Genomic DNA, 143,628 nt, shown 5'->3' on the forward strand with positions numbered 1-143,628 from the left:
CTTCACACTTCCCTTGGTGTTTTTGTTGGGGAATCACCTGTCTATCGAATGGCTAGTACTACTGTGCACTTCCATAATCCTCAGTATTTCCTTATTTGCTAAATTCTAGGATATACCAAAGTGGTTACAGAATTGCTAACCCATACCAAGAGAGACAAGCTTTCTAAACTAGAGTTCTATACCTGTTAGCTCTAACGAGAGACGAGTTTTCCAAGTAGAGTTCTATACTTGTTTAAAGACACTCCAACATTATAAAAATACGTATGTACAGGCTTATTCATTGCAGCTATCTGTAATTTTAGACTTTTTGTCTGGTCTAAGAGTATTTTTTTCTACCTTTAGCATGGTTATAATAATCATTTGAAATACAATTCATTGTCTTGAAATTCTTAATTTTATCTTTGAAATTTGAGTTCTATAAGTAAAGTCTGATGGAATCGTGGAGCACGCAGCAATAGCTTGCAGTCTTGGCTCACACCTCATCCTGCCTCCCCAAGATGGGTTCTCAGCCCACTCATGCCCCTGGGCAGCCTCCCTCCCTCCCTATCATCCATATATCACTTGACTTCCATACATTCTCACTTTGGTAAACACAGTGGCATTTTGAGTATCCAAAGATGAGTGTCAACAAAAAGCCAGTGTCTAGTGATCCCTGAAATACATAGGCATCTGCTTTCCACCAGTGCTCAACTATTCTGGTCCACGACTGCCTAAACCTTTGAGGAAGATTTGGAAAAGATTTACTGTCTATGCTTGTGGCCATCTTGCAGGGTCCTTCCTAAAAGATAAATCGCCTCCCTTTCTATCAAGAGATTTTGGTTCTGGGAACCAAGTGAGAACCTTGATGCTCCATTATAGTAAATACAGATTTCTGCTCACCTGTTCATTTTTGTAGATCAAGTAATACATTAGTAGACTGGCTGTCTGTTTTATTCCTAGGGATCAAAATATTCTGAAGGTCATTTCATCTTTTTTTTTTTTTTGAGATGCAACCTCCGCCTCCCGAGCTCAAGCAATTCTTGTGCCTCAGCCTCCCGAGTAGCTGAGACTACAGGTGTGCACCACCACACCTGGCTAATTTTTGTATTTTTAGTGGAGATGAGTTTTCGCCATGTTGGCCAGGCTGGTCTTGAACTCCCGACCTCAAGTGATCCGCCTGTCTCGGCCTCCCAAAGTGCTGGGATTCTAGGCGGGAGCCACCGCACCTGGCCAGGCCATTTCATCATCTCCATCCATGGCGGGGTTTGCATCCACCCGGCCTCTGACAGTTCAGTGCTGCCGCTTGGCCTCTGTAGCTTTAGAATCACGTTATTTCCTCTGAAATCAGTGATCCCATCATCAACTCTGGCCTACAAAAAAGCCACAACCTATCTTTTTAAAGTTGCCGGTCTGAACTAGTGCATCTCTCAGTGCCTCAGTGAATAGAGTGTACTATGGGACCTCCTGATAACTTAGTTGGATCGTTGAAGATAAATCTACCCCAACATTCCTTTCTTACTAAGCCATTGCTATCCCCTTCTTCATTAAATTAGGCTTCTCAATCTCATTGCATCCAGGCTATTATTGAGCCTAGGTTTTGGTCAGCCAGCCAAACAGAGCTGCTCCTAGATGCTTAGGCTGAAACATTAAATTCAGACTTCACTAAGCACATCCCTGTCTAGAATGCGGCCTGATCTAATGTCATACTCACATCCTGCCTATTTAGTCTGACACCTTAGAATTCATTCCCACACCAGGTTTCTATTAATATAAATTAGCAAAAATTGTATCTTACTAACTTGATACTAATTTATTGCTAGCAAAGATTAACAGTAGTTTTAGTTTTTGCTGATTTCCTCCTAAGTCAGACTTTGTGCTTACTCTCCCTAGGAATGCTGATACCTGATTCTAGTTATGGATATGGAGGCAAGGAGAAGTTGTTAGGGTAGGTCTTGACAACACCCTAAAATGGGGTTGTCCCTTGCAACAACCCTATTTTCTTGCAAGGGAACTTAACAGATTATTATTCAAACAACAAAAGGCTATTCAGACAGGGGAGACATGCCTGTTGCTTCTGCAAGGGAGGCCTGAAGATTTGTGGGTGGAAGATCCTCATATTTACATTGTAACTCTCAGTATCTCACTCCTTTCCAATCAGTGCCTTAAGGGAACTTTGGGCAAGGCTATGAATTTGTCTTCACATTGCAGTTCTGCAACATGCATAATTAAATTTTGGGACTGATTTGCTGCCAATCATACCATTTGCTACAAAAAAAAAAAAAAAAAAAAAAGATCTTGGCTGGATGTGATGCCTCACACTTGTAATCCCAGCGCTTTGGGAGGCCAAGTTGGGCAGATTGCTTGAGCCCAGGAGTTCGAGACCAGCCTGAGAAACAGTGAAACCCTGTCTCTACAAAAAATACAAAAATTATCCAGGCATGGTGGTGCGTGCCTGTAGTCTCAGCTACTTGGGAGGCTGAGATGGGAGAATGACCTGAGCCCATGAGTTTGAGGCTGCAGTGAGCTGAGATCATGCCACTGCATTCCAGCCTGGGCAATGGCAGTGAGACCTTGTGTTAAAAAAAAGAAAAAAAGATATTTAAAAGACTACTATAGAAATGCTCTAGTTATCTGATCATGCCTTGACCTTAGAATTGAAAGCCTGAGCTTGTCATTTTCTTTCTGTAAACACGCAAAGCTGTAAAAAGTAGCCAGTTTACTTCACTATCCTTTTGCTCATTATCACCACCATAAACGTCAAGTGCAGCATCCTTGGTTCTTTAAATCTTGTCTTCAGTGGATACTTCATGCTGAGCAGCCACAAATATTTACATATTGACATGCCATATATTGCCAGTATCTCATTTTTCACTGGCAATGAGTTCTTCACTGCATTCAACCTCAAGCCAGAAAGAGATCTTTGAGGGTCTCTCTTCTGGGGCCATTCCGGGTACCAAGTATAATACTGTACTGGTCAGAGTCTGACTAGGAAACAGAGACCACTTTAAGTATTTCAAACAGAAGAGATTTAACAAGGAATTTGTTACAACAATGTTTAAAGGACTGAAGGAACAAAAGAGGGAAGGTAAGGTTACTCAAAGTCACTTTAGACCAGGCGTGGTGGCTCACACTTGTAATCCCAGTGCTTTGGGAGGGCAAGGCAAGGGGGATGGCTTGAGCACAGGAATTCAAGACCAGCCTGGATCACAACAGAGTGAGACCCCATCTCTACAAAAAAACAAATAATTATCCAGTCCCAGGTGAGGTGGGAGGATTGCTTGAGCCCAGGAGTTCAAGGCTGCAATGAACTATAACTGTGCCACTGCACGCCAGCCTGGGCAACAGAGAAAGACACTGTCTCAAAAAAAAAAAAAAAGAAAGAAAAAGAACTGGCTGGGCAATCTGGCTCATGCCTGTAATCCCAGCACTTTGGGAGACCAAGACCGGCAGATCATTTGAGGTTGGGAGTTCAAGACCAGCTGGCTAACATGCTGAAATGTTGTCTCTACTAAAAATACAAAAATTAGCTGGATGTGGTGATGGGCGCCGTGATCCCAGCTACTAGGGAGGCTGAGGCAGGAGAATCACTTGAACCCGGGAGACGGAGGTTGCAGTGAGCTGAGATTGTGCCACTGTACTCCAGCCTGGACAACAGAGCAAAGTCTCAATTAAAAGAAAAAATCAGTCACTGTAACTAGGAAATCAATAATGCCCTGGACTGAGGAGCAGAAATTACTCAGAGGTCAGAACACTGTCCACTAAGGCTCCTGGTGTCACAGTGCAGCCACTTTTAGGAGGATCCAGAAGCCTACACTTCTAGCCATCTGTCGCTGTCCCTGCACCACCACCTGACTTTTTGTCATTGATGTTGCTCTAGCCAGTGCTGCTGCTGCCACCCAAGATGTTGTCAGAAATCTGAAGCAGAGTCACATCTCCCTTCCCACCTTCTGTCTCCTGCCACTGCCTTCCACTGGCAGACCCTAACAGGCAGGCAGCTGGCAAGAAAGTGTCAGGAGTGTGACTCCACGTGGCCTTGCTACAGTACATAGTAGAGCACAGAAAGAGGGGCAGGGGATGAGAGCAAACAAGCTAAGAAATGAGTGAACGACGGCCAGGCAAGGTGGCTCACGCCTCTAATCCCAGCACTTTGGGAGGCCAAGGCGGGTGGATCACCTGAGTTCAGGAGTTCGAGACCAGCCTGGCTAACATGGTGAAACCCTGTCTCTACTAAAAATACAAAAAGCAGCTGGGTGTGGTGGCGGGTGCCTGGAATCCTAGCTACTCGGGAGGCTGAGGCAGGAGAATCACTTGAACCCGGGAGGCGGATGTTGCAGTGAGCCGAGATTCCACCTCTGCACTCCATCTTGGGTGACACAGTGAGACTTAAGTCTCAAAAAAAAAAAAAAAAAGTCCGGGCGCGGTGGCTTAGGCCTATAATCCCAGCACTTTGGGAGGCCAAGGCATGCGGATCATGAGGTCAGGAGATCGAGACCATCCTGCCTAACATGGTGAAACCCCGTCTCTACTAAAAATACAAAAAAAAAAAAAAAAAAATTAGCCGGGTGTGGTGGCGGGTGCCTGTAGTTCCAGCTACTTGGGAGGCTGAGGCAGGAGAATGGTGTGAACCCGGGAGGTGGAGCTTGCAGTGAGCGTAGATCACGCCACTACACTCCAGCCTGGGTGACAGAGTGAGACTCCATCTCAGAAAGAAAGAAAAAAAGAAAAGAAAAAGAAATGAGTGAATGAGTGAGAAAATATTTAATGTTAAATCTATCCCAGAAGTTCCTGCTGATGGGATTCACATATGAAGTTTCTGCTGTGAGGCTCGGCGTGGTGCTAGATTCTGGGACTGCACTGGTAAACACAAAAAGCCCCCACTCTCCTTGAACACTCACAGGGTGAAGACAGACGAAAAAGCAACCCTTCATCTGGAGGCACCATTACATACACCTGACAAAGGATTTTTACCTGGAATATACCAAAAACTCTCAAACTAAATTTTAAGATGTAGACCACCCTAAGAAATACATAGGCAAAAAAGTGGAGCAGCCCCTTCACAAAAGTGAATATTCCTGGGGCCAATAAACACAGAAAGGTGTTCAACTTTATTAGTCACGGAAGTGCAAATTAAAACCACAATAAGATACCACTACATACCTATCAGAATGACTATAGATAAAAAGACTGGCAATGCCTAGTAATGATGAGGATGTGGGGCAACTGGAACTCTCCTGCTGGTGAGAACAGAGACTGGAGCACACACTTTGGAGAACTGCTTAGCAGTATCTAGAGCATCTAAGCATGTACTTACCCTTGACCTAGCTATTCCATCTTTAGTTATACAACTGAGGGAAATTAGCACCTCCATCAACAAAAAGACATGCACAAGAATATTCATTAGAGCTGCATTCATAAAAGCCCAAACCTAGAAACAACTCAGATGGAGATGGAGAAATAAATGCATGAAGTGGGTAAGAGAATGGGTAAACTGGCATATTCATATAGTTGAATACTATTCAGCAGGAAAGATGAATGAGCTACTGCTACATGCAACAACATGGATGAAGCTCATAGACAATGTTGAATTAACATAGCCGGACACAAGAGTTTGTATGAGTCCATTTTTTGAAGTTCCAAGAGTAGACAAATGAAGCTGTGGAGGTAGAAGACAGAAGAGAACATTGCGGGAATGACTGGGGTGGGCACAGGGAGCCCTGCTGCTGTGCTGGGAAGGGCCTCTATTGATTTGGGTGGTGCTAAACCTTATCAATCGGTAAACATAAGATTTGTTCTGGCTGGGCGCGGTGGCACATGCCTGTAATCCCAGCACTTTGGGAGGCCGAGGCGGGTGGATCACCCGAGGATGGGAGTTTGAGACCAGCCTGACCAACATGGAGAAGCACCATCTCTACTAAAAATACAAAATTATCTGGGCGTGGTGGTGGGCGCCTGTAATCTCAGCTACTCGGGAGGCTGAGGCAGGAGAATTGCTTGAACCCGGGAGGCAGAGGTTGCCGTGAGCTGAGATCGTGCCATTGCCCTCCAGCCTGGGCAACAAGAGCGAAACTCTGTCTCAAAAAAAAAAAAAAAAAAAATTTGTGTGCTTCACAGAATATGTGTTGCTCCTCAAAAAATTAACAAAAAAGTACAATGTAATTTCATATAAATATGCACACTAAAAAGAAATTAAAAGTGAAGTGATGGTGGGATCAAGGGGTTGACTTAGCAAGCTGAGGCTGGAATGGAAGGGGTGGCCACATAATGACCACAGGGACTGCCTTCTGGGAGAGGGAGAGGGGAACGTGCAAAGGCCCTGAGGCAGGATCGGGGGGTTTGTTGGGGGAGCCTAGTCACGGCCAGTGGACTGAAACATAGAACTCGTGGGTGGGGAGCTGAGCAGGGCTGAGGCAAGCCCTTAGTGCAGTGGGAAACCATCAAGGTGTGAAGTAGGGGGCACTGGCAGAACTCTGAGGGCTGGGACGTGGGAAGTGAGGGAAAGAGAGACCTCTGATGACTTCATTGTGTGGCTAGAACATCTGGGAGCAGGGAGACTGGGATTCCATTGACTGAGTGAGGGAAGGGGCAGTGGAGTCAAGGTTTTCTTTGGACACTGTAAGTTGTAGCTGCTCGTCAGATACCCTGTGGAGCTGTTGAGGAGCAGTGGGCAGTGGGGCTGAGTTCTGAGCCAGGCCCAGCCTGGAAATGGATGTCGTAAGTGCACAGGGGTCTAGGGGAGCAGAGAGCAAAAGAGGAGACAGGAGTGTTTTAGGAAAGACTAGAGCTGCCTGAGGGTTTGGATCAAAACTGCTTTAAAAGTCCTTCTTCAACAAGCACTGAGCACCTACTCTGGGCCAGGCATGGAGAACCCAGAGGTGAACGAGTCCATCCTGCACTCAGTGCTGCCTGCTTCAGGCCAAATTTCCCCAAGCCCAGGCCACAGGCACTAACATGCAGATTCCCTGGCCTACCCAAGCCCCACTGAAACACTGTGGCCAGAGGCAGTTGCATGTTTCAAGTTCCCTGGGTGATTCTTTTGCACAAGAAAGCCTGAAAACCTTTCACTTTCAGTGGTCCAGGAGTAAGTGTGGGAGGCGCGTGTGTGCTGGGGGATGGAGAGAGAGAGAGAGAGCACAGGCAATTTCCTCTTTGCCTCTCCAAGAGTAGGGCTGCTCCCAGGTTCAGGAAAGCAGGTCTGTTCTGTAAGCTCTTGCTGTGTGTGGGGGGGTGGGGGTGGGGGGGCGGGCACAGTGTCCCAGGAGGACAGAGTTTGCATTGATGAAAACCCTTCCCAGCCCTTTGATGCCTCTTTCTCACTGCCCTGAAGTTAACCAGCGCAGTCCTCCCTGCGTCCTGCTCGCCGCTGTGCTCACTCCCGGCCAGGATGGCACCCTGTCTGGCCCTGCGCATGGCGCTGCTGCTGGTCTCCGGGGTTCTGGTCCCTGCGGTGCTCACAGGTAAGGGGTGAAGGCCCTTGTCTCTGCCACCACTAGCCTCCCAGGGCCGATAACTACCTTGGGGCCAGATTCTTCAGCGTTCACTGGGGAGGAAGCCCCTCACAGGAGATGGGGCCACTCTTTGGGGCGATTCTGTGAAGAGCTCTCGTGAGGCCGGCTGGCAGCAGCTGTGTGGGATACATGTCAGGAAATGGTTAGCAGCAGGGATAATGGCCTCTGAAGAAGGAGGACGACTTGCGGGGCAGGCCCAGGGATGTTCTGCTGTTGGGGGGACATGGGAATTGCTCTAGCACTTTAAAATCTGAAGTCTCCCAGGTCGGGGAGGCAGCCGGGGGTACCAGGCACATGACAAGTGGCTGAGGGGCCAGAGGAGTGCAGAGCCTTGCTGATCACTTTCAAAATCTTCCCTGCTGGTTTCTGCGATGTCCTTAGAGAATGAGGACCCAGGTACTGTCCCCATCTTGGGAAAGGCTCCAGAGAGAGGGAGAGAGAATACAAGGCCCAAGATCCCTCTGCAAAACGGTGTGGACCTCTGGACTGAGATCAAAGTGGCCAAGTCTGGGGTCCCACAGAAGGGAGGCCTCCAGCAGGCTCCCAAGGGCCCTGTGGGGAGAGGAAGATTGGCCCAGGCTGGCTTCAGAGCCTGAGAGACAAAGGACACTGACGGGTTACAGGTGGTCTTCGTTCCTGTTAGCCAGGAGTTGGACTAAAGGGCAGCCGGCTTCTGTGTCATAGTAGAGGGTTTCAGGGACCCTGCAACCTGGGCCTTCTGGAGAGTGCCCATGGATCTGTGAGAAAGGTGGACTGTGAGCATGAGAGCATGGCCTGGGGAGAGCTTCTGGGGGACGACAGGCCTGGGGAGGCCCCCTCGGCCACACCCTGGGAGGTCTGGGTGACAGCGAGGAGCCCCTGGATCCCCAGGAAGAAGCTCGAGGCCAGGGCGTGCTCAGTCTTGGCCGGGCGGTTCCTTAACCTCTCTGTGCCTTCTCATCTGTAGGAAGGTGACACCGCCACGCTTTGCCTCACTTGCAGGGGGCTGTGAGGCCTCGTGAGTTCAGATGTGTGGAGCTTTTGGGACGGGCCCCACATCTAGTTAGCGCTCAGTGAGCATCAGGGGAATGCGGATTCCGTGGTCTGAGCCCCTCCCTGGCGCCGGGTGGTTTCAGCAGAACTCTCCGTCCTCCCGCAGGCTGGGAGGGCGCCAGCCTCCCTCGTGGTGGAAGAGGCGCCAGCCTAAGCGAGCCATGCGGTGTCTTCAGGAGTTGGGGGAAGGGACCTAAAGGGGAAGGTGGCATCTTCTATGGCTTGGATCCTGGGGCTGTGATCTTTGCAGCCCCCTCACCGGGATGAAGCTGCTTCTCCAGCCTGGTGGTCCACGTGGGCGGAAGGGGAGGCCCTGGCTCCCGGGTTGCCTGTGGCTCCTGCCCAGGTTCCTGCTCCTGTGTGGCTGACCCTCCCGGCCCAGGCTGCCGGCCAGAGTTCCTGGGCCAGACTGTCCCTAATCAATGTGGGCGGATGGGCTTCCTCTGCCACCATACGATGCCTTGGGGACAGCCAGGACCTCACCTGGCCTCACTGCCCCACTTCCCTCCATGTGTTCTACCAAGAGCGGGCGGCTCCCCACAGGGGCCAGACCATGCCATCCCAGCCCCGGAGTCTCTGGGGTTCTGGCTGTTGTTCTTGCCATTCTGGGGGGAAGAGCGTTTGGGAGGCTCTTAGCACCCCACCCCTGGGCTGGGAGCTCTGGGCAGGTGTGTACACGGCCCTGTGCTCTGTGGGCTGGGGTCCTGTAGCAGACAGGAAGGGAAGGAGTGGCCTTGCGGGCTGAGGCTCAGGCCCCATCTGAGGCCCAGGCCCTCCCTGTTGGGAGCCTGTGGCCTCAGCCACTGAGGTAGTAGCAGGCTGGGCTGAGTGGGCAGGAGGCCAGGGCAGGGATGAAAAGGCCCTTCATGGCCCACACAAAGGGTGTCTGTGAGCACAGGCGCCTGGCCTCAGGGCCCTGTGGTCAGAACAAACTTATTTACCAAAAGGCAGGGCGGCTGGGGCCAGTGGGGCTGGGAGAGAGCCCGTGGTGCCCAGGCCTGTGGCAGTGCCACCAGCCCCCGCTTTCCTGGGTCAGAGCGCGTAGTCACACCACATGGCTAATTCTGGTCAATGGAGTCTGGGCCTCGGTACCGCCAAGGCAGATAGAACTTTCTTGGGGTCCTCGGTGCCCCCACCTCTTTGCCACCCTCACTTTCTGTCACCCTGGCCTATTCACTGCCTGCCTGGCATGCCATGAGTTCCGTCCTCCACACCTTCGCTCCTGCCCCATCTCTGCCTTCCCCAGACAGGACTCCTGCTGGGAAACTGCCCTGCTCCCAGCTTCCCAGAAGGATGGATTTGGGGGAAGATGGGAATTGCCTTTCAGCTTTGCTTTCCCTTCTTACTGGAGCAAATTCTAGAAACACAGATGAGGATAAGAAGTGTCTCGGCTCCTCCATGGCTGCGGCACCCCTTTACCTGGTGGGTCAGTGACTGAGCGCGGGCTGTCATTTCGAGCCCATGTGTCTGCCACTTGGGCACCAGACTAGGTTGGCAGGGAGCTGGTGGCCCCTGGGGCCCTGGCTGCGTGGGTACAGATGGGTCCTGGGCCAGCCTGTGAGGGATTCCTGTGGTGGCCAGCGGCTGCAGACCCATAGCGACTGGGCTTGCGTCCAGAGGTGTGCCCCAGGCCAGAGGCAGCAGCTGAAGATGCTGGTGTTCACACAGTTACCTCCTTGTGCAAGATAACTGAACCCCCATCTCAAAAGTCAGGAAGGTGAATTGGGGCATGAAGTCCAGGGGAGAGCCTGCTGGAGCAAGGATAGGCCCCAGCCCTCCTGATTAGGAAGCTTCATGGCCTGGCTGGGCAGGAGGGGGCTGTGTACAGTGGGAGGAGGCCAGGGCAGGTATGTCTGCTGGTGGGGGCAGTAGAGACAGGCTGGGTCATGGGGGACAGACAGGGACAGGGCCTGAGTGGGGCTCCCCACTGCCCTGTTCAGAGGATACCCTCAAGGGTGGCAGCTCACCCCTGCTGCGCTGGCCCGGGGACTGAGCCCTGCCTTCTCAGGGGCTGGAGGTCTGCCACTCCTTGACTGATTCCCACAGATGCCACCCGGGTCAGCTGGGCCTGGTACCCAGCAGCCCTGTCGCGGCCTCCAGATGCAGGGAGGTGCCTGCCTGCCAGTCTACCTTGGGTGTGTCATTTGTGCATTTCTTTGGACATGTTCAGGCAGTCAGTGAGCCTAGACACTGGCGCCTGCCAGGCGGTGGGCACACTCAGGCCTTTTACCTGTCCAGCCCCCAGAAGCCTGAGGCAGCACGCCAGGGGCCTGAGGCCTTCCATGGGGGCTGCATGGCTGCAGACCCCTGCCTCTCTGGCTGCGACACGGGAGGCTTGGCTGGGTCACTTCCCCTCCTCTCAGGGTGGTCTTCAAGGTTGGTGGGAGGCTGGACAGACATCAGTGCTGCAGTCCAGCCTTGGGCCCCTCGGGAGGGAAGCCTCCCCCAGTTGGGGGCCAGTGGGCCTTCCACCCCTGGGGCCTTCTGCCAGAGATCTTTTCTGGAAAGCGGTTCTCCCTTGGGCCAGCCCTGGGGAATGTGGCAGGTCAGTTGAAAGGTCAGCAAGCTGAGTCTCAGAGCTGAGCCTTGCAACCGACCTCTCCAGGCTTAAGAGAAGCCCGGAAGCCAGGGACCTGCTAACATTTTATTGTGGAAAGATGTGAACTTTACAATCCAATGAACTCCAGGTGTCCATCCACCTAGTCTCGCCAACTGCCAACATTTTGCTACATTGCTGACTCCTCTTTCTATCTGAATGCTGAATCATTTGAGAGTAAGTTGCAGAAGTCATGTTCCTTTGCCCCTAAATTCTTCCTAAGAACAAAGACATTCTCGTACATACCAGAGTCAGCTATCAAAACCAGGAAATAAGCACTGAGGCAGTCCTAAGCCACACCCTGTTCAAACTTCATCAACGGACCCCAGCGTCTCCAATCACAGGCCTGTCCCTCCCCGTCCAGGAACATTGAGTTGTCTCCTTAGTCTCCGATCTGGAACCTTTCAGTCTTTCTTCGTTTTTCCTGACTTTGACATTTGGGAAGGCCCATTTACTTTAAGATTGACCCTGAGTCTGGATTGGCCGATGTTTCTGTGTGGTTTGCCCTAGATGGACACAACTGGCCGGAAAACCCAGGAAGGACCTCTGTGTCCTCTCGAGCATCCCCCTCTCTGGGTGCTGGTGAGCCTAACAGGAGGGCAAGTGTCTGGCTTCAGTCTTGTCCCAGCGCTCAGGGATGGAACCCGCAGGGACAAAAGGTGCCCTAGGGTCACAGGCTGGCCGGCAGGGTCTGTTCACAGAATGGCAACCTCCCTACACCGTTTCTGGGCAGCACAACCACTCCTGCAACCGTCCAAGGGCTTCAGCTCACCTGTGCTCACTGTCGCGGCACCTTATCCTCAAGCCTTGGCTTTCTTGTCTCTGAAATGGGATAAAAGCAGTTCCCACACCACAGAGCAGCTGCAGTCAAAGAGATGAGGTGTCAGGACATCCCCAAGCTCATCCAAGGGACTGTTTGAGGGTCGAGTGTCCCTGGATCAGTCTCTATCCCAGTTGAGATTAGGGCATGGGGCCAGCTGCAGTGGCTCACACCTGTAATCACAGCACTTTGGGAGCTGAAGCAGGCGGATCACCTGAGGTCAGGAGTTCGAAATCAGCCTGGCCAACATGGCAAAACCCTGTCTCAACTAAAAATACAAAAATTATCTGGGCATAGTGGCAGGTGCCTGTAGTCCCAGATACTCTGCAGCCTGAGGCAGGAGAATCGCTTGAACCTGGGCGGCAGAGGCTGCAGTGAGCCGAGAACGTACCACTTCACTCCAGCCTGGGCGACACAGCAAGACTGTTTCAAAGAAAAAAGAGAGATGGAGAGAGAGAGAATCGGACATGGGCAGGCCCTGCTCTGCCAACACTGTAATGTCAGATGGTCTGGCTGGGCTGGAGAGGCCAAGAGCGGACCTACCATCCCCATCTTGAGCTTTCCAGCGTTTCTGGGGCCTCCCATCTGGTTGCGGGGGATGGATGGCCCAGCGTTGGGGTGATGGGCGGGAGAGGACAACTGGGGTGGGCTGACTGGTGAGGGTACAGAGCGGGGGTTATCATGTAGGCATCTCAGCCTGTGCTTTCTGCGGGACTGAGAATGTCTCCTTCCTGCTCTCTGGTCCCTGGGTACCCCAAATCTTGCCAACTCCCAACCCTATGAGCAGAGAAGGGCTTTCGGGGGGCACCTCCCTTACACTGACCAGACACTCCTGCCCACCCACCGGCCTTGCCCTACAGGAGGCAGCAATGCACTGGCTTCAGCTTCCTAGCCTGGGAAATGTCAGGGCTAGTGCAGCGCTGAGCCCAGACCCCTCATACAGCGCCACCCGCAACTTGCAACTTGCTTAACCTAGAGGTAGGGGGTAACGTCCCTGTCGGCCCTGTCACCTGGGGCCCCAGCGCCTCCCGTTGGCTTTGCAGATGATGTTCCACAGGAGCCCGTGCCCACGCTGTGGAACGAGCCGGCCGAGCTGCCGTCGGGAGAAGGCCCCGTGGAGAGCACCAGCCCCGGCCGGGAGCCCGTAGACACCGGTCCCCCAGCTCCCACCGTCGCGCCAGGACCCGAGGACAGCACCGCGCAGGAGCGGCTGGACCAGGGCGGCGGTACGAGCGGGGCGGGGGAGGGAGAAATGAGGAGGGGCGGGAGGCGCGGGGAGGAGGGCCGGCCGGGCCGGGGCTGGCAGGTGACATGGTCCTCCGTCCTCCGCAGGGTCGCTGGGGCCCGGCGCCATCGCGGCCATCGTGATCGCCGCCCTGCTGGCCACCTGCGTGGTGCTGGCGCTCGTGGTCGTCGCGCTGAGAAAGTTTTCCGCCTCCTGAAGCGAATAAAGGGGCCGCGCCCGGCCGCGGCGCGACTCGGCTGCACTCCTCGCGCGCCCGTATGTCTGCGCGTGCGTGTCCGCGCGTGCAGGTGTGCCAGAGAGTGAACGCGCGCAGGCGCGGGCTCAGGACGGGGGTGGGCGCGGGGGCGAGGGTGGGTGCCGTGCACGCGCGTGGGGCCGGAGTCGCGCCCGAATTCCCCGCAGGGGCGCCGGGACGTGCGTGAGCACACAGCGTGTCCCAGCCCGCGCGCGTGTGGCGTGCACGTGAGCGCGCGCAGGGCCGCGCGGCCCGGCGTCCGCGTGCACCATGGCTGGAGTGCCGCAGGAGCGCGCCGCATGTGCGTGCGCGGTGCGCGTGCGCCGGGGCCGCCGGGGCATCGGAGCCGGTGTGCTGCCAGCGGTCTTAGCCCGGCCTGGGGCACCGTCACTGCCGGGGCCACGGGTGGCCCCTTCTCCCGGCGCCGCCTCCTCTGCCTGGGCCCGGGCCGAGGCGCTCACCTCGCTCCCCGGGGCCTGCCCCCCATTCCGCTCCGCTGGGGTTCAGGTTCAGAGCGTTCCGTGAGGAGGGAAGCGCGAGGGCAGGAGAGGCCAACGGAGACCCCGGGACCTGCCGCTCCCTGAGGCCGGGCTTGGGGAGGGCGGGGGCCGTCGGCGCTCCCAGCCAGAGGCCGCGTTATTTTGGGGGACGTCTTGTGACTCTGAGTCCCGCAGCCAGGGCCCCATCCGAGGGCTCAGACCCGCAGCCCCAGGCCCCCAGGTAACCCCTCTGCCTAGGGAGCCTCAGGAGCAGGATGAGTCAAGGGTGGATGCTGGACGCTGCCCGCCCCTGCTTCCTACTCTCCCCCTCGGCCTGGCTGGGCCGAACCGGCAGCCCCCGCGCCTGTTCAGGGAGAGAAAACGGCTTTCCCAGCTCTTCTTACCCGACTTCACTCTCAGAGCGTCGGGGCGGAGTGAGGGTGAGGAGCCTGGTCCATGGTCCCCACCTCGGAAGCATTGAGATGTAAACTTCGATCCTTTGATCATTTAACCTGCTCAGTGCAGCAGGGAAGCGGGAACTTGGGCCCTACCCCAGTCCCCAGAGACTTTGGAGGGAAGGGCTGGACAGTTTGGAGGCCAACAGACCCCTTGGGGACAGCTTAATGCTTCTGAAGATTCCTGAGTGGCAATGCTGCTGGAGGGCAAGCTGCTCCTCTTTTTCAAAAACTCATTTTCTCTAGCAGCTGTTTTGGCCTCTTTGGTGTCCCTGAGCTCCCCATGGCAGTTTCCTGCCATGACTTTCTCCTCCTGGACACTTGGGGAGCCCAGGTGGTGCCCGCGCACCTCTCACACACTGGGGGATGGGGTCCAAGGCCTCATCCAAGTCTGTTAACAGCTTCCCACTCGACCAGTCTCCCCAAAACACACTGAGTTAAACGATTCTGCTTATAAAGGAGTGCTATGAAACTGACCTATTTTCCTAATTGGTTAACTTACTTCATCTCACATAACCTTGAGTAACCAAAGCCTTCATCAGACTGGATGATCCAACTCAACAGGCTGTTTTCCAGCCTCAAAAGGCACGGGGATAAATGGCCACCCAACTCCTTCCCAACCCTCCCCTCCAGGGACAAGAGATGGCCCCCTCTTTCCCTTTCCTCACTCTGCAAGCACTCTCCCACCAACGGGTGCATCACAGCCCCTCACCGGGACCAGGGGGGCCTCCCTCTCCAGTGGAACCAGTGTCACACACCTGGCATCCCTGTGATTCTCAGAGGGTCTGAGGTCCCAGGACCAACGAGCACCCTTTTGTGGCCTGTGGGAAGACACTACAAAGTCCCACTGGATCTGAACCAGAGGCCTGTTCTGGAGAGCAGGGAAACTGTGTCCTGGCAGAGTGTGGTCCTGGGCACACAGGACCCCTCGGCAGGCTGAGGTGGAGCTGGGGTGAGGGGCGGGAGTGGAGCTCTGGTTAGCTGAGGGTGTGAAGGGCCCAGGGCCTGTGTCTGGGCAGTGCGGAAGTCCTAGCCCCACGCCTGTGGTGAGATCCCCGTAGGGCCCCCCACCATGGGCACTTCGGGGCCTCTGCAGTCTTCCAAAGCTGTGTCCTCACTTCCACTGCAGCAGAGGGGCGCCCCCAGCTCTGTCAAACAACCCTTTCTGTTTCTGGAGTCCTACAAGTGGAGGCCCAAATCTGCTCCCACGCTGAGACAAGGCCCCGGCTGCTCCTTCCTCCTTGGGAAACCGCCTCGAGCCCTTCCTTTGGGGAGTGCCTCCTCCACCGGCCTTGAAGGGGTGCTCCTCTCTCACTGCCTGGAACCAAACACCCCCTTCCTTTGTGTACCAGGGCAATAAAGAGTAGACCTTCATCTCTTTTATTTTATATATGATGCTTCTTTTAATGCAGCCAAAAGTGATATTTGCTTTTCTCAGAACCATAATCGATACAAGATGCAGTGACCAATTCATTCCTTAAAACACCTGGGCTCCTTAAGGGGCTAGAAGACACAAGTTACCTCCAGCCCGTCAGGGAGCCAGAGGTGGGAGGGGTCCCCAGCCAAGCTCTGGCAGGCCTGCTGTGGAGCAGGGCCTGACCGTGCAGCCAGAGGCTGGCAGAGGCCCGGGGAAGGGTGAACAGGGGCAGCTGGGCTCTCAGTCCTGGGAACTGGAGACCAAGGGCTGCTCATCAAGCTCCATCAGGCAAGGGCGGCCCCATCTGTGCCTGGTGGATTCTAACTGCTTCCAAGGTAGAGGAGGACGCGTGCAGGAAATCATGTCAATTGTCACCTTCTGCCGGCCTCCCACAGGGACACTCTGGGTTGGGAGCCTCTTCTAGTCCCAGGGGGCCAGGGGCGCGGGGGGCCCTGGAGTGTGCCCACCCCCTTCCACCCCCTCGGAGGCACGAGGGAGATGGTGTAATACTGCTGAAACCTTCTTGTTTACCAATGCATCAGGAGAGGCTTGGGCACCCTTTATCCAGTTTGCGAGCAAGGGGCCAAGACACATGAGCACGCACTGTGTGGGCAGGGATGAGGACCGGGCACCCCAAGCCAGATCCTGCCACCTGGGGAGGCGCTGGCCTGTGCTTCCCAGAGCCCCCACCTTCTGTCAGGGTCTCATGCAGGCCCTGCTCGCGCCGGCCCCCTGTGGGGGGGGTCATTGCCGATTCCGGCTGCCCAGCTTCCTGCGGTCCTTGTTCTGGCTGCGCTGAGGGTCATCCATCTTGTGGACACGGAAACATTCCTTGAGGTTCTGGGACCGGATCTTGGGATTCAAGATCTCCTCAGTCATGGAGCTGGGGAACCAGCCTCTCTCCTGGTCGTGCAGACGCTCGCCAAAGATCCACCCTGTGCAGGGAGGGGAGGGAGGGAAAGTCAGGTGCTCCTGCAGGGCGCAGGCTGCACAGAGGCTCCCTCCCAGCCAGGGCCCCCATCTGTGTGCAGGACACTAGGGATCCAGCTGGTCTTTCCCAAAACGCAGCGGCTCTGCACGCCTCTGCCGAGATGCTCAGACCGGATTCACCCCCATAAGCTGGGAGGTTCGTGGGCATCTGCACAGAACAAGACCTGCTCCGTGCCACGCAGTTCCACGTTGACTTTGGAACCCACTCTGGGACCCTCGGCAATTCTGTGCTGCCCTACACGAGCCCAGGAGACCCAAGGGCCACTCCAAAGAGCTGGGGGCATTCAAGGGGCTGGTGGGGGTGGCAGCTGAGTGCGTGGTTAGCCGGTCTGGACTGTGTCATTAGCCTCTTGCTGAGCAGATCCTCCCAGGCTTGGCCTCCTCAGGGCCGGTGTGGTCAGTGGAGAGGGCCCATCGTGAACTGGCAACACCAGTAGTCTCAGCGTCACCTGGCTTCTCCCTGCCCTGTTTCTCCACCTCTCCCCTCCCCTGGAGATCACCAGGTCTTTGCTCAGACCTGTGGCTGATCGGAGCTAAGAGGCCTGGGGCATGCCCTCTGCAGGTCTCATTTGGGAGGGGAGCAGGCTAGTTATATTCCATGGGAAGAGGGCAGGAGAGCCCCTGGGCCTTTGGGAACAGCTCACAAGAGGGACTCCCTGGGGAAGGCCTCCCCTGGGGGTCCCAGCCTGAGGCCCTCCACCAGGACCCGGCAGGAGAGGAGGAAGTGGGGAAGATGCGGTTGTATACTTTGGGGATTTGGATCAGGAGCAATTACTGTAGAGACAGGGATGTGATTTGAAAAGGGAAAGGGGGTCCGTGTTCAATTCTACAGGGGCTGGGAGGAACTTCACTTGGTACTGATGACACCAGCAGGGGTGGCCAGGAGCTGGGGGCGGCTTCTTGGCCCACATGAGGCACCGAGCCTGGTGGTCACAGGCTTACCTGAAGCTGCAAGTACGGGTCTGGGTGAGGGCAGGGTCGGGTCTGGGTGAGGTCAGGGTTAGGATGTGCCTGGTTGTCTCCTCACACTGTGATGGAGGCGCTGAGGCCAGGACCAGGGGAAGGGGACACGAAGCCACCCGCTTGGGCTGGGCCCACTGTGAAGGAGGAAAGGTGGGGCCTCCCGGCTCTAGGGGAGGACAGGGAGACACTGAAAACAATTCCTCCTTTATGCTGAGTTAAGGCCAATGAAGCCAGGATGGACGGTGTCCAAGCAGAACGTCTCAGGGAGCAAGAGACATGGCAGGGCACCAGCCCCTCAGCCAGTGGTGATGCTTCTCCACCTTCCCGTCATCTCTTGCTGGGCAAGGCTCCGTGCAGCGTCCCCTGGGGGCCCCGAGGGGAGGTCCCTGGGCCTCACCGTCGTCAGTCTTGTCCAGGATGTTGAGGATGTCGGCGAGCTCCAGCGTCAGCTCGTCTGGCTGCTGAGCCACGTACGGGTGCACGCACTGGACCTGGGGGCAGTCTGAGGGACAAGAGGCACAGGTACGTCCCCACCAGCGCGCCACCCACCTGCCCGCAGCTGAGCTCTGCCTAGAATAAGAAAACTCCCACAGCAACTGGAGAAGGGCTCATCTGAGGAAGAGGAGGATGTGTTTCCAAAGAAAACGTTATTAACATAGCCAGGAGTTCTGGGAAGAAATACATGCATAAAGGCTGTGAGGGGCCTTAGTTTGAACTTCAGAAGGAACTTTTTGTCCCTGGGATATGGCCCTGGGAGTGGTTTGGGGTGGTCAGGACAGGGTTCATGTGATCAGGGTTAGCAGCTTCTCCATAAGGCTGCTGGACTTGTGCTTTTTTCTTTTTGAGACAGAATCTCCCTCTGTCACCAGGCTGGAGTGCAGTGCAATCTCAGCTCACTGCAACCTCCACATCCCAGGTTCAAGCAATTCTCATGCCTCAGCTTCCAGGTAGGTAGGACTACCAGCACGCACCACCACACCTGGCTAAGTTTTGTATTTTTAGTAGAGACAGGGTTTCGCTGTGTTGGCCAGGCTTGTCTCGAGCTCCTGACCTCAGGTGATCCACCCACCTCGGCCTCCAAAGTTCTGGGATTACAGGCATGAGCCACTGCACCTGGCTTTTTTCTATTTAATAAGCTTTTCGGACAACTGGCAAACCTAAAAACAGCAGTGGAGTTTGGTCCAAATTCTTCCTGGTGACTTGGTGGTACTGTCACCTAAGGCCCATCCAACATTCACACAGTGTGGCCATGCCGCGTTACTGGCCCGTACTAAGCTTCCAGTAGGAAGCAGCCCCTGGAGGCCCGTGCAGGCCTCTAAGACCACCAGCTCAGGGAGGTCTTCCCTCCAGGCAGGGCACACCGTGCACCTGCGGCATCAGGCAGGGCCAGCCCAAGCACAAATGGCGCCCCCTTACCCATCGGTGACTTACCCAGCAGCCGGGATGTGAACGAAACAAACTTGGTCCTCCTGTTAGGGGCCAGCGAGGTCATCCAACGCTTCATCTCACTCCTGGCACAGGGAAGAAGACAGTGTCCCAGCTGCAGCTCAGCAGCAACCCCCCACGATGTGGCACGAGGCTTCCCAGCTAGCCGCCCCTCGGATCTGCGTCCACCATCCTGAGCACCGCTCCAGCCCACCCCAGGGACAGCTTGGGGGAGCCACAGAAACGGGCTGGTCCAGGGTCTGACACACACACGAACCCACGGAAGGGCACGGGGGAGCCCCTCAATCATGTTCCCATGTGATGCTTTCAAAAGTCAAGCAGTAAGAGTGAGCCCACAAGGTAACAAGTCCCACCAAGTAACGCGTAAGAGCACATTCCGTGGCCACAGCCACACCACCAAAGCCACAGTTTCTCATCCCAACAGGTCCTGCCCTGGTCCATGTTAGCTGCAGCCCCAGGTCTGGGCAGGGGAGGATATCTGGTGAGTTGTGCGTAAGGGGCAGCTCTGGGGCCATGGCGGGAGGAGGGCAGAGCCTCAGTTCCGCAGGCCACAAGGGAGTTCCACTCCATGAGTGCAGTGCAATCTCAGCTCACTGCAACCTCCACAGTTCCAGGCTCAGGGCCTGCAAAGCATCTCTCCCCACATTTAGCTTGCTTGTCCCTCTTGGGGGGCCTAGGGCTGCAGGGCAGGGGTCCCAGCTGCTCAGAGAGGTGAAATGAGCTCAAGGCCACAAGCAAGTGGCAGCAGGGAGGAGGAGGATGGTGGTTCCCTACTTAGCCTGACTCAAGGGCTCTAAAAGGGCTCATCCAAAAAGAGGGACTCGCCCAGAGTCTGAAGCCCCACGGGAATGAACACACACACACACACACACGTGCACACACAGGTACACACGTGCACACACACGTGCACACACAGGTACACGCATCCAGGAACCTGCAGCCACCCCCAGAGGTGCCACAGAAAGTACTGGCACAGGGTCTGGATGGGCAGGATGGGCAGGTTGGCCCCATGCAGAGCGTGTGGTGCCTTGTTCCACCTGGGGACAGGCCTGTAGGGATTGAGGCCACACGGAAAGGTGCCACGGGTGGCACTGGGCATGTGGCGGCGAGGCACTCACTGAGAGGATGCCTTTAGCATGTAGGTGGCCTCCCGGTCATCTGCATTCTCCAGCAGCCGCAGGATGAACACATTGGCCAGCGTCTGGCCCTGGTCCTCCAGCTCCTCCACACGCAGCAGTCCCCGTGGAGCTGAGTCGAATACCTGGTACTTGTCTCTGGAGATCAGGGAGAAGGGCGGGTATGTCAGCCCCAAGGAGGCCCATGGAGGTCCCAGGAGAGCCCCACTTGGCAGGCCAGCAAGCCTGGCTCCACGGCACTGGCTCATCTTCACTTCCTTCCGAAGCTCCCACCTGAACGCCTGTCTGCCGCACCCCAAAAGGGCGACCCATCCCAGGTGTGGACAGTGGACAGCACCATGGTCCTGCCAACCCTGATGACCCTGCCATGGCCACCCTGCTGCTAGGCTGGGCCCCTCACGGCCCTAGGAGTAAAACCCCCACTTTACAGGAGGGGAAACTGAGGCTTAGGAACGTGAAATAACCTTGGCTAAAGGCCCAAAGCTGGGCCTCAGCAGAACAGACCTTTAAACCTGATCCAAAATCCCAAGCTCTGTCCTGAACCCCCAACCTCCGGGCCCCAGTCAAACCCAGTGCCCAGCACACTCTTCTGCCCACCAGAGCGCCCGGCACCCTGGCCCCAGTCAAACCCAGTGCCCAGCACACTCCCCGCCTGCCAGAGTGCCTGGTGCCCCGGCCCCAGTCAAACCCAGTGCCCAGCACACTCTTCTGCCCACCAGAGCGCCCGGCACCCTGGCCCCAGTCAAACCCAGTGCCCAGCACACTCCCCGCCTGCCAGAGCGCCTGGCGCCCCGGCCCCAGTCAAACCCAGTGCCCAGCACACTCCCCGCCCGCCAGAGCGCCTGGCGCCCCGGCCCCAGTCAAACCCAGTGCCCAGCACACTCCCCGCCCGCCAGAGCGCCTGGCGCCCCGGGCCCCGACTCACCCTGGAATCTGCCGGCAGATCACCAGCAGGTCGTTGAACAGGAAGAGGTAAATTTCGTGGAAGAGCTTCTTGGTTCGCAAGGTCCGGGAGGTCTTGGGGCCTGACATCTGCTGCAGCTCACCCTGCTTTAGCAGCCAGCGGGAGTGGGAGATGATGGGTACCGACTGCAGCGGGGAAAGGGCGTCAGGTGGGCTGTGCCCACTGTGTCCCTCCCCAGGACACGCCCCCAGTGCTGTGTCTGTCACATTCCCTGACACCTGCCCAGGGCCCCGACACATGAGGCACAAGTGGGCAGAATGGCTGAGTTCTGGACGGATGCAGAGAAATGGCAGGACTGTGTGTGTGGGTGTGGGTGTGGGTGTGAAGGTGCACCCTGCGGGCATGAGTGTGCTGTGCGTGTGTGTGTGCTGTACATGTGGACTTGTGTCTATGTGTGTGGACTGTGTTCTGTGTACCCCCATGTGAGCTTTAAGTGTATGTGCATGTGTGTGCATGTGCCTGCGTGCATGTACACTGCTGTTTACGTGTGTGCACTGCTGTGTGGATACCGTGTGTGTGCCTGTGAATGTGGCAGCTAGTGTCTGTCATCATTGCCCCCACCAAGCTCTGCCTGTGGGATGCAGAATCAGAGAAGGGGCTGAGTTCACAGTGGAGAGGAAAGAATGGGACCCACGGGGCAAGGAGGCCAGGCCTGCAGCTGAACGGCCGCTTGGCAGGTGATGCAACTCAGGGTCAGGCGCCTGGCACCCAGCGGTCAGTCCCATGTGGAGCTCCATGGGATGCCCAGAAGACCGCCTCTGCCTCCTCGAGTGGGGCTCAGCTCCCAAACCAAGCCTGGTCTCAGGGACCCGCTGCGGGCACAATGTGCTGCTATGGCTGAGTTCCCAGAAAGTCAGGCCCCAGGGGACCTTAGGGGCTCACAAGTGCCTGAAGTTTCCTGTGAAGTATTGGGGAGGCTGGTCACTTCCAAATCCTCCTGGTTTGAGGATCCCTGGAGTAGCCCCCACCACATCCTCCACGTAAACTGACTGCTCAAGGCCATGCAGCTGGCAGGTGACAGCAGGATCCACACCCCACATGGCTCTAGGCTGCACACTAGCCCTGCGCTCCCATCTCTCAGGAGACAGGTCTGGGCCACCATGGTGGTGTTTCATGCCTGGTGGCAGGTTGGGTGGCTTCAGCTGGGGAGGTCGGGGCAGAGGGGACCCTAAGTGTGGCCAGTGACCAAGAACCTAAGGAAGGCCAGCCAGGCGTGGTGATCTGTGCCTCTGGGGCAGGGCGGGGCCAGGGGCCCGTGCATAGGTACAGGCTGACACCAATCGCTCCAGTTCACCTTGATCTTGAACTCCATCTTCTTCTGAATGCAGATCATCTGCTCCGTGCGGCTCATCTTCCTCACGCCCTCATTGCATGCCTTCACCACCTGGGACAAGAAGGAGGGCCCATCAGGCCACCAGAGCCAGCTGTCCCAGCCCCTTCCTCCTGCTCCGTCAGGCCACAGAGAGGGCTGAGTGACCACTGTGACCAGGCACTGTGCCCACAGCTGAGGCTGGCCGGCCAGTCTCAATCGGGCTGGAGCTCCTCTTTCTAGCACCTTGTGGGACAATGGCAAGTGGGAAAACCTGTTAGTTTTGGTGGAGAAAGTTGGTGCCTTGTCCTTTCTAGGAAGCAAACTCCAGAAAAGACATGCGTGAGGCATCCCTCCTCCTCCACAGGCTGAATGGCCCGGCAGGGCTCTGGGCTGTTCTCCCCACACCCTCCTGGGAGGCAACCCAGTCACCAAGGGGCCTAACAATTCCACACTTTCTGGGATCCTGAGGACTCGTACTGAAGAAAGAAAATTCTGCGCTGACGCATGGGGTCTGGCACAGGGCCAGGCTCGCCGCAGGCTCTCAGTCAGGCACATAAATGAGCACTATGCCCAGAGAAGTGTGTGCAAGGGGCTCCCTGCTGTGTTGTCTAGAATGAGAAACACGATTGTCAGCCTCAAGAGTCAGCAACAGATTTGATTAAAATGATTATGATCTATGCATATATGCAAGGACAGAAATCCAGGAAAGAGGCAGGGACTCCGCGTGAATGTGGGGACTCCACATGCTCCACTCGAATGCGGGGCACAGCTGTTTCTAAACCACAAGCCCTTTCTGTAAAGAATACAGTGGTGTGTGTGTGCTGTGTGTGCCATGCGTGCCGTGGTGCATGTGTGTGCTGTGTATATACAGTGTGTGCTGTGCATATGTGCAGTGTCATATGTGTATGTGTACTGTGTATGCATGTGCAGTGTGTACGCATGTGCAGTGCGTACTGTGTGTGATGTGTGTGCCATGTGTGTGCATGTGTGCTGTGTGTATGCAGTGTGTGCAGTATTTTATGTGTGTGCTGTGCATATTTGCAGTGTGTGCGTGTGTGTGCTGTATGCATGTGCACTGTGTACTGTGTGTGATATGTACGTGCCATGCATGTGTGTGCTACGTGTACTGTGTGTGATAAGCATGTGCTGTGTGTATGTGCAGTGTGTACTGTGTGATCTATAGGGGCCGTGTGTGTGTGTGTGCAGTGTGTACTGTGTGATCTATAGGGGCCGTGTGTGTGTGTGTGCAGTGTGTACTGTGTGATCTATAGAGACCGTGTATGTGTGTGTGCAGTGTGTACTGTGTGATCTATAGGGGCCGTGTGTGTGTGTGTGCAGTGTGTACTGTGTGATCTATAGGGGCCGTGTGTGTGTGTGTGCAGTGTGTACTGTGTGATCTATAGGGGCCGTGTGTGTGTGTGTGCAGTGTGTACTGTGTGATCTATAGGGGCCGTGTGTGTGTGTGTGCAGTGTGTACTGTGTGATCTATAGGGGCCGTGTGTGTGTGCAGTGTGTACCGGGTGTGATATGTATGGGCATGTATGTGCTGGGCGTGTGTCATGTGTATGTCTGTGTCGGGGCGAGCCGCAGCATGGCCGCGCCCTGCGAGTGTGCTGTGCACAGGTGTGCGTGCACAGGTGTCTGTTTAGGGCGAGCTGCAGCCTGTTGGCAGGGAGGGCGAAGTGGCTACTGAAGTTTATTGTTTTCTTTTTACTTACAAGCATTTTCTGAGTTTCCTGGTATTGAGTATAATTACTTTTATAAATCAGAGAAAAAACAAACCTTTATTTTTAAAAAACAAGCCTGTTAGAAACAGAGAATACCTTTCATTATAAGGAAAATGAAGATGAAAGTAGAAAAGAACTTTAAAAAGGGAAGCTCTGCTTCCAGAGGTGGGCATGGGCCCCTAGAGATGCTGCCTGGCTCACAGGTCACGGATGTCCCCTGGCTACCCTGCTTGAGGCTCCAGCCTTTCCCCACTAGGCACAGCGTGTCACTACCAGAGGAATTTTGGTGGCCAACTGGTCTGGGAAAGGGACAGGAGGAGAGGCCTGAGGTGGGAACCAACTGCATTAGGGTAGGAAGTCCTCATGTCTCAGTGTGGCTGAGAATGACCATCAGATGCCCACTGAGGGTGATACTCTTTTTACTAAGCTTCTGCCATGGGGTGACAAAGAAGTGGAATATGGATGTCCCCTGCCTTGCTCTTCGCCGTGACGACATCACTGGCTCAATGGAGGTGCCCTAGCACAGCTGCCAAAAGCTGGCTCTCAGCTCCAGCTGATGCCAGGAGCCAAACGCGGCAGAGCGCATGGTAAAAGCTCCTGAGGACTGAAATGTACTCGATGGCCCTTCCTGCAAAACCCCTGCTCTGCTCCAAACCTCCAGGAGGAGCCGTCTCTCTCTGAGAGTCAGGAGATGGTCCTCGCACTCTTGGGCAGTGTCAGTGAATCCCCTCACAGAGATGCACAGGCGCGACTGAGCTCCAGGGAACGGGAGAGTGGCGTGGAGGGATGGGTTCAGAGTAAAGGGCTACGTCAGTCAGGGCACAGAGAGAGTGGGAACCAGCCTTGGTGAGCCTCACAGGAGGGAGGAGAGACTGCTTCTGACATGGAGAAACAGGCAAAGGCAAGCCTGGGGTCTGTGTGCACCCCAGATGCCTGCATAGAACAATACCAGGCGGCTGATGAGAGGAATCAGGGTCTGTGCATGATCGCAGAGCTCCACACCGGTGTAGAGTGTCCTGAGGGCCGTGCTGCGGCACAGTAACAGACGGGGGGCAGGTACGTAAGGCTGGAGCCAGGAAGCAGGGTGAAGAAGGCTCTACACAAGCCACACCTGGTGTATATTTTTTAAGTCCCAGTGACTCTTCTGGATTGTAAAAGTGAATTTTAAAATAAATTTGCATTTTCTAAAAAGACACATGGCCACGTGGGGAGCAGGGCCCCAAAGGTGCGCCTGGATGAGGAAAGCAGTACATTGGGATACAGCACAAGAGATGGCGAAACTCACCATTTCCAGCTCCTTGTGGGCATCCAAGGCAGTGCACTCCCGCTCAGACCTCTCTTCTACCCTCTTCAGGATGTTCTACACACAGGGAAAGGCTGCGTTAACTTTAATCTTTTCTGATCTTTCCTCCCATTTCTCATCTTGACCATAACTGCCTCCCTACTGCACCAGTCCAGCCCCATGCTGCAGCACGCACACACACACATGCATGCAGGCCTGTGTGCACACATATGTGCATACATACTTGCGCACACATGCATGCACACGATGCATGCACACCTGCAAACACACAGTGCACACACAAGCACACACGTGTACAAACATGCATACAAGCACACGTGCACATACATACATGCACCTACACACATGCATACCTGCACACACACATGCATGTACACACACACATGCACACAGTCTCCATCTGACAAATGGAGGGCAAGAGAGCCCGCATCCAGCATCCAGCTGTGTGCGTGGCATCCAGCATCCACCTGTGTGCATGGCATCCAGCAGTGAGGACTGTCACACGCTCAGTCAGGGTCAGCTCAGTCCCCAAGGGGAGCTAAATGCTTACGGGACAGGGGTAGGGAGACCAAGGGCTTCCCTCTCCTCCCTGGGACTGTCATTGGGCCCTGAAACTTTGTTAACTTTGGTCTTATCCATGAAAGTGTATGAAAGAGTCTTTTCTCCAATTGTTCAGTTTTCTTCAATTAACGAAAAATTATGCCCACACTGCTTTCACGTGTAAATTATGATTTTGGCATTGCTCTATAAACTCTACATGGTTTCCTCCTAGCAATCGCCACCATGCCCATGTTTTCCAACTGGCTTTTGTCCTGTAGGTAGGCTGGGTGCATCTGAGCACCAACCACCTGTCCTCCCGGCTGCTGGGTGCCACAGCAGCACAGACGCCTCCCCTGACAGCAGCCCAGGCCTCTCCTGTGGTCACTTGCCCGCTTCTGCCTGGCAGCCAAGCCAGAGACCTTCGAGACCCACAGCCGCCTTCCTGTTTCTTCCGCCCTGTATGTGGTCACCTCGCCTGTCATTAACTGTCCCCCTACTTCCAAATCCTGGCTAAACAGCACAGTCCAGGTGCATCTTTTCTCACAGGCATAAAAGCTGCATCTGACCAGGTGGCATGGGTGGCCTCAAATGGAGGACAGTATGGTGCGTGCTCTCCCACGCCAGCCTCCTCTCGGTATGTCCCCAGCATGCTGCCTGATGTGGAGACTTGCTGTTCTCTCTGGAATGGTCCCTGACCCACTACCCCTTTCTCTGAGCCCTTCCCTGAGCGCCCACCCCAGCTGTCCCCACTCCACCATTTCCTAATCACTGCATTCCCATTGCTTTTAATCTTATTGTTGGTTTTCATCTTACAGAAGCTAAGGTTTTAATATATCCATATGCACTTTCCCTATAAAATGTCCTAAAATATTTTTCACTGCATAATTAGGAAATGTTACTGTCTTCTGTTTCACTTTTTCCAAGTTAAAAAAAAAAATCCCATGGAATTGCGTTCATCACAGGTGTCTTCTGATTTGGGGTCGCCATCCCGGCTGTGCCTCATGTTGGTATCTCTATTAGCTTCTCCTGACACCTGCTTCCTTGGCCTTATGCTCCCAAGTCCTTTCCTCCTGGGACAGGCCTCCTCTCTAATTCTGCTCTTTTGGAGTAGCTGCCTCTAGGTATTTGGCCTCTCACCTGTCTGACCTCTGACCTCTGCTACCTGTGGCTCTAAGGTCCCCCTCAGCTCATGCCCCTCAGGACCACAGCTGCACTCTACACCGTCCACTTCACCAGCCCAGCTGCCAATGGCTCCCTCTGCCCAGGGCATCAGTAGACAGGGCCCCAGCACCTGTGAGGCAGAGGCGGTCTTGGTCCTGCCTCACTGGGCCTGTCAGGCGGAGGGGGTCTCCGTCCTGCCTCTGGGCCTGTCAGGCGGAGGGGGTCTCCATCCTGTCTCACTGGGCCTGTCAGGCGGAGGGGGTCTCGGTCCTGCCTCTGGGCCTATCAGGCGGAGGGGGTCTTGGGCCTGCCTCTGGGTCTGGCTGGAGCCTCCCTTTTCTGGAAGCCCCATCCCCCGCAGTCTCCCACGCCTCCAGCTCTGTGGGTGTCCTCCTCCCTCACTGCTGTTCCTTCCCAGGTCTGGCTGCGTCCCTGAGTTTGGTCTCAGGCCCCTTTCTCTCCTTCCTTGGCGGTCTCTTCCGTTAATTACCACCTTGATGCCAGCGGGTCCTGCCTGACTTCTCCCTTTAACTCTGACCTCTGACACTGAACTGTCCAAAGTCACCTCAAACTCAGGTCATCCTGCCCTGAATCCTGAGTCCTCCATGCCCCAGGACTTCCCCATCTCAGCAATGGCCGCACACCCCCAAACTGCTCAAGGTAAAAACCGAAGAGTCATTCTCGGTCCTTCTCTCATCCAGTCACTGATTTCAATTCCCTGACATCCCTGCCGGGTCCCCATTCCCTGACCCAGTCCCACAGGCCAGTGTAACCCCTTCCCTGTTTCCATCACCCTCTGGAGCAGCCAGGCCCAGCTCCTAAAAGTGGGTCCGATCAGGTGACTCCCGTCACACTGAGGACAGGACCCCATGTCTTCCCTGGACCTGCCTCTGTCCCCATCTCCACACCCACTCCCATCCCCGTCATGCTCCCGAGCTCACTGCTGGCCTTTCTGGCCATGAACCTTGCAGTCTCGGGGCCTTTGCACAAGCGGTTCCCTCTGCGTGGAATGTTCTTTCCTCTACCTGCCCCCACCAGCTCCTCCCTGTCAGCCAGGTCTCAGCTTACACGTCACGTGCCTTTCCTGACCCGCCCCCACCCCTGCAACTGGCAGTGGCCAGCCAGCCACCCCTGTCATGTGGGCCCATTTGGCCGTCCCCACAGCCATGCCCACTTCCTGGCTGTGCATGGATCAGTCTGTTCCCTCTGTGATGAGGCTCCCTGGGAGCAGGGGCAACACCCTCACTGCCCGGGAACGTGCTTGGCGCGCATGGGAAGAGCTTAGATAGTATCTGTTGAACCAACAGACCTCCTAGAAAGCCAATGACCTGGAACAGGGCCCCGGAATGACCACAGGAGAGCCTGGGAAACCCCGTCTGTGGGTCAGGTGGAGGAGGCTGTACCTGGACCAACAGCTTGAGGCGTGTGATCCTCTGGAAAGGCAGGATGAGGAAGGAGGAGAAGGGCAGCCCCTTGCACTTGGGGTCGAGCTCTAGCTGCGAGATCAGCTCCCGAAAAGCCGCCTTCTCCTGGCTGGGGACACAGACACGTGGAGTAGGTCTCTGGGCTGCAGGAGGCATGAACTGGAGATGACTCCTCCCCGTTCACAGCCTCTCAGGATCCAGACGACCCACGGGCTCAGAACACATGTTGATTTCTTTCTTTGTGTTTTTTTTTCAAAAGGAAAATAGACTGTTCACGTACAAGTCAAATAACAATAGTGGCTTCACATGCCTGGCCTTGAAGACTTGGCACAATATGCTGTCTGTGGGAGGACAAGGATTCCTCATGTGGCCAAGTCTGTGAATCAGACGCACAATTAGATGATTTCACCCAGCAGGAAACTGTGGCAAGGTAAACCCACATAGTGACAGGAACGGGCAGCAGGCTGTAGACATCGACAGGACAGCCTGCACTATTTCTGACAGGTGGGCTTGGCGGTGGGCCGGGCTGCAGCGCAGATGAGGGCTGGGAGAGCTGGAGGTGAGCTCAGCCCCATGCATGTCAGCAGGAATGGCAGGGACAGCGGGACGGCAGGGACAGCGGGACGGCAGGGTCGGGCACCCTGCCTGTCACTCAGCCTCTGTGCTCACGAGGCCTGGCGGGGGCCACAGCATGGGCTCTTGGGAGCTGTGAGTGCTTCCTAATCTGCCATGTGCTTGCCTTCTCAATGTTTATCCCCCAAAAATTGCATCCTGATTCCCTCCAGTTCCAATTTTCCTTCACCAACTGTTAAAATATCCAAATGCCCAAAGACTCAGGCTCGAAACGGGCACCATGAACTCCATGTCGTGGTGAAAAAGCCAGTGAGGCGCAATGTGCAGGCGCTGCGACTGGAAAAATCCCTCGGTGCCTCTGTGCGGAGCCGGGATGGCCTCCCTGGCTAACCCCAGTCACTGAAGCGGGAACCTCAGTGCAGAGAATTCAGAAGAGGCACGCTGGCTGGAAAATTACCTTGTCAACTAAACCTCAGAGAAAGTTTTCAAAACGGGCAGCTTAGCAATCAATGCCCCAGTGCTGCTCAAGAGCCCCACCAAGGCTCCTTCCCACCCCGTCCCTGCCCCTGTCGCTAGTTCAAACCCAGTCTCTGATGTCCAGGGTTTTGAATTGTCCACGTGACCTCACTTGGCCTCACGCTGTCTTTTCTAACTGCGCAGTGCTCTGCTCAGCCATTGGATCCAGGTCCCATGGACGCTACGCTGATTCTCCTGGGGTCTGGCTGGGCTAATGTTTCTCTAGTGGCACCAAAACACCCCGGAACGTGCCGGGCGGGGATACTGCCACCAGCCTGGCCGACTCGGGTGGCCTGTGTGGACCTTGGGAACACAGAGGTGAAGGACCAGAAAGCGCCACCGTGTAAGGAGCCTGGGCCAGCACTGGTATGGCTGTGCTGGGTGCCGCCCCTGCCCCAGCCCCTCGCCGGGCACACTCACAGCAGCTGCTTGTAGGCCCGCTCCTGGTAGGTCTGATTGCTGACATAGGTGATGTAGACGGAGAAGTGGTCGGCCGCGTAACGGTACACGATGTCGCACACGTCAGAGATGACAATGTTCTCCTCCATCCGGTGCTCCAGCTCCAGGAGGAACCTGCGAGAGGCAGCAGCTTGGGGTGGAGGGTGCCCGGCGGGGAGGGTGGGGGATTGTCTCACCAAGGGCAGCGTGAGAGCCTGACTTAGACATACCAGTGTGCGTGGTGAGTGTACAGGCCGACAAGATCCGTCGGCAGGGCCACCAAGCACTGGTGGTGTATTTGGTCATCTTGAAGAATTACTGTGTTTTCACAGGGCTGATAGCGCTGGGAGCACCGAGAGCCCTTACCTTTCAGGTGTGTGCTGATGTGTTTGAGGATAAAATAGATGACCACAGGGATCTGCTTCAGAAGGGTCCCCTGGGGGGTGGGGACTGGCCCCTAGGCTGACCACTGCTGATGCTGGTGACCAGCGCACATGGACGTCTACCTCTGCATGTTTGGAATTTTCCACAGTAAAATACAAATAAGTACATAAGACAGAAGTGCCGTGGCAGGGCCAGGCGCGGTGGCTCATGCCTGCAATCCCAACACTTTCAGAGGCCAAGGTGGGTGGATCACCTGAGGTCAGGAGTTCAAGACCAGCCTGGCCAACATGGTGAAACCTTGTCTCTACTAAAAATACAAAAAATTAGCCGAGCGTGGTGGTGGACGCCTGTAGTGCAGCTACTCAGGAGATCGAGGCAGGAGAATTGAACTCAGGAGGCGGAGGTTGCCATGAGTCGAAATCATGCCATTGCACTCCAGCCTGGGCAACAAGAGTGAAATTGTCTCAAAAAAAAAAAAAAAGAAGTGCCGCGGCAGAAGCCCAGGGGTCTCACAGGCCACTCTGACCCCAGTCAGCCATCACCTCCCGAATCCACTAGAAGGGGCTGCCATGAGGGGTGAAGGGACTGCAGACAGAAGTGAGAGTGTCAATGCGGAGAAGAGACCCACTTGGAGGCCCACAGAGAGCGAGCAGCTCCCAGGGTGCCACATGTGATGCTGAGCAGATCCCCACTGCTCAGAGCGGGGCTGCGCCGGGCCCCGCCTCGGTTTCCCATCTGATCACCAGGCCCTGTCCCAGCTGAGCCCATGTGGCTTCTGGCTGCAGAACTCCGTGGCCTCCCTGGGGAAGGTAAGTGCTCTTTCATCCTGGCCACGCAATTCGGTTCCTTTCCTTTTCACAGGATTCAGTGGACAGATGTCTGGCTACTCTTCCTCCGCTGCAGCTCAGCCCAGGCTTCACACAGTCCCTGCTGGAAGCACAGCTCCCACAGCCACTTCCACCAGCCATGGCAAACGCACTCAGGAGGCGAGGATGTGGGAATCCAGGGCTGCACCTGCACACGGCTTTCTGCTGGGGTAAGGAGCAGCTTACATGGACACCTTCTGTCCCTGTCACAAGACTCCCGTGGACCTGCCTGGTTTAAACCTGTCCAGCCATGGGTATGATGCTTGAGAGAGCTGGACTCAGTGTCACTCCACCCTGGGGCCAGCAGGATGCTCAGCGCAGAGCTTTGTGTGGGGCACAGGTGCTCATGAGAAGGGACGCAAGGGGACGTGACTGGCCACCCTGCCAGGAGGGGTGGTGAGGTTTGGATGTATGTGTTCATTTATTTATATTTTATTATGGAACATTTCAAACATCTGGACGTAGAGAAGCCAGTATCAAGCACTTGTCACCAGTGTCTCAAGCATGTGCCCCGGGATGAAGAAGGGCCCTGAGGGAGGTGACTATCTCCCCCGTCCTCACCGCTCACTGACGGCCAGCACATCCAGGACGTTGGAGAAGAGGATGTGAGCCTCGGACGGGTGCAGGATCTTCCTCATCCGCTCGTTCTCCATGAAGTGGGACACGAGCAGGTTCAGGCTCTTGTAGTAGGATGCCTCGGAAGTGACCAGCTCAAACATGGCCTGTGGCAGGGAGACCCCACGGTTACCGCCCGAAGTTGGCCTTCCACGAAGGCATTAGCCTTGTGCTGAGACAGAGAGGAGCAGAGAGAGGCTCAGCAGGGCGTTGAAAGGGAAAAATCGCCTCCTGCTGGGGCCTGGGATGGCTGCTGCAGGAGCAGCGCGTAACACCTGCGGCCAGGGATGGCAGTCAGGCCACTCTTCCTGAGACGCACACTACCCCTAAGGTGACAGGGCACAGAGGCTACTCTCTGTGAGAGAACACTTACCACACTGACAACTGGAGACAGCCTAAGATCCAAAAGACGAAACAAGACAAAAACCAGAGAGGTCAGACTGGGCGTGGTGACTCACTCTTATCATCCCAGCACTTTAGGAGGCTGAGGTGAGCAGATCACTTGAGGTCAGGAGTGCAAGACCACCCAGGCCAACATGGTAAAACCCTGTCTTTACTAAAAATATGAAACTTAGCTGGGTGTGGTAGCACGCGCCTGTAATCCCAGCTGCTTGGGAGGCTGAGGCATGAGAATCACTTGAACCTGGGAGGCAGAGGTTGCAGTGAGCCCAGATTATGCCACTGCACTCCAGCCTGGGTGACAGAGTGATACTCTGAAAAAAAAAAGAGATGTCAGCCACACAATAGCTGCCAAGGGTGGCTCGGCCCATGCGCTGGGTGTGGTGGTTCCGCCTGTGCGCTGGGTGTGGAAGTGGGTGTGGAGCTGGGTGTGGAGCTGGGTGTGGCGGTTCGGCCCATGAGTGGGTGCACACCCACAGGTGGGAGGAATCCTGTTCTTCCACACACAGAAAAACATCAGGAGGAAACGGGCCAGTGTCAAGCACGAGCATCACAGGGGTGGAATCTGGGGGGAAGTTTACTCTTTTTACCTTTTGAATCGCCTGATAATTTAACAATGAACATATATCATGGTCTGATTTTATAATGGAACCAATAAGGCAATTTTCATTTTGGAAGAGAGAAAGAAATCCATACATAACCTGATCAATTTTCTGGAGGTGCCTTTATTTGATGTCATTATTATTACCTGATTACTGAGCCTCTGAATAGCTGACTAGGAACTAACAGCAGCTCTGCATCTCACCGGTCATTCTGTAAGGGCAGGTGGCAGATCCCGGCTCACCTTCCTCCCTTGTTTACAAATCAACCCAATGACCCACCTTCCTCTTCCCCATCACCCTCTCATACTCCTTGACTTAACTTAGGGCAGGTTCAGGTCCCTCAGTCGCTTCCCAGGAGGGACAACGTAGGGGGTTGAACTGTGGCCCCTGCAGAAGCTACATCCACATCCTAACCCCAGTGCCCGTGAGTGGAACCTTATTTGGGAAAAGGGTCTGTACAGACATAATTGAGTCAACGAGTTCAAGATGAGATCACCCTGGGTTAAGGCTGGCCCCAAATCAATGATGGGTGTCTTTATAAAAGAGACCGAGGGAGATCTGACATAGTGACACAGACACAAAGAGAAGGCACAGACAGAGATGGGACTGATGCAGCCACCAGCAGTTGGAGTTGGCCAGAAGGATCCTCCGCAGAGCTGTCGGAGGGAGCACGACCTGCCCAGGCCGTGGGGGGAATCAATTCCTGTCATCCTCTGCCACCCGGTTTCTGGTAATTTGTTACGGCCACAGAGGAGGGATGGAAACAGAGCAGTGAGGAGCCCGGGGTAGGGGTAAGGGTGAAGGTGAGGGTAGAGGTGAGGGTGGGGATAGGGGTGAGGCTGAGAGTAGGGGGTGAGGGTGAGGGAGGGGGTAAGGGTCAGGGTGGTGGCAGGTGTGAGGGAGGGGGTGGGGTGAGGGTAGGGTGAGGGGTAGGGGTGGGGGTGAGGGTAGAGGTGAGGGTGGTGGGGGTGAGGGTGAAGGTAGGGGTGAGGGTGAGGGTAGGGGTGAAGGTGAAGGTGGGGTGAAGGGTGGGGTAGGGGTGAGGGTGGGGGTAGGGGTGAAGGGGAGGGTAGGGGTGAGGGTGAGGGTAGGGGTGAGGGTGGGGGTAAGGGTGGGGGTAGGGGTGAGGATAGGTGTGAAGGTGAGGTAGGGGTGAGGTGGAGGTGAGGGTGAGGGTGGGGTGAGGGTAGGGGTTGGGTTAGGGGTGAGGGTGGGTGTGACAGTGAGGGTAGGGGTGGGGGTAAGGTTGAGGGTAGGGGTGGGGGGATAGGGGTGAGGGTGGGGGTAGGGGTGAGGGTAGGTGTGAAGGTGAGGTAGGGGTGAGGTGGAGGTTGAGGGTGACGGTAGGGTTGAGGGTAGGGGTGGCGTTAGGGGTGAGGGTCGGGGTGACGGTGATGGTAGGGGTGGGGGTAAGGTTGAGGGTAGGGGTGGGGGGGGTAGGGGTGAGGATGAGGGTAGAGGTGAGGGTGGGGGTAGAAGTGGGGGTAAGGGTGAGGGTAGGGGTAAAGGTGGGAGTAAGGGTGGGGGTGAAGGTGAGGGTGGGGATAGGGGTGGGTTCAGGGGTGAGGGTGAGGTTAGGGGTAAGGATGAGGGTAGGGGTGAGAGTGGGTTACGAGTGGAGGTGAGGGTAGGGATAAGGGTGGGAGTAGGGGTGGGGGTGAGGGTGAGGATGAAGGTGGGGATAGGGGTGGGGGCAGGGGCGAGGGTAGGGGTGGGGCAGGGTGAGGTTTGGGGTGGGGTAGGGGGGTGGGGTGGGGTCTGGCCCCTTCCCCAGGGTCCTGCCCATCCCCTGCCTCACTCCTTTTAGGGCCGCCCTCCAGTTTCTCCACTCATCAGAGCCTGACCCAGGGCTCAGGGCTTTGGCATGAAAGCAGGAGCTCCAGTATTAGAGGCATTTGTTCCCCGAACGCAGTAGGCTCTGGAGTGGTGGGGTTTTGCAGGCCGTTTCACTTAATCCTCCCAGGTCCCCCAGGAAGGAGAGACAGAAGCTCCCGTTTTACCAAAAGGAAACAGACACAGAGAAGTGAAGTTGCGTCCCCAAAGTCACATGGCTGGATGCTGGAGGAGCGGAGATGCTGCCACTTCCCAGGCAGCGCAGGGGTTTGCTGGGCATTTGATGCCCGCCTGCGGGAGCTCTCACTGCTGCTTCCCTTCAAAGCTCTGCCCACCCACCCACCTGACAGAGCACTCTAAAATAAGGGACAAATCTGGAAGCTGGGAACACCCCACAGAGTGTTCACAGTGATGTTATTCCAGGACCAGCGGCCAACTGCAGACCCCGAACCACCATTAGCAGCCAGGGCCCACCCGGCCCCCAGGGTCTGCACCTGACTTGAGTCAGCGATGGTCAGAGATGAGATGCTCAAATGAGCCTGTGGCCTCTCCGTGGCCATCCCCACGTCACGTCTGCCTCATCTACCTAAAAAGCAGCCACAGCAAGCACACACAGCGGGCCTCAAAGCAGCAGAACTGCAGCCCAGAGCTGACTGGCAGCAGACCCCGGGTCGGCCAGTGTCCGCCAACACAAAAGTGAGGCTATGACGGGCAGCCAGTTTCCCAGAAGCTTCTCTGCTACAGATGCTGTTATGAATTCATTTTCCTGCTGCTAAATTTAAGTTTCCTAAGAAAATGTCAAGCAGTTACAGCTCCCAAGTTCTAAGCAAACATAACTCACAAAACTGATACTAATGATACCAAGGGGAAACCCCCATGCCCACAGCGCCACATCACAGAAAAGCATGCCATTAAACCATATAGCCCTGAAGGACACATGCTAGAGACACCTGGGGTGACACCCTGGCTCTGGATCACCCGGATCTTCTGGCCGACAGTATCTTTGTCCTGATCTTCAGGGCCGGGGGCAATGGCAGGTAGGGCCTTTCAGCTGTGGGCCTTGGCCTGAATCCCCGCTAATTGGTATGGCTGAGTCTCATTTCCTGGACCTCTCACCCCTCCACATCCACTTACAGGCAATGTCACCTGTGAATTTTAGCTTCCAGGCTGTTTGTCTTCATTTTGTATGTCAAATTATTTGTCGTGTTGATGTGGCTATCTTTTCCTTGTTAATATTACTGCTGCTCTCTTTTAAGCCTCTGCATGGCATCATAGAGCTGACAAGGGATCCAGGCTCTGCTCACTCTTCATTCATTCACTCGTTCATTCCTTCACTCCACAAATGCTCACTGAGCATCTGCTGAGCACCAGGCACTGGTCTAGGCACTGGGCACTCAGCCACGAACACGGCAAGACTGCCTTCCCATGGCACTTTCGTCCCAGGGTAGTGGAAGGCAGTGTGAGCCTGTGAGGGCGAGTGGGAATGAGCGTATGTGTGCATACACATATGCGAGTCAGGGTGTGAGTGTGAAGGAATGACAGTGTGTATATGGGAGATTGTGGGTGAATGTGTATATGGGTGTGGCTGTGAGAGCGTATGTGATTGTGGGTGAATGTGTATATGAGTGTGTGACAGCATGTAAGTGAATGAGTGAATGTGTATATGGGTGTGTGAGAGCATGTGTGAGTGTGTGTATATGGGTGTGTGTGTAAGTGAATGTGGGTCAACGTGTATATGGGTGTGGCTGTGAGAGCGTGTAAGTGAACGTGTGTGTGGGGGCACGTAGTAGTGTGTATGAGTGTATGGATGTATGAGTGAATGAGCATGCACGTGACTAAACGTGTATGAGGGTGTGAATGTGTGTGAATGCGTGTATGTGACAGTGTGTGAATGAGTGTGTACAAGGGTGGGTGTGAATGAGTGAATGTGAACGGGTGCGTATGAGGGTGGGCGTGAATGTGAGTGAATGTGTGTGTGAATGGGTGGTGTATGTGTGTGAACATGTGGGAATGAGTATGTGAGTGAATGTGTGTATGAGGGTGGGTGTAAATGTGTGTGCAAATGTATTACGTGTGACCGTGTAAATGAGTGTGTATGAAGGTGGGTGTGAATGTGTGAGCGTGAATGTGTGGCTGTGTGTGTGAGTGTGAGCAGGTGACAGTGAATGTGTATGAAGGTGAGTGAATGTGAGTGTGAATGACAGTAGTGACTGTGTGTGTGTGAGTGTGAGCAGGTGACAGTGAATGTGTATGAAGGTGAGTGAATGTGAGTGTGAATGACAGTAGTGACTGTGTGTGTGTGAGCAGGTGACAGTGAATGTGTATGAAGGTGAGTGAATGTGAGTGTGAATGACAGTAGTGACTGTGTGTGTGTGAGTGTGAGCAGGTGACAGTGAATGTGTATGAAGGTGAGTGAATGTGAGTGTGAATGACAGTAGTGACTGTGTGTGTGTGAGTGTGAGCAGGTGACAGTGAATGTGTATGAAGGTGAGTGAATGTGAGTGTGAATGACAGTAGTGACTGTGTGTGTGTGAGTGTGTATCAGGGTGCGTGTGAACGTATGTATCACTGCTACAGAAGCTCCTTCTCAGGGAATGCCCACGTAGCCTGGACCCGACTGTCTGAATCTCCATTTGGTCTCCGAACGGTGCTCTCAGCTCCGTTGCTATCTGCCAGTATTCTTGTCACACTTCCTGGCTTTCCTAAGCCCATTCCTGGCTTGGATTCCTCGTGAAGATTAAACTCTGATCAAACCTGGACTTTCTTCAGGGGGCTCAGCCCAGGTGGCTTTGCAATTCGCCAGGACTGAGGCGCGCCTGGAGTCCACCTCGGGCAGCTGAGCAGTAAATGGGCACAGCCTTGACCTTGGGACTTAGCCAGAGTCTCTGCTGTGGATGGGATTCCTCAATCCTGCTAAGCCTCAGTTTCCATATTTGCCAAATGGGAAGAACAGTCCTGGCCTCATCAGGCTGTTGCCAGGATGTGAGGTGCACAATGAGAAACGCTCAGCTTGGGGCCTGGCGGTCTCAGAGCCCCGACAGATGTTCTGGGGTTATGATTGATCCAGCATCTGGGAACCGCCTTCACCAAGGGTGGGATGGGACGCTGCTCTGGCATTGGGGCTGAGTCCCAAAGACGGGCAGGAAAGCCCATTCCCTGGGACACCAAGGCCTGTGCAGAGAAGGGGCGGGCGCCACGAGGGGCGGGAGATGGACGGCCGTGGGGGAAGCGGGAGCGGGTGGGAGGCAGGGGCCCTAGGCACGTGCAGGTGCGACAGCACCACCACTGTGAGGATTGAGCAGGGACCTGCAGGCTCTGGCTCCCATTTTTAAGTCCATCCCCTCTGACCGCCGTGTGAGGATGGATCACGGATGGCTGGAATTGCACAGCCTGAGCTAGTGGCCAGCCGGCCCACGGGGAGAAGCCGGGTCTGTACCCCGCGGCGCGCACCTGCCACGTTCAGGGAGAGCTGGGTTGTATTTTTCTCAGGAAATCTTGATTTTCTCTGACTGACACAGCTTTGCCCCTCACTGTGGAGAGTCGCAGATAACGGGGTTAGCCTCATTCAGGGAGCATCTCCCCGGCCCTCCAGTGACAGGGAGTCCAGAGAATTCCAAGACTGGGGGCCCTGGGCCAGCATGGCGCCCACGGGATGGAGAGCGGCCCACAGAGGCACTGGGAGCCACGCTGCCTGCGGGGGCAGGACCAGGGCCTGAGGCCAGGTGGGCAGGCCCCCTCTCAGGCAGCACGGGTCACTGGGCTGCTCTGGGGTGGTGACATCCTGTGGCCTCAGGACCAGCCAGGTCCCGGAGTTAGGGCCGCCTACACCACCCTGTTCAAGTGACACATTTGAAAAACAAAGGAGACCCCCAACCCATCAGCAAGAGGTCACAAAAGAGGAACCCGGACACCAAAAAAAGTCTGGAGGAAGCCAACCTACTTCCGATGGAGAAAGGCGGAAGGCCAGGCCTAACACCCACAGAGCGATGGGCTTTCACGCAGCCCACAGGCCCCAACTCCATTATTGAAGGCAGTTCAGCTTGTCCTGCAGGTCACGGTCAAGCACGGGCCATGCTGCCTGGCCGGCCAGGCCCACAGTGTCTGTCCTCGGAGTCCTACCTCCGCACTCAGATCAACCCTTCGTTCCCCACCATCAGCAAAGCTCGAGGCCGCACGATTTCTCCTCCCGGCTCTTTACCTACACGGTCTCCTTATGATCCAGGGTTCACCGTGGACCCCTGAGCCGTGCATTCCAGCCTGATTTGGGTTGTTTTGTGGCTTCTCCTGACCCCTGTGTTAACAAGTCACTGCTGTCTCTGATGCTGCGACCTTCGATGCGCTGTGATGTGGTGATGCGGCTGCCCCACCAGGGTGACATCTGCCGGGGTCGGAGCCAAAGGCCGGCAGACTGTGGACTGAAGGGGTGGGCTCACTGGCTGCCCTCCACCTTCCTCATGATCAGGAAACAAAACGTAGCCCCTTCCCCGCAAGGGTTCTGGGAGGTCCCTTCCCATCCACCCGTGTGCCAGGCCCTCCCCACACGGGTCACCCCCAGTCCTGGGCATCAGGGTGCTGGCCTGGAGCCCAACTTAGTTCACTGGCTTTTGCCTGGAGGGAGGGAGGGGACGAAGAGAAGGCCAGGCAGAATGCTGAGGGTCTAAGGTGTCCCTCCTGGGCTCCCTTAGAGGCCGTGTGATGTCACCGTGGCACCTCAGCACAGGCCCTACCATCCAGGCTCCCTGTCTCCAATATGCTGGTGGGAGCTAGCAGGGCCACCTGGGCCTGCTGAAGACCTGGCCTGAGTCTGTCCTCGGCAGGGCAGTGGCTGGGGTGTGCTGAGGGTTGCTAAGGCACAAGGGGAGTCGCATATTCAACGTAGCCATGGGAGGCAGGCGCTGGGGGCCCAAACCCAAGCCTCATCACTCACACACATCACAAATGCCAATTACTAAGTTGTGGTGTGGGGACCACCACAGCCCACTCCTCTCTCTCCTCTAGCAGCTGGGGACAGAGCCAGAGCCGGGGTGGCCAGGCGCTGCCAAGCTCTCCACTCTCTGCTCCAGCCCCTCAGGGTCCTCTCACTGCAGCCGCCCTGCCCCTGCGGTGATTCATATCCTCTGTTCCCCAAGATGACTCAGCAGCAAGGTCACAAAGTTGCCTCAGTGCCTGCTGCTGGTGCAGTCATTTATACGCTGCAGGCATCTGGATGCACAGAAGTGACTTTAAAAGGCTTCCAGTTAAGAAGAAACCCCTCAAAGGCTATCCTTCTTCTGCAAACAATGATGATGAAGTCGAACTCCAGAGCCCGAGCCCAGCCGGCTGCAGTGCAGTCTTTAGTGAATTCAAGGCCAGACTGAGCAGGTCCCGTGAGCAGCGTGGGGAGCGGGGGCTCGGCTGTCTGATGGAGGAGCGACAGCTACCCCCTCGGGTTGCTAAGGGATGAGGGGAGTCACATATTCAACGTAACCATGGGATGCTGGCGCTGGGGGCCCAAACCCAAGCCTCAGCATTCACACACATCACAAATGCCAATTACTAAGCTTTCTCAAGATGACCTGTTAATAAAATCATTTGCAAAAGTGTTTACATACTAAAATAAGTGTGTATAAATTTAAAAAGACACATGCTTGAGAACATGTCCAGCCTGCCTCATGGCAAGAGAAATGTTATGTTAAAACCACAACGAAGCCTGGCGCGGTGGTTCACACCTGTAATCCCAATACTCTGGGAGGCCCAGGCGGGTGGATCACCTGAGACCAGGAGTTTGAGACCATCTTGGCCAATATGGTGAAACCCTGTCTCTACTGAAAATAGAAAAAATTAGCCAGGCGTGGTGGCGGGTGTCTGTAATCCCAGCTACTCGGGAGGCTGCAGTGGAAAAATCGCTTGAACCCGGGAGGTGGAGGTTGCAGTGAGCTGAGATCGCACCACTGCACTTCAGCCTAAGTGATAGAGTGAGACTCTGTCTTAATACAAAACAAAACAAAAACCATAATGAGATACAATTTTTAATCTAGCACATTGGGTAAAGATGAAACATCTGGGTCATGCACCACGTTACTGGCAGGGGATAGGCACACTCATATGTGGCTAGTGTGTAAAGGCAATTAGGTGATACCCTCTCAAAACTTAAAGAACATTTAACCTTTCACCCAACAATCCCACTTAGCAATTCCCTTAGCATTCCACTGTGTAGAGGTTCAATCTTCCATTAGTAAAAATAATGCTGCAACGAACACCCTCGGTACCCGGTATTTCCATCAACGGGGATGGGTTAAATACATTATGGAACATCTAAACAATGGAGCCCAGAAAACTGCCAAAATGAGGGTGCTCTATTTGGATGGAGATGGAAAGTTATGATGAATATTTTGATAGTAGTTTACATTTGTGTGGCATGAGGGTGGGCACACACACACACCCCCCCCCCCCCCGAATATGTGTCCGACGAGGGAACTGGGTGGCCCAGGGACAGGACTGGGAGACTTTCACTGAGAGTCCTTTTGTACCTTTTGAACTTCCTATCAGGTGCATACATTTGTTAACCAAAAGATGAATTAAAAAAAAAAATGCTACTTGCCTACTTTGCTACTTTGTTAAAATAGGTATTGGTATTTGCTTTCTAATGCCTAGCTGATATTTTAGGTAATGGCCACATCCACCTCAAAACATCAAGAAAAACTCCCAGCCATCTGCCACTGTAGGACTCATCTGCTGAATTGCTGAGGGTTTAATCTAAACAGAAAAACATATAATTCAGTAACAGTTGGTAAATTAAATAATAATCACAATTTAATTTTTTGGATAGGGGAACATCATATTAAAATCCTAAGTAATTTCTGTCTAAAAGGCACAATTTTCTTTTGGGAGTGGGGAAAGTAAATACGTTTAAGTTCTAAGTTGTGAAAACAGGCTAGAAAACAACCAAAATACAACTCTGTATGTCAGAGGCTGCACAGATGCAGACTGAGCTGCATCGCAACTTACAGCTGCAAAAACTACAGTCCGGGCAACACAGCAAGACCCAGCATCTACCGAAACAAAAGACAATTCGCTGCCCTGTGGTTAGGCTGCATGTGTGGTTGGCCATGAGTCCTGTCTGGGCGTGCAGGGGCCGAGCTGCACCCCCAGCCTGGGCAGGCTGTGCACATTCGAGTGTGTGTCCCTGCTCCCTGGAGAGCCTCACATTACCCCTGCTCACTTTTCCAGCTCCACGCCCAGCCCACCAAGACCAGGGACTGTGGCAAGTCCATCTTTCTCTAGCTCCTTTGCAGAGGCAGGTTCTTGCAGAGGCTGGGGACGTGACCCAGCATCACCAAAGGAGTGGCTGCTCCGGGCACCTCCAGTTTCTCCTTCATTTCTTGACACCAGGTTCCCAGTGTTGGAAGGGTTGAGTGAAACTGACATTCTGTCAGCTGGGATGATGGTCCCCACCCCCCGTAGTCCTACTCTCTTCTCTTTGCCTCTTATTGTCCATCAGGACAATTCTGTGTCCCTCACTTCCCACCGCTTTCCAGGAAAGCCCCCTGCCCTCCCATCTTGGGACACCCTACCCTTGTCTCCTTCCGAACCTTTCTTTTTCTTTTTTTGAGATGGAATCTGGCTCTGTCACCCAGGCTGGAGTGCAGTGGAGCAATCTCAGCTCACTGCAACCTCTGCCTCCTGGGTTCAAGGGATTCTCCTGCCTCAGCCTCTGGAGTAGCTGGGACTACAGGCATGCACCACCACGCTAGGCTAATTTTTATATTTTTAGTAGAGACGGGGTTTCACCATGTTGGCCAGGCTGGTCTCCAACTCCTGACCTCAGGTGATCCACCGCCTTCGGTCTCCCAAAGTGCTGGGATTACAGGTGTGAGCCACCGTGCCCAGCCCCTTCTCAACCTTTTAATTTGAATCTATGCCTAATTATTTCCTCCAACTGTTGGGTTCTCAAACAGTAACTAAAACACCATCCCCAAAAGTGTGGGACCAAGAGCTTCAGGACAAATTAAAAAAACAAAAACTGAGGCCTAGCATGCTGGCTCACACCTATAATCCCAGCACTTTGGGAGGCTGAGGCAGGAGGATTGCATGAGCCCAGGAGTTCAAGAATAGCCCGGGCAACACAGCAAGACCCCATCTCTTCAAAAAAATTTTAAAAGTTAGCCTGGGGTGGTGGTGGTGCACACCTGTAGTCCCAGTTACTTGAAAGGCTGAGGCAGGAGGATCACTTGAACCCAGGAGTTCAAGGCTTCAGTGAGCTGTGATCATACCACTGCACTCCCGCCTGGGCCACAGAGTGAGACCTTGTCTCTAAATAAAAAAACAAACAACAACAACAAACTATTAATAAACTGAAAAAGTCCTACACGGGAACTCTTTCCCATTTCAACTAGATAATCTTTACTTTAAAAGGAGGGAAACATACTATAGTATTTTGTTCTGAAATTCTGGCTCCCCCGTGACTGATTAAGCCTACCAAAAGGCCATCATTGTAGGGTGTTTTCCTTGTGTGAACAGTAATTCAGCGCGACCTGCTGCTTTTGTAGCTAAAGAAAAAGAGGAGAGTTCCTGACAACAGATTGTGCTGGCAGTCCAAGTTGCCTGTCTTGCTTTGATAAATAGACTGAAAAAAAAGATCTGATACAGAAGTCACTGATTTGGAACATGCAATCTGAAGATCCCGGTTTTGTGTCCATTATCAGATATTAACAAAAGAGGAGCACATGAAATGTCTTTAACATAAAAAGTCAGACAATAAAAAATCAGAGTGACACGCTGAAACCCATGTGCTCACATTATTCACTACGAAATGTGACTGGATTTCGCATCAGTTCGGTCATCCTCATTTATTTTTAAAAATCTACATCTGATTAACTGGAATTTGCAAACATGCATAAAAGGAAGTAAAAAAATCTTTATTTTCTACGCCTTCTCACTATAGATGAAATGTTCTATTTTGCTTTTTAAAAAACTTTGTATATCTTGAACATTCACGTTATTCATTTTTTAAAAACACGTTTTTAAACGTTTGCCTCTTTGGGCCGGGCACGGTGGCTCACGCCTGTAATCTCAGCACTTTGGGGGGCCGAGGCAGGAGATCACCTGAGGTCAAGAGTCCGACACCAGCCTGGCCAACATGGTGAAATTCCATCTCTACCAAAAATACAAAAAATTAGCCAGGTGTTGTGGTGAGTGCTTATAATCCCAGCTACTCACAAGGCTGAGGCAGGAGAATCGCTCGAACCCGGGAGGCGGAGGCTTCAGTGAGCCGAGATCGTACCACTGCACTCCAGTCTGGACAACAGAGTGAGACTCAGTCACACACCAAAAATAAAAAATAAAATAAATACAATGTTTGCATCTTTAAACAACTGTATATCATCTTACTAAACAATCCCCCTGCCATTGGGCATATAGGTTTCTTCTCCTTATTCTTCCCGTAACTTTTTGCTGTGATGAATATGCTAATAAATATTTATACACATGTCTGATTATTTTGCAAGATAAATTTCTAGAAATAGAAGCACTAGAAAGTAAGCAAATATACTATTACTGGGGTTTTGATACAAATATACTCTTCTTATTGGCTGTGTCTGAAAGTGCTCATTTAGAGTCCCTCAACACTAGGTTTTAAATATATATATTTAAGTCTCTATGTTAGTGAGTTTGATTTTTCTTTCTTTTTTCATGTACTCATTGGCCATTTGTATTAAAATTTTATTTAGTTAGTTATTTTTGTGGAGATAGGGTCTTGCGATGTTGCCCAGGCTGGTCTCGAACCCCTGGGCTAAAACCACTCCTTCTACCTCAGCCTCCCAAAGTGCTGGGATTATAAGCATGAGCCACCATACTCTGCACCATTTGTACTTTTTTTGCTTTTGTTCTTGGGTTGTTTTTTTTTTTCATTGCCAGGATATATTCTCATCTGACCCATTTGTACTTTTAAAATGTGAATTGCTTTGCCCAGTTTTCTTTGGGGTGCTCATGTTTTTCTTATTGACAGAGCTTTCTAATTGACTGAAATCTGGGTTTTGCTGATGTATATGAAAACAACTAATTTTTGCATGTTTATCTTACAACCAGCACCTCCTGGAACTGCCTTACCAGGTCCGGTACTTTTATTTGATTCCCTCGGGTTTTTTAAGTAGGAAACCATAACTGGTAGATAATGGTAGATAAAGACATTCCTTCTTTCTGGCTTTCTCTCCTACTCCTTTCCTCATCTTATTACCTTGGACAGAGCTTCCAGGGCAACACTGAATCGTGTTAGTAGGCACTGCGTCTTGCCTTTATTGCCACCAACAGTTTTTTATTACGTATGATTTTAGCTATAAATTTGAAATTTTCTTTATAAATCTCAAAAAAGTATCCCTCTGAGTTTTATCTAGATGGTAATAGTGTACTCCTTTCTTTTCCATCCTTTTTGAAGATCCATGCATTTTTCTCCTCTGACCTATCAGTATGAAATTTTGGCCCCAAACATCTAAATATTAACCTATCTTTGCATTAATTCATCCTTGCTTAATGTATATTATTCATTTAATCTATCTCCAGATTTGATTTGCTTATGTTTTATGTATTTTTTTTTTACCTTAACTCACGGCGAGATAGGTCTGCATTTTAATTTTTTTGGAGGGGGTAATACTTATTTTGTTAGGTCATATACAATAAAATGGAACATATTCCATCTTTTTGATGTTTTACTGCATGATAAAATTATCATGCAGTAAAAAGTGGACTTTTGGGGGGTGTACAGTTCTATGAATTCTAACGTATCTGCAGGTTTGTGTAACCCACAATATAATCAGGATGCTCAACAGTTCCAACACTCCCCACAACCCACTCAGCCATCCCGTCTCCCCACGCTCCCCCCACACCTAACCCTTGGGCAACCATCCCATCTCCCCACGTTCCCCCAACACCTAACCCCTGGGCAACCATCCCATCTTGCCACACTTTCCGCATCCTTCACTCCTGGCACCCACTCTTTGCCAACGCGATCTGTTTTCTGCCACTAGTGTGGTCTCTTTCAGAATGTCATAGAAATGGAACCACACAGCGTGGAACCTTTCTCATTTCTTTTGCTCAACAAGATGCCTTTGAGAAATGTCGATGTTGTCGCATATCAGTAGTTCCATCCTTTTTATTGCGTGGTACACACCAACATATGGATGTACTGGTTTATTTTCTCTCTATCTGTTGAAGGACCTTTGGCTCGTTTCCAGTCTTCGGTGATTATAAGCATGCATTCATGTACACGTTTTTCTGTGAACGTAAGTTATTATTTCTCTAGGCCAGTGATTCCCAACCAGGAGCAATTTTGCTCTCCAGGGGACATTCAGCTAAGTTTAGAGACAATTTTGCTTGTCACGATTGGGGGGAAGGTTGCATCTAGTGAGTAGTGGCCAAGGATGCTGCTAGACCAATGGTCCCCAATTTTTTGAACATCAGGGACTGGTTTTGTGAAAGACAATTCTTCCACAGACCAGGGGTCGGAGGGGGCTGGATGAAACTGTTCCACCTCAGATCATCAGGTATTAGATTTTCATAAGGTGCAATTAGAGTCTCATAAGGAGCGCACAACCTAGATCCCTCGCATGTGCAGTTCACAGTAGGGTTTGCACTCCTATGAGAAGTATAGCCGTAAATACAGATGAAGCTTTGGTTGCTCACCTGCCACTCACCTCCTGCTGTATGGTGAGGGGTGAGGGTGGAGGGGTAATGGGGGGGGGTTGGGGACCCCTGTGCTAGACATCCCATGACACACAAGACAGCCCCTGCAACAAATAATTATCCAGCCCCAAAGTCAACAGGGCCACTGATGAGATGCTGCTACAGGGCGGGGCTGTTTGGTAGTATGATAAATGCATGTTTAACTTGGTAAGAAACCACCAACTCTCATCGTGGCTGCACCATTTTGTGACCTCACCAGCCATGTAGGAGAGTTCCAGCAATGTATGCTGTGTGTGCACACCAGCACTTGGGACTGCCCTGATTTTAAAGATTTTTGTAAGCAAGTGTGTAGCACTTACTTGCCTTCTACATATCTCCTTTGGTGAAGTATGTATTTAAGTCTTTTGCACATTTTTAAACTGGATTGCTCTTTTTTTGCTGTTGAGTTTCGAGTTCTTTTGTGTATTCTGGATGCAAGTCCTTTATCAGTTAAGTAATTTACAAATATTTCCTCCCCATCTGTAGCTTCTCTTTTCATTCTCTTAAGTGTCTTTTGCACAGCAAAAGTTTTTAACTTTGATCAAGACCAATTGATCAATTTTTTTTGTTTAACCTCAGGTTATAAAGGTTTCTCCTATGTTTTCCTCTAAAAGTTTTAAAGTTTTGCATTTTACATTTAGATTCATGACCCATTTTGAGTTAATTTTTGTATAAGGCATGAGGTTTAAGTTGAGGTTAATGTTTTTGCATATATGTATCCAATGGTTCCAGCATCAACGTTCAATATTTGTTGAAAAGACTGTCTTTTTTCCATTAATTTGCTTTTGTCCTTTTGCCAAAAATCAATCAGCCATATTTGTGTGGGTTTATTTCTGAACTTTCTATTCTATTCCAGTGATCTATGTGTCTGTAATTTCATGAATACCCCAGTGCCTTGACTACTGTAAACTTGTTAGTTGTCTTAAAATCAGATAGTATGACCCCTTCAGCTTTATTATTTTTCAAAACTGTTCAGGGCTATTCTAGTTATCTTGCCTTTACTGATAAATTTTAGGATAATTTTGTCTATGACCAGAGAAAATACTGAGATTTTGATTGAGTTGCACTGAATGTATAGATCAATATGGGAAGAGAATTAACATCTTTACTCTGTTGAATCTTTCAATCCATGAACAGTTTGTCTCTTGATTTATTTACATTTTATTTGATTTCTCTCCTCACTGATTTGCAGTTTTCAGCACAGAGATCCTGTACATGTTTCGTTAGATGTATGCATATTTCATGTTGGGAGCAGCTATTGTAAATGGTATGAGAATTTTAATTTCGGTTTCTAATTGTTCACTGCTAGAATACAGAGATATGACTGATATTTGTATGTTGGCCTCGTATCTGGCAACCTTGCTAAAAATCACTATTAGTTCTAAGAGGCTTTTGTGGTAGATTCTTTGGGATTTTTCAAGTAAACATGTCATCTGTGACTGGGGCAGTTTTACTTATTCCTTTCTAATCTCTATGCCTTTTATTTCTTTTTCTTGCCTTACTGCACTGGCTAGGATTTTCACAATGATGTTGAATAGGAATGGGAGCGGTGAAGGAACAGACAGCTTTCCCTTGTTCCTAATCTTAGGGGAAAAGCATTCAGTCCTTCACCACTAAGTATGAGGTTTGCCCAAGGTTCATAATTTATTACCCTTTAAATGTCTTGAGGATTCATCATGTCTCCTTTTCCGTTTCTGATATTGGTCATTTATATCTTCTTCTTTTTGGTCAATCTTGATAGAGATTTATTAATTTTATTAATCTTTTCAAAGAATTCAGTTTTGGTTTCACTGATTTTCTCTATATTTTAAAAAATTTTCCATGTTGTTGATTCTTGCTCTCATATGTATTATTTCTTTCCTTCCACTTGCTTTGGTTTTGCCCTTTCCCCGGCCCAGTTTCTTTTTTTTTTTTTTTTTTTTTTTTTTTTGAGACGGAGTCTCGCTCTGTCGCCTGGGCTGGAGTGCAGTGGCTGGATCTCAGCTCACTGCAAGCTCTGCCTCCCGGGTTTACGCCATTCTCCTGCCTCAGCCTCCCGAATAGCTGGGACTACAGGCGCCCGCCACCTCGCCCGGCTAGTTTTTTGTATTTTTTAGTAGAGACGGGGTTTCACTGTGTTAGCCAGGATGGTCTCGATCTCCTGACCTCGTGATCCGCTCGTCTCGGCCTCCCAAAGTGCTGGGATTACAGGCTTGAGCCACCGCGCCCGGCCCCCGGCCCAGTTTCTTAATGTGAAAGCTTAGGTTATTGTTTTGAAAGCTATCTGCTTTCCTAAATAAGTATAATGCTATAAATCTGCTTCAAAACATTGCTTTTGCTGCCTCCCACCAACTTTGGTATGCTGCGGATTCATTTTCAGTCATTTCAAAATATTTATAACTCTCCTTGCAACTTCCTCCTTGACCCAGGGATTATTGAGAAGTGTGTTAATTTCCAAGTGTTTGGAGATTTTCTGTTATCTTTGTTACTGATTTCTAGTGTAATTCCATTAGGGTCAGCGAACATACTTTCTATGACTTCAGTTCTTTTAAATGTGTTAAGGAGAGTTATGCTTTACCTTGGTGACAGTTCTATTTGCACTTGAAAATAATGTGTATTCTGCTACTGTTGGGTAGAGTGTTCTAGGAATGTTTATCAGTTCTGTTTGGTTGATGGTGGCCCATTCTTCTATAACCTTACAGATTTTATGTCTCCCAGTTCTGTTGATTACTGAGAGAACAGTGTTCTTGACTGTATATTGACTATACTCTTCTATTATTATTGTGGATTAAAATCATTTTGTAACCGGGTGTGGTGACTCACGCCTGTAATCCCAGCACTTTGGGAGGCCTGAGGCAGGCGGATCACGAGGTCAGGAGATTGAGATAATCTTGGCTAACAAGGTGAAATCCTGCCTCTACTAAAAACACAAAAAATTAGCCAGGCGTGGTGGCATGCGCCTGTAATCCCAGTTACTCGGGAGGCTGAGGCAGGAGAATCGCTTGAACCCAGGAGGCAGAGGTTGCAGTGAGCCGAGATCCTGCCACTGCACTCCATTCTGGGTGAGAGAGTAAGACTCCATCTCAAAAAATAAAAATAAAATAAAATAAAATAATTTTGTATGTGTTTGTACTCTTAATTTTCAGATTTGGTTATCAATATTACACTATGTTCAAATAATTTGTGTATTTCTCTCATTTCCATGCTTTAGACCAGGGGTTGGCAAACTACAGCCCATGGGCTGGCCACTTGTATTTGTAAATAAAGTTTTACTGGAACACAGCCACACTCATTCCTTTACATAGTGTCTATAGCTGCTGTCACACCACCACGACAGAGCTGAGTAGTTTTGACAGACAGTATGGTCCACAAAGCCTGACACATTTATTATCTGGCCCTTTAACAGAAAGTTTGATGATCTCTGCTCTAGACTTAATGCTGATCAATAGAGTAGCAACTGATGTTTGTTGAAACTGGGTGGAATTAAACATTCAGTTCCTTAGTTGCACTGACTAGTTTCAAATGCTCGGTAGCCACATGGAGCTAGTGACTATTGGAGACATGATGTAGAACATTCCATCATTGCCGGGCATGGTGCCTCACACCTGTCTCAGCACTTTGGGAGGCTGAGGCAGGCAGATCACTTGAGCTCAGGAGTTTGAGATCAGCCTGGTCAACAAGGCAAAACCCTCTCTCTACCAAAAATAGAAAAATTACCCTTGCGTAGTAGTGTGCACCTGTAGTCTCAGCCACTCTGGAGGCTGAGGCATGAGAATTGCTTGAACCCAGGAGGCAGAGGTTACAGCAAGCCAAGACTGTGCCACTGCACTCCAGCCTGGGTGACAGAGTGAGACTGTCTCAAAAAACAATAATAATAAAAATGACATACAAAAGAACATTTCTGTCCAGGTGCAGTGGCTCACGCCTGTAATCCCAGTACTTTGGGAGGCCAAGGCCAGGGCATCACCTGAGGTTGGGAGTTCAAGACCAGCCTGAGCAACATGGAGAAACCCCATCTCTACTAAAAATACAAAATTAGCTGGGCATGGTGGCGCATGCCTGTAATCCCAGCTACTTGGGAGGTTGAGGCAGGAGAATTGCTTGACCCTGGGAGGCGGAGGTTGTGGTGAGCCGAGATCGAGCCATTGCACTCCAGCCTGGGCAATAAGAGTGAAATTCTGTCTCAGAAAAAAAAAAAAAAAAAAAGGCCAGGCGCAGTGGCTCAAGCCTGTAATCTCAGCACTTTGGGAGGCTGAGGTGGGAGGATCGCGAGGTGAGGAGTTCAAGACCAGCCTGAGCAACATGGTGAAACCCCTTCTCTACTAAAAATACAAAAATTAGACGGGTGTGATGGTACACACCTGTAATCCCAGCTACTCAGGAGGCTGAGGCAGAAGAATCACTTGAGCCTGGGAGGCAGAGGCTGCAGCAAGCTGAGTTCATGCCATTGCTCTCCAGCCTGGGTTACAGAGCAAGACTGTCTCAAAAAAAAGAGGAACATTTCCATCATGGCAGGGAACTCCACCGGACAGCTCTGCTGTAGGCCAGCCTAAGTAACACCAGACTCTCCTGGGATTTGAATATGAGTCCTCTGGATGCAACATCTTTCCTGTAGGTGATTTTTTGGGGTTACTGGTATATTTTTGCGTATTTAAAAGTTTTACTTTTGATTCCATTGTTAGTAGCTTATATTTTCCTAGAAAATCATTCATCTGTTTTTTATCTTATCAAGACTTTTGCAGAGTATCTTCTTGGATCTCTGTCCTCTCTGTTCTCCTTCGGTTTGTTGTGTGTTTTCCCCTGATGTCTCAAGCTGGCATCTCAGAAGTTCATTTAATTTTGTATTTATCTCTTTTGACTCTTTCTATTCTTTGAAATTTGGTGTGCATTTTACACATACACTGCAAGTCAACTGGACTCACCACATGTGCTCAGCAGCCATGTGTGGCTAGTGGCTGCCAGAGCGGGCAGGGCAGCTCCAGAGAGTATAAAGTTCAGTACAAATCTTTTCAACCAACCTAATTATTTCTTTCTGATTCCCCATCTCCCTGCTCTGTCCCACTCCTGTAAGATAGTGGAATGTGCATGGCAACGTCTCCTCTTGTTTCTGACAGATTCTGCTTTTTCTTTTTGAGGGGGTGCAGTCTCGTTCTGTCGCCCAGGCTGGAGTGCAGTAGCGTGATCTCGGCTCACTGCAACCTCTGCCTCCCAGGTTCAAGCGATTCTCTTGCCTCAGCCTCCCAAGTAGCTGGGACTACAGGCGCACATCACCACGCCTGGCTAATTTTTGTACTTTTAGTAGAGACAGGGTTTCACCACGTTGACCAGGCTGGTCTCGAACTCCTGACCTCAGGTGATCTACCTGCCTTGGCCTCCCAAAGTGCAGGGATTACAGGCGTGAGCCGCTGGGCCCGGCCTTCTCCTCTATTTTTTTGTCCACTTCATAACACTTCCCAGCTATTACCTTTTCACTGTAAAGTGTACCTCTTGGTAACAGCCTTTCTAATCATAAGACACAATATCCGAAGATCAGGTTTAAATGAATAAAAGTACTGACAGATTTGCTATCAAAATGGAAAAGAGATTTTTATCCAAAAAGAAGATGTCGTGGACCAAGTGAGAGGGCACATAAGCTCTTGATAATGTCAGCTTTTTGCGGCACACTGTCTTCAGCTCCTTATCTGTGTTATTTATTCAATCTGCACAAGCCTGAGAAGTAGGTACTAGGATTCCCATCTTACAGATAAGGCACAGAGAAGTTAAGTAATTTGCATAAGGTCACACAGCTAAGAAGCAGCTGAGCTGAGAAACCTAGGCAGTTGCGCACCAGTGACTCTGCATAAATTGTGTCCCTTATATTATCATGCAGGAGAAAACATTTGAAAATCTTAAAACAAGAAAAAGAATATCCAGAATGTATAAAAAGCTACTACAAATCAAGAAGATAAATGTAAAGAACCCAATAGAAAAGGGGGAAAAGATAAGAACAGGCACTGATAGATAAAGAAATGGATACAGCCAGTAAACATGTGAAAAGATGCTCAAATTTACAAGTCATCAAGGAGGGCAGGGTAAGACAAGATACAATGCTTCACCCAACAGGTTAGAAGTGTGACAGCAGGGCTAGGGAGGGTGAGTACAAATAGCCTCTCTTGCACTGCTGGTAGCAATGTGACACTTGTACTGCCTTTTTGAATGGCAATTGGGCAGAGTCCATCACCATTTAAAATGCACTTCATTCGGGACCAGTAGTTCCACTTCCAGGCTACAGCTGGTCTCAGACGCGCACAGAGATGTTCACACACACAAACTCTCCTGAGCAACCTCCACTCAACTCACTGGCTGAATACCCCGTACTCTGCTACCCCCAGGCGCTCAGGGCAGAGGCTACCTGCCTGCCTCTCTCCCCATGTGGCGAGGATGCACCCACTGTCACTTGCATTCCTCAAACTTACTCAAGCCAGTGGCACCTGCGATGCAGTTGTATCATTTAATGATAAAAACCAGTGAATTCTCAGTGGAAAGGGAGTTGTTTTAATGAAAACTGAGCTGAAAGCTCTGACGAGTCCAGGAAAGGCAAGTTGCTAAAAAAGCATCACCAAAACCAAGCTGCTATAGAACGTGCTGAAACTAGAAGAAGTGTAAAACACTGTAAAAATCTATGAGGATTTTGCCCTTAGCCTGCATAGGCGTCTGAACTCCAAACTTAAACGGTGCATTCTGGCTGTGTCTAATCAGGAGAGAGAAAATAGATAAAGCTGGTCCTCCAGTGAAAACCCATGATCCAAGAAACGGGCTGGACACATTTGCAGTTTATATTTTTTTAAACAACGAAAATACACAGAGGAGTCATGTATTTCATTGCAAAACTCTTTTTTTTTTTCTTCTGAGACGGAGTCTTGCATTGTTGCCCGGGCTGGAGTGCAATGGTGCGATCTCGCCTCCCGGGTTCAAGCAATTCTCCTGCCTCAGCCTCCTGCGTAGCTGGAACTACAGGGACCCGCCACCATACCTGGCTAATTTTTTGTATTTTTAGTAGATGAATAAGATGACAAAACAAGATGACTCTGTTCACTTGGGTAATTTTTCTTGCCCTGAACTCTACTCTGTCTGATAATATAATGGGTTTAGATTTCTAATCAATTGAATAATTTCTCTTTTTATTTTTATTTTTTTCGAGACAGAGTCTTGCTCTGTCACCCAGGCCAGAGGGCAGTGACACCATCTCGGTGCACTGCAACCTCTGCACCTCCTGGGTTTAAACGATTCTCCTGCCTCAGCCTCCCGAGTAGCTGGGATTACAGGCACCCGACACTATGCCTGGCTAATTTTTTTTTTTTTTTTTTTTTTGAGACAGAGCCTCACTCTATGGCCCAGGTTGGAGTGCAGGTGTGTGATATTGGCTCACTGCAACCTCTGCCTCCTGGGTTCAAGGGGTTCTCCTGCCTCAGCCTCCTGAGTAGAGTAGCTGGGACTATAGGTGGGCACACCATACCAGGCTAATTTTTCTATTTTTAGTAAACATGGTGTTTCACGACATTTGCCAGGCTGGTCTTGAACTCCTGACCTCAAGTGATTCACCCACCTCAGCCTCCCAAAGTGCTGGGATTACAGGCATGAGGCACTGTGCCTGGCCCACTCGGCTAATTTTTATATTTTTGTAGAACTGTGGTTTTGCCATGTTGGCCAGAGTGGTCTTGAACTCCTGACCTCAGGTGATCTCCCACCCCAGCCTCCGAAAGTGCTGGGATTACAGGTGTCAGCCACCACACCAAGCTTCAGTTGAAGAACTTCTGTCCTGTAATGGAGGAGTTTAAGCCGTTCGCATGTATTGTTATAATGGATTTGTTTGCTGTTACATTTGCCACTAATTTGTGGTTTGTTTTTCATGCTTCTTCGCTGTTTGCTCTCCATTTATGACAAGGGCCTTTTCTCTGCTTTCAGCTTTGCTTATGTTGTAAAAGGTTTCTAACATGTGCTTAAATTCTACTAGGATTTATTTCTAAGTTTGTTTTTTGAGATGGAGTCTTGCTCTGTCGCCCAGGCTAGAGTACAGAGGCGCGATCTCGGCTCACTGCAACCTCCACCTCCGAGTTCAAGTGATTCTCCTGTCTCAGCCTCCCGAGTAGCTGGGATTACAGGCGCCTGCCACCGTGCCTGGCTAACTTTTGTATTTTTAGTGGAGACAGGGTTTCACCATCTTGGCCAGGCTGGTTTTGAACTCCTGACCTTGTGATCCACCAGCCTCGGCCTCCCAAAGTGCTGGTGTTACAGGCGCCTGCCACCGTACCTGGCTAACTTTTGTATTTTTAGTGGAGACAGGGTTTCACCATCTTGGCCAGGCTGGTCTCGAACTCATGACCTCGTGATCCACCAGCCTCAGCCTCCCAAAGTGCTGGGATTACAGGCGTGGGTCACCACACCCAGTCTTATTTCTAAGTTTTACATTAGAAGTTTCATTAAAAAAGAAATCGATGCAGCCATTTACAAATCACTGCTCACAAGTTAGGAAGGATGTCAAAGTCTAAACATTTTCCATACTCTACTGGGCACAACACCCAGGTGAAGCCTAGGTGGCCCTTCAAAAATCCACTTTTATCAAGCCTTCCCTAGTAGCAACTCCATTCATTGTAAAACCCAAGTCTCAGGTATATGATGCTGGTCAGGAACAATTCACGGTTTTGGTCATTAATAGTGTATATAGGCTACTGTTTCATGTTTTAAATAAACAAGAGTAAATGTTTCTGTAGAATCTAGCACAGGAGTAATGGGGGGGGTAGGGAAAGGCAGGACTTCTGGAGCCACAGCTGCCACAAGAAACAAGCACAAGGATGAGCTTGGACAAGCACGTGAGTGTGCTCAGGAATGCAGGTGAGTGTGGTGGGGGTGAGACGGAGCGGAAGAGGACACAGATGATGGAACTGGGTAGACCAGGTGCTTATAAAAACCAAATCTCTTCTCCTTTTTTCCCCTTCTGTGCCCACTTTTTAAATTTCACAATTAACAAGAACTTGCATATTCACAATTTCTCTCCATCATTCTTCCTGTTTACTCCTGACCATACGCTTGTTTCTCTATACCACAAATTTTCCCTTAATACTCAAATGATCTTTGTTCTGCTAAAACACACACTTAAATTTCTTATTCATTTGTTACTGTTTTTAATTGATTATTTCTCCCTGCTAGCAACAAACCATCAGGCAACTCAACGATTTCGCCTCAGCCTAATTGACAGTCACTGAAGTCCACCTGAACCATCAAATGAAGGGGCCAGAGACACGAATCCCAGATTTCTGCAGCATTTCAGGAGCAGGTGGGGAAGGTGAGGGACCTCCTTCAGAGACCCCATTCATCCAAAGTTCAGACAGCCCCAAAAGAAAGTGATGGGATAAGATCGTGAACGCAAAGAGATATGGCAGACCTCCGTCAACCACAGATCACTGCAGCTATGGCACAGTCACAGTGAGCTCAGCATTGCCTAGTGCCGTGGCATTCACGCGTGACGGAAATATGCAACGATGATAACGAAGGGTGGAAAAACTGCGATCAGACAGCAATGCTTCAGATGCTCAATATTGGGGGTGAGCTATCCTAGAAGGTAACTGGGTGTCTCTTGCTGCTTGTAAAACCATGTTTATTTTTCTATACGTTCTAGATGGACAACCCTGTCAGCGATTCCTCTGGTGAACCAGCTAGGGCACCTCACCCCCTAGAGGAAGCCTTACCCCCAGCAGTGAGGGTCACCCCTGTGTGCTGTGGGGGAGCCCCCACCCCTCGACGCTTGTTACCTCTTGCAGCTTAATCTCCTCAGGCTGTAGGATCTCAAGCACCCCGCTGCTCCGGATCTCGGGGAGATCCTGCCAGAGGTTGAACCTTGAGTGAGGGTTACTGAGCAGGCAGATCTGGGGCAGAGCCTTCCTCTCTGGTGGGCTGGCCGGCTCCTCCTCCTCCTCTTCCTCTTCCTCCTCCGGGGTGTCCTCACTGGCCGGGGACCCATTGGTATTGTCTTCTATTTCTGCGTCCTGTTGCCTCCTGGTTTCAATTTCTTGGAGAGTCGATTTATCTCGGTATTCCTGATACAGGAGCCCTGAAATCAAAGAGTTGTAAAAAAGAAAAGGAAAAGATCTCAGATGACAATCATTCCAAATCCCTAAGTCAAGGCTTCATGTTCTTATCAAGGGTGGCTGCTGTGTCCAGGAATACACAGTGCAAACCAGCCCTGAACCTGTCTCAGCAGCAGGCTCCAGGCCACCCGATACGCTGCCGTCGTCTTCATTTCTTGGGAAAGACCAGCACGCTTATGTTTTTTCCCAACACATAAAGAAATGCCCGAATGGACTCAAAATCCAATATATACTTTCCCCACACACACTTGGCAAACAAGAACCTAGAACCTGATGTGTCCACCACCAAGTTGATGGGAATGTCCCAACTGTATCTCATTATCCCAGCAGGGTAATTTCCATAGCCCTAAATGCTTCAATATTCAAACTCAGGAATATTCATTTGTGCAGTGGGGGTAGCTGTAAATTCTCATTTTGAAGGAAAAATCAGCGTTTTATCAATCTTATGATTTAAAAAGGGAAACATTCCCTTTTTGCTTTCACAGCCGCAGACTTCACTGACCAACTGTACTTGCAATGAATGCTTTCCAGTCTCTCAGGTAGATTTGGGGGTGCGGCTGAATCAGCGCAAATGGAGCACCTCCAAAGGGATAACCCCATTTCCAATGTCCTGGCCTTAGGACACAGGGACTTCCTCTCCGCACAGGCAGCCATGTCAGGGTGGGGGTGTTGCCATGGCTGGGCAGGACAGTGAGGGGTAATCCTGCCTGCTGCAGGCTGGGAGGAAAGAGGTCAGACCCCAAGGTCTTGTCCACGGTGCCACAGAGGCAGGAGTCTAGCCCGAGGGCAAAGGCTAGACAGAGCAAAAACACTCTGTTCTACATTTTATTGTTTTAAAATTTATTTATTTTGAGATTGGGCCTCACTCTGTCACCCAGGCTGGAGGGCAGTGGTGCAATCATAGCTCACTGCAGGCTCCATCTCCTGGGCTCCAGTGATTCTCCTGCCTCGGCCTCCTGAGTAGCTAGGACTACAGGTGTGTGCCACCATGGCCAGCTAGTTTTTTCCTCTTTTTTATTTTTTGGTAGAGATGAAGACTTGCTATGCTGCCCAGGCTGGTCTTGAATTTCTGGCCTCAAGCCTCAGTTCCTGGTCTTGAACACCTGGTCCCCTCAGCCTCCCACAGTGCTGGATTACAGACCTGAACCCCTGTGCCTGGTCCTGTCTACATTTTAGAAGCATGGACTGGGAGAAACGGGCAGCAGCAGCTCCCTGGGAGAGCCAGGATGGAGGCCTGCATTGAAGGACTGGGAAGGAGATGAAGCCAAGTGCCTGATTCGGGGACAGTTACAAGATACAGGACAGGCCCCGGGCCATGCATGACATTCAGGTGACCAGTGAGGCAGCAGAGACCAGAGGTCCCACTGGAGCAGATGAGGGTCTGGCTGAGGGTGGCATCGGGGTGGTGAGGATCGAGATGTACCCAGGTACCCAGGTGGAGGCCTCGTGGGTATCAGGATGTCCTGGTCTGGCCCTTGGGACAGTGGCCGAGGCCGCTTGATATGTGCAACTATGAGACAAAGATGATTCTCAGAAAGTTGCAATATGGATGAATATAGCACTTGATAAGCACTTGCTCTTACAACGCAGTACAACTGTTAGCTATTATTCCTTCTTTAATTGTTAAACATATCTAAACTGTAGAAAAAGGAAGAAAAGAAAAACAGACCACCTTCAAAATCCTGAATGAGGCTGGAGAAATTATATTCATGAACAGGAACCTAATAAGGCGGCCCTATGGATTAAATGACTTGGTTTCCAGGCTCTGTAACTCCAAATTACAAAGCCTCTCCGCCAAGGTAACCAGAGCGTCCACTTCAGCAGCTAAAAGCCCATGCTTTGCCAATGATGCAACCCAGCTGGATACAACATGGAGTTGATTCGACAAAGGAACAAAAAAGAAAATCCAACTCTAAGCTAAATGCAGCCCTGACTGAAGACCTATAAAGACAGGTTTGACGTCACCACCCACATCAGTTCAATAATGAGCCTAAGGTAGGCCGACTGTTGCGACGTCAGGCTATCACCATCCTGTGATTCTGACACTGCGGTTACAGAGGTTTAAAGAAACCAAGTTTCAGGGGTTGACTTGAATTCACTTTTCAGTGCATAGTGCAGTGTCTCCTACATAGTAAGTACTCAACTACTTGTTGAACACCTTTTAAAAATGCAGTTGCCAAGGCTGGGTGTGGTGGTTCACGCCTGCAATCCTAGCACTTTGGGAGGCTGAGGCGGGTGGATCACTTGAAGTCAGGAGTTTGAGACCAGCCTGGCCAACATGGCAAAACTCCGTCTCTACTAAAAATACAAAAATTAGCCGGGTGTGGTGGCAGGCACCTATAATCCCAGCTACTCAAGAGGCTATGGCAGGAGAATAGCTTGAACCCAGGCGGTGGAGGATGCAGTGGGCTGAGATCGTGCCACTTCACACCAGCCTGGGCAAAACAGCGAAACTCCGTCTCAAAAAACAAAACAAAACCAAAAAAAAAAAAAAAAACAGTTTCCAAGCTTCACAAAAGTGTCTCACTTGGCATATTTTTGAAGGCTCAAAAATATGTCTTATGTGTGCTATAGTCGGTAAATCATGGGTGAATACTATCTTGAACATCTCACTGTGATACATATGCTGAACAAAGACAAAAATATCAGCATTGTGGGTAGCTGGGTTGAAAATAATAGTTCTTAAGTCACCCCATGGCAGACGCTGTTGACTGCCTCTCCCGCACCCCCTCGCACCCCTCTCCCCGGTTGTAAGGGGAGGGCCTCTGTTTGGGTGCTGACCCAATCTGTGCTCGGAGAAGTGAGTGAAGACTGACTGATCAAAACCTACCATAAGGCCGGGGGCAGTGGCTCACACCTGTAATCCTAGCACTTTGGGAGGCCAAGGTGGGCAGATCACTTGAGGTCAGGAGTTTGAGACCAGCCTGGGCAACATGGAGAAATCCTATCTCTACTAAAAATACAAAAATCAGCCAGGTATGGTGGCAGGCGCCTGTAATCCCAGCAACTCGGGAGGCTGAGGCAGGAGAATCACTTGAATCCAGGGGGCGGAGGTTGCAATGAACCAAGATTGTGCCACTTCACACCAGCCTGGGCCAAAGAGCGAAAACCTACCAGGATAGTTCCTTGCCCCTTGCCAGTGGTGGGTTAGACACAGGCACGAGGCATAGCCTGGCTGCAGTGGTGTGAGTGCTGGTGTCCCCCTAGATTCATACGTTGGAACCTAATACCCAGTGTGAGAGTTTTAAGAGATAGAGCCTTTGGAAAGTGACTTAAGACATGAGGGCACTGCCTCTGTGAGAGGGATTCATGCCCTCCCTTATAAAAGAGGTGGATAGGGCCAGGCAGAGTGGCTCATGCCTGTAATTCCAGCACTTTGGGAGGTTGAGGTGGGTGGATCACAAGGTCAGGAGTTTGAGACCAGCCTGGACAACATGGCCAAACCCCATCTTTACTAAAAATACAAAAATTAGCTGGGTGTATTGGCAGGCGCCTATAATCCCAGCTACTCAGGAAGCTGAGGTAGGAGAATCGCTTGAACCCAGGAGGGGGAGGCTGCAGTGAGCCGAGACTGCGCTACTGTACTCCAGTCCGGGTGACAGAGCAAGGCTCCGTCCCCAAAATAAATAAATAAATAATTTTTTAAAAAGCGGTGGAAGGGAGCTGCCTGGCCCCTTCCGTCCTGTGAGGATGCACCAAAGAAGGCACCATTTTTGAAGCAGAGAGAGCCAGCCCTCAGCAGATGCTGAATCTGTTGCCACCATGATCTTGGACTTCCCAGCCTCCAGAACCATAAGAAATAAACTTCTGTTATTTATAAGCCATCCTGTATATGGTATCTTGTTACAGCAACTGGAACTGATTAAGATACTGGTCAAGGAGAGTAAGGGCACATCTTCTAAAGGCTTGTCAAAAAGCCGTGCCTCCCCTACAGACACTTGAAGACAAACTGCCCTTCCTGTTTCACACATGGCTCCCTGAGGATGTGATGCCTGGAGCTATGGCAGCCGTCTTGTAACATAAGGCCCACCTGGAGGAGGCAAGCAGCCAGGTGACTGTTTGGCTGCATGAACCAACTCTGGAACTTCCTACCTTTGGACTCATTAACTGAGATGGGACATTTTGTTGTTTGAGATCACTTTTTGTTAGATATTGTTACCTGCAGACAAAGACTGTCAATACTAGTAACCTTAGAGTCTTCTCAAAACTTTATACTTTTTTCTGCGGTATTGAGAATACAAATTTAGACACCCATGTTTCTGGAGTTATGGTGTTAGACAGTTACCTGATACAGTGTGTAACCATTTCTCATAACCTTTCATTTTTATTTGCCTTAAATTCAGATTACAAAACGAATAAGTTTTCTTTACCTGAGAAACTATACTAACATATTAAATTTCTGTAGTCAACGTACTGTCAATAGATCATGTTTTCCTATTTTATATATTGTACATTTAGTTGGCAACACTTTAAATGGAAATAAAGTTTACCTGTAAAGGTTTGCACTTGGAATTACCTCCAAGTGGAACTGAAGACTCCCACTTTTCTTCCCCCTTAATCAGCTTTAGGAAGCTGCCGTCCTTTCCTAACACTTGGCAAAGAATTGTTGAACTCACAGAGCTGAAGGCAGCTAGGCTGTTGCAGGATCTGTTTAGCACAGACCTCAAGTCTATGACAGAGGTGAGAAGAGGGCAGGGACAGCCCTGGGCTGTCAATCAGCACATCTGTCAAGCTACTATGGGTCAGGCCCAGAAGCCAGGAAAAGACGTTCACCATGACAGCAGCAGACAGCTGCAGGAGGTAGCAGGAGGAACATCAGAGGCCCTGCTGCTTCCCAGTTGAGCACAGTGACGCCCCAAGCGACCAGGCACTAGAGCTCGGGACCCTGCCTGCCAGCTTCGGACTTCTGCCACCTGCCCAGCAGGTTCAGCCGTCTCCAAGAAAGATAGCTCCACACACCCATAGTGCAGAAGGGAGGCGCGATCTCCTCCCCAACCTGGATGTTCTTCCTGGTCATGACACTGATCTTAGCAGAAGAGGAGCCCTTTCAAGAAGGTGGAGGTCAAAGTCTACAGTGTATGCTAAGCAGATGCGGCAGCGTGGCAGAGCTGGGAGAAAGGGGTTGTCGGGGCCTTTGTTTTAAAATAAGGATTTTCTAATTGGCATCAGTTTCAGATCAGACCTTCTCCATTCCCCCAACAAACAAAAGGAAAAGCCGCCACCACCACCACCACCACCACCCAGCCTGACACGTGGAGGCGGCCCACTGGGAACAAAATTCCTGGAGTCAGCGTGGCTTAACAGCATGCAGTGTGCGCTCCACCCCCTCAGCTTCGCAAGGGCTCAGCTCCTCTCCGGGCTCAGTTTAGAAAGATCCCTGCTAGGGAAGAGTGGGCTGCCCGGGAAAGGACTGCCAAGCACGGGGTCTCCTGTGGCGATGGAAGCTCCACTTCCCCACTGGAGACACGTCGTGTCTGTCCAAGCATTTCGGACTGGAGGACAGTAATTATACATTTAGTGAAGAAATTTTCCAAACCTAGAATTTTTGTTTAACAGATAGACTGTCGGCTGCTCTGACAACAATGAAGAACTAAAAGACTTTCTAAGCAGCCGGAACCATTTTCAGAGTAAGGGAACCTATATTATTCATTCACGGGTGCCTCTCGTGACGACATGAGAACTAGCTTGATGTCACTAGTGATTTTTTAAAATGCAAGTATTAAAGTTCTTGGGTCACTATTTGAATCCATTTTTCCCTATTCACAGCGCTTCAGGTGCGTTTATGTAGCAGTTGGACCACACAGGCTGAGCCTCGGCTTCCCTTCCCGGCCGTATTCCTGGAGAGGCTTCCCTTCCTAAGCCAAGGGCCTCTGGGGCTCTTGCTTCCTCCCTGCTTCGCCTTTCCTTCCCCTGTGCAAAGTTGGCCACCGCCTCCTCTTCTTGAATTGCACCAGGCTTTTCCCAGAACCCCTCCACCCCCTTCACACACCTCCCCCTCTAGCCCAACTCTGCTCCCGGAAGCAGCCAGTTTGGCTCCCAGGTGTTCCCTGATGGGGGATAGTGGAGTCCTCCCCATTACACAGCTCGGCAGCGCTGCTTCATCCCCTCTTTCTGGCGGGAGTGATAAGGGGTCAGAGAGTCCTCCCACCAGACAAGAGATGGGTAAATAGACCTCTCCGCAGAGAGCAGGACAGAAATGTTTGCTAAAGCCCCCTCGTGCAGCGCTATTAAAATGCAGCAGTTTTGCCTGCGGAACCATTTAGAGCCAAACATGTCAAAAGCTTTCCTTACCCATGTCAGACGCATTCCTTCGTATGAAACACAACGGCTTCCCATGAGCAGCAGGACCCTCAGAGTCCTCCAGGGACCCGCGTTTCCCAAATAAAGCCCGGCTACCGCAAAGACACCCACCTATTTGTTCAATGAGGTTTCTCCAGGAGTCGGCGGGAATGGGGTGGATCATCCGCAGGGCCTCGGTGAGCGTGGTGGGGCTGTCGGCCAGGGCTGGCCACTCCTCGGGCGTGGCCCCATTTCCCGGGGTGGAGGACGACTCGCTGCCAGAGAGGGAGGACAGGGGCTGGTTATTTTTAAGCGAGGATTCACCTCGGCTGGCTCGCGAGAGGCGTGCGCACAGGCGGCTGCTGGCCAGCCGGACCTTACCCGGCACCGTCCAGGGGCAGCGACCACAGCCGCCGCAGCCCCTCCCGGCCGGGCGGGCCCCAAAGGCCCTTTTTGTCACCGCACCAGGGCGCGACTGGGTGATTCATTTCCACACCAGCCCGCCCAAACCTCCATGGTTTTGGAGCTCCCGGGCAGGCGGTGGAAACTTGGCGCACCGTGCCCACTCTCCGGCGCCGCTCCGACAGCCCGACGGGTCCCGCGGCCAGAAAGCCACCCGGCGTCCCTCGCCGTCACTCGGTTCCCGGTCCCTTTCGGATTCCGATCCTCCCGTCCCCAGGCCACGCGGCACGGAAAGGGGATGCCGAGCGGGACGCACACGACCAGGGCGCCCGGGACGAGGGCGCTGGAGGAGACTCCGGGCAGGGACCGGGGTCCCAGGGGCCCGGGCCGGGGCTCATCACCCACCCGATGGGGTACGGGCCCGACGAGGCCCGGGGGTGGGAGCGGGGGCGGCGGGGGCCCGCGACGGGGGAGTGGGTATAGGCCTCGCAGGGGGTGCCCGGGACCCGGGGCGCAAGCTGGTAAGGAGGCACGCGGGGGCGGCGCGCCGGGGCCGGGACGGGCGCCCGTCCTCACCTGCCGGGCAGGTGTCCCGCCGCCGAGTCGCGCGCGTCGCTTTCCGAGGTGGAACTGTCGTGGTCCACGGCGCAGGCGGCGCTGAAGGCAGCGGCCAGCAGCTCCATGGGGCCGGCGGCGGGGCGGGTGCGGGGGCCTGGTGGGGGCCACGCCGGGGCCAGGGGCTGAGTCAGGGGCGACAAGCGGGCTGCGGAGCGGGGTCGCAGCGCGCGCGGCTCGACCGGAGCTGCCGCCGCCGCCACCACCGCTGCCGAGCACTCCCGCGGGCGGGCGCGCGCCTGGAGGCTCCCGGGGTTGCCACGGCAACGGGGGAGGCGGGAGGGGCGCGCGCGGCGGGGGCGGGGGCGAGGCCGGGCGGCGGCGTGGCGGGGGCGCCAGGGCTAGGCGCGATCCGGCCCCGCGGGCGCCGACTGCGGGTCGGGGCTTCCCGCGGGCCCGCGCCTTCCTCCCCCTCGCCGCCGTGCCCCGACCCGGAGAGGGGCAGAGCCGTGGGGGCCCAGGAGCTGCGCCTTTGCCTGCCCGCTCCCTCCTCGCGGCGGGGCGTGCCTGGAAGGGGCGGGCGAGGCCAACCTCGGCCCCCCAGTCCCCTCAGACCTCCGCCTTGCCCACGCCGGGCACCCCCTGCGTTCTCCCGCAGGGTCGCAGGTGGGTGACCGGCTCTGAAGCTTCGAGCCCGGCCTCGGGGAATGTGTGCCCGCTGGAGGGGGTCTCCGTCTTGTCTCTGCTCCAGGCGGAGACTGGGGTCTCAGGGGCTCCTTGCAAGGCCGCTCCTGAGCCTCTCGGTGGGGAGGGGGCCAGCGCGGAGGTCTTTCCCGGGCGAGGTACCCCCAGCTACGCATGACCCTGGCGGGTCCGGTGTGGGTTTGGGGGCACGAGAGGAGGAGAAACCAAGTGCCCAAAACCTCTGCCGGGTTGCCCTGCCCGGTGACATCGACTCCTGGACTCTGCGCCTTCGCGTTAGCTGGGTCAGTACGCTCGCCGATCAGAAAGAGCAGAAAGGCCAGCTGGAAGAGCGAGGCCTGGAGGTGCCTGCGGACCGAGCCAAGCCGCCCTCTGCTTAGGGAATCATGCTGTCTGCTCAGGTGTGGCGAGGACATCTAACAAGATGCCCCCTCCACCCCGCCCCGCCGCCCAAAGGCCCCTGGCACGCTGCCCCGGTGTCCTTTTCCGGAGGCCTGCCGGCTCACCTGGGTGGGCCCTTGGGTGACCGCGGCCTGCGCTTGCAGCCGGGCCCGGTCCTGTTTACGCCCCGAGAATACCCCAGGGGCAGGGGTGGAGTACAGAGCATAGTCCCCTGCACGCTCCACCCACCTGACCTTTGTTTAAATTAACAAATTCTGGGGGGATGTAAACGTTCCTAGTGGCAGCGGTGCAGTTACTCGTTAATTGTTTGGCTTTAATGGATCCTTAACTAGTCTTGAATGAGGCAGCTGTGATCATGGGAGGGTTGGGGAGGAAGCTGAGAAGCATTAAACTTTTTGCCTGGAAGGGGGGTCTCCTTCCCACTTGGTCTGACTTCCCCAGCTCTGACTCTAGAAAAAGAGTGCTCGTGCTCCAGTAGACTCAAAGCCAGTCCCTAAAGCTGCCACTTAGCCCTGGTTCCCCGTTTGGGGCAGAACGGGCAGGTCTGATCGCTTCATGCCCTTACGGCCTGAGAATATTCTGAGAATATTTGAGACAACCATCTGGTCTTTTCCCAAGCCAAGCACCGCCCTTCCTTGACTCACGCTCATGGACCCAGGTACCTCCAGGCAGCCATCTCTTGCCCTTGGTGTGTTCCTGTTCACTGGCCATCTCCATCCGGCCATGACACATCTTAGGCTGTCCTGGCTGCTATAACAAAATACCATAGACTGGGTGTGATATAGTTTGGCTGTGTCCCCACCCAAATCGCATCTTGAATCTAGCTCCTATAATTCCCACGTGTTGTGGGAGGGACCCGGTGGGAGGTAATTGAATCATGGGGGTGGTTTCCCCATACTGTTCTCCTGGTAGTGAATAAGTCTCACGAGATCTGACGGTTTTATAAAGGGAAACCCCTTTTGCTTGGTTCTCATTCTCTCTCTTGCCTGCTGCCATGTAAGACCTGCCTTTCACCTTCTGCCGTGATTGTGAGGCCAAGTGGAATTATGAGTCCATTAACTCTCTTTTTCTTTATAAATTACCCAGTCTCAGGTATGTCTTTATCAGCAGCGTGAGAGCGGACTAATACAGGGTGTCAACAGAACCCAGTGTAAACAACAGACACATTTCTCTTAGTTCCAGAGGCTGGAAGCCTGAGCTCAGAGTGACACTATGGTCTCACGCTGGTAAGGCCCTCCTCTGTGTCACCGACTGCCGACTTCTCATGGTAGCCCCATATGATGCAAAGAGAGGGCGAGAGCACTCTGGGCTCTCTCTCTCTCTCTCTTTTTTGAAATGGAGTCTCACTCTGTTGCCCAGGCTGGAGTGCAGTGGCTTGATCTGGGCTCACTGCAACCTCCACCTCGCGGGTTCAAGTGATTCTCCTGCCTCAGGCTCCCCAGTCGCTGGGACTACAGGCGCCCGCCACCATGCCTGGCTAATTTTTGTATTTTTAGTAGAGATGGGGTTTCACCATGTTATAGAGACGGAGTTTCACCATATCGGCCAGGGTGGTCTTAATCTCCAGACCTTGTGATCCGCCCGCCTCGGCCTCCCAAAGTGCTGGGATTACAGGCATGAGCCACCGCGCCCCGCCTCTCTGGGGTCTCTTTTATAGGGTACTAATCCCATTCATGAGGGATCCACCCTCATGGCCTGGTCACCTCTCAAAGGCCCCACCGCCTAATACCCATCACCCTGGGAGTTAGGATTTCAACATGTGAATGTTGAGGGAAGGAGGGACACAGTCAGTCAGTCCATAATATTCCACCCCTGGTCCCCCAAAAGTCATGTGCTTCTTGCATGTAAAATACATTCATTCCATCTTAACAACCCAAACGTTTTAACTTGTTCCAGCATCAACTCTAAAGTCTGAAGTCCAAAGTCTCATCCAAATATCATCTCAATCAAATGTGGGTGACACCCAAGGTGTGATTTATCTGGAGGCAAAAATTCCTTTCCAGCTGTGAACGTGTGAAACTAGACAAATTCTATGTTTCCAAAATGCAATGGTGAGACAGGCAGAGGATAAAAAATCCCATTCCAAAAGGAAGAAATAGAAAAAGAGAGAAAGAGAGAGAGGGAGGAAGGAAGAGAACAGGAAAGAGGTGACAGGTCCCAAGTAAGTTTAAAGCCTAGCAAGGCAAATTCCATGAGGAAGATTCTCCAAAGCTGGAGAATAATGCTCTTTGCCTTGATGCTCTGCCTTCAGTGCTCACTGGCGTGGCACTGTCACCCCCACAGCTGGGCAGGACACCACAGACACCCCCACACTGTCTACTCTGTGCCTGTCCATTATTTGGTGGCTCATACTATGCTTCTCTGTCAGAGGTGTGAAGCTACTGTGTTTTGTGGAAAGGAGACATTGGATATTTAGTTGAGTGGATTTCTGGGCAAAGTGTCGAAGGAGTGGCTTGGTTCTTCCTGACAAACATAGTAAAATTTGAGAAGAGAGAAATAATTTGAAGATGCAACTGTTAGGCAAAAAGTAAGCAGAACTCAAAGATTTGAAAGAATTCTCAGCCTTTCTATATTACAAACTATGAGAAAACATTCAGAAGAAAACACCAAGCGTGTGATGGACAGACCATTTGATAAGGAGATGAGTGTGGGTGTGAATCACAGACTTAACCGTCGCAACAAAAGCCAAGAATAGAGGTGAGATTCTACCAGCAGAAACAGTGCCAGCTGGGCCTGAGGAAACTGAGAAAGTGGGACAAAATGAAAGACGGAAGATTGTTGGACTTCTTAGACCCTACAGGACTGGACATAGAACCATTTGGCTGAAAACACATGCGATTCTTCCAGACAAGGGGAGAATGACTCAAAAGGCTATTCAGAAATCATCTGGCTGCCACTCCTTCAACACTTTGCCCAGAAATCCGCTCAGCTAAACATCCAATTTCTACCTTCCACAAAGCACAATTCAGCCCGGTTCTTTGCCACTTTATAACAAGGATGGCCTTTTCTCCAGTGTCCAATGACATGCTCCTCATTGTTTTCCGAGGCTTCATGAGAATGGTAACTGGTATGGTAAACGCCATACTTCTACCAACCAACATTCTGTTCACGATGAATTAGTATTGGCTAAGAAGATACAAATGTTCTCGACAGCTCACCTCTATTCTTTATGAGTTCTCTCCTAAATCACCTTTCTTTTTTCTTTTCTTTTTTTCTTTTTAGAGACAGAGTCTCGCTCTGTTGCCCAGGTTGGAGTGCAGTGGCACGATCTTGGTTCACTGCAACCTCCACCTCCTGGGTTCAAGTGATTCTCCTGCCTCAGCCTCCCGAGTAGCTGGGATTAAAGGGGCGCACCATCATGCCTGGCTAAACTTTTTGTATTTTTAGTAGAAACAGGGTTTCACCATGTTGGCCAGGCTGGTCTCGAACTCCCGACCTCGTGATCCACCTGCCTTGGCCTCCCAAAGTGCTGGGATTACAGACATGAGTCACCAGGCCTGGCCCAGAATCATCTTTCAAATTCCATCCATGGCAATCTAGGCTTTTTTCCTAGCATGTGCCTCAAAACTCTTCTAGCCTCTACCCATTACCACTACCACATTTTAAGCAGCACCTTCACTTCTTAGTATCAATTTATGTCTTAGTTCAGGCAAAGTGCTATAGTCTGGGGGCCTATAAAGAATATAAATTTATTTCTCCCAGTCTGGAGGCCGGAAGTCTGAGATCATGGTGCCAGCATGGGCTGGTTCTGTGAAGGGCTCACTTCCTGGCTGTGGACAGCCGACTTCTTGTATCCTCATGTGTTAGAAAGAGGGCTTGGGAGCTCTCTGAGGTGTCTTTTAAAGGGCACTAAGGGCCGAGTACGGTGGCTCACACCTGTAATCCCAGCACTTTGGAAGACTGAGGTGGGTGGATCACCTGAGGTCAGGAGTTCGAGACCAGCCTGGCCAACAAGGTGAAACCTTGTCTCTACTAAAAATGCAAAAAAAAAAAAAAAAAAAAAAAAAATTAGCTGAACATGGTGACAGGTGCCTGTAATCCCGCTACTCAGGGGACTGAGGCAAGAGAATCGCTTGAACCCAGGAGGCGGATGTTGCAGTAAGCTGAAGTCATGCCATTGCACTCCAGCCTGGGGAACAAGAGTGAAACTCCATCTCATAAATAAGTAAGTAAGTAAATAAATAAATAGATGGCACTAAACCCATTCATGAGGACTCTGCCTTCTAAACCCAACTTCTCAAAGTCCCTACCTTCCAATATCATCACCTTGTGGGGTAGGATTTCAACAAAAGAATTTTGCAGGAGAGAGAAATATTCAGTCCACAGTAGCCCCTAAACAACTAAAACTCAGTATACCTGACAGTGCACCCACCGTCTCCCCCAGTTCCCCTCCCCTGTGGCAAACCAGGAGCCAAGTAGAACTTGGGCGGTGGCCTCCGCTTCTGTACTTCCTGTCACCTGGTGTGCCAATGGCTCACCAAGCTCCCTGGATCCCACAAGTGGTCTCTTTCCCTGGTATCTGGACTACTGCAAATCCCTCTTCTCCCCAGGCCATCCTTCTCTCTGCCCCTTTCTGGCAATATGGGTCTGATTTTGTCCCTCCCTTGTTCAAACATCTTGGTTGGAATTCCATCCCACCAAGGGTGAAGCCCAGCCCCTTGTGCTCTGACAGGTCCCTGATCAGCTGTCCCATGCCTTTGTGATCTTGGTGGGGATTACTGGCCTCCCTGGCTCTCTGAGGCTTTGGACTCTCCACACTTTTCCAGGTTCTGGCTTTTCCAAGTGCTGTTCCCTCCCCTAGGATTGTGCTCTCCTATTGACACCCTCGCCCTTCCAAGTCTAGGCACATTGGATGTCTCCACCAGGCCCCTTCTGCTCTCTGACCTGCAGTTGCTGCCTGGCACTGGGATGTTCTGTCACAAGGGCATCCTTCCAGGAAGCCATGGGCTCCTCAGGATGGGCACCCTGCTGCCTCACTCATCTTTCATCAGGGGCCAGAGAAAAACACTTTATGAGGCCAGGCACAGTGGCTCATGCCTGTAATCCCAGCACTTTGGGAGGCCGAGGCAGGCGGATCACAAGGTCAGGAGATTGAGACCATTCTGGCCAACATGGTGAAACCCTGTCTCTAGTAAAAATACAAAAATTAGCTGGGCGTGGTGGCACGCACCTGTAGTCACAGCTACTTGGGGGACTGAGGCAAGAGAATCGCTTGAATTCAGGAGGCAGGGGTTGCAGTGAGCCGAGATTGCACCACTGCACTTCAGCTTGGGTGACAAAGTGAGACTCCATCTCAAAAAAAAAAAAAAAAAGAAAAAGAAAAAGGAAAGGAAAGAAAAAGAAAAACACTCTATGGGCAAACATAGGACCGCCTGGTTTGTGTGGCTTCACCATCCCTGAATTTGGTGTAGCACTAAATGGGAGCTATTCCTTTTATGCTCTGGTGCACCAAAGAGGAAGGTTCTTTTTTTTTTTAAAGAAAAGAAAATATTAAAGTGAAATTACGTATATTAAGATGAGCATGAAGTCTTCCAGTAAAAAATAAGCTAAAAATATCTATGTAATTATAAAATCAGTTTAGAAAGTCACTGAGTTCTAAGGCATGTAACCTTCAGCTACATTCCACATGTTCCATTTTCCATTGCGTTTAGTGCTTATTAGGCAGGCTGTTATTAAAATCTCCTTTTAACTGACATTTTGTTCTGAATCATTCACAAAATAAAGTACTGATAAATATTTCAAATATTTATACCTGACTGGCACGTAGTAGGTGCTGTATAAATATCTGAGAATGTGCCGGATGCAGTGGCTCACACCTGTAATCCCAGCACCTGGGGAAGCCAAGGTGGGTGGGTCGCTTGAGTCCAGGAGTTCAAGACTAGCCTGGGCAACATGGCGAAACCTCGTCTCTAAAAAAGAAAAAACGACAAAATTAGCCAAGCATGGTAGTGTGCGCCTATAGTTCCAGCTACTCAAGAGGCTAAGGAGAGAGGATCACCTGAGCCCAGGAGGCGAAGTTGGAAGTATGCCAAGATCACACTACTGCACTGCAGCCTGGGCAACAGAGTGAGACTCTGTCTCAAAAAGAAAAAAAAAATTGGTGAATGAAGTAATGTTATATTTTTTAAAATAAGTATTTAGTTATTTTAGGTGTTTTATCTAAAGATTATTTTTTTTCCTTTGGGTTATAAAAGTTAAATATTGGAAGCAAAGTGCTTTCTTATTTACATAGTAACTTCAGCCTTCAGGAGTTCTTGGTTATTGTTATACAGTTTTTCTTGATCCTGAGGGAGAATCTCTGGAATTGGGAGGAAGTGGATGGAAGCTGAGATTATCTGGTTCAATACTTTTATTTTACCAAAAGAACAAGACCAAAGAGTTAAATTAGAAACTCAAGACCTGCGAGGCTTGGTGGCTCATGCCTGTAATCCCAGCATTTTGGGAGGCTGAGGCAGGCAGATCACTTGAGGTCAGGAGTTCAAGATCAGCCTGGCCAACATGGTGAAACCCCGTCTCTACTAAAAATACAAAAATTAGGCAGGTGTGGTGGCACATGCTTGTAATTCCAGCTACTCGGGAGGCTGAGGCAGGAGAATTGCTCGAGCCCAGGAGGTGGAGGTTACGGTGAACCAAGATCGCACCACCACACTCCAGCCTGGTTGACAGAGTGAGACTCCATTTCAAAAAAAAAACAAAAACAAAAAACTGAAGACCACATAGCTGGCTAATGGCAGATCTGGAAATATAGGATAGTGAGTCAACAGTATATTGTATAAAATAAGGAACTGCACATTGCTATTCACTTATTCTATTTTCTTTTTTTTTTTTTTTTTTTTTTTTTTGAGACGAGAGTCTCGCTCTGTCGCCCAGGCTGGAGTGCAGTGGCCAGATCTCAGCTCACTGCAAGATCCGCCTCCCGGGTTCATGCCATTCTCCTGCCTCAGCCTCCCGAGTAGTTGGGACTACAGGCGCCCGCCACCGCGCCCGGCTAGTTTTTTGTATTTTTTAGTAGAGACGGGGTTTCACCGTGTTAGCCAGGATGGTCTCGATCTCCTGACCTCGTGATCCGCCCGTCTCGGCCTCCCAAAGTGCTGGGATTACAGGCGTGAGCCACCGCGCCCAGCTGTACTTATTCTATTTTCAGGGTCACATGGTATGTCACCAGACTATCGAATGTTTAAAAACATTTGTATTGTTATATTTAGTAGGAAAATGCATTGAATTTTCTTTTTTTCTTTTTGGTAGTGAGAAGACATTTCTCAAATATATATAGGAAATGTGGTAGCTTTTAATTAACTGTGTCTTTTAAATCCATAAACACAGTAGTTTATTTTTATCACTCTCAGAACACATTTTCTACTTGCTTTGAAAATCAACAAATTTAATTCACAGAGGCAGAACCAGCAGTCGACCCACAGAAGGCTACAGCATCAAGAGTTAAATGGACCCCCAAATCTAGGGGGAAGGTGAGGAAAAGGATAGGATAGATGCCCAGGAAGGGACCGCCTCTGTCGCTGCGGCACTGAGATACCCAGAAACCCACACTCCGTGGATGAAAAGATTTCGCCACAAGGAGACTTTCCAAAAATAAAGTGTTTTGTTGTGTGGCTGGAAGTAGTTTACCGGTGAGGTGGAGGTGGAGATTTTTCCTTACTTTTCATCAAGAAGATAATTTATAAATGTGGGATCGTATCATGTTATGGAAATAAGTTAAAAACAAAATCAGTCTATCCCTGTGCGATAAAGAATTAACTTTACCCAAAGAGAGGTCTGGCTTTTGCCCTGGGCTCTTGGGAGGTGCTCTCTAAGCTGTTGGAATGTGGTGTCTGAAAAGAGGGTCTTTCCTTACCCAGGAGCCTTGGGCCACACTGGATAGGGTGGGGTCTCTGGGTCATGTGATATCAGTTTTGCCTCCAGAAGGACTGGAGACTGAGGTCAGCCACCTGGGCAGCCAACCAGATCTTTGTGACCAAGCCGCAATAAGAACTCTGGACACCAAGGCGCAGGTGGGTGTCTCTGGGTGATGATGTGCCATGCATGTTGTCACACATCGCTGAGGGGAAGGTTAGCACTGTCTGTGACTCCCTAGGGAGAAGACCACTGGAAGCTTTGTGAGTAGAACTTTTCTGGGTTCTCCCCATGCATCTCTTCCCTTGGCTGATTTAACTGTGTCCTTTCACCTCAATAAACTGTAATGGTGAGTATAACGGCTTTCAGTAAGTTCTGTGAGTCCTAGCAATTTACTGAAACTGAGGGTGAATTTGGGCACCCCCAAACTCTGCCATTCATGTCAAAAGTGAGAGTGGTCTTGTAGACTGTCCTCTAACTTTGCAGGTCTCTAATCTGATTTAATTAATTAATTTATTTATTTATTTTTGAGACAGTTTCACTCTTGTAGCCCAGGCTGGAATGCAATGGTGCAATCTCGGCTCACGGCCACCTCTGCCTCCCAGGTTCAAGCAATTCTCCTGCCTCAGCCTCCTGAGTAGCTGGGATTACAGGTGCACACCACCATGCCTGGCTAACTTTTGTAGTTTTAGTAGAGATGGGGTTTCACCAATTGGTCAGGCTGGTCTTGAACTCCTGACCTCAAGTGATCCACCTGCCTCGGCCTCCCAAAGTGCTGGGATTACAGGTGTGAGCCACTGCACTCAGCCTGTAATCTGATTTAGAACACAGTGACCACTTTCCTCTAACAGCCTTCCTTTCCTCTGGTCTCTTTGCCCCTCCCTCCGTCTGTCCTAAGTGCAGCTGCTCTGTTAATTTTCCTCACACATGTCTGACCCCACACATCTGTTATCTTCAGTACCTTGTAGGTAATTCATTGCTCAACGGAGTTAATGGACGATCCAGGCTGGGACTGCCCAGATGAAAGCTGAGTCACTCCTGACGGCTCCCAGGCCCTGCCCTGTCCTCTGTTAGTACTGCTGCATTCTCACCTGCCTGCACCGTTTCTCCTCCCAGTGAACCTGAGCTTATTGGGGGCAACTATGAAGAGGCCGTTGATCTCTGCTTCCTCAGCACCAGCACTTCTAGGAGGCATTGGGAAGGGGCTGACTCGTGAAGGGGAAGCTGAGTCAATGTGGGGAAGCCAGTGGACTCGGTGGTGCCATGCCCTTGGTGTGAGTCTTTCTTCTCTGCAGTTACTGACTGAAGCATCAGCATTTGCTTGGTATCCCATCTTGTGTGTCTTGGGTCAGTGATGATTCTTCAACCGATCTCTTTAGGAACTAGCAGGTAATGGCTTCTGAGATTGGTGCCTAAAGCTTGGAGGAGGTAGCTAGTTATGATCTGTCTTTGTGAGTCCAAAAAAACCATCAAAACTGGATTCAGTGTTTTAGTGAAGCGAGGAATGTTTTTTGTTCTTTTGGGATGTGTTGCTCTGGTGGATGGTCATGCTTTTGGTTAACTAGGGAAAAGGCCAGAGGGATCAGGAGACACCTACAAACCCTCGTCTGCTTTACGGAGAGATGGTAGCACTGGATGAGTTTCGATGATCATGGGAAAAAGATCCATCATCTCAGGGCTTAATTGCTGAAGACTGGAGATTGCTATGCTGAATACATTTTCTGAATCAAAAATAGATGATGGCCAAGAATTTTGCTCTGTTTCTGGGCATTAGAGGCAGCCTGGAGGATGTTGCTTGGCTAGTGAAACATTGGAATTTCCTAAGCATTTTGATGGTTCATGTGTCCTTAAAAGGCTTGGACAAATTGCAGCCATATCACCAATTATGAGATGCAGACTATAGAAATAGCCTTCATGGAAACGAATTACCTAAAACAGGCTGCCCCAGATAACTCGTGGATAAGATGCCGGGATGCTTATGTGTTTATCTGAAACTGTGGAAAACGAGGGACATCCTGAGCTATTGGTTTCTTTGGAATATTCCTAACCAAGGATCCTGGGATACATAGGGTCTGGGGGTTTGGCTGTAGGCTTTCAACCAATAGAAGCATCCTGAAGCAAGGAGCACTTAAGGGGTAAATACTATAGGCCAGGTGTGGTGACTCATGCCTGTAATCCCAGCACCTTGGGAGGCCAAGATGAAGGATCACTTGGAAGGATCCTTGAGCCCAGGAGTTCGAGACCAACCCAGGCAACATAGTGAGACCCTGTCTTAAAAAAAAAAAAAAAAGGAAATAAATAGTGTAATTTCTTGGATATGCTGAGGGTGAAATTTGAAGTGAATGAGATCAGGAGTTGCCTAGGTACACATAATTTGGATGTCTGGTTGTGGCACAGGGCTCTTATATTCTTAATTACAACTCAAACTAGGCCAGGTATGGTGGCTCACGCCTGTAATCCCAGCACTTTGGGAGGCCGAGGCAGGTGGATCATGAGGTCAGTTCAAGACCAGCCTGGCCAACATGGTGAAACACCGTCTCTACTAAAAATACAAAAATTAGCTGGGTGTGGTGGCAGGCACCTGTAATCTCAGCTACTTGGGAGGCCGAGGCAGGAGAATCCCTTGAGCCCGGGAGGCAGAGGTTGCAGTGAGCTGAGATTGCGCCACTGTACTCCAGCCTGTGTGACAGAGCAAGACTCAGTCTCAAAGGAAAAAAAAAAGAAAAGAAAAGAACTCAAACTGTAAAGGAACGAATAGTCCCACTTCCACTTCCTTGCACTCAGAGTTATTCATCTTAAATCACCTCATAAACTATATAGTTATATATAATGTAGTGAGATCAATTTGTAAGTTAACTAAACAAATGGAAAGTGATATTATTATTATTATTTAAGTAGCCTACATTTAGTGCTAAAATGCATTCACTATGGTAACAGAGAATGCATTGCCTTAACCATTAAACAAATGGAGCGAAACTTTATGAAACAAGAAAGAAAAATATTCACTCATAAACAAAGTAGACTTAAAGAAGTAGCATGTATTTAATAATTAGAAATTGTTCCTTGAAAATTACAAATGACTGGATTTTGGAAAAATATCTTCCATAATGAAAAGCTAGCAGGTAATATGAAAACTTTACATTTCCTATTGAAACAGAAACAACTACCTTGCCCTCAACGTCCTGTAGAATGTTCTTTGTTGAGTTACCAGGACTAATTGTTCAAGAATTTGGTGTCTCGGCTGGGCACGGTGGCTCATGCCTGTAATCCCACCACTTTGTGAGAACGAGGCAGGCAGATCACCTGAGGTCAGGAGTTCAAGACCAGCCTGGGCAACATGGTGAAATCCCGTTTCTATTAAAAATACAAAATTAGCTGGGTGTGGTGGTGGGTGCCTGTACTCCCAGTTACTCAGGAGGCTGAGGCAGGATAATCACTTGAACCCGGGAGGCGGAGGTTGCAGTGGGCCGAGATCATGCCACTGTAATCCAGCCTGAGCAACAGAGTGAGACTCCATCTCCAAAAAAAAAAAAAAAAACAAACAAACAAACCAAAGAATTGAGGTCTCATTAGAAGACGAGTGTTTCGGGTAGGGATGGGTCCCTCTAGGACAGATGTTTGAGACACAGGTGTGACGTGCCACTGAAATGCTTGTTTCTGGGTCCTTGACTTTGTAATGTTGACAGAATTCCTTTCTTCCCAAGAATTCGTAGCTTTTCACTATGATTAATATTTCTCTTTCAGAGTATCTCATAAGGAAACTGGTGATAGCACCGTACAAATTAGCACACAATAAATGAATATCACCATAAAGAAAAACACTGTATTTCAAAAGCATATCAGAAACACAGCAATCAAAGAGTTTTGAAAATGAACAGCCAGTGGTTGCCAGGGTGTGGAGGTCGCCAAGGCATGGAGGTCACCGCAGTGTGGAAGTTGTCATTTGCCCCTGGGAGCAGGAGTGTGAATGGATACAACCTTTCAGAGGGCAGTCTGACAACGCATATCATCAATCTGCAAATGCTTATACTCTTTGGCAAAGAGATTCTACTTCTAGGAATATATCCTAGTGAACTATTGAGAGTCTGTGCAAAAAAAAAAATGAGCAGCAAGGAGTTTTTCACAGTGTTATTTATAACAGGGAAATATTTAATGTCCAATAATAGATTGACTATTTAAATGATCACATATTTCTCAAATGGAATACTACAGCATTAAACATTATTTTAGAAGAACATTTAATAATCTGGAAAGACATCCATAGTATTTTAAATAAAAAAGCAGATTGCAAAACTGGAATGGTAGTGTGCTCTTACTTTGTTTATAAATAGACTTTTATATGTGGAATTTTAAGCATGCACATATACTTTTTAAAGGACTAGAAGATTGATCACCAAAAATATTTCATAGTACTTGTTGCTGGTTGGTTGGATTCTAAGGGAATTCTCCTCCTTTCGTAACCGCCCAAGGGGTTCACCTTGCTGGCTGCCTAGACAGAGTCGATTCATCAAGACAGGGGAATTGCAATAGAGAAAGTAATTCAGGAAGAGCTGGCTGTGCGGGAGACCAGAGTTTTATTGCTACTCAAATCAGTCTCCTGGAGCATTCAGGGAGCAGAGTTTTTAAGGATAATTTGATGGGTGAGCGAAAGCCAATGAGCCAAGAGTGCTGATTGGTCAGAGACGAAATCATAGGAAGTCGGAGCTGTCTTCCTGCGCTCAGTCATTTCCTGGGTTGGGGGTCCACAGAATCAGATGAGCCAGTTTATTGATCTGGGTGGGAGCAGCTGATCCATCAAGTGCAGGGTCTGCAAATATCTCAAGCACTGATCTTAGGAGCAGTTTAGGGAGGGTCAGAATCTTGTAACCTCCAGTTGAATGACTTCTGAACCATAATTTCTAATCTGTGGCTAATGTTAGTCCTACAAAGGCAGTCTAGTCCCCAGGCAAGAAGGAGGTCTGCTTTGGGAAAGAGCTGTTACCGTCTTTGTTTAAACTATAAACTATAAAATAAGTTTCTCCCAAAGTTAGTTCAGCCTACGCCCAGGAATGAACAAGGACAGCTTGGAGGTTAGAAGCAAGATGGAGTCAGTTAAGTTAGCTCTCTTTCACTGTCTCAGTCATCATTTTGCAAAGGCGGTTTCACTTTTACTCATACGTGTTTTTTTTTTACCATAAATGTGTCACTTATGTAATAAGAGGGGAGGAAGTTACTTTAAGAAACAACATCAATCCCTTAATGTGCATATATTTAGAGCATGGGTTCAAAGCGTTCACATAGCCATAGGGAGCCTGGTCCACTTGAAAATGATGGGCTGCTTTGTAGTCTCCAGATTTATTTGGGGGAAAAACACCGCAATTCACTACATAAATCTACCTCCATAAGAGCTCTTCATATTGCAAAGAATCACGAATTCAAATTTTACAGTAAATTACTTCTTGGCATCGTCAAAATTAAAGCACTTACCTGATATTCTAATCTGCCTGGTTATAAAAATAGTCCGTTTTCCAGAAATTCCCCTTTTCCTTGCAGAAATTCACATATACAAGTCCTAACCAGAATGCTTCTTCCTTTTAAACAGAAGCCATAGTCCCATCAGATGAGTCATCAAAGAAATCACCACCTCCACTCAAAGGCAGGTTTCCCTAACACCACAAGCCCTTCCCTGCCCTCCTGCATGGCTGCATCCCACCTTTACTGGCTCAATGCCACCTCCTCCAGGAAGTCCCCCATCCCATCCTGTGGCTGGCTATGTTTGTTCACTCTTAGGTCTCCTGGAGCACTTCATCTGGGCTATCAGAAACCCTGGTCACTTTATTGGGAAGTTAACTCTGTCCTATTAGACTGGGCAAGGAGACAGGACCTGGCCTGAGTGAGCCTGCCCCACTTGTCGCTGTGAGGGGCAGAGCACCTAGTATGCTTTTGAGGCTTTCTACGTACTTGCTGAATCAGCAGATCTGGGGGAAGCTTGAAAGCACGTCGACGTTCTTTAGGGATTGTCGGACTTCTCTCGATAAATAGTCACAGGGACATCTTCCAGACCCTTTTCCTTTCACTTATTAATGTAAATCTTCTCTCCTTCCTACTCCCTTAAAGGATGGGTGTACCACCGGGTACGGTGGCTCACGCCTGTAATCCCAGCACTTTGGGAGGCCGAGGCAGGTGTATCACGAGGTCAGGAGTTCGAGACCAGCCTGGCTAACATGGTGAAACCCCGTCTCTACTGAAAACACAAAAATTAGCTGGGATTGGAGGCGCGCGCCTGTAATCCCAGCTACTTGGGAGACTGAGGTAGGAGAATTGCTTGAACCCAGGAGGTGGAGGTTGCAGTGAGCCAAGATCACACCACTGCACTCTAGCCTGGTGACAGGGTGAGACTCCATTTCAAGAAGAAAAAAAAAAGAAAAGGAAAAGTGATGAGCGTGCCTTGAGCTCAAGTAGTACCATTATTTTCCAGGGGGGATATCAGTTTACCCGCAGAGAAGTGAAATTTATTTTTTTCTTTTTTTTCACTTACTATTCATCCCTCCCCCGAACTGACCAGTTGCAGCTGCTTTTTCTAATTTTAAAGCCATGTCTCATTTTTTCCATGCAGTGAAGATTGCATGTTAAATTGCTACTGTTTCTAAAATGTTGCTCAGCTCTTGGAGTAGCTTTTATTTGTCACAGAGTCAGCGAGCTGTCTAGGCCTGCTTCTCTGTTTAGCTTTGGCTAAAAAGATAGATGGTTCTTAATAGGTCTCTCCATCCTTTCTTTTTTTGTGGGGGTCTCAGAGGAAAGTCTTGCCAGAAATACAAGTTTCTATTTGAAATTAGCATTTGTTCTTAAAAAAAAAAAAAGAGTCTGTAACCTGTCACCAGCTGAGTTTTCTGTTAAGAAGTGATAGATTCTTACCAGGAGAAAAGGGAGCCTTCTCCACAGGCATGAGTCAGAGCAATGACAGAAGAGAACAACAAAAGGAAACTTCTTCTCGTTGAAAACTCCTGAGAATATATCCTGTCCCTTCCTTAAAGCCAGGGCCTCAGTTTCCGTACTTCCTGTGCTGTCTCTACCGATTGTATAGTTGCTTGAAAGGTGGAATGCTCTACATTTTCAAGGTTGAAATCCAGACACTGAAATACATTCCTGATTGGAGAACAAAACTATCCAACCTCATAGGGAAGGGAATTTGACACTAATATAACTACAAGTGCAGGCCGGCGTGGTGGCTCACGGCTGTAATCCCAGTACTTCGGGAGGCCGAGGCGGGTGGATCACCTGAGGTCAGGAGTTCGAGACCAGCCTGGCCAACATCATGAAACCCCATTTCTACTAAAAGTACAAAAATTAGCCAGGTGTGGTAGTCGCATGCCTGTAATCCCACCTATTCAGGAGGCTGAAGCAGGAGAATTGCTTGAACCCAGGAGGCAGAGGCTGCAATGAGCTAAGACTGCACCACTGCCCCCTAGCCTGGGTGACAGAACAAAACTCCATCTGGGAAAAAAATAAAAAAAAGAAAAGAAGAAAAAAAGAACTACAAGTGCATTAACCCTTCCACCCAGTGACGCCACATCTAATAATTGCCCTGCAGACACACACTCTGAAATAAGAAAAAGATATAGACAGAGTTATTCATTGTGGCATTATTTTTGAAAGTAACATATTGGAAACAACCTAAATACCCGTCCTAAGGAGACTGGTTGAATAAACCATGGTATAGTCACCCAAGGGAGTGTTATGGCATTGCAGACATAAGAATGAAGAAGGTGTGTTGGGACTGAAAGGAAGTGATTTCCCACCTTCGGTGAGAGAAGCCAAGGACAGAGTGTCTGTGTTGTGTGCTACTTTTGTGAGCTAATGATGGAAAGGGAAGTGAAACAATTATATACACACTTCTTTTTTTTCCAAAAAGAAATAAGGAAAGAAAAAAAGAGAAATTAATAAAAATGGTTACTTCCAGAGTTGGGCTAGGGGTAAGACTTTTCTGAGTGTATATATATATATACATATATATATATATATATATATATATATATATCTTTTTGGAGATGGAGTCCTGCTCTGTTACCCAGGCTGGAATGCTGTGGCATAATCTCGGCTCACTGCAACCGCCACCTCTCTGGTTCAAAGTGATTCTCCTGCTTCAGCCTCCCAAGTAACTGGGATTACAGGTGCCTACTACCACACCGCCTAATTTTTTATTTTTAGTAGAGACAGCATTTCACCATGTTGGCCAGGCTGGTCCCGAACTCCTGACCTCAGGTGATCTATCCATCTTGGCCTCTTAAATTGCTGGGATTACAGGCATGAGCCACCACGCCCGGCCTATAGTTTTGACTTATAAGTCACACACATGTTTTTTATGCTTCAAATAAAAGAAATCAAAAAGTATGAAAAAAACTCTAGAATTGAAAATAAACCAAAACAAATGAACCCAAGTGATTATGTCATTGACAACATAACCCCACAGGAAACAAATATTTAGTTCAAGTAATTTTTCAACATAGTACTCTATTTTTCTACCCTGACTGAGGTCTATTCTAGGACGAAAAAAAAAAAGAGATAAATTTTACACTTTGTTTAGCTGGTGTTGTGGGTTGTGTTCCGTAAAAATATATGCTCAAGTCCTAACCCCAGTACCCATGCTTGTGACTTGATTTGGAAATAGGATCCTTGTTGAAGTGGATTAGAGTGGGCCGTAATCCAATGCCTGGTGTCTTTATGAGAGGAGGGAAATTTGAATGCACAGACAGACACAGAGAAAGGAGAATGCTATGTGAAGACATTGGCAGAGCTTGGGGTGAGGCATCTGCCAGCCAAGGAGTGCCAAGGGTGCCAGCTGCCACCAGAAGCCAGCGAGAGGCGGGGAGCAGCTTCTGCCCATAGCTCTGAGAGGGAGTGTGGCCCTGATGATGTCTTGCTTTGGCTCTTCTCGTCTCCAGAACTGCAAGAGGGCAAATTTCTGTTGTTTAAAAGCCACCCAGTTTGTGGTGCTTTGTTCCAGAAGCCCTAGCGACCAAGACAATAGATTTACTGCTGATTATGGCACAGGTGGAGTCATTCTGAAATTGTTCTGTGTGCATTTGTAGAATAGAACAAAGTCTCACAACACACTGATTGTTGAGGACCTGGTTCTCACTGTTAGAAAAGTAACATGTACAAAAAAGATACTTGCACACACCTGTTTATAGCAGCACAATTCACAATTGCAAAAAACTCAAATGCCCATCAATCAACTAGTGGATAAACTGTGAATATATATATATATATGCAATATATGTGCTATATATGCAATATATGCTATATATGCAATATATACACTATATATGCAATATATATGCTATATATATGCAATATATATACACAATGGAATACTACTCAGCCACAAAAAGGAATGAATTAATGGCATTTGCAGCAACCTAGATAAGACTGGAGACTATTATTCTAAGTGAAGTAACTCAGGAATGGAAAACCAAACATCATATGTTCTCACTCATAAATGGGAGCTAAGCTATGAGGATGCAAAGACATAAGAATGACACAGTGGGCTTTGGGGACTTGGGGGGAAGGTTGGGAAGGGGGTGAGGGACAAAAGACTACAAATTGGGTGCAGTGTATACTGCTCGGGTGATAGGTGTACCAAAATCTCACAAATCACCACTAAAGAACTTACTCATGTAACCAAACACTACCTGTTTCCCAATAACCTACAAAAATAAAAAAATTTCAAAAAAAGAAAAGAGATACAGAATCAGGGAGTAACCATCACTGTGTATAGGATTGGAATTAGGATATTCGTGTGAATTCACACACACACATATATGGGTACAATTTCCTAGCTCTGATTGCTGAATAGTCCTAGAAGCAGTGACCTACCAGTAATAATGAACACATCTAGTGCTCAGATCTTGGTTTCTAAACACCATTCTCCACTAAATGGAGCTAGGGCTCCTTGGAAAAATGGCTGATTGCATGTCCGAGATACAGAAAGCATATGAAAGCATGCTGTGTCTGAAAGCAAGGAAGTGTTCAAAGACAGCTGGGGAGATATCAAGGGACACTGTGGCCAGCTGGGAGGGGCTCCTATGTGATAGTTTGAGCCTCAGAAGGAATATGACAATCATGGATTAAAACACATTGAATTAAAAATATAATGACCATGAGTCCACAGTCATACTCAAAAACAAAAGAAAACAAACCACAAAACAAAGGAAGGGTCTTCTTCACAGAAGAAAATCAACTAATGTAAGTATGAGGAGTGCTAGAACATTCCCATTTTGCAACAACGTAATAGTTGATTCAGGAAAGATTGATAATGGATGTTAAAAGCCATTGGTTGAAAGGCTAATAGGAAAGAGTGTATTTGTGCGGTCTCAAACCATCACTCTACAGATAACTTATTAGTCGCAAAAGGAAAAATTCTACGTTTACTCTGGAGCAATCTGGCAACTTCCAAATTAACCAAATGATCAAACGTAGCATCAGAAATAATGGCCAAGCTGACATGTGTGCCTTTAGATGGGATGCAGCTTGAAGTACACATCACCTGGATGCGTTCTTGCTGAAAATGTTTAACCTGAATCCAATCAAGCGTGTAGACGCAACTCCCAGTTGAAAGGAGACATAGGGCGTGATATGGGTTGGCTCTGTGTCCTCACCCAAATCTCATCTCTAATTGTATTCCCCACATGTTGAGGGAAGGACCTGCAATCTCCGCCTGTTGAGGGAGGAAGTGATCAGATTATGGGAGCGATTCCCCCATGCTGTTCTTATGATAATGAGTGAATTCTCACGAGATCTGAGGATTTTATAAATGGCAGTTTTTCCTGCACTCTCACACACTCTCCCTCACCCGCTGCCACGTAAGACATGTCTGCTTCACCTTCTGCCATAATTGTAAGTTTCCTGAGGCCTCCTCAGCCACGTAAAACTGTGGGTCAACTAAACCTCTTTCCTTTATAAATTACCCAGTGTCGAGTAGTATCTTTATAGCAGTGTGAGAACAGACTAACACAGGGAATAAAGGCACAAGTTAACACAGGGAATAAAGGAACAAGTTAATAAAGGAACAAGAAGCAGACAAATTCACAATGGGGCCATTCTACAAGGTGATAGGCCTGTATTTTTAAAGAGTCAGTCATGGAAAAAGAAAGATGAAGAGGCCATTATCGATTACAGGAATCTAAAGACAGCATACCAACAAACGCAGTGATTGAAACTTGACTACATCTTTTAAAAAAGGTATTGACACATACTTAGAGGGTACATGTGATATTTTGTTACCTATGTAGAATGTATAATGATAAAGTCAGGGCATTTAGAGTTTGATTCAATCTTTTTAATATGGCCCAAGTGGCATGACCAAATTTTGATTCACAAATACCAGCTGTGAAAGACATTTTGAGGACAATTGGGGGCCATGGGGTCATTTGAATATAGCCTGGAGATACATTTATGTATGTGTGTGTATCTATCCGTGTATGTGTGTTTGTGTGTGTGTGTGTGTGTGTATATATATATATATATATAATTAGTATTATTTTTTTGAGACAGAGTCTCACTCTGTCACCCAGGCTGGAGTATATTGCACAATGTTGGCTCACTGCAACCTCCACCTTCTGGGTTCAAGTGATTCTCTTGCCTCAGACAATCCCAGAGTAACTGGGATTATAGGTGTCAGCCACCACGCTCGACCAGCCTGGATATTAAATATAGAACGATTGTTAACTTTCTTAGGTGTGATAATGGCACTGTGGTTATAGAGAAGGATGTCCTTATTCTGAAAAGCTGTATGCTGGGTATTTAGGGGTGAAGAATAATGATGTCTGCAATTTAGTTTCACACAGTTTAGGGGAAATAAAGGAAGGAGAAAGAGAAAAGAGAATGCCAACATGCGAGGAGCTAATAAATTTTTGACTCTAGATTGAGGCCATATGGGAGCTTATTGTGCTATCTTTTGATTTTTCTGTAAGTTTAAAATTTTTTCTTTTAAAAAAGTTGGAGGTAAGGGAAAACAAGTATTTAAAGAAGCAGCACTTTGATGGAAAGAAATGGATTAACAATCAAGTTTGGCCAGGCACGGTGGCTCACTCCCGTAATCCCAGCACTTTGGGAGGCTGGGGCGGGTGGGTCACTTGAGGTCAGGAGTTTGAGACTAGCCTGGCCAACATGGTGAAACCCCATCTCTACTAAAAATACAAAAATTAGCCAGGCGTGGTGGTGGGCACCTGTAATCCCAGCTACTCAGGAGACTGAGGCAGGAGAATCACTTGAACCCAGGAGGCGGAGGTTGCAATGACCCAAGATCATGCCATTGCACTCTGGCCTGGGCAACAGAGCAAGACTCTGTCTGAAAATAAAACAAAACAAAAACAAAAAACAAACAAACACCCTCCCCCCCCCGCCCAAAAAAAAAATCAAATTTAAATGTAGTCAGATGTTTGGCATGAAATGTTGAGGTTGGGATGTCACAGAGGCCAAGGGAAGGAAGAGACCTTTGCCGGTCATTGCCCAGCTTGGGAGCTCTGTGGAGCCAGGACCTGCCTGAATGGGAGCCCCATGAAGGCGGAGCTCTTGGTCCCTTTTGTTCACTGCTAAATCCCCAGTACCTAGAACAAAGCCTGGATCATTGTGGGTGCTCTGTAAACATTCGTCATCTGACTCAATGAACTGCAAATAGCTCAGTGATATTAATAAACATCTTTATCTGATTTCTGAGTATCTCTCAGGACTCTGGGCCAAAGATTAGGAATATTTTTTCTTCTTTTCACATATGTTATGAAATTACAAAAGATTATACTGGTTTATACTCAACTAGTGTCTTTCTCTGCACCTTTCTTTTTTTTTTGAAATGGAGTTTCGCTCTTGTTGCCCAGGCTGGAGTACAATGGCGCGATCTCGGCTCACCAAAACCCCACCTCCTGGGTTCAAGGGATTCTCCTGCCTCAGCCTCCTGAGTAGCTGGGATTACAGGCATGCACCACCACACCTGGCTAATTTTGTATTTTTTAAGTAGAGACGGGGTTTCCCCATGTTGATCAGGCTGGTCTCGAACTCCTGACCTCAGGTGATCCACCTGCCCCAGTCTCCCAAAGTGCTGGGATTACAGGTGTGAGCCACCATGCCTGGTTCTCTGTACTCTTTCTAGTACTCAGTGTTAGAAATTTTTGGTTTGTGTTTTTAGACCAAGTCTCACTCTTGTTGTCCAGGCTGGAGTGCAATGGTGCGATCTCGGCTCACCACAACCTCCACCTCCCGGGTTCAAGCAATTCTCCTGCCTCAGCCTCCTGAGTAGCTGGGATTACAGGCACCTGCCACCATGCCCGGCTAATTTTTGTATTTTTAGCAGGGACAGGGTTTCACCATGTTGGCCAGGCTGGTCTTGAACTCCTGACCTCAGGCAATACACCAGCCTCAGCCTCCCAAAGTGCTGGGATTACAGGCATGAGCCACTGCACCCAGCCAGAAATAATTTTTAAAGTACCAGTTTGATGAATGAAAAATGTTGTCGTTTTAGTTTACATTTCTTTCTTTACTAGTGAAGTTGATTTTTTTGGTTCATCCTGTTTTATTCTTTCTTTGTGAATGATCTCTTCATGAGTTTTGCTGGTTTTAATTTCAGGAATGTTCGTGTTTCTCTAACTGATTTGTGAATACAGCATGCGGTGTTATTGGTATGAGGATATGTATATTTTTTAACACAGGCTGCTTTGTGGGAAAGGAACTTATTTCTAAAGGATATGTAGATCAACGTATCAGTGATAGGCTGATAGGTGCTAAGTGTGGCAGTGGGCCCCCCACCCCCACATCCCGGCCTCCCTTTGCCCCTGGACTGTGTGATAGGTGCGTGTGACTCTCCATCACTCTCCCTGTCCCAGGAGACCAGGAGCTGGGGCAGAGAGGAGCCACCCAGGGCTTTTGGTCCAGCATCTGCCTTCAGGCAGGCAAGACAGCAGTGTTCTGATTTTCCAGAAAAGACTACCAAGGGGCAAGGCCTCCTCTTGGGCCTTGGACATGCCCCATTCCAGGTGCACGTGGACTGGGTGGAAGCAAGGAGGCTCCTCAGACCTGAACAGTTGCTATGACTTCAGGTCACTTCCAGGAGGTCCCGTCACCACTGCCTGTCCCTCAACCCCTACCTGAGAGTTTGATCTGAAACCCTCCAAGCCAGACTTGCCTTGTCTGTCAGTTTGGTGTCTTTTTCGCTAACATATGGTTGACTTCAACATATGCTTCAGAAAAAAACATGGAAGGGGAACAGCTGATGAATGTACATTAACTGCCAACCGCTCAGCAATTTATTTATTCAATGCATAGCTATTGAGCATCCAGTATCTCCAAGCCCTGACAGATGATCAGGCCTCAGACCCAGCAGCGTCCAGCATGCGCCTGGCTGTTACTGACTTGAAACAATCAGTGGGCCGTCTTAGAGGCTGGTGCCTTCAGCTTTTTGCCAGGAAAGGTGTAAAGACAACCAGTGCCACTGCCCCATTTTGTGAGTGTGGCACTCACCGGAACAACAACTCCAAGATGGCAGACACCAGGACTGTCTGCCTTTAGCCTCTCTGGTGGTCATGCGCCACCTCAATGTCCAGGGCTTTTCAGATGTGCATCGTACGGTCCCCTTTCCATATCACAGCCTCCCTCTGTAAAGCGAACCACCTGTCATTTGATGTTCTGCCTTGAACTGGGATCCAGCCATCCCACTGATGCTGTGCACCCACAGATTCTTAGCTGTCTCCCCAGTCCAAGGCACGACAACCTTCTCTCTGCAGACACGTGAATTTGCAACCTGGGAAGACCTGAGTCTTGGCATAGTAATTAAACCTGGCCAAAATAGAGCATGCTATTATTCTACACTGTGGAGTCGAGGTCTTAATTTGGAGGTTTTACAATTGCATGACTGGCAGTGTCAGGCTATAGGGGCCTCCAGCACCAATTACCCATGTGAGGGACAGAAAGGGAATCAGAGAGGTTTCACACTCCCTTTTAGGGCTTGGCTGCACTTAGGAACCACCAGGGTTCCTCAGTACACATCACTTGTTCTTTTCTGTCTGTGCAGTCTGAAAGCCCTCCCCATTTCCCCTGTGCAAAAGAAATCCCAATATGTTGTTTAGGAGTGAAACCAGTAATTTCTCCCATGGGTTCTTGTACTGCAGGAAGAATGACATGTTCAGTGGTATTGCTACAGTCAATGTAACAGGGAATTTTGAGTGGCAGGTTTACTATTTTTTTTTTATAGCATTTCTTAACATAAGCCAGGGGCATGCTATCGAAACACAGCTCAGTGGAGACATTTCTGCCACAGTTGAAGGGCGAAGGGAAAGTACAAAATGATAAAGTCCAAGCACACAGCCCTAGGAAGGCATGGTGTGGCCCAGGGATAAAACGCAGATCATCAAAAGGATAAATGGGCTGTAAAGCCTTCAAGCCGCCTTAGCAGGGCTCTGTTGGAGACGGGGTGAGGGTCACGCCTCAGGCAGAGACCTGGAATGGACTCGCCCTGCATGGTGACTCAGGCGGATCTTCAGATGTAAAGGCCGAGTAATATCAATGGGAACTGGGAATATGGATATACATTCCAAGGACAATACTTAAGAATCATGTTGATGCAAGAATTGTAGAGGAAATTCAGACTCCAACAGACATCTATTTACAGAGCACCTACGTGGCAAGAATCATTTTAAATGCATTCTTTCATTGAATTCTCCTGGCAACCTTGTAGAGTTAGCATAATACTTAGGAAGGTCAGGAACTTTTCGGCTCATCGCCATTCACTTCATTTTCTTGAACATTGTTTTCTCTACCAGCAGATGTAAGTTCCAGGATTTCTGGAAGATGATCTATCTATAAGAATAGCAAGTGCCTTTTAATAGAGATATTGATTATCCTCCCAGTGGTTACTACATTTTTCTCATCTTAGATCTGTTAACTCCACATACCAATTTCTACATGGAAGTGCTATTATTTAATAAACAATATATTGAGGGTATCTATTTTCAGACCCTGCCATCTTCTTGCTGGAAAGTCTTGGAAACATAATCAATTGCCTTGAACAGTCTACCTTTGAAAAGTGATCAGCGGGCCGGGCACGGTGGCTCACGCCTGTAAACCCAGCACTTTGGGAGGCCGAGGCGGGCGGATCACCTGAGGTCAGGAGTTCGAGACCAGCCTGGCCAATATGATGAACCTCCATCTCTACTAAAAAATACAAAAATTAGCTGGGCGTGGTGGCAGTTGCCTGTAATCCCAGCTATTCAGGAGGCTGAGGCAGGAGAATCACTTGAACCCAGAGGCAGAGGTTGCTGTGGGCCAAGATCGTGCAACTGCACTCCAACAAGAGTACAGACAAGAGTGAGACTCCTCTCAAAAAACGACAACAACAAAAAAGAAAAGTGATGGGGCCAGGCACGGTGGCTCACGCCTGTAATCCCAGCACTTTGGGAGGCCAAGGTAGGCAGATCACGAGGTCAGATGTTCAAGACCAGCCTGGCCAAGATGGTGAAACCCTGTCTCTACTAAAAATACAAAAATTAGCCTGGTGTGGTGGCGCGTGCCTGTAATCCTAGCTAGTGGGGAGACTGAGGAGGAGAATTGCTTAAACCCATGAGGCAACAGTTTCAGGGAGCTGAGATCACACAACTGCACTTCAGCCTGAGTTACAGAGTGAGACTCTGTGTCAAAAACAAAGAAGGAAGGAAGGAAGGAAGGAAGGAAGGAAGGAAGGAAGGAAGGAAGGAAGGAAGGAAGGAAGGAAGGAAGGAAGGAAGGAAGGAAGGAAAGAAAGAAAGAAGAAAAAAAAGAAAGAAAGAAGGAAGGAAGGAATGAAAGAGAAAAGTGATCAGTGTATCTGCCTCTTGATATTGTTCAGACAGTTTTAATAAAAGAGACGGCTACTCTTACACACCAACATGCTCAAAAAATAAAAAAAATAAAGCCAGAAGGTAGTTGACTTACATTCTTTTTTTTTTTTTTTTTTAAAGAAAAAGTGTAAGATACGTTGTTGATGACACTGATAGACGTTCCTTTATGAAAATCAGGAAATGGGATCAAAACCCTCTGTATCCCAGCTGCCTGCCTAGGGCGAGATCTGCCCGGGGCCAGGGTCTTCTCCCGGAAAACAGTTCTGGTGCTCCAGGATGTATGTGGTTTCTTCCATGGAGCATAACTGAGGTGACTGGGGCCCGGGAGCGTTTTCCAGGAGGAACGCAGAGGGGCCACATGACTAAGGTCCAGGAATAGGCTCCTGGAACACTGGCTTTGGCGCACTGGAGTTTCCTGGGAAGCTGCCAGGGGAAACGGTAGCTAAATGTCTCCTTGAGCCACCAGATAAGACATTTTCTGATAGAAACTGGCACTCAGGACAGTAGAGGTGATTGATAAATATTTGTTAAATGAATGAACTCATAAATGAATGATACCTCAAGTTTGCAGGGGTGAAGCATTTGCCAAAAATAACAATTTTTGTTTTAGAGCTACTAACTACAAAACATCCCTTCTTCCTATTGATATGTGGATAACAGAACCAATTGTCTGCTGACGGAACTGCATTTAGAGTCAGGCTGCAGTGTCAGGTGGCTCAGGGTGTGCACTGTCCAACTACAGGGGTATCTTTTACATAGATGACACTGTGAATGGAACCCTCTCAAGCTGGGCCCTGGAATCACACCCTCGACTTAAAGGAGGGTGCTTTATTCTATTCTCTCTGACCGGGGAGGTGGGTATCCAGGCTTTCATTCATTCATTAACTGTCTTAGGCCTGGGGATATGACAGTGAATACAACATCAGTCCAGCCCTGGAGTTACTGTCTAATAGAAAAGATGGATAAGTTGCCTGAAAATGATATCTAGGTGATGAGATCTAGGTGATGAGATATTGTAGGATGCTGTGGGAGCTTGAGAGAGGGGTTCCTAATGCCATCTGAGGCAGGGAGCATGAAGGAGGGGTGGCAGGTCGAAGAAGCCTTTGCAGAAGAAGCTAAGTGAGAACTGAAGGATGAATAGGAACTATCCAGGCACCAGTGGGGGTGGGGGAACAGCAGGTGCAAAGGGCTTGTGGTAACACTTTCCAACCATGGAGACATAGTAACAGGTCACGAGACATAGTAACAGGTCACACACATTGGAGGCAGATCGCTGTTCCCAGCACTTTACAGATATCAGCTCACTTTTTGTTTGTAATATGCTTATTCATACTCTAACTCTCCCCAACTTAAGATGAGGACACTGAGGCAGAGAAAGCCGAAATGACCTGCCTAAGGTCGAGCGTGGGAGTCTCCCTCCAGAGCCTGCAGTCTTTTTTCTCTCAAGATATTAATTGTTTTTTACGTTTTAAAAGAATACCAAAAATTGCAAGTATAGTACAAAGAACTTTTTAGAAACTTTTCCTGAGCCATTGGAGGGTCAGCTGCCAACCTGACATCCCACCATCCCCAAATACTTCAGTGTGCATTTTCTAGAACCAAGGCTAGTTCCTATATAACCCAAACACAACCATCAAAACCAGGAAGTCAGTTTTGAAATATTATCACCAATGACTCTCAGACTCCATTCAGCTTTCTGCTATTGTCTGCTATGATGTCCTTTAGAGTAAAAAGACCCAGTCCAGGATCGTCATGGCAGCCAACTGATCAGTTCTTTGCTGTCCTTTAACTGGGAGCAGTTCTTCAGTTTTTGCTTGTTTTTGTTTGTTGGCTGGTTGGTTTGTTTTTGAGACAGAATCTCGCTCTCGGCCGGGCGCGGTGGCTCAAGCCTGTAATCCCAGCACTTTGGGAGGCCGAGACGGGCGGATCACGAGGTCAGGAGATCGAGACCATCCTGGCTAACATGGTGAAACCCCGTCTCTACTAAAAAATACAAAAAACTAGCCGGGCGAGGTGGCGGGCGCCTGTAGTCCCAGCTACTCGGGAGGCTGAGGCAGGAGAATGGCGTAAACCCGGGAGGCGGAGCTTGCAGTGAGCTGAGATCCGGCCACTGCACTCCAACCCGGGCGACAGAGCGAGACTCCGTCTCAAAAAAAAAAAAAAAAAAAAGAATCTCGCTCTCTTGCCCAGGCTGGAGTGCAGTGGTGCGATCTCACTGCAGCCTCCACCTCCTGAGTTCAAGCAATTCTTGTGTCTCAGCCTCCCGAGTAGCTGGGATTACAGGCATGTGCCACCACGTCTGGCTAATTTTTGTATTTGTAGTAGAGATGGTGTTCCACATGTTGGCCAGGCTGGTATTGAACTCCTGACCTCAAGTGATCCACTCACCTCGGCCTCCCAAAGTGCTGGAATTATAGGCTTGAGCCACCAAGCAGGACCTTTGCTTGGTTTTTGTGACTCTGACACTCATGAAGATTTCAGACCAATATATTTTGTAGAATGTTTCTCAATCGGGACTTCTCTGGTGTTTTCTAATATTAGATTAAGGGTTTGCATCTTGGGCTGGCTACCTGGCTAGTTTGGCGTGTTTTTGAATTTTGCAGAAAGGAAACTGTATTGTACATATCCTTCCTCGATCTCCCCCAAACATAACTGCAGTTTAGCGTGTGCTTGTATGTGCTGGGCCCTGTTTGCTGTGTTTTCTGGTTGCAGATGCCACTGCTTTCCTTGTAAATGTGAGGTAACTGAGGCTTGGAGAGAGCAAAGACTTATTTACCCAAGGCTATATGCTGCTATAAGGAGGATCCAGGGCTCAACCACTCTGAGTGGTTGTCCCTGAGGGGACCTGGCTGGGTCCTGCTAAGGTCAGAACAGGTGGGGTTTTGAGAGAATTTGAGAGAAACAAGCTTATGGGTCCATCGGTTCCAGCTTCTATCACCTCTCCAGAGTCAGCCCATAATGTAAACATCTTAAATTAAGAATTCAAAAGAACTGGAAAAAGATTTGGCTGCAATATAAGATGGTGACTAACAGAAGAAACAGTAACTAATATTATCCATAAAGTATTGATAGAACCAATAAAATAGGAGTTTAAGAACCTGAATTAGACTGGGCGCAGTGGCTCACACCTGTAATCCCAGCACTTTGGGAGGCCGAGGCGGGCAGATAACCTGAGGTCAGGAGTTTGAGACCAGCCTGACCAACATGGCGAAACTCTGTCTCTACTAAAAATACGAAAAGTAGCTGGGCGTGATGGCAGGCGCCTGTAATCCCAGCTACTTGGGAGGCTGAGGCAGGAGAATTGCTCAATCGTTCAAACCCAGGAGGTGGAGGTTGCAGTGAGCTGAGATTATGCCACTGCACTCCAGACTGGATGACAGGGTGAGACTCCATCTCAAAAACAAAAACAAAAAAATTAGGTTACTGAAAAGTTACAGTTATAAACAGTCAAGTAAAAAAAATAAAATAAAAATAAAACAGCTTATGAAAGACTATGGTTAAAAAGAAATAGGAAATAAAACAATAAATCGAAGACCAACCCTGCCCCAGAAGCTTAGGAATTTAAATAGGCAGATAAAAACAGAATTAAGGGGGAAAAAGGATTTGGCATTAAGAATTAAAGCCAGAAGTGCTGAATTTTAATAGTGGTAATTATGATAAAGCTAAAACACAAAGGGAGAACATTTAAAAGGTTATTAAAATAGAAAATAAGAAGGAAGGTAAAAGGGCAAAGTAAGGAAGATTGAAAATTAAAAATAAGTATGATAAGCTAGAATAACCAAAATACAGCAAAATAAATCTAAATGGGCAATTTAACAAGGGGGAAGATGCCAAGAGTTTAAAAACTAAAGATGTGATTATAGGTAGAGAAAATCCACACTTCAAGCTCAGACCCCCAGAGCCTGTGGTTGCTATTATTATTTATTATTATTATTATTATTATTATTATTATTATTATTATTATTTTGAGACGGAGTCTCACTCTGTCTCCCAGGCTGGAGTGCAGTGGTGCAATCTGGACTCACTGCAACCTCTGCCTCCCAGGTTCAAACCATTCTCCTGCCTCTGCCTCCCAAGTAGCTGGGACCACAGGCACCTGCCACCATGCCAGGCTAATTTTTGTATTTTCAGTAGAGATGAGTTTTGCCATGTTAGCCAGGGTGTTCTCGAACTCCTGACCTCAGGTGATCTGCCCGCCTCGGTCTCCCAAAGTGCTGGGATTGCAGGTGTGAGCGACCATGCCCGGCTCAATTATTATTAATATTAATGTTAAATGTGAAAGTAGTCATAAGTCCCAGAGACCGTCCATATGATCCCATAAGACCTGAGTCACACGCAAGTCTCTGCATCTGTCTGGTCACCTCTGGGTGTGGGCCTCTGCCCAGCAGGGAAGGGACAGCTGGGACTGTGTCCTCCTCCAGTGTTACACCTAGAGCCACCTGCCTTGCAGCACGGTCATCAAGGCCCATGGAGAGGTGTGGGATATGCCCCTTCAACTTCTCAAAGGGAAAAACTTTTAGAACTGCTGAAAATAAGATAGAGCTGTCAAAAGTCTATGAAATTAGCTGCATAAACTGTGAAACATAAGTCACAGTTATATTTGTTCTGAGACAGTGTAAAAATAGAAACGGTTTCACAGATAGAAAATCCAAACCTCTCTTCAGTCACTGTGTCCACATAGCCTGAGATCCTTCTGATGCTCTAGTGTCCTTTGTTTCTGCTCTGCGGAACTAGGAGGCCAGTGCTGGGACCTCAGCTAGCATCCAAGCAAGGGATGCCAGAAAGGAAATTAATTTATGATGCTCCATTTGTATTTTTATTGCTGAGGGTACTTGATCTCCTGTATTACTAGGGGAGGTGGAAAAATGGGTTATCACCAAAAGGCAGCCGGGCAGCAAACCCCTCTGAGTTAGAGATACTGTACTTCTGCCAGAGCTGCATGGAGTATTCATCTAACCTGCTGACACTGTGACCTCTTTGCAAGAGCCTTGGTCTGCACAGTTCCAGGATGCTTCTGGACCAGTCTGCACAGGTGTGTCTTCAAGAGGTCAGTGGTTGAGCTCATAGATCTCAGCCTCTGCCCGGGAGTCGGCATGCATGCATTCATTCGTTCATCAATCATTTGCAAATATAGAGGCCCTCTGGTATGTTGCACTGTGCCAATTGCTCAGGAAGGAACAAAACTTGGCATGGTCCTATGTGTGAGGAGCTTACAGTCAATGCCACCTGGGCCACCATGGTCAATGATAAGAGCTGATGATCCTGCCAGCCTCCCAGAACCGGGTGGGCAAGACTGAAGGGTCTCTATACTCAAGCTTCTGTCTTTTTTTATTTAAAAAAAAACAAGCTTTTAAAAATTAAACATAATAAAAACTGAAGTTTTCATTATGGAAAATTTCAAACATATACTGAAACAGACAGAAAAGTATAATGAATTCCCCCAGTACTCATCACCCAGCTTCAAGAGTTCTCATCTCACGGCCAGTCTTTTATCTCCACTCCCACCCACTCCTCCCCGGGCCTGGATTATTTTGAAGCAAATCCCAGACATCATATCACTTCAGCCAAAATATTTCAGACTGTATTTCTATAAGATATTGAGAGTTAAATATAGGTTAAAAATAACTACAATACCATTAGCATGCCTAAAGAGATTATTGATAATTTCTTAACACAATCAAATATTGGCTCAGACACCCCTCCCCACAGTGTGTTTGAAAAAGGATTCAGATAGGATCTGTATAATGTAATCCACTGATATTTCTTTAGTCTCTTTTAATTACTTCCTCTCTTTCTTGTTTTTCTTTTTGCAGTTTTCTCCTGAGAAATTGGGGCATTCATCGTGTTTGGATTTTATGATTGTGTCTGCATGGTGTTGTTTAACATGTTCCTCTCTCCCCTGTGTTTTCTGTAAATTCCTAGTTAGATCTGGAGGCTTGATTAGAGTCAGGTTCCATTTCTTCAGCTCCTGTTTTACTCAGTGTTTGTCCCTGTGTTTAGACACTTTCACAGAACAACCCAGGCTAGCTTCAATAAACACCTGACAAGCTGCCCCAGGCTTACTGAACATGGACTGTACACTTTCATAGAAATACATACAAGGAATAGGAACAGTATGGAAACTGGACATTGCCCAGCATCAGCACTTGAAGACTCACCATGCTGTGCATGAGCCATTGGTGACAATGGGCGATTCCACAGCAATAGCCTTTTTTTTTTTTTTTTTTTTTTTTTAAGACAGAGCTCCACTCTTGTTGCCCTGGCTGGAGTGCAATGGTGCAATTTCGATTCACCACAACCTCTGTCTCCTGGGTTCAAGTGATTCTCCTGCCTCAGTCTCCTGAGTAGCTGGGATTACAGGCACGTGCCACCATGCCCGGCTAATTTTGTATTTTTAGTAGAGAAGGGGTTTCTCTATGTTGGTCAGGCTGGTCTTGAATTCCCGACCTCGGGTGATCTGCCTGCCTTGGCCTCCCAAAGTGCTGGGATTACAGGCGTGAGCCACTGTGCCCGGGAACAATGGCCATTTTTTAGGTGGATCCGTGGATGATAGTCACAATGTTTAACAACCACGTACGGCACCAACCAGCTAGAGCAGAGCTGTTAACACTTAGTGTGGCTGTCCTGGGCTGTCCCTGCTGAGTGTTGGCCATGGAGGTGACTCCCGTGTTTAATGCAGGCTGAGCATTCTTGGAGCAATGTACTCTTGTGATTCCCTCTGGCCGTTGCCAGGAAAAGAGGAAGGCCAGTGGGCTAATGCTTTAACAAGGCTGATGCTTGCTTAGTTTATCCAGAAAAATGGCCCCACATATTTTAGATGTAGCCTAATTTTGAATACTAAATATCAACTTATAAAAGCACATATTAAAGTTTTTTCTTATACATATATTTAGCAATGTGGCACTTTTGTTATATGAAATGATTTCTGGAACTAGAACCCTGATTCATGACCTTGCACCTGTAGGAATAAACTCCCAGTACAACACCTGAACTTGAGGGGACCCCAAGGGACCGAGTCGGTGATGTGCTGGGGGCTTTGGACTTTGCCTCCTGTGGGCAGATTAATATGAACACCCTCCTTCTCACAGCCATGATTACCCTGGCCATACCTCACGGGCAGCCTGGAAAGGGGAGGTAATGGGGGTGGAGTCAGAGCCCCTGGGTTCACCGTCTGGCTGTCTCACTAGGTAACTGTGCAGCCTTAGGCTAGGCACCAAATTGTGTTGAGTCTAGGCCTGGAGTGGTGGATCATACCTGTAATCCCAGCACTTTGGGAGGTTGAAGCGGATGGATCACCTGAGGTCAGGAGTTCGAGACCAGCCTCACCAACATGGTGAAACCCCATCTCTACTAAAACTACAAAATTAGCCAGGCATGGTGGCACATGCCTGTAATCCCAGCTACTTGGGAGGCTGAAGCAGGAGAATTGCTTGAACCTGGGAGGCAGAGGTTGCAGTGAGCCAAGATCGTGCCATTACACTCCAGCCTGGACAATAAGAGCAAAACTCCATCTCAAAAAACAACACATGGGGATAATGGCCAGATAATTTAATGAGATGGTGAATGTAAAGGTGCTTGATATATGTAAGTTGGCTTCCTGTGCTCCTCTTTACAGAACACCTTTCTGCAGTGACTGTGCTTCCTTCCTGCCATGCTGCCCAGCTCACCAGGACTCACTGCTGGCTGGTGTACTGAAGAGGACTTGCAAAGCAGCGTTGGATGAACTCTCTGAGGACAGGCACTGACTACCAAGAAGAACATCCCATGTCCCACATCAGCACCACCCCACATCTTGAAAACTGAAGAACTGGTTCTTGGGTCCATTCTGGGCTTCTGAAGACTCTAAATCTTAAATCTACTGCCTCTAGCTCCCTGTTCTTATCTCCATTCTCTGCTCTTACCTCACCCAAGGCCCTTTCGGCATTCTCTTGTGTGTGTGAGACCCAGACTCTAACTCCACTATATATGTTTGGGGTTGCCTGGCTCACCTTCACGTGTCTAAAAATTCCCCCAAGCACAACTCCCACTGATGAGGTGGGAAGGGCCCCATTAATCTTCCCTCTGTTCTTTTAGCTGTTTGACCCAGAGATTAAACACCTGACCCAAGAATGGTCAACCAGATTATTTCCCTTAGAAATTCCTTTTTTCTAAGAGACACAAAAAGGAGTCCCCAGTGACTGTGTGGCCAGCCAAGATGAATGGTCACTGTGGCAATGACTGCCATTCACATCAACTGCCAGCTGAAAAGCCGAGAAGCAGGACAACAAAGCAGTCCACAGACAGAAACAGGGAGGAGGGGGCCTCATGGCCCCCAAGAAAAGGATAAAATGGCTCTGGTTTTTGATGGCTTCTTCATTCTTATAAAGATGGAAAGATGGGTTTCATCTCTTCTACCTGGAGTCTCTAGGATTCCAGCATCCTTACAATATCCCTCTTTTACTTGAGCAAATTTGGGTAGGCTTCTGATGTTTGTCATCAAAGCAGCCTTGGCCAGGAAATAAGACAAGGGTGTCTACTCTCACTGCTTCTATTCAGCACTATGATTGAAGTCCTTGCGAGTGCAATAAGGCAAGATAAACAAACAGAAGGCATGACGATTGAAAAGAAAGAAATACGGCTGGGCGAGGTGGCTTGTGCCTATAATCCCAGCACTTTGGGAGGCTGAGGTGGGCAATCACTTGAGATCAGGAGTTCAAGACCAGCATGGTCAACATGGTGAAACCCTGTCTCTACTAAAAATACAACACCAACAAAAATTAGCCAGGTGTGGTGGTGGGCATCTGTAATCCCAGCTACTTGGAAAGCTGAGGCAGGAGAATCACCTGAGCCCAGGAGGTGGAGGTTGCAGGGGGCCGAGATGGCGCCACTGCACTCCAGCCTGGGTAATAGAGTGAGACTCCATCTCAAAAAGAACGAATAAGCAAATTTATTAAGATCACGGGATACTAGGTGAACATGCAAAAATTAATTTTATTTTTATATACTACCAAAAAATGATTGAAAAATGAAATTAGGAAACACTGGCATTTAAAATAGGAAAAAAACCCATGAAATACCTATAAACAAATTTATTTAAAATATGTGTAAAACCTTTACGTTAAAAACTACAAATCATTGCTGGATTAATTTAAAGAATATCTACATAAATGCAAGATTAGGACACATTCATAGTTTGAACAATTTAAGTTGCCAATATTCAGGTGTCAATGATCAGGTGTCCCTTAATTTTTTTAAAAATTGACAAAAATTGTATAGATTGTATATAATATGTTGTTTTGAAATATATATACCTTGTGGAATGGCTAAGTCAAGCGAGTTAACATACGCATTAAACCTGAAATTTATCTGTAGAGATAGTGCAATTTCAACTGAAATTGTGGCAGATTTTTTTTTGGTAGAAATTGACAAACCAATTCCAAAATTTGTGTGTATGGAAATGCAAAAGATTTAAAATAGTCAAGACTATATTTAAAAAGAACAAAGTAGGAAGGTTTACACTACCAGATTTTAAGATTAAGCACAAAGCAACAGTATTTAAGACACTATGGTAGTGGCATAAAGATAGACAATTAGATCAAGGAAACAGAATAAAAATTCAGAAATAGACCCACAAGTCTACAATCATTGGACTATTGAAAAAAGTACCAATGCAGTTCATTGATGGAACAGAAAGCTTTCCCAATAAACAGTGCTAGAGCCACTAGAGATCTATATGGACCATAGACTCAAATGTGAAAATGAAGAGTCTAAAACTTCCATAAGAAAACGTAGCAGAGTATCTTCATGACTTTGAAGTAGTCAAATATTTCTTAGGATACAAAAGGACAAACAATTAAAAAATTGTTAACTTAGCCTTCATCAAAATTAAAAATTTCTGCTCATTAAAAGACAATAAACTTGACTAGGCACGGTGGCTCATGTCTGTAATCCCAGCCCTTTGGGAGGCCGAGGCAGGCAGATCACCTGAGGTCAGGAGTTCGAGACCAGCCTGGCCAATATGGTGAAACCTTGTCTGTACTAAAAATATAAAAATTAGCTGGGCGTGGTGGCAGGAGTCTGTCATACCAGCAACTTGGGAGGCTGAGGCAGGAGAATTGCTTGGATCTGGGAGGTGGAGGTTGCAGTGAGCCAAGATCACACCACTGTACTCCAGCCTGGGTGACAGAGCGAGACTCCAACTCAAAAAAAAAAAAAAAAAAAAAAAGACAAGAAACTTAAAAGACAAGTAAGTCACAGGCTAGTAGAAAATATTTACAGTACACATATCTGAACAAAGACTTGTGTTCAAGATATATAGAGAGCTCCAACAGATTAAAAATATAATAAAAAATACAAAATGGTTAGGCATCTTAAACATGCACCATGAATGGCCAATAAACATATGAAAAGGTGTTCAACATCCTTAGTTATCAGGAAACTGCAAATTAAAACCATAGTGAGAAACCACAATATAGTAAGACAGACAAAGACCGACAGTTCCAAGAGCTGACAAGGATCTGGAGCAACTGGAACCTTGATGCCTTGCTGGTGGGAGTGTAAAACAGTACAACCATTTTGATAAATTATTTGCCTGTTTTTAATAAAGGTAAATGTACACCTATCCTAAGACCTAGCAAGTCCACTCCTGGGTATACAGCCCAGATAAATGAGTACATACATCCACAAAAAGAATTGTCTAAGGATGTTCGTAGCAACTTTATTCATAATGGCTGAAAACTGGAAACAATTCAAATATCCATCAACAGAAGGGTAGATAAGCAAATTGCAGCAATACCTCTCAGTAATAAAAAAGAATAATCTGGGCCGGGCATGGTGGCTCACGCCTGTAATCCCAACACTTTGGGAGGCTGAGGCAGGTGGATCATTTGAGGTCAGGAGTTCGAGACCAGCCTGGCCAATATGGTGAAACACCTATCTCTATTAAAAATACAAAAATTAGCTGGGTGTAGTGACAGGCGCTTGTAATCCCACCTATTTGGGAGGCAGGAGAATCACTTGAACCGAGGAGGTAGAGGTTGCAGTGAACTGAGATTGCACCACTGTACTCCAGCCTGGGCTACGGAGTGAGACTCTGTCTCAAAAAAAAAAAAAAAAAAAAGGAACAATCTGGTACACAAAAATTGATGAATTTCAAAAATATTATGTTGAGCAACAGAAGTCAGACACTGTAGAATACACACTGTGTGATCTCATTTGTTGTGTGAACCAACAAAACCAGTCTGCTGGTGATAGATGTTAGAAGACGGTTACATCTGAGAGTTGGATATTGACTTGAAAAGGGGCCATGAGGGGCCCTGTTGGGGCAATGGAAATGTTCTATATCTTGGTCCAGTTGATGGTCAAGGAGATGTAGTACCTGTGTAAAAATTCATCAAGCTATAGACTCAAGATCTGAACATTTTATTGTAATGTAGGATGACCTTCAATAAAGCATTATTTAAATCACCTTTATGAATACACTAACAACAGTGACGATTCCAAAAACCAACAAGGGAGATGAAATATTTGGGGCTTTTCCGAGATAAACGCTGTAGTCTCTCTTTAATTGTTACCAATCTTTGTGCCATGTAGGGGTTTTTGTTGTTGCTGTTACTGTTGGTATTTCTCCTCTGCTAAATTTAGTTGATGAAATCTGCCTTTCTATGCACAACTCAGGTAAGGAGACAGAGAATGATCTCGCTGTATGAGAGCAAAATGGACTTCAACAGGAATGGATAAAGACATTGGGAAGGTGACTATGGAAACTGAACCAGAGATGCTCAAAATCAGTGGTGACACTTTGCATCAGGGACCCAGTATGAGAAGACAGAGACACAGACATGTGGGCAAGAGCAGGGATGTGGATGACATCAGTTATGTGGATGACAGACCTCACTCAGAATGCTATGGAGCAAATGAAGTCGGGAGCAAATGACAGAGAATGAGTGAGGACCTCGGGAGTCTCACATCAGACAAGCAGAGATGGAGGGGCTCACTGATGGTCAATGTAGTATGCCCAGGAGAAATGCATATTTTAGACTTTACCTCTAAAAGCAGTAACTCAAAGCCCCTCCGAACCTGACAGCCTGTCGGAGGCTTTTGTCTAGAAAACGTCTTCACAGCAGGTGTATCATGACTTATCTCGCCATGGAGATCCAGCTCAGAGAATGTAATAGTGACACGTGGCACAGTGGAGTTGGCAGGTCCTGCTTCAGAGGCAGTCACCATCAATGTGCTCACCAAAACCACCGTGCTCACTAAGCCACAAGACAGAAAGGTCGAAGGTTCATGGGCAAGCTGGACTTGGTGGGGCACAAACAGGAAGGAGCTCACTTCTTCCTCCAGATTCCCCCCTTCACCCTGCTCTGTAGGTTGGCACCACCTGCCTGGGCCTTGTGTGAAACCTCAGGCAGGCCACGTGCAAAGCTTTGCTGGCTACTTGGAAGTTATAAGCAAATGGTCTATTTCGCTGGGTATTAAAGAGAGCAGCCCAAAGCGATTTCCTGACTGTCTGCTTCTCCCTCTCCAGGTGCAGACCCTGCCACAGCCAAAGCCCCTACCTCTTGCTCCATCTTCTCCCCACCCCTCAGCTGCTGTTTGGGCCCTCAGAGTGGGGGCCTGTAGGGGTCCTTACACATACTTTCCGGGAGGTCTCTGACTACAATTCCTTGGCATGTGCAAAGCTCCTAGGCCGGGACTCCAGCAGGAAGTGCTCTTGAGTAGACTCCTTTTCAAATCAGTTCACAGCTGGCTCTCTTCCTGGAGACCCACACATGGCTCTGAGAAATCGCACCTCTCTGACTTGCCTTTGGTGTAAATGCTTGCCCCATCCCTGCTCAGCCCTGGCCCTCCTCTCCTTGCAGGCTGCTTCAGCCAGTTCAGCTCTGAACGTTTCCGGGTGTGAAGCAGGGTCCTGTCCCCAGATTCCAGAGATTTCCAAGTGGATCCCTTGAAGCCCTCCTCATTTGACCTAAGGGGAAAGGCTCCCACAGGGAAGGGTTGGAAACTCACAGCACCCTGACAACTCACAACTCCCCCCAAACAAAACCCAGTAGGCAGCCCCGTCACTCCCCCTTTCATCTAGTGTTAAAATGCGGAAATATTTGTGTTAAAACATTTTATGTACCAATTGGCAGATAGCTACTGTCCTGAAACCCCTTCTGTCTTCACTTCCAGGGCCCTTTCTTGGTTCCTTGGACTCTTGCTCTGGCGTTGGGTCCTGGTTGTCAGTTATTTCACTGTCACTTCTGTTGATACCCTCCAGTGGGAGTTGGGGGTGGGGACCTAAGGTGGCTTCACTGTCTGTTGTGTCCCAGGTAGGTGATCAGATATTTACAGTGTTGTTCTTGGCTCCTGGGGCTTAAGCCACATCAGAGACAGCAAGAAACAATTGTCCATTGCTGTAGTTTGTATTTTTGTCCCCACCCAAATCTCATGTTGAAATGTAATCCCCAACGCCTGAGATGGGGCCTGGTGGGAGGTGTTTGGCGGATCCCTCATGTCTTCGTGATAGTGAGTTCTCATGAGATCCGGATGTTTAAAAGTGCGTGGCACCTCTCACCCCACTCCCTTGCTCCTGCTCCCGCCACATGAGATACCTGCTTTCCTTTTGCATTCCACCAGGATTGGAAGCTTCCTGAGGCCTCCCCAGAAGCAGATGCTGCCATTTCCTGTATAGCCTGCAGAGCTGTGAGCCAGTCAAACCTCTTTTCTTCATTATTATTATTAGTTTTTGAGACAGAGTCTCACTCTGTCACTCAGGCTGGAGTGCAGTGGCATGATCTCAGCTCACTGCAACCTCCGCCTCCTGGATTCAAGCAATTCTCGTGCCTCAGCCTCCCGAGTAGCTGGGATTACAGGCGTGTACTACCATCCCAGACTTGTTTTTGTATTTTTAGAAGAGACAGAGTTTTGTCGTATTGGCCAGGCTAGTCTCAAACTCCTGACCTCATGTGATCCTCCTACGTCTTCCTCCCAAAGTGCAAACTTCTTTGCTTGTAAATTACCCAGCCTCGGGTATTTCTTTATAGCAATGCAAGAACAGCCTAATCCACCCATAATATCTAATTACATGCAAATAAAGTCGGGGTGTGTGTGTGTGTGCGTGTGTGTGTGTGGTCAAGGATCAATGGACAAAGCAACCTCAGGAAGGAAACGTTGCCTCCCCATCTTGTCCTAGGATTCTGCTCTGTTGCCTGGTTCACAATTCCCCAGAGCAGATATAGGGATACAATTTCCCTGTAGCCATCCAGGGATTTGTAGAGATTGTGAAGCTTCTAGGAATTTAGCTCCAAGAAATAATGAGGGCTGGGCATTAGGTTTTGCCACAGTGATATTTATCAGAGTGTGGCTTACAAAACAGCAAAAATTTGAAACTGTCTTGGGTCAGAGATTGCTGGTGCCTCCCCTGTATCCACTGTCCCCTTCTTCCTCACTGATGGAACCCATTTGCTGAGGGCAGAAACAGACCTGGTTTTTTTTTTTTGAGACTAAGTTTCGCTCTTGTTGCCCTGGCTGGAGTGCAATGGCGTGATCTCAGCTCACCGCAATCTCCGCCTCCTGGGTTCAAAAGATTCTCCTGCCTCAGCCTCCTGAGTAGCTGGGATTATAGGCATTCGCCACCATGCCTGGCTAATTTTGTATTTTCAGTAGAGAAGAGGTTTCTCCATGTTGGTCAGACTGGTCTCAAACTCCTAACCTGAGGTGATCTGCCCACCTCGGCTTCCCAAAGTGTTGGGATTACAGGCGTGAGCCACCACACCCGGTCCAGACATGGCTTTTATTTTATTTTATTTTACTTTATTTTATTTTATTTTTTGAGACGGAGTCTCGCTCTGTCACCCAGGCTGGAGTGCAATGGCGTGATCTTGGCTTACTGCAACCTCTGCCTTCTGGATTCAAGGGATTCTCCTGCCTCAGCCTCCCAAGTCACTGGGACTACAGGTGTGTACCACAGCACTCGGCTAATTTTTGTATATTTTAGTAGAGACAGGGTTTCATCATGTTGAATAGGCTGGTCTCAAACTCCTGATCTCAAGTGATCCACCTGCCTCAGTCTTCCAAAATACTGGATTATAGGCATGATCCACCGCACCTGGCCCAGACCTGGCTTTTAAATACACACCCATTTCCCAGCCTCCCTTGCTGGTGGAGGTGCCATGTGACCCAATTTTGGCCAATAAGATATCAGCAGCAATGGTTGGTGGGGTTTCAGGGAATCTCCTTAAGAGCAGGGCAGACCTGGCTGGTGCCACGCCCTTCCCTTGTTGACTTTTCTCTTTCCCTCCACCTGAGCTGTGGTTGTGATGGCTAGAGCTTTGGCAGTCACCTTGACAGATGATAGAGTAGAATGATAGAACCTGGGTCCTTGCAAGCATGAAGGAGCTGCAGTCACAACCCTCTAGACTTCTTTCACACAACAGCCAAATAGATCTTTGCCTTGTTAAACTGTGCTATGTTTTAAAATAAGCAGCTGAATTCGGTACTGACTGATACAATATCCAAAACTCAACAATAGGAGCATAATTAAGAAATCACAATCCAGTCATACTAGAGAATATTTTATAGTAAGATCTCATTTTATGAAAAGGAAGTATGCATGAACATATAGAAAAAAAGACTTAGAGCACATTTACAACGTAACAAAACCTCTCTGGGTGGTGGTAGTACAGTGATTTTTTTTTTTTTTTTAAATGGGATCTTGCTCTGTTACCCAGGCTGGCCTCAAACTTCTGGGCTCAAACGATATTCTGGCCTCAGCCTCCTAAAGAGCTGGGATTACAGGCACAAGCTGCTGTGCCTGACCGAGATACAGTGAACTATCTTTTCCTTCCCTCCCTCCCTCCCTCCCTCCCTCCCTCCCTCCCTCCCTCCCTCCCTCCCTCCCTTCCTTCCTTCCTTCCTTCCTTCCTTCCTCCCTTCCTCCCTCCCTTCTTCCCTCCATCCCCTGCTTCCCTCATTTTTTGGAGACAGAGTCTCACTCCATCACCAGGACTGGAGTGCACTGGCTCTATCTCACCTCACTGCAACCTCCACATCCCGGGTTCAAGCGATTCTCTTGCCTCAGCCTCTCGAGTAGCTGGGATTACAGGCGAGTGCCACCACACCTGGCTAATTTTTTTTGTATTTTTAGTAGAGACAGGGTTTCCCCATGTTGGCCAGGCTGGTCTCAAACTCCTGGCCTCAAGTGATCTGCCTGCCTTGGCCTCCCAAAGTGCTGAGATTGCAGGTGTGAGCCACCGTGCCAGGCTGTGATTTTTCTATTCTATTTCTTGATGTATGTAGTATTTAAAATTTCCTAGTTTTGTGACAGACGAGTAACAATAGTTTTTTTGTTACTTGTGCCTGTAATCCCAGCTCTTTGGGACGCTGAGACTGGAGTATTGTTTGAGCCCAGGAGTTTGAGGCCAGCCTGGGTAACATAGCAAGACCCCATTACTGCCCATAAATATTTTTCAAAAAATTACTGTATGAAACAAAAGTTTTTTTTGAAATTATGGAGTTTTTATTTTTATTTTTTTTTAGCATGGGCAACTAAAAGTTACCATTTTTTTTAACATGACACCCTTGTAACCCTGTCAAGTCTTTGCAGCAGTGACCTCTGGTGCATCTTTCCCAGACCAGCATTCCTCACGATCTGCCATCTCTTACCTCATCTTCTGGGCTCCTGGGCTTGTCTGCATTGCTGTTCTCCAAGGAGGCATTCTGCTGCAGGGGATATTCAAGGTCAGGGACTCATTTACAGATTTTCCATTGTCCTGTGAATCTGTGACATTTCAGAAATGGAGCAAGTTAGAAGATATAGATCAACACTTTTCAGGCAATTCTCTGCAAGCCTAGGACAGTAGCAGCAGTCACGCTAGAAGGTGGAGGAAGCAGAGTGGGAAGGGCTGTCCCTCCCCTCACTCCTTGAAGGGGAGTTTGTCACACCTCATGCTGTGTCAGATAGCCTGGGATGCCATCCCTATGAATATTATAATTATGGGCTGGGCGCAGTGGCTCACACCTGTAATCCCAGCACTTTGGGAGGCCGAGGTGGGTGGATCACCTGAGGTCAGGATTTTGAGACCAGCCTAGCCAACATGGTGAAACCCCATCTCTACTAAAAATGCAAAAATTAGCTGGGCGTGGTAGCGGATGCCTGTGATCCAAGCTACCTGGGAGGCTGAGGCAGGAGAATTGCTTCAACCTGGCAGGCAGAGGTTGCAGTGAACTGAGATCGTGCCACTGCACTCCAGCCTGGGTGAAAAAAAAAGAAAATTATAATGATGGTATAAGCAACTTTATATACATTTACGTATACATAAACATACATACGTAGTCAGTGGAAAAAAAATATTGGAAATAAGAGTACAAACCTGGCTAATGTTTAGAGGGCAACAAAGCTATAACCATTGGTGTTATTTCTACTGGTCAAAAATCACTGGCAACTTGCCAATTTTTTTAGCGTCTAACAATTCCCAAGTCCTAATCAATATTAAATAATGAGTCAAGTTAGCCTCCTCCAGAAAGTCTGCTCACCCGGGAGTGGGATGTTTAGGCAATGATCTGCTATGATTTTGAAGGGGTACTCATTTTGCAGATGAAACAGAGAATGTCCCATCAGCCGCCACCCCACGCTCTTTCTCACCATCTAGGTCAAGTAGGACACTTTCTCCTTGGACTCTTGGATCAGGAAGCACTGAGCAGTCAAAAGAATTAGCTCCAAGGAGGTGACATGAAGGAGTCACTGTAAAAATAAAACTGCAAGGCCAGGCACGGTGGCTCATGCCTGTAATCCCAGCACGTTGGGAGGTCGAGGTGGGAGGATCACTTGAGGTCAGGAGTTCGAGACCAGCCTGGCCAACATGGTGAAACCCTGTCTCTACTAAAAATACTAAAATTAGACTGAGCGTGGTGGCTCACGCCTGTAATCCCAGCACTTTGGGAGGCCAAGGTGGGCAGATCACGAGGTCAGGAGATCGAGACCATCCTGGCTAACAGAATGAAACCCCGTCTCTACTGAAAATACAAAAAATTAGCCGGGTATGGTGGTGGGCGCCTGTAGTCCCAGGTACTCCGGAGGCTGAGGCAGGAGAATGGCGTGAACCCAGGAGGCAGAGCTTGCAGTGAGCCGAGATAGCACCACTGCATTCCAGCCTGGGTGACAGAGCAAGACTCCACCTCAAAAAAAAAAAAATTAGCTGGGCATGGTGGCAGGCACCTGTGGTCCCAGCTACTTGGGAGGCTGAGGCAGGAGAATCGCTTGAACCCAGGAAGTGGAGGCTGCAGTGAGCTGAGCTCGCACTACTGCACTCCAACCTGGGCGACAGAGCGAGACTCCGTCTCAAACAAACAAACAAACAACCTCTGCAAATCTGATGAAAATGTTTATGAACTGACATAAAGGCCACCTTTGGGGATAGCACTATTCTGTCTATCTGGTGTCAGCATTCTTGACTTAGCTTGGGGAGGTCACAAACTCGAGGTTCTTTCCCCAGTGGCCCTATTTCCCTCCCCAGCTTCATCCCAGAACAGCCCTACACCTCCCTTTTCTTGCAACCCCAAAAGACTTCCCTGACCCCCAACCTTGACAGCTGCAGCTGCTTTTCTGTCTGCTTACAATGCCCTACCCCTGCCCAGTCCAACAAGGTGGTAGCTAGCCACATCTGGTTACTGTGCCCTTGAAATGTGGCAGGCAAATGTGACTGAGGAGGGGAATATCTCATTTTATTTAACGTAATTTAAATTTAAAAGTACAAACTCATATTGATTCTGTTGTTGGGAAACTTTTAAGGGTATTTGGATCAATTTGGATATGTAAATCGACATTTCTGACTGTACATTTTATGCAATCTAAATCCAGATCAAGTATTTCCAATGAAAATTTGGCATGTGAATTGAGAGGGGCTGCAAATATAAAATACTCAACAGATTTCAAAGACTTCGTGCAAAAAAAAGGAATGTAAACTATTTCATTGATGTTTTTATATTGATCATTAACTACAGGATAAAATGGTACTTTTTGCATCTGCTGGGTTAATAAAATGCATTGTTAAAATTAATTTCACTCATTTATTTGTACTTTTTAAATTTGGCCACTGGAGAATTTAAAATGATGTATGTGGCATGCAGCATATTTCTATTGGATGGCGCTGCTGTAACCCCCTTCTCCATCTACACAGGCTTTGGAGCCAGAAGGATCTAAACTCCAGCTCAATCTATACTGCTCAATAGCTGTGTGATTCTGGATAAGTGGCTCAATCTCCATGGGCCTCAGTTGTTTATTTTTGATCTGTAAAATGGGTATGGTAAGAATACCCTTGAAATGTCTGCCTAGCACACTAGCACAGCCACTGGGCACCTGCATGAAATCAACCAAGTTCATTCCCACTCTCTCCCCAGCCATGTCCTTATCCATTTTTTTTTTGTTTTTTTTTGAGATGGAGTCTCACTCTTTTGCCCAGGCTGGAGTGCAGTGGCATGGTTTTGGTTCACCGCAATCTCTGCCTCCTGGGTTCAAGCGATTTCCCTGCCTCAGCTTCCTAAGTAGCTGGGATTACAAGCATACACCACCATGCCCGGCCAATTTTTGTTTTTTTAGTAGAGACGGAGTTTCACCATGTTGGCCAGGCTGGTCTCGAACCCCTGACCTCAGATGATCCACCCGCCTTGGCCTCCCAAAGTGCTGGGATTATGCGTGAGCCACTGCTCCCAGCCGTCCTTACCCATTTGTTAAGACTCATCTGAAATATCATCTTCTTTGGGAAGCCCTTTCCTAACCCCAGCAGAAGGGTCTAGTGCTTTGCCTTTATCTCTCCTGTAAACTTTCACACATGGCTTGCAGTAAAATGTCATCATTACAATATTGTGGGTTCCTCAAAGGCAGAGACTCCAGCTTCCTTGTGTGTGAGAGTGTGCATTTAACTTTTAGTATATGGGAAATTTCAAACATATGGAAAAGTTGAGCTTCCATGACGATAGTATTTCAATCATTGTATTTTTCTTGTTTAATTCAGTGCTTGATACATGATTTTGTTAGTGTTTGTGGTGGACGGCAACAGCCACAAATTCTACCACCATGGAGTGGTGAAGTCAATTTCCCCACCCCTTTTGGTCTGGGCTGGCCCTGTGGGCTGGTTTAAATGACAGAACATGGTGGAAGGGACTATGCAAGGTCTGAGTCTCTCAGTCTAGGCCTCAAGATGCCACGCAGCTTCTGCTCTTGCTCTCTCAGAACCTGACTGCCATGTGCACAAGCCTGGGCCAGCCTGCTGGGGGATGAGAGACCATGTGGAGCAGAGGCAGGCAGTCCCAGTTCACAGACCACCAGAGAGATGAGTGAGGCTGTCCTTCACCTTCCAAACCCATAAGAGCCACCAGCTGACTGCAGAGGTTAGGCAAACTGGCCCAGATACAGGAACCACTAAACCATCCCCCACAATCATGAGAAATAATAAATATTGTTGTTTTAAGTCTCTGTATTTTGAAGGGAGTTTAATGTGTGGCAAACAGCTATCCAATACAGAGTTTAATGAATGTTTTTGAATGCACTGATGAAATCTCTGGATTTAGCAGGGGTTGCCACTCTGGCACAGTCAGGGTAGCACATACAGTCTGGTGGCAGCTGCTGTGCCTCCAGGGCTGGGAAACTGTCACACATTCTGTACTCCCAGCAGGCTTCCGGTCAGCCATAGGAGCACGTCACAAGGAAAAGAGTCTGTAGCACAACACCCCATTAGTAAAGTTTTCTGAACTTTATTCTGCTCAATACATATATTTTGAGCAGATAAAATGTGCTAGGCACTGGTCTAAATGATTAAGAAGTCTTGCTGCAAATCTATTCCCAAGGTTTTAATCTCATTTATTTTCAGGGCAGCAGAAGCTTTGGCTGTGGCGGTCACAGTGAGAGAACAGGACAGAACCTCACCACTGAGAAAATTCATGTTCCCAGATAACCCCTAATGTGGATGGCTCTAAGTCTCCCTCTAGAATGCATGTACTGTGAGGGGTGTTTTGCTGAGTTCTAGAACAAGAAATCTCTTTTCAGTAGAAGCCAGTCTAATTGTCTAATTTGAGTCAACCCTTTCTCCTAAGTACACATGTCATCATAGTGGAGGAATTTGGGTTCTTTAGATAATGGTTTTAAAATGCACTACCCTGTTGAAACTGTCCTTGGTACTTTTCAATGCCACTTATCCTTTCTCATTTAATGAGGACCTTTCAGCGCTGATGACTCCAACTAGATGTAAGGAAACAGCCGTGACAGCTGTCCCTGCTACTGACCTGCCAGGCAGCTGGCGTTCCGTTCGGGCGTGTCTCTGGCCTTGGCTTTGCTTCTGCGTCTTATGGAGCGATTGAAGATGGAATTTCTCTTAATTGGGCTGTGGCTATGAGGCTCTTTGTCTTGGATATCCTGGTCAGCTTGAAAAGTCTCCTCTTTTTCTGGGAGTAACTCAGGTTTCACCTTGACTGGTTCATTATCAATGTTCCGTTGATCACTTGCAGAAATCACTCGTGATTTCCTCTGGGTCTTTTCCAAATCTTCAGATTCTTTGGTCTCCATGGAAATAGAGCCAGCTGTTTCTCAGCAGAACAACTGGAGGTCAATGGCTTTCCCAAGCTTCACTGGTATGAGTGCTTTAGAATAGACAGAAAACAATTTTCAGTTAGAGTCATCAGGTTAAGTATTCTATTCAGACTGTGGAATTCCACTCCCATTCGAATTTGATGAAATGCAGGATAATCTGCACATCCTGGTATCCACGTCTTCGCCACTGAAAATTACAGCTTAATCTCTGCAATTTGGAGGCATTCATGTATCATTTTATAATTGCCGTTTGTTTATATTATTCATAGGATGCACTTTTAGTGGGAAATGTTTAAAGTGGCTTGCAAAACTACATTCGAATAAACACTTCTTAAATAATTCCAGAGAAAAAGAGTAGCAGAAATAGTGAGGGAATTCCAGGAAAGCATGGAGAGGGACCGTAAATGTCTAGACAGGAAAAGAAAGTCTTGGAAGATGAGAAAGGGTTGCCGACTGGTGTGAGGTCTCACAATGGTAAGTTTAGACGTGGGCAAGGTTGATCCCCAAGGCCACAAACCTTGCCATCAGCTGGTGGCCAAGTCTAGTGGGTGCATTAGTGACCTCTCTGATGGAATAATGTATGGCGGTGGTGGAAGAATAAGGTCCCCCCATCCCACGGCCACCCCACCGTGGGCTGGAGAAACAGAATGGTTACCTCCCTCTGGGGAGGTAGTTCATCTGAACTAGGACAATTTTCATAGGAAAAGGGGGATACAACAAGAACAAACCCCACCTCCCTCCCCATACAGACCTCCTTCTAGGGTAGGGGTGCTCAGGATGAGGGACTGTGTGGGCCTCTGAGTGGGTCTAAGTTGGTGGGACAGCGTGTTAAACAGAGAAGCCAAGCTAGGAATTCTTCTCAGTTCTCCACTCATCCGAGGGCTTGAAACCTGGGGTCTCATGGATTCTATGGAGGTTTATGGAGGTACGAGGCTGTGTATGAGCATATACATTTTTCTGGCCTATAGGTCCAGAGATTCTATCATACTCTCAAAATGGTCGGAGACTTGGCTGGGCGCCATCCTATAACCCTAGCACTGTGGGAGGCCGAGGCGAGTGGCTCACTTGAGGTCAGGAGTTCAAGATCAGCCTGGCCAACATGGAGAAACCCTATCTCTACTAAAAATATAAAAATTAGCTTGGCGTGGTGGCACATGCCTGTAGTCCCAGCTTCTCAGAAGGCTGAGGCAGGAGAATTGCTTGAATCCGGGAGGTGGAGGTTGCCATGAGCAGAGGTCTTGCCACTGCACTCCAGCCTGGGTAACAGAGCCAGACTCCATCTCAAAAAAAAAAAAAAAAACGCTTCCAGTCCTCCTCTGTGTCAGGCCTCTGAGCCCAAGCTAAGCCATCACATCCCCAGTGATCTGCATGGATACACCCAGATGGCCTGAAGCAACTGAAGATCCACAGAAGTGAAAATAGCCTTAACTGATGACATTCCACCATTGTGATTTGTTTCTGCCCCACCCTAACTGGTCAATGTACTTTGTAATCTCCCCACCCTTAAGAAGGTTCTTTGTAATTCTCCCCACCCTTGAGAATGTATTTTGTGAGATCCACCCCCTGCCCCCAAAATATTGCTCTTAACTTCACCGCCAATCCCAAAACCTGTAGGAACCAATAATAATCCCACCTCCCTTTGCTGACTCCTTTTTCGGACTCAGCCCGCCTGCACCCAAGTGAAATAAACAGCCATGTGGCTCACACAAAGCCTGTTTGGTGGTCTCTTCACACGGACGCTTGAAACACTCTGTTGCTCCCTTCCATAACACCCAGCTCAACCAGGGTTCTACGATTCATCAGGAGCGTTTGTCTGTGTCTTCCTTTGTGAAATGGGGAGCATGGAGGGCTGGGCTTCAGACGCCTCCTTTCCCACGGCACCCCTCCTCTTCCCCACACCTCTTCCTCTGGAGTCCCTCTGAGTTCCCAAACACCTTCTTCTATACCCACCAGCCAGCTCCACACTATTGATCTCAGGGCAGGTGGTCAGGTAGAACAGGAGATTGGGTTTCCCCTACCCCAGGCCGAGAATGCCTTTGTTTACCTAAGATAGGAATTGGGACTTTCTGGGTAGGGGGATTTGAAGACTGAAGGCCACTCTGGTTCCTAGAACCAGCTACTTCCAACACAGGTTTGTATCAGAAGGTTTGCCCTAGGATGGCGCCCCTTTCCCACCTGCCTGCAGGGCTGGTCCCGTTCTGTTAACCACCTTCCCTATGAATTATCAGCCAGGCAGAAATGAACATCAACGTACTCAGAGGTTGCCTCAGAGCAGCTGGGCCACGTGCAGGAGCACCATCTGAGCTCATGGGGACCCGGGGAGTGCCTTCCCCACCACGGTCGGCTGGGGGGCCCAGTAATACCTGACCCTTCTGGTCCCGGCCTCGGTTTCCTGATTCATGAAGTTGGAGTGCGCTATGGGGTCGGTGAAGCCTCTTCCAGCTAGAAAGCAATGCTGCTATTTCAGGTGGCCAGAGAGGATTGTGCAGTGGCTGGGAGGACACACTTAGGATGGACCATGAATACGCACCCTTCCCGGGAGTGCCTGGGAGGATGACGCTTGTCATATATGTGGCAAGGAACCCACAGCTCCAGCAAGATGGGGTGATTTTCATTCACAGCAAGTTTAACCTGGGTCACTGAGGGGATGAGGTTGCAGTAAGAGCGAAACCATTCTTGAGCCAGCAAGAAGACAGAGAGAGAGAGGCTTCCATTCTGGCAGATGAATGGGGACCCCTGCGCTTGCTCCAGTTGGGAACCTGATCCACCAGAAAAGTGGCTGCAGGGACAGGCAGAGACTCGGGAGGGATGAGGTCACCATTGTCACCCATCTGCCCTCTGGGGGCCTGGGGGCAGAATGAGAACCAAGGACAAAGATGGCCTTGAGCTCAGCGTAAGGCAGAGACCATGAGTGTCGGAGCGACATTCCTGTTACTGGAGCTGTCCAGATGGAGGCTGGAGGGGCTGTCGAGGGTTTAGAGTGCAGCGAGGCCTGCCCGCCCCTGGCATTGCTTTCTCTCTTCTTTCCCCGGCCCCTATGCCTACCACCTCACCCAAAGCCTTGCATTGAGGCTGCTTTCCGCGAAGAGCTGGACCTGTGGGCAGTGATGGCCAGGGGTCCCGTGGGGTGGGAGTGGGAGTGGATGATGTAGGCATTTGTTGTATTCTGGTGCCAGTCTGGGGAGGCCTCTGACTGCTGGACTGAGGAGCTCACCCAGTAAACCCTGTTGGTGGCCAGAGGCCCTGGCAGGCCCTGAGCAGGAGGCACAGGATCCCAGGGAGGCACAGGGCGGGGTGGTGGGGGACACAGAGCCTGTCCTGAGGGGGAAGGCACACAGGTGAGTACCTGGCCAGGTCGGAGCTGCAGGGAGCAATGGGAGGAATCACAGGCCAGTGACTTGTGGTGGTTTTGAGAGCAGCAGACGAGGGAACTGGCCCCATGTTTGTTGTGGGCCTGGGTGCCTGGTTGAATGCTACTCCTGGTCTGGCAAGCAGGAGTGAAGCCAGGTTTGGGTCAGAGCACACTGGTTTTGCGGTGTTGGGTTGAGGAACCTCCTAGGAGAAAAGTTGTGGACAGAAATCCCTAACTGACACTGGACTGAGTTGCTAACAGGCATCTTCTGGCTCTGACAAGGGGATCCCCGAGACCTCTGTGTAGTGATCCTGACATGAACTTTTTTTTTTTTGTCTGTCAAGGTTATTTTTATTATCATTATCATTTATTATCATTATCATTTTTTATCATTATTTTTATAATCATTATTTTAGGCTGCATCTTAAAACCTTGAGGGGCTGGGCATGGTGGCTCATGTCTGTAATCCCAGCACATTGGGAGGCCGAGGTTGGGGGGGATCATTTGAGGTCAGGAGTTCGAGACCACCCTGGCCAACATGGTGAACACCTGTCTCTACTTAAAACAAAACAAAACAAAACAAAAATTAGCTGGGCATGGTGGAGGGCGCCTATAATCCCAGCTACTTGGGAGGCTGAGGCAGGAGAATCGCTTGAAACGGGAAGGTGTAGGTTACAGTGAGCCGAGATCCGGCCACTGCATTCCAGCCTGGGTGACAGAGTGAGACTCCGCCTCAAAAACAAGACAAAACAAAAGAAAAAAAACTTGAGGCATAATTTACTCTTTTTATTAGTTTTGACAAACACATTCAGTGCATGTAACCACCACCACCACCAAGATACAGAACAGCTCCCTCACCAGGCAAAAGTCCCCTTGTGCCTGCGGAGGTCAGTCCCTGCCACGCCCCCAGCCCGGGCAACCACCAATCAGAGTCTTGGTTTGCTTTTTTCTGTTGTGAAGGTGGAGCTGGTGGTCTGTCGCCCTTGCTGGAGTGCAGTGGTGCAGTAAAGGCTCATCCATGGCTCACTGCAGCCTCGACCTCATGGGCTCAAGCCATCCTCCCACCTCAGCCTCTTGAATAGCTGGGAGCACAGGTGCGTGCTACCATGCCCGTCTAATACTTGTATTTTTTGTAGGGATGGGGTTTCACCATGCTGCCCAGGCTGGGTGTCTGGCTTCTGTAGCCTATTGTGCTGTGTTCCCTGCTCAGTCGATGTTGCCTGTGTCAGTGCTGATCACCAGCGTTTACTGTGCGGTGTCAGGAATGCAAGGATGCCCACACCGTATACCACCAAGGGCACTGGGCCAGGAGTCAGGGGACCTGGGTTTGAATCTCCATTTCCAGCTGCCTGTAATCATGGGCTTAACATCAGGCAAGTCAGGGCCTCAGTTTCCTGTCCAGAAAACATGGGGTGGGTGGGTGTTCTCGACTCCTAGCTCTCAAAGTTGGTGATCCAGGGAGGCTCAGAGAGTCCTCAGAGGGATGTTCATGGTACAATAAGAGTCAGGGGGACTGTTCTCCCTGAAAGGAGGAGGCTCTGAAACCCTGAGAAGAAGTATTCCCAGATCTTACCGTCTTTGAGATGATTTTACACACACACACACACACACACACACGAAGAGATTGCAAAACTATCTGTAAAACAATTCTATTTCCGCTGCAATTATAGACTATTTTAAGCAAATGTGTTCTACGTCTGGAATCTTTTTACAATTGCTTTGATTCATCTATAACCATTAACTGCCGGAAAACCCAGAAGCTTCCCCCACCCCAATCTTCTGATGTTGCCTTAAAGTTCCTCTGCAGCTTTAGACCCATGTCTTTCTATTCCATGGTAACTTCAGGGTGGAGGAGCCTGGGGATAGCTTTGTGACTGAAGGAGGGTGCAGCTCATGGTGCATTTGCATTCATTCATTCATTCATTCATTCATTCATTTATTCATGAACACCCCCTCAGCACCTGCTGGCATGGGACTCATGTCTTCATTCTATGTCTGTCCACATTCTTCATTCTATGTCTGTCCACATTCCCTCCTTAATAAGCTTCCTCAGGACAGGACTTGGTCTGTTTGGGTCTCTGCTGTCCCTGATGCCGGCCACACAACAACACTCTGTAAGCATCTGTTTTTTTTTTTTTTTTTTTTTTTTTTACAGCATTAGATGAATGGATGAGTTACCTTAGCCAAGCCTCACAACTTCCGCGTGAGTCAATGTGATAATTACCCCCACTTTATAGATGAGGCAGCTGCCGCTTTCAGAGCTGTGATAATCTGGCCAAGGTCACATGGCTGGCAAATGGTGTGGCAGGGGTCACACTACAGCTCTCTGACTCATTTGGTGGGGGGACCTGTGATGTGGTCAAAAGATACTGTTGTAACTATGGGCTGAAGGCAGGCCTGGAAGAAGCAGAGCCAGGAGGGGGCTCTCTTCGGCTGTTGGGGGCTCTATCTGGCTGTCTCCGTGTTCATTGTGCGGCTTCAGGCCCAGGAGCTGAGGTGGCTGTTACACCTCCCGGCACTGGGCTGCATGAATCAGTGTCCTGGGAGGTCAGGACTCAAGGTGACAAGGGGCTGGGAGTTGTGGGGAGCTGGCTGCGGGCTCAGCTGTAGCAATCACCAGCTGCTGCAGTGCAGGCAGGCACAGTGCCTGTGGGGAGGGGCATGGTGGGTGGGGAGAGGTGAGGTTTCTAGACTGGAACTCATTCAAATGCAGACATCACCCAGGGCTCTCGTTAAATCACAGAATCTGACTCAGGAGGTCCCGGGTGGGGGCCGATACTGCATTTGTTTTTCCTTTTCTTTTCTTTCTTTCTTTTTTTTTTTTTTTTTTTGACAGAGTCTTGCTCTGTCACCTAGGCTGGAGTGTAGTGGCGTGATCTCAGCTCACTGCAACCCCTGCCTCCTGGGTTCAAACGATTCTTCTGCCTCAGCCTCCCAAGTAGCTGGGATTACAGGCACCTGCCACCATGCCTGACTACATTTTTTTTTTTTTAATAGAGGTGGGGTTTCACCATGTTGGCCAGGTTGGTCTCGAACTCCTGACCTCAAGTTATCCACCCACCTCGGCCTCCCAAAGTGTTGGGATTACAGGCATGAGTCCGACAGCTCTCAGAGCATTCCGGTTCGCTAGTCCCTAAAGCCCCCTCAAGCAAAGTCCTAGGGGAACAGGGCCACCAGGACATCCTCAGCAGTTGCCTAAGGGAGAAGCTGCCCGGGCGAGCGCAGTGGCCCTCGCTTTGGCCAGGTCTAGAGCACATGGAGTGCCTGCGCAGGTCAGAGGCAAACAGGAGTCCTGATTTGGAGAAGGACTGGCGCCAGTAGGGAAGGGGTAGCTGGAGCCCTGCCATCTCTCGCTATCATCTTCTGCCTAGGGGAATGGAGACGTAGAGGTAGGAGAAGGTGGAAAACAAGAGAAAGCGGGATGTCTCCTCCCCAGGGCCGAGGGTCTCCCAAGCACCTAAAATCGTCTTTGCAAAAAGTATAACTGAGGAAATTATGACAGTGAAAGAGATCATACATAACCAACTCCATCTTGCTTCTAACCTTTAAGCTGTCCTTGTTCATTCCTGGGCATAGGCCAGGCTATAGGAAGGAATTCAGTTCATGGTTTGACTCTGAAACAAAATTGCTAATATCCCTTTCCCAAAAAGACCCCTTTCTTGCCTGGGGACCAGTCTGCCTTTGCAGGACTAACAAATTAGCTACACTGGTAGAAATTACAGTTTAGAGGTCATGTAGCCTCTGACTCCAAGAGTCTGACCCTCCCCACATTGCTCTTGGGGGTAACATCACTATTGTAAAACCTAAGATGAATGCTTGAGATATTCCGCAGGCCCTGCACCTGATGGATCAACTGACACCACCCAGACAGGTGGTAATCTGGCTCAACCAGTTCTGCCATCCCATCCAGGAACAGAAGACAGCAAGCAAACCTCACTTCAACCCCCTATGATTCCATCTCCAACCTGACAAATCAGCACTCCCCACTTCCCAAGACCCTACCCGCCAACTTATCCTGAAAAACTCTGATCCCCGAATGCTTGGGGACACTGATTTGAGTAATAATAAAACTCCCATCTCCTGCACAGCTGGCTCTGCGTGAATTACTATTTCTCCACTGCAATTCCCCTGTCTTAATAAATTGGCTCTGTCTAGGCAGTGGGCAAGGTGAACCCATCGGGTGTTTATATACCTGCTTGGGAACAGGCCCCTCTAGGTGCTGGGGACAGCTCAGTGAGACGGGCCTGGCCTCCTTGGAGCTCGTAGGGGCCACTAGCGGAAAAAAGGACTACAAGGGAGAGGGAAGTGGCAGAGCGCATTGCAGGGGAGGTGCTGGTGAGCAGCAGATCACAGGAGAGGCCACAGTCTGGGGTACTGGGACTGGGGGAGCTTCAGTGGAGGTCAATCCTTGGAGCTGGGACCTCGGATTTTAGCTTCAGCTGCAGCCCAGCAGGAGGCACGGGCAGCCCCACACCAGGAGCACAAGGGCAGCTGCTGCCCAGTAGGTGACATGGAGACATCATCAGTCTCTCCAAGGAGGGGACACAGGGTACCTGTGGAGATTGTGGGGCGTGTTAGGGTCCAGGTGTTGGGCAGGTGGTCAGGAAGTGTGGCCTGAGACAGCATGGTGGCACCTTTGCTATGACAAGAAGGGCTTGAACGCACCATCAAGGGGGCAGGAAGATGGGGCTTATTGAGGCAAAAGGCCCCCCAGCACCCCTAAAGGAGGGACTGGCTGATCCCAGGTCACCTACATCATTTTCAGTTTCCTTCCTGGTCCTTGAATTGGTACCTTAGCCTCTTTCTGGGTAGGAGGCACAGGTTTGTCTTGGGCTTCTTTTTTTGAGACAGAATTTTGCTCTTGTCACCCAGGCTGGAGTGCAGTGGCATAATCTCGGCTCACTGCAACCTCCACCTCCCGGCTTCAAGCGATTCTCCTGCCTCTGCCTCCTGCATTGCTAAGATTATAGGCGCTGGCTACCACACCCGGCTAATTTTTGTATTTTTAGTAGAGACGGGGCTTCACCATGTTGGTCAGGCTGGTCTTGAACTCCTGATCTCGTGATCCGCCTGCCTCAGACTCCCAGAGTGCCGGGATTACAGGCTTGAGGCGATGGGCCTGGCAGCCTTGGGACTTTTTTCTTCCAGGATCAAAGTGGGGAGAGTGAGATCGGAGGATTTAGACAGAGGAAGGAGGCACAGATGAAGTTTCTGGTTTGGCGGAAAAGCCCCTGCAAGGGAGGGAGCTGGGACAGTGGCCCCAGAAGACGCTCCGTGTCCGAGGAGGACCTACATGGCAGGGATCTCGAATGGAACCCTTGACAGCTGTGGAAAAGGTGGAGAAGCCAACCAATCACACAGGGAGACAGCTGTCACCCTGCCCTGGGAATGGTTGTCCACTGGGGCACTTTGGTGTTCTGAGCGTGAACAAAGGTGAAAGGGAGAGAAAGATCCTGGAAAAATCTTAAGTGGAAATTCAGAAACTGGGGAGCCAGCAGTGGGGAGGGGCAGGAACAGGAAAGGGGTTGGAGAAGGGGCGCTTGGAGCAAGGCCAGGAAGCCTAGAAAGTCCTGTACCTGGGGGTGAGGGGAGCCCCTACTACTCCGTGGCCACTTGGGGGCAGCGTCGGCTTCAGGAGGTAGAGAGGAGGGTCCCAGAGCGGTGAGGGAAGGAGGAGGGGACCTTTTGGGACCAAGACCAGGGCAGAAGGCAGAAAGCAGCAGCTTGGTGCCTGAGGGGTGAATGGAGACCCTCCTGTGGATGGAAATGCCTGAAGCAGGTAGGGCGGGGGGTGCAGGGTTAGCTGAGAGGGCAGGGGCGGCCTATCTGAGCAGACAGCTGCAGGAGGGAAGCCAGGGAGCCTTGGCTCAAGGAGAAAAGAAAGAATGGCCCCTGGCTTTCCTTAAGGCTGCAGAACTCATTAACACGCTAGGAGAGGAAGCAAGAATGTGCGGGAGAAGCCAGCCTGAGCTCAGAAGGAGATTATCGGGGACGCTGGACTTGGAAATGGCCCATTGTGCCTGGGTCTCGGGTCTCGTGTAGGGTTGGGACTAACCTGGAAGGTTAAATTTGAATTACAGGAACAACTCGTTGAATACCAGTTTAACAATCGTAGTTTCTAATACAAACAACATCTCTTTTAGAGACGAGAGCGCTGAAGCCTGGTGAGATTAAGGAACGTTCTTAAGCGCACGTGGCTGCCACGGTCCAGCTGGGCCCCCGAGTCCAGGCCTCTCCACCCCAGGACCACCTCTTCCCACTCCTTGCTGCTCAGTTTTACATTCTCCAGGCTGGAATGTTCACGCGAAAATGGGAAGTGGATTAGAAACTCTGACAAAATTCATGTGCAAGGGAAGTGGTACATCAAATGTGAAGAGCATGCCCTTTCCTGACGCTGGGACAGAAATCACTGAAATTAATTTTTTCAGACAGGATCTCGCTCTGTCACCCAGGCTGGAGTGCAGTAGCACCATCACTGCTCACTGCAGCCTTGAATTCCTAGACTTGAGCAATCCTCCTTCCTCAGCCTCCCCAGTAGCTAGGACTACAGGCACACCCCACCAGGCCCAGTTAATTTTCATTTTTTTTTTTTTTTTGTAGGGATGGAGGTCTTGTTATGCTGCCAGGTTGGTCTGGAACTCCTGGCCTCAAGCAATCATCCTTTCTCAGCCTCACAAAGTGCTGGAATTACAGGTGTAAACCATTGTGCCCGTCCTGAAATTAACTTTAAACCTAGGAAGCAGAGAGTGGTATAGAGAGTTTGAGACGATTTGATTTTTACAGGAAGGAAGTCCAGTGCCAGAGAGTCATAGGTTATGGGTTTGTATCTATAACCTGTGACGTGAAGAGAGCCCTTTAGGGAAGAGGTAGAGCCAGAGGTGAAAGAACAAACTAGACATTCCTACCGGCAAAAAAGGCCAGTGACAGCGTGACTGAGAAGAGGAACCATGAGCTGCATGAACTGTAGCAAGCGAAGCACAAATGAGCCATCGGTGTGGGTGATGGAGGAAGGAGGACTCTGGGGAAGGAGCCTGCAGGCTTGGCAGGCATTAGGCAGGGCAGGGAAATTTCAGACAATGGAACTTCTAAAAAGTTAAACATTTTATTTTATATTTACAAAAAATCGGCAGATGATGGAATTCTAAAGCCAGTTCTTCAAGGAACCAAAGAGCCCGGAGCGTAAGATTAAGAAGTTAACGATGTAGAGATCTGCATATCTGCACGTAGTAGGTTCTCAGTGTAAGAGGTTGAATGAATGAAAAGCAGGCAAATTAGGAAATGAAATAAGGAATTGAGAGTGGACGGGGAGACTGGGGACAGCTCTCAGGATCCCCCAGCCATCTCTCCAGCCACAATGCCATTTGCTGAAGGGGCAGGGGCTTTCTGGGGTCACGGAGCTTCAACAGCCAGGACTAGAACCTTCCCCTATCACCTGATATCTGGCCGTGCGCTCCTTCCCTTTCTCCTTCTGCCATGTATAGGGAGTTCTGGAATTTGTTCTTTATTGTCGGAAGCCCTGAGCAAACTCTTAGATGAAATAGCAACTTGAGTTAATTCCAGTTCCCAACTTCCCATTAAAATCATACCAATGCAGTCATACCACAGGAATGTGCTACCTCTGCACTAGAAGGCAAAACTAAGAATTCAGTTTATGGGCCGGGTGCCATGGTTCACGCCTGTAATCTCAGCACTTTGGGAGGCTGAGGCGGGTGGATCACCTGAGGTCAGGAGTTCAGAACCAGCCTGGCCAACAAGGCGAAACCCCGTCTCTACTAAAAATACAAAAATTAGGCCAGGCGCGGTGGCTCACGACTGTAATCCCAGCACTTTGGGAGGCCGAGGCGGGCGGATCACGAGGTCAGGAAATCGAGACCATCCTGGCTAACACGGTGAAACCCTGTCTCTAATAAAAATACAAAAAAAGTTAGCCAGGCGTGGCGGCGGGTGCCTGTAGTCCCAGCTACTCGAGAGGCTGAGGCAGGAGAATGGTGTGAACCTGCGAGGCGGAGCTTGCAGTGAGCCGAGATCGTGTCACTGCACTCCAGCCTGGGCGACAGAGTGAGACTCCGTCTCAAAACAAAAATGAAAACAAAAACAAAAACAAAACAAAAACTCAAAAATTAGCCGAGTGTGGTGGCGGGCTTCTGTAATCCCAGCTACTTGGGAGGCTGAGGCAGGAGAATTGCTTTAATCTGGGAGGCAGAGGTTGCAGTGAGCCCAGATCACGCCATTGCACTCCAGCCTGGGCAACAAGAGCGAGACTCTGTCCAAAAAAAAAAAAAAAAAAAAAAAAAAAAAAAAAAAAAAAGAAAAAAAAAAAGAATTCAGTTTATGACAGGACCAACAGGCTTTTCCACTAAATATGCTAATAAAAAGTAAAATGTAGAAGCATTGCTGAAGGTTGACTTTTGCTTTAAAGTTCTTTTAAAAAAAGACATACAAATGGAAACAGATACATGAAAAAACACTCAAGATCACTGATCATTAGAAAAAGACAAAACAATGAGATACCATCTCACATCTGTCAGGATGGCAGTTATAAGAAAGATAAGACAGAGCTAGTGTTGGTGAGAGAAGATGTAGGAAAAGGGCACCCTTGTGTGCTGGTGGTGGGAATGTAAATTGGAACAGCAGTTATGGAAAAGAGTATGCAGGTTCCTCAAGAGGTTAAAAATAGAACTACCTGGCTGGGCGCGGTGGCTCAAGCCTGTAATCCCAGCACTTTGGGAGGCTGAGACGGGCGGATCACGAGGTCAGGAGATCGAGACCGTCCTGGCTAATACGGTGAAATCCTGTCTCTACTAAAAAATACGAAAAACTAGCCGGGCAAGGTGGCGGGCGCCTGTAGTCCCAGCTACTCGGGAGGCTGAGGCAGGAGAATGGCGTAAACCCAGGAGGCAGAGCTTGCAGTGAGCCGAGATCCGGCCACTGCACTCCAGTCTGGGCGACAGAGCGAGACTCCATCTCAAAAAAACAAAAAAAAAACACAAAAAAATCACAATGGAACTACCATATGATCCAGCAACCCCACTTCTGGAAATAAATCCAAAGGAAATAAAATGAGCATCTTGAAGAGATATCTACACCCCCATGTTCATTCTTCCTGATAGCCAAGACATGGAATCAACCCAGATGTCCATCTACAGATAAATGGATAAAGAAATTGTGGTACATATATGTGGTGGAATATTATTAAGCCATAAAAAAGGAGAAAACCACGCCATTTGCAACAGCATGGATGAGCTTGGTTGAGCTTTCTGTATACGGCTAAGTGAAATAAACCATACACAGAAAGAAAAATACTGCATGATCTTATACGTGGAATCTAAAAAGTCAAGCTCTTAGAAGCAGAAAGTAGAGCAAGGTTTGCCAAGGGCCGGGGGTCCTTGGCAAAGGGGAGATGTGGGGCAAAGGGTAAAGTCTTTCAGTTCTAAGATGAACAAGTTCGGGGGATCTAACATATAGCATGGGTGGTGATGGATATGTTAATTTGATTGTGATAATCACTACACAATGTATATATCTATCACATCATCACATTGTATATCTTGAACGTATTCCACATTTGCCAATTAAATATCATTTAAAATTATATACATAGTTTATAAGTCAAAAGGCAAAATTAGAGGAAACATATACAGCAAGAAGCATAAATCAAGTGTTGGAGGCATTGTAAGATGCAGAGCAGGTTCTTTCTTTCTTTCTTTCTTTCTTTCTTTCTTTCTTTCTTTCTTTCTTTCTTTCTTTCTTTCTTTTTTTCTTTCTTTCTTTCTTCTTTGTTTCTTCTTTCTTTTATTTTTTTGAGACAGAGTCTCACTTTGTCGCCAGGCTGGAGTGCAGTGGCATGATCTCGGCTCACTGCAACCTCTGTCTCCCAGGTTCAAGCGATTCTCCTGCCTCAGCCTCCTGAGTAGCTGGGATTACAGGCACATGCCACCACGCTTGGCTAATTTTTTATATTTTTGGTAGAGACGAGGTTTCATCATGGTGTCCAGGCTGGTTTTGAACTCCTGACCTAAAGTGATCCACCTGCCTCAGCCTCCCAAAGTGTGAGATTACAGGCATGAGCCACCGTGCTCGGCCATAGCAGGACTTTTTCTGATGTTCTGGAATTGCTGCTAAGGCCAACCAAATTTCTGCTGCAGCTTGGGTCTGCCGGCAACCTGAGGGATCACTGAGGTAGGTGTGCCCCCTATGGTAGTCCCCACTCTCAGATAAAAGAAGAGGAGGAAGAAGGGAGGAGCTTGGCCCTTTGCGGGTGCTGTAGCCCATGCAAAGAGGAAGCTGGCTCCAAAGAAGCCCTGGAGAGGCCCAGGGGTTCCTGCAGGAGGGAGAGGCTCCCAGCTGGAAGCTCGCAGGGCTATGGAACCCATGGACCCATTCCAAAGTCTCCTGGGAAAGGGTTCTGAGAGCCTAGGGTTATGATGCTAAGCTCTGGGAACACGCCGCCTGTGGGAATGGAGCTGGCTTTGGGCTGGATGATTTCTGAAGGTAGGGATCTGCTGGAAGACTTTGTTCCATGGGGCTCAAAGGGATTGTGGCTTATGTGTCCTTGAAGAAAATGAACCCCCTCAACCTTGTCTTTGTTCTCTACGGCCTTTGGAGCAGCCCTTTACAAGAAGACCCTGGAGTTCCCTGAGGGTCCTTGGAACCCAAATGTCAGCAAGTGGTAGGGGTTGGGGACTGCCCAGGTGGCCACTGGGCCAAGCAATAGGAGGCCCCAAGCTGGAGAAGGGATTGTAAGCATGCATGTGCTCCCAGGGCCAGAGGAAGATGTGGCCACCACTCTGGGAGGGATGGTCTCCAGTGTGTGTGTGTGTGTGTGTGTGTGTGTGTGTGTGTGTGTGTGTGAGACAACCTCAAAGACCCCAGAGGGATGCCTTCTACCGCAGTGGGCAGCTGGTCAAGTAGGGGTGCCTTAGCTGGCTGATCCCTGCTCCCTCCCCCACCACTGGGAGAGTAGGAGAGGTGGGGTGGGTGGCTCCACGCCAGCTCCTTGCCACTCCCCAAACAGTCTGCAAGAAGAGCTTTGAACAGTATGAGATTGAACTTTGGAAAATTGGAACGTGGCTGAAATGTGCAAAGGATATAAACAGCACGCAGAAAGTTGATACAAATCACCCTTAAAATCTTGTGAAAGGATTTTCAAGCCTCATAAGAGGAAAGAAAATCCAAACCACACTGAGATGTCTTTTTTCACTTGCCGCATTGGCAAAAACTCAAAAGTCTGAAGAGTAATTGGTGCAGCCAAGGGCAGCAGGCAGCCGCTATCCCTGCTGGTGGGAGTTTACATGGATTGCAGCCCTACGGGGCAGTTTGGCAATGCCTGTCAAAATAAAAAAGCAAATACGCTTTGACCCAGTCATCTGCCCTGCAGGAATTTGGCCCCTGGATCTGCCTGCACTGTGGGGAGTGTCCTGGGTACAGGTGACTCACTCCAGCATCATCCTGGAGCCAGTGACTCATGGCGGCATTGTTCAAGGGCAAGCTATTGGAAGCAACCGCGGTGTCTCTTCATCAGAAACTGGCCACACAGATGAGAACATTCTCAACTTTTTCACAAATGGGAGATGATGCAGTTGTAAAAGCAAAAAAGAGGAAGTTCTATGTACAGTACTGATCAGGAAAGGATGCTAGGGTACATCAAGAAAAAAAACAAGAACAGAAGAGTATGTTTTGTATATTTCTATCAGTATAAAGAGGGAAATGTATTCAAATTTATTCAAATGTGCCTAAAAACTTCTGGAAAGAGTTATAAGAAATTAGTATCAAAATTATTGTCAATGGTTGCACACATACACACACATAGACACACATATATATCTAAAATTAGATTACATTAGATGAGGGAGCCTGGATAGTTGGGGAGTAGGGCTGGGAGGAAGAATTTAAGGTATATACCTTTTAATACATTTTTAGTTCTTAAAGTTATGTCGGTCGAGTGTGGTGGCTGACACCTGTAATCCCAGCACTTTGGGAGTCTGAGGCGGGTGGATCACTTGAAGTCAAGAGTTCAAGACCAGCCTGGCCAACATGGTGAAACCCCGTCTCTACTAAAAATACAAAAATTAGCCAGGCATGGTGGTGCACACCTGTAATCCCAGTTACTCAGGAGGCTGAGGCAGGAGAATTGCTTGAACCAGGGAGGCAGAGTTGCAATGAGCTGAGATTGTGCCACTGCACTCTAGCCTGGGCAACAGAGTGAGACTCTGTCTGAAAACAAACAACAACAAAAAAGCTGTCAGAGTATTAAGTATTCAATAATTAAATATATCTTTTGAGAAAAAAATGACTAGCACAGAACCTTAAGTCTATTCTAAAAACTAAAGGAGACAGGGAAGTTATGGGATCTGGACAAGAAACCTCCAAGACTCCTGCTACGCAGCAGAGAAATCAATGCGGACAGAGGGAAGTTAGAGGCCATGATGGGGAAAAATAAAGCTGTTTTATATGTATACTTTCAAAAACTGGGGTTTCCCAAAGAATCAGGTATGGAATAAGGATGAACAGTTAAATGAGATGTTTTAATTTCTTTATCAAAATATTTTCAGAGTGATTTAACTTAATAAAATTGAGGCAATTTCATAATCATTAGAAAGCCTTAACACAATATAGTACATTGGTAGGTCAGTTGACAAAGTTAAATACCAATCCCCAGCAAAAACCTTTAAAGATGAGACTAGAAGGAAAATTCACCATGGTAAAGAAGAGACTGTGTACATTTCAACACGGTAATGGTGAAAAATCAGAGATGCTCCCAATAAGAGTATGGTTCTTGGTCTCATCATTATTAACATGTTTCCAGAGGTTTTGATCAGCATAATGAGACACAAAAACAAATAAGTTATCAGAAAGAAAGCTAAAGTAATCATAATTTGTATGTGACATGACTTGTATACCTAGAAAACTCCAAAGAACCAACTGAAACTACTAGACTTACAAATAATTCCGCCTAGGACCTGAATAAGATAGACTCACTGCATGTCAACAAAAACGAGTTAAAAAGTGGAGAGATTCCAATTATAGTACTATAGTAACAAAGCCAGAAAACACAGTGTAATTGTATTAATAAATAAAAACAACCTATATAAAGGAAAAACTTGAGAGATGAAAGGAAGCTTGCATATTTAGAGAAGCATGGATTTTTCTTGGATGGGAAAATGGAATATTAAAAATATTCAGTTAATATTTAATACAAGTTAATATTTATAGTTTTAGTGCCATTCCAATGAAAAAAACCGATCAGACTGTTTTGACAAAACGATTATGAAATTCATCTGCAGGATAAACAGTCAAAATTAGCTCAAACTTTTTGAGCACTATAGTTAATAAAGAGAGCCTTCTTCTCCCAAATATCGTTAAATGTTACAATAATAAAAGGAATGTGGTATTGGTACAAAGTAGTTGATCAGTAAAACAGAATGGCCAGTGCAGAAGTAAATTCTTATCTCTAAAAATGTTATTTTATAGAAGAGGCCTCACAAATATAAAAAATGGAAGGGCTACTAAACCAGAAAAACGTCACAAGAAAAGAAAATTATAGTCCAATATCTCTTATTAATATAGAAGAAAATGTCCTCACCAAAATACTACCAAACTGAACCCAGCAATATATGAAAAGGATTATATACTATGACCAAGTAGAATTTATCCCATGAATGCAAGGTTGGCTTAACATGCAAAAATCAGTTAGTGTAAGATACCATATGAATGAAATGAAGGACAAAAACATGATCATCTTATTAGGCATATGACATCAAATAGCATTTGACAAAATTCAACAACCCTTCATAATAAAAACATTCAACAAACCAGGTATAGAATAAAATTTTTTCAAACCTGATGAAGGGCATCTATGAAAACTACACAGCAAATGCCATATTTAATTGTGAAAGACTGGATACTTTCTCTTAAGATTAGGAAGAAGATAAGAATGCCCACTCTCACCACTACTATTCAAAATTATAATGGAGGTTATAAGACCCTTAGCCAAGAAAAAAAAGTCATTCAGATTGGAAAGGAAGACATAAAATGATCTCTATTTGCAGATAACATAATCTTGTATATAGAAAATTCTAAGGAATCCAGTAAAAAACAAACAAAAAACCCCCAGAAAACTATTGGAACTAATAAACAAGTTCAGCAAAGTTTCAGAATACAAGATCAATATACACAAATTAACTGTATTTTTGTATAGTAGGAAGGAATAAACCATAAATGAAAAATTTAAAAAACCCATACATAATATCATCAACAAGAATAAAGTACTTAGGCATAAATTTAACAAAAGAAGGGCAACATTTAGATGCTAAAACTACAAAATATTATTGAAAAAAATTAAAGAAGACCTAAATAAATAGAAAGATATCCTATTTTCATGGATCAGAAGAATTAATATTGTTAAGATGGCAATGCTCCCCAAATTGATCTCCATATTCAATATGACTTAATTAAAATCCCAGCAGCTTCTCTGCAGAAATTGATAAGCTGATCATAAAATCAATCTGGGAATTCAAGAGACTCATGCCAAAACAATCTTGAAAAAGAACAGAGTTGAACTCACACTTCCTGATTTCAAAACCTACTACAAAGCAACAGTAATCAAGACAGTGTGGTACTGGCACAGGATAGGCATATAGGTCAAGAGAATAGAATTGGGTATCCATAAATAAACTCATACATCTATAGTCAAATGAGTTTTGACAGGTGCTAAGACCATTCAATGAGAAAAGGTAGTCATCTTCAACAAATAGTGCTGGGACAACTGGGTAGACACAGGCCAAAGAATGAATTTGGATTCCTACCTCACATCATATACAAAGATTAACTCAAAATAAATAAAAAACCTAGTTGTATGGGGTAAAACCATAAAACTCTTAGAAGAAAACTTAGGCCTAAATCTTCTTGACACTGGAGTAAGTATTGGTTTCCTAGATATGACACCAACTGCACAAGCAACAAGAAAAAATAAATTGGACATCATCAAAATTAAAAACTTTTGTGCTTCCAAGTACATCATCAAGAAAATTCTTGGCTGAGCATAGTGGTTCATGCCTGTAATCTCAGCACTTTGGGAGGCTAAGGCAGATGTATCATTTGAAATCAGGAGTCAACATGGTGAAACCCTGTCTTCACTGAAAATACAAAAATTAGCTAAGCATGGTGGTGCACACCTGTAACATCAGCTACTTGGGAGGTTGAAGTGGGAGGATCCCTCGAGCCTGGGGGACAGAGGTTGCAGTGACCCAAGATTGTGCCACTGCACTCCAGCCTGGATGAGTGAGACTGCCTAAAACAAAACAAAACAAAAAACAAAAAAAGAAGAAGGAAAGAAAATTCTCACAGAATAGGAGAATCATATACCTGATAAGAATCTTGTATCTAGAGTATATAAAGAACTCATACAACTCAATAATAAAAAATAACCCAATTAAAATATGGGGCTGGGAATAATGACTCACATCTGTAATCCCAGCACTTTGGGAGGCTGAGGCAGGAGGGTTGCTTGAGCCCACGAGTTTGAGACTAGCCTGGGCAACATGGCAAAACCCCCTCTCTACAAAAAATACAAAAATTAGCTGGATGTGGTGGTACACACCTGTAGTTGCAGCTATTCAGGAGGCTGAGGTGGGAGGATGGCTTGAACCCAAGAGGCAGAGGTTGCAGTGAGCCCAGATCATGCTATTGCACTCCAGCCTGGGTGATAGAGTGAGACCCTGCCTCAAGTATATATTTACCCATATATGTATATATATACAGACACACACACACACACGTAAATAGGTAAATATATATATATTCAGATCCTTTGCCCATATATATACACACATATATATTTTCAGATCCTTTGCCCATGTATATATAAATTGACATGTCTCCAAAAGATATACCAGTGGCCAATAAATACATGAAAAGATGCTCAACATTATTAGCAATCAGAAATGCAAATAAAAACCACAATGAGATACCACTTCACACCCACTAGGGTGGCTGTTAAAAGAAAGACAAACAATAATAAGTGCTGGTGAGGATGTGGGGAAATTGGAATCCTCATGTGCTGCAGATGGGAATTTAAAATGGTTGGGGCACTTTGGAAAATAGTCTGATAGTTTCTCAAAAAATTAAACATAGAGTTACCATATGTCTCAGCAATTCTCTTCCTAAGCATGTTCACAAGAGACGTGAAAACATACGTCCACACACAAAGATGTACACACGGGTTTATGGCAGCATGAGTCATAACCGGCAAAAAGCGAAAACACTACAAATGTCTGTCAACCGATGAATGGGTAAGTAAAATGTGATCTATCCATACAGTGAAAGATTATTAAGCTATAGAAGAAATTGTTCATATACACTACAACATAAAGGAGGCTTGAAGACATTTTGCTAAGTGAAAGAAGCCAGTCAGGGAGGACCACATATTGTATGATTGCATGTATAGGAAACGTCCAGAACAGGAGACTCCACAGAGACTGAAAGCAGATGAGTGGTTGCTCAGGACTGGGTGGGTTGTGGGAGATGCAGAGTGAGTGACTGCAAATGGGGATGGGATTTCTTTTGGGAAGGTGAGAAAATGTTCTAAAATGGCACAATTTTGTGAATATACTAAAAACATTGAGTTGTACACCAAAAATGGGTAAATTGTGTGAAATGTAAATTTATCTGATAAAATTGATATTAGGCTGGATCCAGTGGTTCATGCCTGTAATTCCAGCACTTTGGGAGGCCAAATTGGGTGGACCACTTGGGGTCAGAAGTTCAAGACCAGACTGGCCAACATGGTGAAACCCTGTCTCCAAATTCCCATCTGTAGTCACGAGGATTCCAATTTCCTCACATCCTCACCAGCATTTATTATTGTCCGTCTTTCTTTTAACAGTCGCCCTAGTGGGTGTGAAGTGGTATCTCATTGTGGTTTTTATTTGCATTTCTGATGGCTAAAAATAAAAAAATTAGCTGGGCGTGGTAGTGGCTGCCTGTAATCTCAGCTACTCAGAAGGCTGAGATAGCAGAATCACTTGAACCCAGGAGGTGGAGGTTGCAGTGAGCCGAGTTTGCACCACTGCACTCCAGCCTAGGTAACAGAGCGAGACTTTGTCTCCAAAAAAAAAAAAAAAAAAAAAAAAAAAAGATATTAAAAAAATAGAGGGATATTGGGCAGGCATGGTGGTTCACGCCTGTAATCCCAGTACTTTGGGAGGCCAAGGTGGGCGGAGCACGAGGTCAGGAGATAGAGACCATCCTGGCTAGCAATGTGAAACCCCGTCTCTATTAAAAATGCAAAAAATTAGCTGGGCATCGTGGCAGGCGCCTGTAGTCCCAGCTACTCAGGAGGCGGAGGCAGGAGAACGGTGTGGACCCGGGAGGCGAAGCTTGCAGTGAGCCGAGATCGTACCACTGCACTCCAGCCTGGGCGACAGAGAGAGGCTCTGTCTCAAAAAAAAATAGAGGGATATTAATAGAAGTTTGGAACACTGGTTAACAGTTGGGGGAAAATGTCAACTTAAGCCTTCATAATAAATTTCCTAAGTAAACTCCAAAGGAATTAAAGCACTAAATATTTTCTTCAAATCACAGAATATTTTGAGAAAGAATTTGGTGATTCCCACAGCTTGCTGTATGACACCGGGGAAACTGTGGGTGTTGGGAGCGGGGAGTGGAGCTGGCCAGGCATGGCTTGTCATCCCCGTTTGAATCTTTGCTGGCTGAATGCATTGGGCATGTGGGTTTCCCTTGGGGTCTCCTGTTGCTCCACTGTCTTGCAGGGAGGACAAATGTAATCCGACTCTTGGTACTGATGTGAGGTTGCACACTGCTGGCACTCAGCATGTGGGAGCAGTTTTGTTTATGCATTATTATACAAATTAACACAAGAGATACTATTTCATCCACAAATATAATACATACACATATACATATATGGATATATACACACATATAATACATACATATGTATTACACGTACATATACATATATGTATAACTACACATACGTGTACCATACATATATGTATAACGTACACATATGTGTACCATACATATATGTATAACTACACATACGTGTACCATACATATATGTATAACGTACACATACGTGTATCTGTATAATACATATATGTATAACGTACACATACGTGTATCTGTATAATACATATATGTATAACGTACACATACGTGTATCTGTATAATACATATATGTATATGTGTATATATCGCTTATCCAACACAGCATAAATCCAAAAGAGGACAAAAGAAAGAAGAAAAGGGTGTGAGCATAAAACTGAATGGGGGATAAGGTTAAGAAATTCGTATTACAAAGACTCTAGTGTCTACTGTGGATGGGCTCAAACTTCCCTAAGCTTCCTGGCAGTCAACATGAAAAAGAGAAATGTGTCAGTGACTCACTCTACTCCATTCAGGTATAAAAACTGACCAATTCCAGCCTGTCCAACATGATGGCAAAACCCCGTCTTTACTAAAAATACAAAAAGTACCCGGGTGTGGTAGCACACACCTGTAATTCCAGCTACGCGGGAGGCTGAGGCATGAGACTCACTTGAACCCAGGAGGCAGAGGTTGCAGTGAGCTGAAATTGTGCCACTGCACTCCAGCCTGGGTGACAGAGTGAGACTTTGTCTCAAAACAACAACAACAACAGCAACAACGACAACGACAACAGCAACAGCAACTGACCAATTGCTGGGAAAATGTGTTAGTGCCAAGGGCTCTTATGAGAGAGGCAGCTGCATGCAGTGATTCTCACATGTTTAAGAGCTTGTTAAATATAGTCTTCCCTCGGTGTCCATCGGGGGATTGATTCCAGGACCCCCATGGATACTGAAATCTATGAATGTCCAAGTCCTTTAAGTAAAATAGTGTAGTATTTGCATATACTCGTTTACCCTTTCTTATGGTTAAAAGATTTTTTAAAACTTTAGCAGGATATGTAAAGAGCCCATATTAAGTGTACAGATTGCTGGATGTTTGCAAACTGAACCCAGATGCAGAAGGAGAACTTTACTGCCACTTCAGAAAGCGTCCTAACACCCACTCAAAGTCACTGCTCCCTGCCCCCAAGGGTGACCTCTGACTTCTAACCGTTTATGGAACTGGAGTCATTCTGAACATTCTCTCTGTGCCTGGAGTCCTTCCTCAGTGCGCCCTCCTAGCTGAGTGCTGCGTTCTCGTAGATGGTTTGCTCTCAGTGCCGTGTGGCAGTGGTTCTCACTCCGGCGCTGGCCTGGGGATCACCAGGAGCCTCTGGTCCTACCTGTAGGGGGATGCTGCATTCCTAGTTCACGGTATGAGGGTCAATATGGGGTCCTCAGTGCGTGGGTTCTACCCACTCACACAATGAGCCTGACTGCGTGCTGCACCGTGCTAGGCCTCTGGTCGTGAGACAGACATGGTCTTCTGGTTTGGAACCCCGAACAGCAGGCAGAAGGGAATTTTCTACATCTCCCATCTTTCCAAACCTGAGCTTGCCTCTCCTCTGGCCTCTTTCCCTTCTGGAAGCTTCCCACATCTGAGTAGTGATACTGCAGGGATTAAATGAGATTATGATGCTGGGCATCGCAGACACTCACCATGGCAGTCCTCCCAGGCTGCTCTTTTTATTATTTGCAACTAAGTGAATGATCCACTTTTTAAAATAGTTTTTACTTTTTGGTGTGTAAAGAATCAACGGTTGTAAAATGTATATAATGCTCAATATAAAAATTGGATATAGAGTTAAAAAAAAAATCGAGCGTCCGTCAGAGTCCTCCCCTTGTGTCTGACCCAGTAAGTGACATTGATGCTGCATTGTGTCGGGGACTGGTGGGTAGAACTGCTGAGTCCTGTCCCCTCTGCGCATGCTGGTGACAGCAGCCACTCTCAGCCAGGTGGGAGAGGAGAGGGGCACCTATTTTATTCAAGTAAAGTCCAGAAGCTGCCTCCATGTGTGACTGTGTCTCTCACATTTCCTTGCCATCAGACAGGGCATGAGCCAGAGGGAGAGAGCCGGGGACAAGGACCGTGCCTTCTAGGGTGAGCAGCTCAGTGAGCCTCCGCCCTTGGCAAGCTCCCGCCTGTGGGCAAGGTCTACCACCCCAGCCAGAGGGAGAAGGGCCAGGGCTGCTGAGCTCCCAGGCCCAGCGCAAGGCAGACGCTACGTAAAAGTGGCGAACGTCATTTCCAAAGCCCAGTGGGGATATTTATGTGCAGGGGCCTGCATGACACACTGGTTCTTTGTTGAATTCTAGTAATTGAGTCATTTGCATGTCGGGGTTGCTGTGAAGTCCTTTATTAACCCATAGTCAGAGAGATTTATAAAAAGGTTGGCTAAAAATGACAAGACTAATATTGGTGTCTTAGTCTGCTAATGCTGCCATAACAAAATACTGTAGACTAGGTGGTGTAAAGAACAGAAATGTATTTTCCAACAGTTTTGGAACTGTAAGTCCAAGATCAGGTAGCCAGCATGGCCGGGCTCTGGTGAGGGCCCCATCCTGGCTTGCAGAGGCTGCCTTCTCTCTGTGTCCTAACTGGGCCTTTCACCCAGGCTAGAGGGCAATGGTGCCATCATAGCTCACTGCAACCTCCACCACCCAGACTCAAGCGATCTTCCCACTTTGGTCTCCTGAGTAGCTGGGACTACAGGCATACACTGCCATGGTTGGTTAATTTTTTGTATTTTTTGTAGAGATGGGGTTTTGCCATGTTGCCAGGCTCATCTTGAACTCCTGGGCTCAAGCGATCCTCCTGCTTTGGTCTCCCAAAGTGCTGGGATTGCAGGTGTGAGCCACCGTGCCCAGCCTCTTCCTGTTTTCATGAGGGTATGATTCCCTCATGGGGCCCCACCCTCATGACCTGGTTTAAACCTAAATGCCTCCCAGAGGCTCCATCTCCAACACCATCACACTGGGGGTTAGGGCGTCAACAGCTGAATTCTAGGGGAAGACAAACATTTAGCCCATAACAACTGGAGAAGGAATGAAGGGAACACTTGGATTTCTGGTTGGGAAAGTTTCAGTTTAACCTGATTTCTCAAAACGGCGCCGTGAACCAGTGCTGTACCAGAGGCAGCCATCCTACCTTCCTGTTCCTGAGCCCCTTCCTTGGGAGCTGGCTTGTCCTCAGCCCTGGAGGGGGCACCCTGAATGCCACTTCCCCCCACCCCGCTGGCCACAGCGGACCAGAGCAGGGTGGAGCTTTGGCCCAGGAGGAATCAACCTAGAGGCTGGGCAGAACTAACTAGATTCCCCCTTCCGGAGATGAGGATAGGAGTGGCGAGTGCAGCCATGGCAGGTCCCAGGCATGAGACAGACCTCTCGCTCAGGCCCAGCAGAGGAGGCAGGAGGCAACTCCTAACATCTCTCATCACCTCCAACATTAGCCCTTTGGCCTCTCCCTTCTGGAAACTTCTCTCAGGTGTGCAGTGCTAGAAGCATCAAAAGCACCTTTGCACACCCTCATGTGAGCCTGTCAGTCTCCCCACGGGCCCCTATGTAGTGGGGAGGTGACTCAGACCTGAGGAAGTTTTCCTGAGGATGTAAGGGGAGCCCAGCAGTGGGCTGCAGGGATTCAGTCATGTAGGGGGTGCTGGGGCCTTGGTGGGGGGCAGAGAGGAGAATGGGAACAGCCAGCAAAAACAGAAGGCGAGAGGGAGGCAGAGGGTGACAAGGCCATGTGGATCATGGGGCGGAAAGGCCAGGATTTCTATGCTGGCTTGGGAGAGTAAGTTATTTAAGAGGGAGATGTGTTTTTAAAAATGAGCAGTAGCCTGGCCAACAAGGCGAAACCCCAACTCTACTAAAAATACAACAGTTAGCCAGGTGTGGTGGCGTGTGCCTGCAATCCCAGCTACTTTGGGAGGCCAAAGCAGGTGGATCACCTGAGGTCAGGACTTTGAGACTAGCCTGGCAAGCATGGTGAAACCCTGTCTCGACTAAAAATACAAAAGTGAGCCAGGTGTGGTGGCATGCACCTGTAATTCCAGCTACTTGGGAGGCTGAGGCAGGATAATTGCTTGAACCTGGGAGGCGGAGGTTGCACTGAACCATTGCACTCCAGCCTGGGCAACAGAGAGAGAGACTCTGTCTTAAAAATAAAATAAAATAAAATAAAATAAAATAAAATAAAATAAAATAAAATAAAATAAAATAATGAAAGAAAGCAGTAATGGCAGGGACATCGAGGGCTGCAGTTTCTTCCATCCGTCTCTCATCTAAAATAGTCATAGGATTTCGGTATACCCTAGATCCTCCTGTCCACCTTCCAGCTGCATGGGAGTTGAACCAGTGACAGTGAGGTAATTTTAGGAGGGACATGAGTCAAACGTTCAAAAAATCAATAGTTTAATATTTTATGTATTCTAGAAAAAAACCCAATTAGCGCATCAAACCTGTGATTTCACAGATATTAAAGCTTAGGATGAAAATAAATGAAGTAAGAAATTTAATTTCAAGGCCATCTGTAGAAAATATTAATAGGACAGGCAGTACACGGACATGTTAAAAATTGTAAACGTGGCCAGACGTGGTGGCTCATGCCTGTAATCTCAGCACTTTGGGAGGCTGAGGCAGGAGGATCACTTCAGGCCAGGAGTTCGAGACCAGCCTGAGCAACATAGCAAGACCCTGTCTCTACCAAAAATAAAAATTTAGCCAGGGGTGGTGGTGCACCCATGTAGTGCTGGCTACTTGGAAGGCTGAGACTGGAGAATTCCTGAAGCCCAGGAGGTTGCAGTGAGTCATGATCACACCACTGCACTCCACCTTGGGCAACAGGGAGAGACCCTGTCACACACACACACAATATTCTAAACGTAGAAAGCAATTGATTGACGTTCGGGAAACACTAGACTGAAATGACCTGGGTGAGCCAGACGCCAGAGCATGTTTCTGTTCTGAGCCAAGGCTTCCCTCCTCTCTTCCTGCCAGACTGGTTCACTGTGAGTGGCAGCAACAGCATTTGTGAACTTTAAAGAAATACAGATTCTTGGGCTGTACGTAGAGGCCTGGAGGGTGGGGCCCAGGCGTCATTGTGACAAGCCCCCTGGGGGACTCTGAGAAGCCTGGACCCTTCTTACACTGACCTCAGCGAGTCTGCACATCTACGGAAAGCGGGTGCAGAGTGTGTGTTTGTTCAGGTCCAGGGGGAGGGTGCACGCCTTTCACCGAATCCCAAGAGGGTCTCGGCTCCCTAAGGTTCCTGCAGTCCTGTTTAGCTGACACATGATCGCCCATGCCCAGGAATCCGTGTGCATTAATTGTGAATAACCCAAACCCTCCCGGGAGGTGGCAGAGCATTCCTGGTGCATACAAGACAGCTCTGGCGAGTGTTTGAGGCCTCCCCACCCCGAGGAAGGCCTCTGGGACTGCCTGGTGGCTGCCCCAGCTGGGGCTGCCCAGCCTCCATGCCACTGGCCTCTGCTCCCAGACCTATAGCAGCACGGGGCGCTCTTTCCCCCAAGGTCGATCCCAGCCTATTTCTGATCCTTCCTGAATTCTCCGTTTCCCTCTCTTGGCTTTTCTCTTCAAACGTCTCCTGACTGGCTTCTGGTGATGGTTTGCAGCTTAGACGGACCCTCGGCTGTCCGCATGGAGCAGCCCTGCCTGCACCTTCCCCTTCCCCCTCCTTGCTAATATCCTCTAAGGCTCTTTCCTGGAGAACTCAGCCCCATTTGTTCCTCGGCTGGCCTGAGAAGCCACTCCACACACTCACCACCCTGCCCTCCCAGCCCCACTGAAGCCCATGGAGACGTCTGTTCATCCATCGGCTCCTTTCTCTTCTAGCAAATGTTCACTGAGCATCCACCTGCCCGGGGCCAGGCCCTGGGGAAACAAAGACTCAAAGGCCCAGCCCAACAGGCCAGATGGTCACAATACAACATAAAAGTGCCAAGCTGAGGCCATCCAGGAGGCCCCCTGAGTCCCAGGATCCCAGATGTTCCAGAACTTGGCACACACTGCAGATATTCAAATCACATGTACCCGATATTGGTGCTTGTGCCCCCAGCCCTAGCTTGTTGCTCCAACTTGGCCCTTGTTGTGTGGCCCCTGAATTGCCCTTTTAACCAACAGACCCAGCATTTCATGCATGTTGGAGTTTTCTGACCTTGCCTGGGTGAGGGCAGACAGGTGTCACAGCGATTCAGTCACTGTGCAAGACGGGCTAGCAAGCCGACTTCATTTCTGCCGCAAGCACTCCCTTGCTCTCTGCCACAATCACGTCATACCTTCTCCAGGACCCCCAGCCTCCCACCTCGCCTGCCTCTCTGTCCTTGTACCCAAGGTCCTTGAGAAAGCTGGAGGCTGGAGAGAGGAACTTTCCAGCAGCCCCTGACCCTGCAGCCCTACAGGCACCCACCCGGCTTCTCCCACCCCTCCCCTTCTTCTGGGGACTCCTCCCTCTGCTCTGCTTCCCAATGACTCCTCCCATACTCCCCGCTTTCCACCTGCACCTGCACACCTGAGTGTGTCATTGGGACAGCTACAGTCCTCTCACGGCCTCCTCCAGCCCTTCTCCAACCCCTGGTCACAGCAGGAGCACTTCTTGGCCTTAACTCCAGGCTGATCTGGGCTAAGAGCTCTTCAGCCCCTGGAATCTGCACTGCCCTCCAGGGTCCTCTTCCCGTCTAGATTCTAGTGCGGGGTGCTTGTCAAGGCCATCAGGGCAGAAAGATGAGGTGACTGCTGGGAAGCCCAGAAAACACCCAAACCTGGTCCTTTGTGGAAAAACACACGGTGCTTCAAACCCACGCTCACAACACTCCTTAAAGCGTTTAGGAAGCAGCCCAAAAGGCCTTCCCTTCCCTTACTGGCCCCTACCTTCCCTTCCCCTTCCTCCTGCTCCCTCTCTCCTCACCCCTCATCGCTGAGGATCAGGCTGGGATTTGTCTCAGTTTCCCTTCCTCATCCTGCTGGGGGCCTTTCTTCGGGGCTGCATGGGTGTTTGGTTGAGGCAAAGGCTTTCTCCTGGCCCCTTCCCCAGTCCCGGAGTCACTGGTTCAGTGATTTTGAGTGAGCTGCGTGCTGCGTGCTGGGTGCTGGGTGCTGGGTGCTGGGTGCTGCGTGCTGGGTGCTGGGTGCTGCGTGCTGGGTGCTGGGTGCTGGGTGCTGCGTGCTGGGTGCTGGGCTGTCAGCTTTCACCCATGAATGTGCCCAGGGTGCCGCTGACAGCTGCCTCCAACCCCAGAGCCCAGACCCTGACTCTGAGTCCCTTCCCAGAGGCTCTGCCTCCCCCACACCTGCTCCTAGGACTGGGGTGGCCACCACGTGCCCCTTTCACATGGGGTCTCTCTAGCCTGGTCACTTTCTTCCAGCCTTTCCCTGCTCCCTTCCTCCACACAAGTGGATGAATCCTCTCCAGGCAGAACAGAGCCCGTTGGGGAAGCAGGTTCAGGCCTGCTCCAGGTGGAAGGATGTCCAGGACTGCTCACCACAGCAGGGGTGACTAAAACAAGGGCCATCTCAGGGCCAGGGCACTTGGACCTCTGACCCACAGGTGCAGGCAGTTTGTGACAGGTGGCAAGTGCACCCCTTCCCATGTGCAACCCTGTCATCCACTCAGGGGTCTCGGAAGGACTTGATCAGTGTCTCTCATTTTAAAGATGAAGCAGAGCCTCCACCAGTGCACCTGCTCAGAGTCACACAGATAAGGCACAGCTTCTCCCCTGGGTTTCCAAGGACCTGACTGCTCATAAAAACTTCCTCCCTACCCAGACACATATACATGACTTGTGGGAATGTAAATTAGCACAACCTCTTTGGAAAACAATATGAGGATTTCTCAAAGGACCTAAAATAGAACTACCATTCGATCCAGTAATCCCACTACTGGATATCTACCCAAAGGAAAAGAAATCATCGTATCAGAAAGAACCTGCACTTGCATGTTCCTCACAGCACTATTCACAATAACGAAGATGTGGAATCAACCTGTGTCCATCCATGGATAACTGGATACAGAAAATGTGGTCTGGCCGGGCGCGGTGCCTCACACCTGTAATCCCAGCACTTTGGGAAGCTGAGGCGGGTGGGTGGATCATGAGGTCAGGAGATTGAGACCATCCTGGCTAACACGGTGAAACCCCGTCTATACTAAAAATACAAAAAATTAGCTGGGCATGGTGGCAGGCACCTGTAGTCCCAGCTACTCGGGAGGCTGAGGCAGGAGAATGGCATGAACCCAGGAGGCGGAGCTTGCAGTGAGCCGAGATAGCGCCACTGCACTCCAGCCTAGGTGACAGAGCGAGACTCCATCTCAATAAATAAATAAATAAATAATATAAAAAAGAAAATGTGGTCTATAGACACAATGGAATACTATGCAGCCATAAAAAGAATGAAATAATGTCTTTTGCAGCAACATGGGTGGAACTGGAAGCCATTATCTTAAGTGAAATAACTCAGAAACAGAAAGTCAAATACTGCACGTTCTTCCTTATAAGTGGGAGCTAAATAATGTGTACACATGGATGTCGAGTATGGACTGACAGACATTGAGGACTCTGAAGGGTGGGAGGCTGGGAGCTGGGTGAGGAGTGAGAAATTGCTTAATGGATATAGTGTACAAAATTTGGGTGATGGTTACACCAAAAGCCCAGACTTTGCCACTGTGCCATATTCATGCAATGAAACTGCACTCATACCCCCTACATTTATACCAAAAAAAAAAAAAAAAAAAAAAGAGGCTTTCTTCCTAGCGTGAATGGCAGATCAGATACACACGGACCACCTTTCTCCACTCCTTCATCATGACAGACATTGCTAATCTATCACAGCACACTTTCCCTTCCAACATAGATTGGGTCTCGTTGTCCTCAGCAAATTCTGCAGGCAGCCATTAGCATGAATCAGCACCAATACAAGGATGCCCCCAATGTGCCATTTCTGGGATATTGACTGGCAAGTTCCCAGTCTGAGCAGCTATGGGGCTCTGAGTGCCCCATGGTTACAATCCGGAGGGCTGGAGCTGGCAGGGCCGCCCCTCAGATGTGTTCCCACATGGAGAGTGCAATGGGGGAGCAGTGCCCTCGGGGCTGTCTCTACAACCCCAAAACACAGGCCCTGAGCACCAGCAGGAAGTAGCCACCCTACCAAACACTTCTGCCCAGATTCTCAGCTGGGAAGGTGAGGCTTTCCTGACCCGCAGGACCACTGCTTCCAGCGTGGATGCCCGTGTGCTTACAGGCCACTTTCTGGGGCAAAAAGTTCAGCATCTTGAGATGGTGAGATTATCCCAGACTATCCAGGTGTACGCAGTATATTCACAAGGCTCCTTATAAGAGGAAGGCAGAAGAGTCAGAGAGAGGTCTGAAGATGCTATGCTGCTGGATTTGAGGATGGAGGAAGAGGCCACAAGCCAAGGAGTACGGGCAGCCTCTGGAGGCTGGAAAAAGCAAGAAACAGATCCTCTCCCAGAGCCTTCAGAAGGAAACAGTCCTGCCAGCACCATAGGTTCATACCAGTGAGAGCCATTTTGGGCTTCTTGTCTTCTAGAGTTGTAAGATTTGCATTATTTTTTGTGTTGTTTTGTTTTGGGTTTTTGAGACAGAGTCTTGCTCTGTTGCCCAGGCTGGAGTGCAGTGGCACGATCTCAGCCCACTGCAACCTCTGCCTCCTGGGTTCAAGTGATTCCCCTGCCTGAGCCTCCCAAGTAGCTGGAATTATAGGTGCTCGCCACCACATCTGGCTAATTTTTGTATTTTTTGTAGTGACGGGGTTTTGCAGTGTTGGTCAGGCTGGTCTCTAACTGGTGACCTCAAGTGATCCACCCACCTTGATCTCCCAAAATCTGGGATTACAGGCGTGAGCCGCTGCGCCTGGCCTGCATTGTTTTAAGCCACGGTTTGTGGTAATTTGTGACAGCAGCAATTGAAAGCTAACACACCCTTCTTACTAATGGAGCTCTAGCTCTGTGGGGTTCACCATTATTGGATTCCCCAAAACTCTTTCCACACCAGCATTTACCAAGCCAGTTTTTGAAAAAATTGGAGCATCAGGGTTTTGCTGGAAAAAAATGCCTTCACTTCTCAAGCAATATTATTCACTGGAGGGAAGTCATCATTGGGTCTAATGTGCTGGCACCTCAAGGGAGATTTGGGGGCTGTAGAGGCTTCTGGGCTGATGACAGGTAAGCTTGAATGGCATCATCAACAAAAGAAGGAGTCACCTCCAACTTAGCCAAGCACAGAGCACGTGGAGCTGGTTTGGTGAAATCTTCCCAGACAGCCAATTCTCTTTATATTTGAGGGTTCTTGTGTACACATTCCTGTTTAGTGCTCAATCCTTTAACTATGTGCACTGATAAATTCACAGATAAGTGCTGCTGAAAGTTAACTTTTGCATTGGAAAAAGTGATCCGTTTTCTTTCTCATGGGGTATCAGGATAATAATAGCTAAAATTTTGCAAGGGCCAAGAACGTTCTATGCACCATCTCATTGAACACTCATGGTGATCCTGTATGATCTTTACTGTCCTTGTCCTATTTCTTTCACTTTTACAGAGGCGGACAGGGAGCATGGTGAGTCAGAGAGGTTAACCGGGTCATCCTAGGTCACACAGCCAGCAGGTGATGGAGGCGGGATTCAAACCCAGGCAGCCCAGCTCCAGCAAAGTGCTTAAGAGCATGATTTCTAAACTGTTTCTCACCACCTTTAATTTATAACATGTTGGGCCAGGCGTGGTAGCTCACGCTTGTAATCCCAGCACTTTAGGGCCTGAGGCGGGCTGATCACTTGAGCCCAGGAGTTCGAGACCAGCCTAGTCAACATGGTGAAACCCCATTTCTACAAAATATACAAAAATTAGCCGGGCCTGATGGCACACATCTGTGGTCTCAGCTACTTGGAGGTGACTCCTTCTTTTGATGATGCCATTCAAGTTTACCTGTCATCAGCACAGAAGCCTCTACAGCCCCCAAATCTCCCAGAGAATTTGGAGCAGGAGCAAAGGTAG

General features: G+C 48.9%; 2 protein-coding genes across 2 annotated transcripts; one reads left to right on the top strand and one right to left on the bottom strand.

The window, feature by feature from the left end:
- The first annotated feature begins 11,093 nt into the window (after positions 1 to 11,093).
- SNORC (secondary ossification center associated regulator of chondrocyte maturation) lies at positions 11,094 to 15,725 on the top strand. Its single transcript, XM_038001358.2, is given in 3 exon segments — positions 11,094 to 12,588; positions 12,976 to 13,158; positions 13,265 to 15,725. Coding segments are annotated over 3 exon segments (504 nt in total). The 5' UTR covers positions 11,094 to 12,377; the 3' UTR covers positions 13,375 to 15,725.
- NGEF (neuronal guanine nucleotide exchange factor) lies at positions 15,726 to 64,268 on the bottom strand. Its single transcript, XM_007966680.3, has 13 exons — positions 64,011 to 64,268; positions 63,165 to 63,307; positions 56,418 to 56,716; positions 32,069 to 32,229; positions 30,240 to 30,392; positions 28,710 to 28,839; positions 25,588 to 25,662; positions 22,558 to 22,647; positions 21,225 to 21,388; positions 20,282 to 20,437; positions 19,149 to 19,228; positions 18,115 to 18,219; positions 15,726 to 16,699 (listed from the first exon to the last, which is right to left on the bottom strand). Exons 1-13 carry the CDS (start codon positions 64,115 to 64,117, stop codon positions 16,509 to 16,511), a joined length of 1,854 nt encoding a protein of 617 aa, XP_007964871.1. The 5' UTR covers positions 64,118 to 64,268; the 3' UTR covers positions 15,726 to 16,508.
- Positions 64,269 to 143,628: the final 79,360 nt, after the last annotated feature.

The sequence above is a fragment of the Chlorocebus sabaeus genome, chromosome 10, assembly GCF_047675955.1.
Source record: "Chlorocebus sabaeus isolate Y175 chromosome 10, mChlSab1.0.hap1, whole genome shotgun sequence".
NCBI lineage: Eukaryota > Metazoa > Chordata > Mammalia > Primates > Cercopithecidae > Chlorocebus > Chlorocebus sabaeus.

Bases quoted from the DNA above. Each gene is read 5' to 3' on its own strand.
- NGEF (XM_007966680.3), bottom strand. From the start codon at position 64,117: ATGGAGCTGCTGGCCGCTGCCTTCAGCGCCGCCTGCGCCGTGGACCAC. The intron at 32,230-56,417 runs GTAACAAGCGTC...TCCCTGCCACAG, and splicing joins AGGAGATTAAGCTGCAAGAG to GCCATGTTTGAGCTGGTCAC. The intron at 18,220-19,148 runs GTAAGTCACCGA...CTTGTCCCTCAG, and splicing joins GTTCACATCCCGGCTGCTGG to ACTGCCCCCAGGTCCAGTGC.